We start from the raw sequence: 144,179 nt of genomic DNA on the forward strand, positions 1-144,179 counted from the left end.
TCCTAATGACGATGGAACACTCGAATTGCGTCCCGATTCAATACATCGTCCTCCAGCCAACTTGTCTCCATGGGTCTATTGCTGCCTCGGGCAACTTATGGTCGTTCTCCTGTGAGTCTAGATTTTCGAATAGGACTTAGAACTGATACTTAATTGTAACGTTCAGGGCTTCCTATTGACGATGGAACACTCAAATTGCGTCCCGATTCAATACATCATCCTCCGGCCGACTTGTCTCCACGGGTCTATTGCTGCCTCGGGCACCTTATGGTCATTCTCCTGTGAACCTAGATTATCGAATCGGACGCAACACTGACAGTTTATTGTAACGTTCAGGGCCTCCTAATGACCATGGAACACTCAAATTGAGTCCCGATTCAATACATCGTCCACCAGCCAACTTGTCTCCATAGGTCTAGTGCTGCCTCGGGCACCTTATGGTCGTTCTGCTGTGGGTCTAGATTATCGAATCGGACGCAAAACTGATACTTAAATGTAACGTTCAGGGCCTCCTAATGACGATGGAACACTCGAATTGCGTCCCGATTCAATACATCGTCCTCCAGCCAACTTGTCTCCATGGGTCTATTGCTGCCTCGGGCAACTTATGGTCGTTCTCCTGTGAGTCTAGATTTTCGAATAGGACTTAGAACTGATACTTAATTGTAACGTTCAGGGCTTCCTATTGACGATGGAACACTCAAATTGCGTCCCGATTCAATACATCGTCCTCCGGCCGACTTGTCTCCACGGGTCTATTGCTGCCTCGGGCACCTTATGGTCATTCTCCTGTGAAACTAGATTATCGAATCGGACGCAACACTGACAGTTTATTGTAACGTTCAGGGCCTCCTAATGACCATGGAACACTCAAATTGAGTCCCGATTCAATACATCGTCCACCAGCCAACTTGTCTCCATGGGTCTAGTGCTGCCTCGGGCACCTTATGGTCGTTCTGCTGTGGGTCTAGATTATCGAATCGGACGCAAAACTGATACTTAAATGTAACGTTCAGGGCCTCCTAATGACGATGGAACACTCAAATTGCGTCCCGATTCAATACATCGTTCTCCAGCCATCTTGTCTCCATGGGTCTATTGCTGCCTCGGGCATCTTATGGTCGTCCTCCTGTGAGTCTAGATTTTCGAATCGGACGCGAAACTGATATATTGTAACGTTCAGGGCGTCCTAATGGCGATGGAACACTCAAACTGCGTCCCGATTCAATACGTCGTCTCCAGCTGACTTGTGTCCATGGGTACATTGCTGCCTCGGGCACCTTATGGTCGTTTTCCTGTGAGTCTAGATTATCGAATCGGACGCAAAACTGATAGTTAATTGTGACGTTCAGGGCCTCCTAATGATAAGGAACACTCAAATTGAGTCCCGATTCAATACATCGTCCTTCAGCCGACTTGTCTCCATGGGTGTATTGCTGCCTCGGGCACCTTATGGTCGTTCTCTTGCGAGTCTAGATTATCGAATCGGACGCAAAACTGATAGTTAATTGTAACGTTCAGGGCCTCTTAATGACGATGGAACACTCAAATTGCGTCCCTATTCAACCCATCGTTCTCTAGCCGACTTGTCTCCAAGGGCCAATTGCTGCCTCGGGCACCTTATGGACGTTCTCCTGTGAGTCTAGATTATCGAATCGGACGCAAAACTAATAGCTAATTGCAACGTTCAGGGCCTCCTAATGACTATATAACACTCAAATTGCGTCCCGATTCAATACATCGTCCTCCAGCCGACTTGTCTCCATGATTCTATTGCTGCCTCGGGCACCTTATGGTCGTACTCCTGTGAGTCTAGATTGTCGAATGGGACGCAAAACTGATAGTTAATTGTAAAGTTCAGGGCCTCCTAATGACGATGGAACACTCAAATTGCGTCCCGATTCAATACATCGTCCTCCAGCCGACTTGTCTCCATGAGTTTATTGCTGCCCCGGGCGAATCATGGTCGTTCTCCTGTGAGTCAAGATTATCGAATGGGACGCAAAACTGATAGTTAATTGTAACTTTCAGGGCCTCCTAATGACGATGGAACACTCAAATTGCGTCCAGATTCAATACATCGTTCTCTAGCCGACTTGTCTCCATGGGTCTATTGCTGCCTCGGGCACCTTATGGTCGTTCTCCTGTGAGTCTAGATTATCGAATCGGACGCAAAACTGATAGTTAATTGTAACGTTCCGGGCCTCCTAATGACGATGGAACACTCAAATTGCGTCCCGATTCAATACATCGTCCTCCAGCCGACTTGTGTCCATGGGTCTATTGCTGCCTCGGGCACCTTATGGTCGTTCTCCTGTGAGTCTAGATTTTCGAATCGGACGCAACACTGATACTTAATTGTAACGTTCAGGACCTCGTAATGACGATGGAACACTCAAATTGCGTCCCGATTCAATACATCGTCCTCCAGCCGACTTGTCTCCATGGGTCTATTGCTGCCTCGGGCACCTTATGGTCGTTCTCCTGTGGACCTAGATTTTCGAATCGGACGCAAAACTGATAGTTAATTGTAACGTTCAGGGCCTCCTAATGACCATGGAACACTCAAATTGAGTCCCGATTCAATACATCGTCCTCCAGCCAACTTGTCTCCATAGGTCTATTGCTTCCTCGGGCACCTTATGGTCGTCCTCCTTTGAGTCAAGATTATCGAATCGGACGCAAAACTGATAGTTAATTGTAACGTTCATGGCCTCCTAATGACGATATAACACTCAAATTGCGTCCCGATTGAATACATCGTCCTCCAGCCGACTTGTCTCCATGGGTCTACTGCTGCCTCGGGCACCTTATGGTCGTTCTCCTGTGAGTCTAGTTTATCGAATCGGACGCAAAGCTGATAGTTAATTGTAACGTTCAGTGCCTCCTAATGACGATGGAACATTCAAATTGCGTCCCGATTTAATACGTCGTTCTCTAGCCGACTTGTCTCCATGGGTCTATTGCTGTCTCGGGCACCTTATGGTCGTTCTCCTGTGAGTCTAGATTATCGAATCGGACGCAAAAACTGATAGTTAATTGTAACGTTCAGGGCCTCCTAATGACGATGGAACACTCAAATTACGTCCCGATTCAATACATCGTCCTCCAGCCGACTTGTCTCCATGGGTCTATTGCTGCCTCAGGCACCTTATGGTCGTTCTCTTGTGAGTCTAGATTATCGTATCGGACGCAAAACTGATAGTTAATTGTAACGTTCAGGGCCTCTTTATGACGATGGAACACTCAAATTGCGTCCCTATTCAATACATCTTTCTCTAGCCGACTTGTCTCCAAGGGTCAATTGCTGCCTCGGGCACCTTATGGTCGTTCTCCTGTGAGTCTAGATTATCGAATCGGACGCAAAACTAATAGTTAATTGTAACGTCCAGGGCCTCCTAATGACGATATAACACTCAAATTGCGTCCCAATTCAATACATCGTCCTTCAGCCGACTTGTCTCCATGGGTCTATTGCTGCCTCGGGCACCTTATGGTCGTTCTCCTGTGACTCTAGATTATCCAATGGGACGAAAAACTGATAGTCAATTGTAACGCTCAGGGCCTCCTAATGACGATGGAACACTCAAATTGCGTCCTGATTCAATACATCGTTCTCCAGCCGAGTTGTCTCCATGGGTCTATTGCTGAATTGGGCCCCATATGGTCGTTCTCCTGTGAGTCTAGTTTATCGAATTGGACGCAAAACTGATAGTTAATTGTAACGTGCAGGGCCTCCTAATGACGATGGAACACTCAAATTGCGTCCCGATTCAATACGTCGTCCTCCAGCCGACTTGTCTCCATGGGCCTATTGCTGCTTCGGGAACCTTATGGTCGATTTCCTGTGACTCTAGACTATCGAATCGGACGCAACACTGATAGTGAATTCTAACGCTCAGGGCCTCCTAATGACGATGGAACGCTCAAATGGCGTCCCGATTCAATACATCGTCCTCAAGCCGACTTGACTCCATGGGTCATTTGCTGCCTCGGGCACCTTATTGTCGTTCTCCTGTGAGTCTAGATTATAGAATCGGACGCAAAGGTGATTGTTAATTGTAACCTTCAGGTCCGCCTAATGACGATGGAAAACTCAAATTGCGTCCCGATTCAAACATCGTCCTCCAGCCGACTTGTCTCCATGGGTCTATTGCTGCCTCGGGCACCTAATGGTCGTTCTCCTGTGAGTCTAGATTTTCGAATCGGACGCAAAACTGATACTTAATTGTAACGTTCATTGCCTTCTAATGACGATGGAACACTCAAATTGCGTCCCGATTCAATACATTTTCCTCCAGCCGACTTGTCTCCATGGGTCTATTGCTGCCTCGGGCGCCTTATCGTCGTTCTCCTGTGAGTCAAGATTATCGATTTGGACGCAAAACTGATAGTTAATTGTAACGTTCAGGGCCTCCTAATGACGATGTAACACTCAAATTGCGTCCCAATTCAATACATCGTCCTCCAGCCGACTTGTCTCCATGGGTCTATTGCTGAATCGGGCACCTTATGGTCGTTCTCCTGTGAGTCTACATTATCGAATGGGACGCAAAACTGATAATTAATTGTAACGTTCAGGGGCTCCTTATGACGATGGAACACTCAAATTGCGTCCCGATTCAATACATCGTCCTCCAGCCGACTTGTCTGCATGGGTCTACTGCTGCCTCGGGCACCTTATGGTCGTTCTCCTGTGAGTCTAGTTTATCGAATCGGACGCAAAGCTGATAGTTAATTGTAACGTTGAGGTCCTCCTAATGACGATGGAACACTCAAATTGCGTCCCGATTTAATACATCGTTCTCTAGCCGACTTGTCTCTATGGGTCTATTGCTGCCTCGGGCACCTTATGGTCGTTCTCCTATGTGACTAGATTATCGAATCGGACGCAAAACTAATAGTTAATTGTAATGTTCAGGGCCTCCTAATGACGATATAACACTCAAATTGCGTCCCGATTCAATACATCGTCCTTCAGCCGACTTGTCTCCATGGGTCTATTGCTGCCTCGGGCACCTTATGGTCGTTCTCCTGTGACTCTAGATTATCGAATGGGACGAAAAATTGATAGTTAATTGTAGCGCTCAGGGCCTCCTAATGACGATGGAACACTCGAATTGCGTCCCGATTCAATACATCGTCCTCCAGCCGACATGTCTCCATGGGTCTATTGCTGCCTCGGGCACCTTATGGTCGTTCACCTGTGAGTATAGATTTTCGAATCGGACGCAAAACTAATAGTTAATTGTAACGTTCAGGGCCTCCTAATGACGATGGAACACTCAAATTGCGTCCTGATTGAAAACATCGTTCTCCAGCCGAGTTGTCTCCATGGGTCTATTACTGAATGGGGCACCATATGGTCGTTCTCCTGTGAGTCTAGATTATCGAATGGGACGCAAAGCTGATAGTTAATTGTAATGTTCAGGGCCTCCTAATGACGATGGAACACTCAAATTGCGTCCCGATTCAATACATCGTCCTCCAGCCGACTTGTCTCCATGGGTCTATTGCTGCCTCGGGCACCTTATGGTCTTTCTCCTGTGAGTCAAGATTATCGAATGGGACGCATTACTGATAGTTAATTGTAACGCTCAGGGCCGCCTAATGGCCATGGAACACTCAAATTGCGTCCCGATTCAATACATCGTCCTCCGGCCGACTTGTCTCCATGGGTCTATTGCTGCCTCGGGTACATTATTGTCGTTCCCCTGTAACTCTAGATTATCGAATCGGACGCAAAACTGATAGTTAATTGTAACGTTCAGGGCCTCCTAATGACGATGGAACACTCAAATTGCGTCCCGATTCAGTACATTGTCCTCCAGCCGACTTGTCTCCATGGGTCTATTGCTGCCTCGGGCACCTTATGGTCGTTCTCCTGTGAGCCTAGTTTATCGAATCGGACGCAAAGCTGATAGTTAATTGTAACTTTCAGGGCCTCCTAATGACGATGGAACACTCAAATTGCGTCCCGATTCAATACATCGTTCTGTAGCCGAGTTGTCTCCATGGGTCTATTGCTGCCTCGGGCACCTTATGGTCGTTCTCCTGTGAGGCTAGATTATCGAATCGGACGCAAAACTGATAGTTAATTGTAACGTTGAGGTCCTCCTAATGACGATGGAACACTCAAATTGCGTCCCGATTCAATACATCGTCCACCAGCCGACTTGTCTCCACGGGTCTATTGCTGCCTCGGGCACCTTATGGTCGTTTTCCTGTGAGTCTAGATTATCGAATCGGACGCAAAACTGATAGTTAATTGTGACGTTCAGGGCCTCCTAATGACGATGGAACACTCAAATTGAGTCCCTATTCAATACATCGTTCTGTAGCCGACTTGTCTCCAAGGGTTTTTTGCTGCCTCGGGCAACTTATGGTCGTTCTCCTGTGGGTCTAGATTATCGAATCGGACGCAAAACTAATAGTTAATTGTATCGTTCAGGGCCTCCTAATGACGATATAACACTCAAATTGCGTCCCGATTCAATACATCGTCTTCCAGCCGACTTGTTATAAAGGCACATTTGCATGCCGAGCGTGAGTTTCCTCGGAAACGGGAAATATTAATTAAATAAATAATCAGTGACAAATAAATAAAGCCTATGGCACACAACTGCAGCGCTGTGTCGCTGATAAAAGAAATGCGCAATTACGTTACTCTTATGTTTGATTAAGAAAGGGAGAGCTCTGGTAGAAGTGGTGCGAGAAGCACGTATTTTATTCTATTGTCTGGCACACCGCCATATTTCATGTTATAGAAGATTACTGCGAGTTGCAACCAGACTAGGCACTCGATTCTGTAAAGAATTTATATTTATAAAAGTAAGTAGGATTATAAACTGTAGGCTTATTCATTGAATATAACTGATTTAACTACCTGTGTAACTTTTTTATGTTTAGTAGACAGTCACCTCTGTACGACGTATTGACATGGCTGGCAAATTATTCTAATATTGAGATTTAGATTTGAGTCCGCACCTACCGCAGCAGTCTTGGGAAACGATTTATTTACGAAGTCCGATTATTTCAGTTTTATTTCACGGTCAACTACGAGTAACATTGCCTTTATGAGAAAGCCATTGTCAAGCGTCTGATACCGAATAATTAAACGTCCACGTTCCAGATAAGCAAATATTTGTTACAATTACAATCACAATCACCATCATACGGATAGAATAATTGATATTTAAATAAATAATATTTTTATTTATGTTATTTATTTTATATTGGCGACTGCGTGTCGGACTTGTTATTTTGTCATTTGTTACATTGTTCTCTTTGTTTCATGTGAAAAATCAACTTTCTGGACCTGGACGTGAATGTATGAGAGATAACAAAAAATCTGAAGATATTTTCCAATTCTTAAATTTTGCGGGAAGACGCAATGAAACTTCCAGCAAAATAAGGTAAGACGCAGCATCTTTGCATTAGCAGGCTTGACCAGACGTATAATTCAGTATATTAGTTTTTCAGTAGATTCTGTAGTGTTTCTTTCGTGCATAACAGTTTTCAGTGATAAATATCATTCTCAGTACTTTTCCTTAAACAATAACGTATGCAACAATACCAATACACGAGAGTACAATATGGCCGACTTCTGTACGATACGTAGTAACATGGACAGTAGCCATTACCAATAATCTCAAATTCAGTTTATATTTTTAAATTAACAGACAGCCATTGTTGCTACGAGCGATTCATGCTCAACTGCATTTTATTTTAAAATCAGTGTCATATATTTTCTTGAAACATATATCACGTGTGGCATGGTAATAACTAGAAATCAATACGCAAAAATGGAACAGCAAAGACGTACTATTCAGACGCAATCCGACTCGGACGAGAGACAAATGTTAGAAAATGACTTTACGACAGCAACCGGTAGTGACGATTTATCAAACATTGACGCAAGTGTTGACGGAAATTTTGGCAATAGGCCGTCCACTACAAAAATTTCAAAGTCTCAGTCAGAGCCCATGTTGATGCATGACGTTACGTCTAATGACGCGACGGGGACACAGACCTTGCAAACAGTAAACATTGCCGACATGTTACAAATGCTAATGAAACAAAACGCAGAAAATATGGCATACATAAGGAAACAGAACGCCGAAAACATGGCAACCTTACAGACACCAAATGACGCAATTAAATCTGACCTCATAGCACTCAAGACAGGTAATGACACTTTATGTAAACGTGTGGAACTTATAGACGCCACACTGACCAAACAGATGACTGAACTCAGTACTAAATTTTCCCAGCTTAATACGAGACAAGAAAAGACTACAACTGACGTAGCACTTTTACAGACACAAGTAAAAAACCTTAATGTCACGTGTGAAGTTCTTACTGAACAAATTCAAACATATCCCTCAGTACATGACAACCTTGAAAAACGAATTACTGACGTACAGAATAAATTTGACAATGTTGAACAACACCTGACTGACATCTTACAATCTGATGCCACAGCTCATTTTCAAAATATTAATAAAGAATTTCATGATTGGGTAGTGAACAAAGACAAACATTTTGATAGATGCTTACGTGAAAATTTACCAACAATTGTGCACGACTCCGTAGCGCAATACATTACTAATAACAAACAGCTGATCAGTGACGCAGTACAATCCGTCACTGCACCCATGAGACAATTCACCGATCGACCACAGTCTGAATGTAACGAAAATATCAGTCAAAATGCACAGTTCAGGAACCAATATACATTCGAGTATGACACACACATACCGCACACGACAAACACACAAGACCAAAACACACCACGACTACAACACATACCACGATGTGCAAACACAAACACAAGCTATTATCATGGTAAACCACAGCAACATTATCGTAATTACTCGCCAGCTGAACATACCAGTAATTACTGTGGAATAAATCCATATCACAATGCGAAGGAAGAAGAAAGCTTAATGAAACACAGGCAATTTCAGATTTTTATCCCAGAAAAACGAACCATTCATCCGGTGATTTTTCTTAAATCTTTTAGTAACGCATTTCCACGCACTTGGAGTGACCGGAAAAGGATTTCATATATTGTCGGTTACATCCAAGGCGATGCAGCTGTCTGGGCATACAGTCAAGCTGACGTATGTACCACGTACAGTGAGTTTGAGCGTGCTTTTCTGAACAAATTCTGGTCGCAATCCGTCCAGGAGCGACTCAGAAGACAAATTTTAGAACCTGAAACTTTTAACAGTAAAAATGGCAACTTACGCAGATATTTTGAAAAATACTTGAACATGGGACACTTTTTAGACGAACCAGTCGCAACGCGTGATATACTCCGTGCGTTGAAGGCCAAATTGCCTTTCAACATTAAAGAAAAACTCCTACATATCCCGGATGACGATTCAGATTATTTTTTAACAGCCTTAGATTCGGTTGACATGTTACTTGAAGATCAGCGCTTCGCGCGGCAAAACAGCAGCCACAATGTTTACACTAGTGGTATGCAAAACATGCAGGCTTGCCAACTCAATTCTGGCGCGCCCACAGTTGGATACGCGGCACAGCAAAAACAGCAAACTCACATGCCGTCTCAATACGAAAATCAAAATCAACACGCGTATTCCAATACAAACAATAGTTACAACAGTAATAACACTTCATGCGGCAATCCATACAAAAGGCACCGCGGTAATAACTACAACGGATACAAAGGCAACAACAAAAACACAAACAGAAATAGAAATAATAATAACTACGAGCCAAGACAGCATCAAGGTTGGACTCGTAACGATCAGTACTTTCATTCAAACTCTGCTTTACCACAGCAGCCACCAGGACAAAATTGGAGCATACCTTACGACCGACGGGTAAGTTATAATGCGCAACAGCAACAACAACCGCAAAAGTTTGGAGATCATAATAGGCAATATCCGAATGTGAATATAATAGAAATGACACCTGATGCACAACCTCAATCTGTGTCAGTACCTAGTACAAATGCTAATCCAACAAACTAGAAACAGTCACTTCTATGCCCCAGGTCGTGGCTGAAGAATTCTTGGGGGGCGACTTCAATGTTAATCAGTTATTTGACACCACAATTGAACAACAAAATATTGATATGCCTAATAATACTAAACAAAAACTACCTGTTTTATTTATAAGATACAACTACAATAACAATATATCAGATGAACTTTTACAAGACAGTACACAATGTCGTTCAAACACAAATGAAATTGTTTTAGCATCTACTACTGGTGTATTAGGTGGGATTCCAACTACTATTATCCTAGATACAGGTGCAGCTTATAAAGGCACATTTGCATGCCGAGCGTGAGTTTCCTCGGAAACGCGAGATATTAATTAAATAAATAATCAGTGACAAATAAATAAAGCCTATGGCACACAACTGCAGCGCTGTGTCGCTGATAAAACAAAAGCACAATTACGTTACTCGTATGTTTGATTAAGAAAGGAGAGCTCTGGTTGAAGTGGGGCGAGAAGCACGTATTTTATTTTATTGTCTGGCACACCGCCATATTTCATGTTATAGAAAATTACTGCGAGTTGCAACCACACTAGGCACTCGATTCTGTAAAGAATTTATATTTATAAAAGTAAGTAGGATTATGAACTGTAGGCTTATTCATTGAATATATCTGATTTAACTAACAGTGTAACTATTTTATGTTTAGTAGACAATCACCTCTGTACGACGTTTTGGCATGGCTGGCAAATTATTGTAATATTGAGATTTAGATTATGAGTCCGCACCTACCGCAGCAGTCTTTGGAAACGATTTAACTACGAAGTCCGATTATTTCAATTTTATTTCACGGTCAACTACGAGTAACATTGCCTTTACGAAAAAGCCATTGTCAAGCGTCTGATACCGAATAATTATCCAGATAAGCAAATATCAATTACAATTACAATCACCATCATACAGAATAATTAACATTAAAATAATTAATATTTTATTTGATTTTATTTTATTTATTTTATATTGGCGACTGCGTGTCGGACTTGTTATTTTGTCATTTGTTACATTGTTCTCTTTGTTTCATGTAAAAAATCAACTTTCTGGACCTGGACGTCAATGTATGAGAGATAACAAAATTTGAAGACATTGCAATTCTGAAATTTTGCCGGAAGACGCAAAGAAGCTTCCAGCAAAATAAGGTAAGACGCAGCATCCTTGCATTGGCAGGCTTGACCAGACGTATAATTCAGTGTATTAGCTTTTCAGTAAATTCTGTAGTGTTTCTTTTCCGCATAACAGTTTCAGTGATAAATTTCATTCTCAGTACTTTTCCCTAAACAATAACGTATGCAACAATACCAATACACGAGTGTACAATATGGCCGACTTCTGTACGATACGTAGTAACATGGACAGCAGCCATTACCAATAATCTCAAATTCAGTTTATATTTTTAAATTAATAGACAGCCATTGTTGCTACGAGCGATTCATGCTCAACTGCATTTTATTTTAAAATCAGTGTCAAATATTTTCTTGAAACATATATCACGTGTGGCATGGTAATAACTAGAAAACAATACGCAAAAATGGAACAGCAAGGACGTACTATTCAGACGCAATCCGACTCGGACGTGAGACAAGTGTTAGAAAATGACTTTACGACAGCAACCGGTAGTGACGATTCATCAAACATTGACGCAAGTGTTGACGAAAATTTTGACAATAGGCCGTCCACCACAAAAATTTCAAAGTCTCAATCAGAGCCCATGTTAATGCATGACGTCACGTCTAATGACGCGGCGGGGGCAGAGACCTTGCAAACGGTAAACATTGCCGACATGTTACAAATGTTAATCAAACAGAACGCCGAAAACATGGCAACCCTAAAGACACAAAATGACGCAATTAAATCTGACCTCATAGCACTCAAGACAGGTAATGACACTTTATGTAAACGTGTGGAACTTATAGACGCAACACTGACCAAACAGATGACTGAACTCAGTACTAAATTTTCCCAGCTTAATACGAGACAAGAAAAGACTACAACTGACGTAGCACTTTTACAGACACAAATAAAAAACCTTAATGTCACGTGTGAAGTTCTTACTGAACAAATTCAAACATATCCTTCACTACATGACAACCTTGAAAAACGAATTACTGACGTACAGAATAAATTTGACAATGTTGAACAACACCTGACTGACATCTTACAATCTGATGCCACAGCTCATTTTGAAAATATTAATAAAGAATTTAATGATTGGGTAGTGAACAAAGACAAACATTTTGATACATGCTTACGTGAAAATTTACCAACAATTGTGCACGACTCCGTAGCGCAATACATTACTAATAACAAACAGCTGATCAGTGACGCAGTACAATCCGTCACTGCACCCATGGGACAATTCACCGATCGACCACAGTCTGAATGTAACGAAAATATCAGTCAAAATGTACAGTTCAGAAACCAATATACATTCGAGTATGATACACACATTCCGCACACGACAAATACACAAGAACAAAACGCACCACGACTACAACACATACCACGATGTGCAAATACAAACACAAGCTATTATCATGGTAAACCACAGCAACATTATCGTAATTACTCGCCAGCTGGACATAGCAGTAATTACAGTGGGACAAATCCATATCATAATGCAAAGGAAGACGAAAGCTTAATGAAACACAGGCAATTTCAGATTTTTATCCCAGAAAAACGAACCATTCATCCGGTGATTTTTCTTAAATCTTTTAGTAACGCATTTCCACGCACTTGGAGTGACCGGAAAAAGATTTCATATATTGTCGGTTACATCCAAGGCGAGGCAGCTGTCTGGGCATACAGTCAAGCTGACGTATGTACCACGTACAGTGAGTTTGAGCGTGCTTTTCTGAACAAATTCTGGTCGCAATCCGTCCAGGAGCGACTCAGAAGACAAATTTTAGAACCTGAAACTTTTAACAGTAAAAATGGCAACTTACGCAGATATTTTGAAAAATACTTGAACATGGGACACTTTTTAGACGAACCAGTCGCAACGCGTGATATACTCCGTGCGTTGAAGGCCAAATTGCCTTTCAACATTAAAGAAAAACTTCTACATATCCCGGATGACGATTCAGATTATTTTTTAACAGCTTTAGATTCGGTTGACATGTTACTTGAAGACCAGCGCTTCGCGCGGCAAAACAGCAGCCACAATGTTTACACTAGTGGTATGCAAAACATGCAGGCTTGCCAACACAATTCTGGCGCGCCCACAGTTGGATACGCGGTACAACAAAAACAGCAAACTCACATGCCGTCTCAGTACGGAAATCAAAATCAACACGCGTATTCCAATACAAACAATAGTTACAACAGTAATAACACTTCATGTGGCAATCCATACAAAAGGCACCGCGGTAATAACTACAACGGTAACAACGGATACAAAGGTAATAACAAAAACACAAACAGAAATAGAAATAATAATAACTACGAGCCAAGACAGCATCAAGGTTGGACTCGTAACGATCAGTACTTTCATTCAAACTCTGCTTTACCACAGCAGCCACCAGGACAAAATTGGAGCATACCTTACGACCGACAGGTAAGTTATAATGCGCAACAGCAACAACAACCGCAAAAGTTTGGAGATCATAATAGGCAATATCCGAATGTGAATATAATAGAAATGACACCTGATGCACAACCTCAATCTGTGTCAGTACCTAGTACAAATGCTAATCCAACAAACTAGAAACAGTCACTACTTTGCCCCAGGTCGTGGCTGAAGAATTCTTGGGGGGCGGCTTCAATGTTAATCAGTTATTTGACACCACACTTGAACAACAGAATAATGATATGCCGAGTAATTCTAAACAAAAACTACCTGTTTTATTTATAAGATACAACCACAATAACAATATATCAGATGAACTTTTACAAGACAGTACACAATGTCGTTTAAACACAAATGAAATTGTTTTAGCATCCACTACTGGTGTAGTAGGTGGGATTCCAACTACTATTGTCCTAGATACAGGTGCAGCTGTGAGCGTTTTATCTTTTAATTTTTATAAAAAGATGTGTGAATTGGAACCTGTGCCTGAGTTTCCTGCCCAAAACTGTAAAATAACTACTGCACTAGGTAATAAGTCATGTAGGGTTACGAAGCAAGTTTTTGTAAACGTTAAAATAGGTAATGGAACCGTACAATGGCCATTCCTGGTTGTACAAAACCTTGTGACTAATTGCATATTAGGAATAGATATTATGAGCGAGAAGGACTGCATTGTAGACTTCTCCAAAGGTAAATGTATTTTAAATGATAAAAGCAGGGTAATTATTATTGATTTGGACAGGAGAACTCTAAAGCATGACAAACACTGTACAGGGTACAAGGTTCAGTTAGTACTTGACAAAGACATTCAAGACATGCAAACACACTCATCTGACGCAGAGCTAATGGACTTGAAAACATTGCTTGATCATAAGATAAGTGAAGCTACAGCTCTCAGTGTACATGAACGTATAAAACTACAGGAAATGTTATCCAAATATTTACAAGTTTTTACCAAACGATTAGGTGTTATCAACACGTATGTGTACAAGATTGAAGTTAAGCCTCACAAGATCTTCTACCACAAGACATATAACGTACCGTTATCTCAACGACCTGCTGTGTGGCAAGAATTAAAACAAATGTTAGACTGGAAGGTCATTGAACCATCCACCTCACCTTACTGTAGTCCTCTACTTGTTGTCAAAAAATCAAATGGAAGCATTAGGTTAGTGTTAGACGCACGAGCTATTAATGAAATAATTTTACCGGTTCGCACAAAACCTGAAAATTTAGAAGAGCAATTGCAGAAATTTCTAGATGCAAGATATTTTTCCACAATAGATCTCGCTAATTCGTTTTGGCAGGTGGGTATCACTCCTGATTCTCGGAAATATACTGCATTTATGTTCGGGGGGCGAACCTATCAGTTTTGTGTTCTACCCTTCGGACTGAATGTCAGCTCTGGGGTATTCATTACAGCCCTGGATACCGTGCTAGGCGACGATTTAGTTGAGACAGTCACACACTATGTAGATGATATACTGATAGCTACACAATCCTGGAATGAACACGTTGACACACTTCAAAGAATTTTAGAAAAATTTGCACAAGCTGGAGTCACAGCCAACCTAAGAAAATCAAAATTTGGTTGCAGTGAGATAAAATATTTAGGACATATCATTAATTCACAGGGCATACGTCCTGATCCCAGTAAATTAGATGCTATCAGAAACTTTCCTAGCCCTCGAACTAAAAAGCAGTTAAAATCATTCCTTGGGCTATGTTCATTTTTCAGACGTTTTTTGCCACAACCACTTTTGAACAGTAAACATCTGCTAAATCTACTCAGAAAGAATCAAGTTTGGATCTGGTCGGAACAGTGCCAGAATGACTTTAATACAATTAAACATGCTTTAGTGAATGCTAACATATTGAGCCATCCAGATTTCAATTTAGATTTTTGTATGACTTGTGACGCTTCACGTACTGGCTTGGGCTGTTGCTTATTTCAAGTTGTAAAGAATAAAGAAAAGGAACAGATAAGAATTATTGGGTTTGCAAGTCGTACTTTAACTGAATGTGAGCGTACATACTCGACTACTGAGTTAGAAACACTTTCCATAGTATGGGCATTCAAGAAATTCAATTATTATTTATTTGGAAAACATACAGTGATTTACACCGATCACCAGGCCCTGACATTTTTGTTAACTTGTAAACTTGTACATCCTAGACTATCACGATGGGCAGTTACACTTCAGAACTACTCTTTTGAAATTAAGTACATAAGAGGTAAGGACAACACCATTGCGGACACTTTGTCTAGACTTCCACAAGGTATGAATGATACCAACAGTGACTTAGAAAATATAAATCACTACAGGATTCTCTTAATGCAAGACAAGCAGTATCACCAATATTATATTGATATGTGCAGAAACATGGCTGAATTACAAAAATCTGATCCTCACTGGTATAAGATAATAACATTACTGGTAGAAAAACAAAATCATCCTTCGACTAAGTATTACAAGTTACACAATGATGTGTTATTTTATCGACGACATCCAAATGCTACTAACTGGTGTGTATGCATTCCCGAAGAGTCTGAACGTAATTTAATTTGGCACACACACTTAGTTTGGGGTCATTATGGGACGAAAAAGCGTTTGGCAAAGCTCAGCACATACTGTTATTTTAGCAATATGAGAAGAAAAATTTACAGGGAACTGAAAACATGTGTCATATGTCAAAAATCAAAACCTCAGAATTTATCCACAAAAACAGATTTACATTCTATTTTACCCAGTAAACCCCTGGAAATTCTGTGTACTGACATCAGTGGACCGCATCCAGCAAGCTCTGGAGGCGTCAAATATATCTTAGCTTTTTACGATGTATTTTCTAAACATGTAAAACTTTATGCTTTAAAATCCGCCACTGCAAGTGCTATAATACGAAGATTCTCAAGTGATTACCTGACGCACGTGGGAAAACCTAAAGCAATTCTGTCAGATAATGCAGCATACTACTCTGGGTACAAATGGAGAAATTTCTTGAAGGACAATAACATTAAAAGTATATTTATTTCGAGGTTTAGTCCACAATGTAACGCGACTGAGAGACTTTTCCGAGAATTAAATCGATTCATGAGGACCTATATTTCATCAAAACATACTAATTGGGTGTCCTACCTAAGTCTTTTCGAAGACGTACACAATAACTTAAATATTTACGATACAAATTACACACCTAACGAGATCATGTTCAATTGCAAACAGAACGATCAGTGGATAGAACCATTACCTAAGTTGTCAGACAAGGAAATCACACCTGAACAGAAAATAAAAGAAGTATTGACTACATTGACACATCACGCACAAATACGAAACAAACATCACAGAAACATAATAAAAAGAAAACAAAAATTCGAGGTAGGAATGCTTGTACTACTTCGTACTCATCATAAATCTGTTGCACTCAAACGACGCAACGCTAAGTGGCGTCTGCTATATGAAGGACCTTATATAATTGTTAACATACCGCACCCTGGTGCGTATCTGTTACAACATCGTAGAACTAACAAAATTATTGGGCTATACGCACACCGAGATCTTAGAGCATTTCATGCTGAATAATGTCAAAGTCATACCCATCAAAACGTTGCTAAGCAACTCGTTACAACACAGATAATAAGTAGTATAGAAATTTTCATATCAGCGTTCCAGAGTCGCAGTTGAAGACAGAAGAACTTTTCTTTCAACGCCGCGGCTCCACCGAGAAGACTGAATATTAAAGTAAAATTTATGATTACGTAGCAGTGAATGATATATTAATTTTTCACGGAACATTTGTGACTGTAGGTACCACTGACTTGGTATGACACCTGACGAACTGACAGACGTCATCTGTGAAGCGATCTTTTATTTTGAGAAATAGATTAGACGCACATCTCTCAACACGAAAAGCATCTACCAGTAGTCAAGGCCACACAGACACTCTACACACACGCACAAAACGCGAGGAATCGAACATTTTCTCTCTCTTACTATTTTGAATATTTATTGAGTAGTGAAAACGCCTGGTCTTGCCTACTGATGTAATGAATGTTGTGTCTAACCTATCTTAATTTCAGGTGACATCACAAAACCGATAAAGAGGACGTAAATATCTGCAATTCATGTAATCAAATGTGACACAATGTAATAACCTATAGCGATGTAATGATGATGTAAACATGTTTATGTGCAACTGTATTATGTTTATACTAAGAAAATATGTGACGTGTGTATGTATAATTTTTTTTTTTTTAACTGATGTATCATGTAAAAATTTGAACAAAACGAGTGCCAAAAAGACATTGCATAGTGAACCTCTGTTCACGGACATTAACGAACATTACTAACTCTGCAACTACGCAGAAACCTATGTGAAGGAAACGGTTAATGCCATTCATTATGCATCGTACCTATGTAAACGCGATGAACGATTTCCTTGATTAATAACTACGAACATTTAGGTGAGCTATATTCAGCAAAAAACTGAAAATGTGAAGTGCATAATTCGTGCATCGTCTAGTGACATTACTACAGTACCTAACTTCAAGATGTTAACTGGATTAAATGGACACAAAGTGCCTGTCCAGAAAACAACACGACGGGTGGAAGAATTTTGGTTGGAACTTCAGGGAATGAAATGTTCTCGAAATGTGACGGACACTCTTACCTGGACTGTCCAAGGATCGACGCCAGCTATGTGCCGTCCGAGGTTCTGCAACCAAGCTTCCACGGAATGTAAAAAACGAACTGCACGTGGACCAATTACTCGACGGGTCACGTCTGATCTGTAATAAGCAATGCTTTTAGTCACAACGAACTGCATCACAACGACTATAATGGAGATGAGAAATGGACACGCTTATGTATTAATCACGTTGTTATACAACGATGTTACTGTGATCAAAAAACTTTACCACGACGATACTAACCTGTAAAAAATTATTGTGCAGCAGATGAATATGAACTGTAATAACGACACGATGTGTATAGGTCAACGCACCTGAAACATACGGACATTTTTCTTTGAAGTATTTCAAAACAATACTATGTAACTAAGAACATTCAACAATCTAAGTTGTATTGTGTTATAACGAATATTGTAAATTTAAAACGAAGTTACCTGTCATAGAATGTAGTCTTCATATGTAATCTTGGTTGAATATTTTCTTGGTGCAACGACTGAGAGACGCGCGCACACGAACAATATGAACTGCAATACTGTGCCGCGTGATCTAACTGTACGACATAACGGCAGTCACACAGACGCTTTTGCGCATGCGCGCACTCTATCTGCCAACATAAGAACTTTTACGGGGCACTCGCGTCATTCAAAGTTTGTATATAATGTGTATAATGTGTAGGTCATGTAAATAGTTGTAGATAACTTGGATTTTCTTGTGCCTTTAGGTGAATTGCTCGCCTGCAGGTGTGTCCTTTCGCCTCGCAATTCAGGGGGCAATATAAAGGCACATTTGCATGCCGAGCGTGAGTTTCCTCGGAAACGCGAGATATTAATTAAATAAATAATCAGTGACAAATAAATAAAGCCTATGGCACACAACTGCAGCGCTGTGTCGCTGATAAAACAAAAGCACAATTACGTTACTCGTATGTTTGATTAAGAAAGGAGAGCTCTGGTTGAAGTGGGGCGAGAAGCACGTATTTTATTTTATTGTCTGGCACACCGCCATATTTCATGTTATAGAAAATTACTGCGAGTTGCAACCACACTAGGCACTCGATTCTGTAAAGAATTTATATTTATAAAAGTAAGTAGGATTATGAACTGTAGGCTTATTCATTGAATATATCTGATTTAACTAACAGTGTAACTATTTTATGTTTAGTAGACAATCACCTCTGTACGACGTTTTGGCATGGCTGGCAAATTATTGTAATATTGAGATTTAGATTATGAGTCCGCACCTACCGCAGCAGTCTTTGGAAACGATTTAACTACGAAGTCCGATTATTTCAATTTTATTTCACGGTCAACTACGAGTAACATTGCCTTTACGAAAAAGCCATTGTCAAGCGTCTGATACCGAATAATTATCCAGATAAGCAAATATCAATTACAATTACAATCACCATCATACAGAATAATTAACATTAAAATAATTAATATTTGATTTGATTTTATTTTATTTATTTTATAAGCTGTGAGCGTTTTGTCTTTTAATTTCTATAAAAAGATGTGTGAATTGGAACCTGTGCCTGAGTTTCCTGTCCAAAACTGTAAAATTACTACTGCACTAGGTAATAAGTCATGTAGGGTTACGAAGCAAGTTTTTGTAAACATTAAAATAGGTAATGGAACCGTACAATGGCCATTCCTGGTTGTACAAAACCTTGTGACAAATTGCATATTAGGAATAGATATTATGAGCGAGAAGGACTCTATTATAGACTTCTCCAAAGGTAAATGTATTTTAAATGATAAAGGCAGTGTAATTATTATTGATTTGGATAGGAGAACTCTAAAGCATGACAAATACTGTACAGGATACAAGGTTCAGTTAGTACTTGACAATGACATTCAAGGTATGCAAACACACTCATCTGACACAGAGCTAATGGACTTGAAAACATTGCTTGATCATAAGATAAGTGAAGCTACAGCTCTCAGTGTACATGAACGTATAAAACTACAGGAGGTGTTATCCAAATATTTACAAGTTTTTACCAAACGATTAGGTGTTATCAACACGTATGTATACAAGATTGAAGTTAACCCTCACAAGATCTTCTACCAGAAGACATATAACGTACCGTTATCTCAACGACCTGCTGTGTGGCAAGAATTAAAACAAATGTTAGACTGGAAGGTCATTGAACCATCCACCTCACCTTATTGTAGTCCTCTACTCGTTGTCAAAAAAAAAATTAAATGGAAGCATTAGGTTAGTGTTAGACGCACGAGCAATTAATGAAATAATTTTACCGGTTCACACAAAACCCGAAAATTTAGAAGAGCAATTACAGAAATTTCTAGATGCAAAATATTTTTCCACAATAGATCTCGCTAATTCGTTTTGGCAGGTGGGTATCACTCCTGATTCACGGAAATATACTGCATTTATGTTCGGGGGGCGAACCTATCAGTTTTGTGTTCTACCTTTCGGACTGAATGTCAGCTCTGGGGTATTCATTACAGCCCTGGATACCGTGCTTGGCGATGATTTAGTTGAGACAGTCACACACTATGTAGATGATATACTGATAGCTACACAGTCTTGGAAGGAACACGTTGACACACTTCAAAGAATTTTAGAAAAATACGCACACCGAGATCTTAGAGCATTTCATGCTGAATAATGTCAAAGTCATACCCATCAAAATATTGCTAAGCAACTCGAAAAACTCTGTTGTTACAACACAGATAATAAGTGGTGTAGAAATTTTAATTTCAGCGGTTCCAGAGTCGCAGTTGAAGGCAGAAGAACTCTTCTTTCAGCGCGCGCCACCACCTGGAAGACGGAATATCAAAATAAAATTTATGATTACGTAGCAGTGAATGATATATTAATTTTTCACGGAACATTTGTTATTGTAGGTACCACTGACTTGGTATGACACCTGACGAACCGACAGACGTCATCTGTGAAGCGATCTTTTACTTTGAGAAATAGATTAGACGCACATCTCTCAACACGAAAAGCATCTATCAGTAGTCAAGGCCACACAGACACTCTACACACACGCACAAAACGCGAGGAATCGAACATTTTCTCTCTCTTACTATTTTGAATATTTATTGAGTAGTGAAAACGCCTGGTCTTGCCTACTGATGTAATGAATGTTGTGTCTAACCTATCTTAATTTCAGATGACATCACGTGACACAATGTAATAACCTATAGCTATGTAATGATGATGCAAACATGTTTATGTGCAACTGTATTATGTTTATGCTAAGAAAATATGTGACGTGTGTAGGTATAATTACTTATTTTTTTAACTGATGTATCATGTAACTGTTACTATGTAAAAATTTGAACAAAACGAGTGCCAAAAAGACATTGCATAGTGAACCTCTGTTCACGGACATTAACGAACATTACTAACTCTACAACTACGCAGAAACCTATGTGAAAGAAACGGTTAATGCCATTCATTATGCAGCGTATCTATGTAAACGCGATGAATGATTTCTTTGATTAATAACTACGAACATTTAGGTGAGCTATATTCAGCAAAAAACTGAAGATGTGAAGGGCATAATTCGTGCATCGTCTAGTGACATTACTACAGTACCTAACTTCAAGATGTTAACTGGATTAAATGGACACAAAGTGCCTGTCCAGAAAACAACACGACGGGTGGAAGAATTTTGGTTGGAACTTCAGGGAATGAAATGTTCTCGAAATGTGACGGACACTCTTACCTGGACTGTCCAAGGATCGACGCCAGCTATGTGCCGTCCGAGGTTCTGCAACCAAGCTTCCACGGAATGTAAAAAACGAACTGCACGTGGACCAATTACTCGACGGGTCACGTCTGATCTGTAATGAGCAATGCCTTTAGTCACAACGAACTGCATCACAACGACTATAATAGAAATAGGAAATGGACATGCTTATGTATCAATCACGTTGTTATACAGCGATGTTACTGTGATCAAAAAAACTTTACCACGACGACACTAACCTGTGAAAAATTATTGTGCAGCAGATGAATATGAACTGTAATAACGACACGATGTGTACAGGTCAACGCACCTGAAACATACGGACATTTTTCTTTGCAGTATTTCAAAACAATACCATGTAACTAAGAACATTCAACAATCTAAGTTGTATTGTGTTATAACAAATATTGTAAATTTAAAACTAAGTTACCTGTCATAGAATGTAGTCTTCATATGTAATCTTGGTTGAATATTTTCTTTGTGCAACGACTGAGGAACGCGCGCACACGAACAATATGAACTGCAATACTGTGCCGCGTGATCTAACTGTATGATATAACGGCAGTGCCGGAGTCACACAGACGCTTCTGCACATGCGCGCACTCTATCTGCCAACATAAGAACTTTTACGGCGCACCCGCGTCATTCAAATTTTGTATATAATGTGTATAATGTGTATAATGTAAGTCATGTAAATAGTTGTAGATAACTTAGATTTTCTTGTGCCTTTAGGTGAATTGCTCGCCTGCAGGTGTGTCCTTTCGCCTCGCAATTCAGGGGGCAATATAAAGGCACATTTGCATGCCGAGCGTGAGTTTCCTCGGAAACGCGAAATATTAATTAAATAAATAATCAGTGACAAATAAATAAAGCCTATGGCACACAACTGCAGCGCTGTGTCGCTGATAAAACAAAAGCACAATTACGTTACTCTTATGTTTGATTAAGAAAGGGAGAGCTCTGGTAGAAGTGGTGCGAGAAGCACGTATTTTATTCTATTGTCTGGCACACCGCCATATTTCATGTTATAGAAGATTACTGCGAGTTGCAACCAGACTAGGCACTCGATTCTGTAAAGAATTTATATTTATAAAAGTAAGTAGGATTATAAACTGTAGGCTTATTCATTGAATATAACTGATTTAACTACCTGTGTAACTTTTTTATGTTTAGTAGACAGTCACCTCTGTACGACGTATTGACATGGCTGGAAAATTATTCTAATATTGAGATTTAGATTTGAGTCCGCACCTACCGCAGCAGTCTTGGGAAACGATTTATTTACGAAGTCCGATTATTTCAGTTTTATTTCACGGTCAACTACGAGTAACATTGCCTTTATGAGAAAGCCATTGTCAAGCGTCTGATACCGAATAATTAAACGTCCACGTTCCAGATAAGCAAACATTTATTACAATTACAATCACAATCACCATCATACAGATAGAATAATTAATATTTAAATAATATTTTATTTATTTTATTTATTTTATATTGTCTCCATGGGTCTATTGCTGCCTCGGGCACCTAATGGTCGTTCTCCTGGGAGTCTAGATTATCAAATGGGACGAAAAACTGATAGTTAATAGTAACGCTCAGGGCCTCCTAATGACGATGGAACACTCAAATTGCGTCCCGATTCAATACATCGTCCTCCAGCCGACTTGTCTCCATGGGTCTATTGCTGCCTCGGGCACCTTATGGTCGTTCTCCTGTGAGTCTAGATTTTCGAATCGGACGCAAAACTGATAGTTAATTGTAACGCTCAGGGCCTCCTAATGACCATATAACACTCAAATTGCGTCCTGATTCAATACATCGTCCTTCAGCCGACTTGACTCCATGGGTCTATTGCTGCCTCGGGCACCTTATGGTCGTTCTCCTCTGAGTCTAGATTTTCGAATCAGACGCAAAACTGATAGTTAATTGTAACGTTCAGGGCCTCCTAATGACGATATAACACTCAAATTGCGTCCCAATTCAATACATCGTCCTCCAGCCGACTTGTCTCCATGGGTCTATTGCTGCCTCGGGCACCTTGTGGTCGTTCTCCTGTGAGTCAAGATTATCGAATCGGACGCAAAACTGATAGTTAATTGTAACGTTCAGGGCCTCCTATTGACGATGGAACACTCAAATTGCGTCCCGATTCAATACATCGTCCTCCAGCCGACTTGTCTCCATGGGTCTATTGCTGCCTCGGGCGGCTTATGGTCGTTCTCCTGTGAGCCAAGATTATCGAATGGGACGCAAAATTGATAGTTAATTGTAACGCTCAGGGCCTCCTAATGACGATGGAACACTCAAATTGCGTCCTGATTCAATACATCGTCCTCCGGCCGACTTGTCTCCATGGGTCTATTGCTGCCTCGGGTACATTATTGTCGTTCCCCTGTGACTCTAGATTATCGAATCGGACGCAAAACTGATAGTTAATTGTAACGTTCAGGGCCTACTAATGACGATGGAACACTCAAATTGCGTCCCGATTCAGTACATCGTCCTCCAGCCGACTTGTCTCCATGGGTCTATTGCTGCCGCGGGCACCTTATGGTCGTTCTCCTGTGAGTCTAGATTATCGAATCGGACGCAAAGCTGATAGTTAATTGTAACGTTCAGGGCCTCCTAATGACGATGGAACACTCAAACTGCGTCCCAATTCAATACATCGTTCTCTAGCCGAGTTGTCTCCATGGGTCTATTGCTGCCTCGGGCACCTTATGGTCGTTCTCCTGTGAGTCTAGATTATTGAATCGGACGCAAAAGTGATAGTTAATTGTAACGTTGAGGTCCTCCTAATGACGACGGAACACTCAAATTGCGTCCCGATTCAATACATCGTCCTCCAGCCGACTTGTCTCCATGGGTCTATTGCTGCCTCGGGCACCTTATGGTCGTCCTTCTGTGAGTCTAGTTTATCGAATCGGACGCAAAACTGATACTTAACTGTAACGTTCAGGGCCTCCTAATGACGATCGAACACTCAAATTGCGTCCCGATTCAATACATCGTCCACCAGCCGACTTGTCTCCATGGGTCTATTGCTGCCTCGGGCACCTTATGGTCGTTCTCCTGTGAGTCTAGATTATCGAATCGGACGCAAAGCTGATAGTTAATTGTAACGTTCAGGGCCTCCTAATGACGGTGGAATACTCAAATTGCGTCCCGATTCAATACATCGTTCTCTAGCCGACTTGTCTCCATGGGTCTATTGCTGCCTCGGGCACCTTATGGTCGTTATCCTGTGAGTCTAGTTTATCGAATCAGACGCAAAGCTGATAGTTAATTGTAACGTTCAGTGCCTCCTAATGACGATGGAACTCTCAAATTGCGTCCCGATTCAATACATCGTTCTCTAGCCGACTTGTCCCCATGGGTCTATTGCTGCCTCGGGCACCTTATGGTCGTTCTCCTGTGAGTCTACATTATCGAATCGGACGCAAAGCTGATAGTTAATTGTAACGTTGAGGTCCTCATAATGACGATGGAACACTCAAATTGCGTCCCGATTCAATACATCGTCATCCAGCCGACTTGTCTCCATGGGTCTATTGCTGCCTTGGGCACCTTATGGTCGTTCTTCTGTGAGTCTAGTTTATCGAATCGGACGCAAAACTGATACTTAATTGTAACGTTCAGGGCCTCCTAATGACGATCGAACACTCAAACTGCGTCCCGATTCAATACATCGTCCACCAGCCGACTAGTCTCCACGGGTCTATTGCTGCCTCGGGCACCTTATGGTCGTTTTCCTGTGAGTCTAGATTATCGAATCGGACGCAAAACTGATAGTTAATTGTGACATTCAGGGCCTCCTAATGACCATGGAACACTCAAATTGAGTCCCGATTCAATACATCATCCTCCAGCCGACTTGTCTCCATCGGTCTATTGCAGCCTCGGGCACCTTAAGGTCGTTCTCTTGTGAGTCTAGATTATCGAATCGGACGCAAAACTGATAGTTAATTGTAACGATCAGGGCCTCTTTATGACGATGGAACACTCAAATTGCGTCCCGATTCAATACATCGTTCTCTAGCCGACTTGTCTCCAACGGTCTATTGCTGCCTCGGGTACCTTATGGTCGTTCTCCTGTGAGTCTAGATTATCGAATCGGACGAAAACTAATAGTTAATTGTAACTTTCAGGGCCTCCTAATGACGATATAACACTCAAATTGAGTCCCGATTCAATACATCGTCCTTCAGCCGACTTGACTCCTTGGGTCTATTGCTGCCTCGGGCACCTTATGGTCGTTCTCCTGTGAGTCTAGATTATCGAATCGGACGCGAAACTAATAGTTAATTGTAACGTTCAGGGACTCCTAATGACCATATAACACTCAAATTGCGTCCTGATTCAATACATCGTCCTTCAGCCGACTTGACTCCATGGGTCTATTGCTGCCTCGGGCACCTTATGGTCGTTCTCCTCTGAGTCTAGATTTTCGAATCAGACGCAAAACTGATAGTTAATTGTAACGTTCAGGGCCTCCTAATGACGATATAACACTCAAATTGCGTCCCAATTCAATACATCGTCCTCCAGCCGACTTGTCTCCATGGGTCTATTGCTGCCTCGGGCACCTTATGGTCGTTCTCCTGTGACTCTAGATTATCGAATCGGACGCAAAACTGATAGTTAATTGTAACGTTCAGGGCCTCCTAATGACGATGGAACACTCAAATTGCGTCCCGAATCAATACATCGTCATCCAGCCGACTTCTCTCCATGGGTCTATTGCAGCCTCGGGCACCTTATGGTCGTTCTACTGTGAGTCTTGATTATCGAATCGGACGCAAAGCTGATAGTTAATTGTAACGTTCGGGGCCTCCTAATGACGATGGAACACTCAAATTGCGTCCCGATTCAATACATCGTTCTCTAGCTGTCTTGTCTCCATGGGTCTATTGCTGCCTCGGGCACTTTATGGTCGTACTCCTGTGAGTCTAGATTATCGAATGGGACGCAAAACTGATAGTTAATTGTAACGTTCAGGGCCTCCTAATGACGATGGAACACTCAAATTGCGTCCCGATTCAATACATCGTCCTCCAGCCGACATGTCTCCACGGGTCTATTGCTGCCTCGGGCACCTTATGGTCGTTTTCCTGTGAGTATAGATTATCGAATCGGACGCAAAACTGATAGTTAATTGTGACGTTCTGGGCCTCATAATGACCATGGAACACTCAAACTGATTCCCGATTCAGTACATCGTCCTCCAGCCGACTTGTCTCCATGGGCCTATTGCTGCCTCGGGCACCTTATGGTCGTTCTCCTGTGAGTCTAGTTTATCGAATCGGACGCAAAGCTGATAGTTAGTTGTAACGGTCGGGGCCTCCTAATGTCGATGGAACACTCAAATTGCGTCCCGATTCAATACATCGTGCTCCGGCCGACTTGTCTCCATGGGTCTATTGCTGCCTCGGGTTCATTATTGCTGTTCCCCTGTGACTCTAGATTATCGAATCGGACGCAAAACTGATAGTTAATTGTAACGTTCAGGGCCTCCTAATGACGATGGAACACTCAAATTGCGTCCCGATTCAGTACATCGTCCTCCAGCCGACATGTCTCCATGGGCCTATTGCTGCCTCGGGCACCTTATGGACGTTCTCCTGTGAGTCTAGTTTATCGAATCGGACGCAAAGCTGATAGTTAATTGTAACGGTCGGGGCCTCCTAATGTCGATGGAACACTCAAATTGCGTCCCGATTCAATACATCGTTCTCTAGCCGAGTTGTCTCCATGGGTCTATTGCTGCCTCGGGCACCTTTTGGTCGTTCTCCTGTGAGTCTAGATTATTGAATCGGACGCAAAAGTGATAGTTAATTGTAACGTTGAGGTCCTCCTAATGACGATGGAACACTCAAATTGCGTCCCGATTCAATACATCGTCATCCAGCCGACTTGTCTCCATGGGTCTATTGCTGCCTTGGGCACCTTATGGTCGTTCTTCTGTGAGTCTAGTTTATCGAATCGGACGCAAAACTGATACTTAATTGTAACGTTCAGGGCCTCCTAATGACGATCGAACACTCAAACTGCGTCCCGATTCAATACATCGTCCACCAGCCGACTAGTCTCCACGGGTCTATTGCTGCCTCGGGCACCTTATGGTCGTTTTCCTGTGAGTCTAGATTATCGAATCGGACGCAAAACTGATAGTTAATTGTGACGTTCAGGGCCTCCTAATGACCATGGAACACTCAAATTGAGTCCCGATTCAATACATCATCCTCCAGCCGACTTGTCTCCATCGGTCTATTGCAGCCTCGGGCACCTTGAGGTCGTTCTCTTGTGAGTCTAGATTATCGAATCGGACGCAAAACTGATAGTTAATTGTAACGATCAGGGCCTCTTTATGACGATTGAACACTCAAATTGCGTCCCGATTCAATACATCGTTCTCTAGCCGACTTGTCTCCAAGGGTCTATTGCTGCCTCGGGTACCTTATGGTCGTTCTCCTGTGAGTCTAGATTATCGAATCGGACGAAAACTAATAGTTAATTGTAACTTTCAGGGCCTCCTAATGACGATATAACACTCAAATTGCGTCCCGATTCAATACATCGTCCTTCAGCCGACTTGACTCCTTGGGTCTATTGCTGCCTCGGGCACCTTATGGTCGTTCTCCTGTGAGTCTAGATTATCGAATCGGACGCGAAACTAATAGTTAATTGTAACGTTCAGGGACTCCTAATGACCATATAACACTCAAATTGCGTCCTGATTCAATTCATCGTCCTTCAGCCGACTTGACTCCATGGGTCTATTGCTGCCTCGGGCACCTTATGGTCGTTTTGCTCTGAGTCTAGATTTTCGAATCAGACGCAAAACTGATAGTTAATTGTATCGTTCAGGGCCTCCTAATGACGATATAACACTCAAATTGCGTCCCGATTCAATACATCGTCCTCCAGCCGACTTGTCTCCACGGGTCTATTGCTGCCTCGGGCACCTTATGGTCGTTTTCCTGTGAGTATAGATTATCGAATCGGACGCAAAACTGATAGTTAATTGTGACGTTCTGGGCCTCATAATGACCATGGAACACTCAAACTGAGTCCTGATTCAGTACATCGTCCTCCAGCCGACTTGTCTCCATGGGCCTATTGCTGCCTCGGGCACCTTATGGTCGTTCTCCTGTGAGTCTAGTTTATCGAATCGGACGCAAAGCTGATAGTTAATTGTAACGTTCAGGGCCTCCTAATGACGATCGAACACTCAAACTTCGTCCCGATTCAATACATCGTCCACCAGCCGACTAGTCTCCACGGGTCTATTGCTGCCTCGGGCACCTTATGGTCGTTCTTCTGTGAGTCGAGTTTATCGAATCGGACGCAAAACTGATACTTAATTGTGACGTTCAGGGCCTCCTAATGACCATGGAACACTCAAATTGAGTCCCGATTCAATACATCGTCCTCCAGCCGACTTGTCTCCATCGGTCTATTGCAGCCTCGGGCACCTTAAGGTCGTTCTCTTGTGAGTCTAGATTATCGAATCGGACGAAAAACTGATAGTTAATTGTAACGATCAGGGCCTCTTAATGACGATGGAACACTCAAATTGCGTCCCGATTCAATACATCGTTCTCTAGCCGACTTGTCTCCAAGGGTCTATTGCTGCCTCGGGTACCTTATGGTCGTTCTCCTGTGAGTCTAGATTATCGAATCGGACGAAAACTAATAGTTAATTGTAACGTTCAGGGCCTTCTAAAGACGATATAACACTCAAATTGCGTCCCGATTCAATACATCGTCCTTCAGCCGACTTGACTCCATGGGTCTACTGCTGCCTCGGGCACCTTATTGTCGTTCTCCTGTGAGTCTAGATTATCGAATCGGACGCGAAACTAATAGTTAATTGTAACGTTCAGGGACTCCTAATGACCACATAACACTCAAATTGCGTCCTGATTCAATACATCGTCCTTCAGCCGACTTGACCCCATGGGTCTATTGCTGCCTCGGGCACCTTATGGTCGTTCTCCTCTGAGTCTAGATTTTCGAATCAGACGCAAAACTGATAGTTAATTGTAACGTTCAGGGCCTCCTAATGACGATGGAACACTCAAATTGCGTCCTGATTCAATATATCGTCCTCCAGCCGACTTGTCTCCATGGGTCTATTGCTGCCTCGGGCACCTTATGGTCGTTCTTCTGTGAGCCTAGTTTATGGAATCGGACGCAAAACTGATACTTAATTGTAACGTTCAGGGCCTCCTAATGACGATCGAACTCTCAAACTGCGTCCCGATTCAATACATCGTCCACCAGCCGACTTGTCTCCACGGGTCTATTGCTGCCTCGGGCACCTTATGGTCGTTTTCCTGTGAGTCTAGATTATCGAATCGGACGCAAAACTGATAGTTAATTGTGACGTTCAGGGCCTCCTAATGACCATGGAACACTCAAATTGAGTCCCGATTCAATGCATCGTCCTCCAGCCGACTTGTCTCCATCGGTCTATTGCAGCCTCGGGCACCTTAAGGTCGTTCTCTTGTGAGTCTAGATTATCGAATCGGACGCAAAACTGATAGTTAATTGTAACGATCAGGGCCTCTTTATGACGATGGAACACTCAAATTGCGTCCCGATTCAATACATCAATCTCTAGCCGACTTGTCTCCAAGGGTCTATTGCTGCCTCGGGTACCTTATGGTCGTTCTCCTGTGAGTCTAGATTATCGAATCGGACGAAAACTAATAGTTAATTGTAACGTTCAGGGCCTCCTAATGACGATATAACACTCAAATTGCGTCCCCATTCAATACATCGTCCTTCAGCCGACTTGACTCCTTGGGTCTATTGTTGCCTCGGGCACCTTATGGTCGTTCTCCTGTGAGTCTAGATTATCGAATCGGACGCGAAACTAATAGTTAATTGTAACGTTCAGGGACTCCTAATGACCATATAACACTCAAATTGCGTCCTGATTCAATACATCGTCCTTCAGCCGACTTGACTCCATGGGTCTATTGCTGCCTCGGGCACCTTATGGTCGTTCTCCTCTGAGTCTAGATTTTCGAATCAGACGCAAAACTGATAGTTAATTGTAACGTTCATGGCCTCCTAATGACGATATAACACTCAAATTGCGTCCCGATTCAATACATCGTCCTCCAGCCGACTTGTCTCCATGGGTCTATTGCTGCCTCGGGCACCTTATGGTCGTTCTCTTGTGACTCTAGATTATCGAATCGGACGCAAAACTGATAGTTAATTGTAACGTTCAGGGCCTCCTAATGACGATGGAACACTCAAATTGCGTCCCGATTCAATACATCGTCTTCGAGCCGACTTGTCTCCATGGGTCTATTGCTGCCTCGGGCACCTTATGGTCGTTCTGCTGTGAGTCTTGATTATCGAATCGGACGCAAAGCTGATAGTTAATTGTAACGTTCAGGGCCTCCTAATGACGATGGAACACTCAAATTGCGTCCCGATTCAATACCTCGTTCTCTAGCTGTCTTGTCTCCATGGGTCTATTGCTGCCTCGGGCACCTTATGGTCGTTTTCCTGTGAGTCTAGATTATCGAATCGGACGCAAAACTGATAGTTAATTGTGACGTTCAGGGCCTCCTAATGACCATGGAACGCTCAAATTGAGTCCCGATTCAATACATCGTCCTCCAGCCGACTTGTCTCCATCGGTCTATTGCAGCCTAGGGCACCTTAAGTTCGTTCTCTTGTGAGTCTAGATTATCGAATCGGACGCAAAACTGATAGTTAATTGTAACGATCAGGGCCTCTTTATGACGATGGAACACTCAAATTGCGTCCCGATTCATTACTTCGTTCTCTAGCCGACTTGTCTCCAAGGGTCTATTGCTGCCTCGGGTACCTTATGGTCGTTCTACTGTGAGTCTTGATTATCGAATCGGACGCAAAGCTGATAGTTAATTGTAACGTTCGGGGCCTCCTAATGACGATGGAACACTCAAATTGCGTCCCGATTCAATACATCGTTCTCTAGCTGTCTTGTCTCCATGGGTCTATTGCTGCCTCGGGCACTTTATGGTCGTACTCCTGTGAGTCTAGATTATCGAATGGGACGCAAAACTGATAGTTAATTGTAACGTTCAGGGCCTCCTAATGACGATGGAACACTCAAATTGCGTCCCGATTCAATACATCGTCCTCCAGCCGACATGTCTCCACGGGTCTATTGCTGCCTCGGGCACCTTATGGTCGTTTTCCTGTGAGTATAGATTATCGAATCGGACGCAAAACTGATAGTTAATTGTGACGTTCTGGGCCTCATAATGACCATGGAACACTCAAACTGATTCCCGATTCAGTACATCGTCCTCCAGCCGACTTGTCTCCATGGGCCTATTGCTGCCTCGGGCACCTTATGGTCGTTCTCCTGTGAGTCTAGTTTATCGAATCGGACGCAAAGCTGATAGTTAGTTGTAACGGTCGGGGCCTCCTAATGTCGATGGAACACTCAAATTGCGTCCCGATTCAATACATCGTGCTCCGGCCGACTTGTCTCCATGGGTCTATTGCTGCCTCGGGTTCATTATTGCTGTTCCCCTGTGACTCTAGATTATCGAATCGGACGCAAAACTGATAGTTAATTGTAACGTTCAGGGCCTCCTAATGACGATGGAACACTCAAATTGCGTCCCGATTCAGTACATCGTCCTCCAGCCGACATGTCTCCATGGGCCTATTGCTGCCTCGGGCACCTTATGGACGTTCTCCTGTGAGTCTAGTTTATCGAATCGGACGCAAAGCTGATAGTTAATTGTAACGGTCGGGGCCTCCTAATGTCGATGGAACACTCAAATTGCGTCCCGATTCAATACATCGTTCTCTAGCCGAGTTGTCTCCATGGGTCTATTGCTGCCTCGGGCACCTTTTGGTCGTTCTCCTGTGAGTCTAGATTATTGAATCGGACGCAAAAGTGATAGTTAATTGTAACGTTGAGGTCCTCCTAATGACGATGGAACACTCAAATTGCGTCCCGATTCAATACATCGTCATCCAGCCGACTTGTCTCCATGGGTCTATTGCTGCCTTGGGCACCTTATGGTCGTTCTTCTGTGAGTCTAGTTTATCGAATCGGACGCAAAACTGATACTTAATTGTAACGTTCAGGGCCTCCTAATGACGATCGAACACTCAAACTGCGTCCCGATTCAATACATCGTCCACCAGCCGACTAGTCTCCACGGGTCTATTGCTGCCTCGGGCACCTTATGGTCGTTTTCCTGTGAGTCTAGATTATCGAATCGGACGCAAAACTGATAGTTAATTGTGACGTTCAGGGCCTCCTAATGACCATGGAACACTCAAATTGAGTCCCGATTCAATACATCATCCTCCAGCCGACTTGTCTCCATCGGTCTATTGCAGCCTCGGGCACCTTGAGGTCGTTCTCTTGTGAGTCTAGATTATCGAATCGGACGCAAAACTGATAGTTAATTGTAACGATCAGGGCCTCTTTATGACGATTGAACACTCAAATTGCGTCCCGATTCAATACATCGTTCTCTAGCCGACTTGTCTCCAAGGGTCTATTGCTGCCTCGGGTACCTTATGGTCGTTCTCCTGTGAGTCTAGATTATCGAATCGGACGAAAACTAATAGTTAATTGTAACTTTCAGGGCCTCCTAATGACGATATAACACTCAAATTGCGTCCCGATTCAATACATCGTCCTTCAGCCGACTTGACTCCTTGGGTCTATTGCTGCCTCGGGCACCTTATGGTCGTTCTCCTGTGAGTCTAGATTATCGAATCGGACGCGAAACTAATAGTTAATTGTAACGTTCAGGGACTCCTAATGACCATATAACACTCAAATTGCGTCCTGATTCAATTCATCGTCCTTCAGCCGACTTGACTCCATGGGTCTATTGCTGCCTCGGGCACCTTATGGTCGTTTTGCTCTGAGTCTAGATTTTCGAATCAGACGCAAAACTGATAGTTAATTGTATCGTTCAGGGCCTCCTAATGACGATATAACACTCAAATTGCGTCCCGATTCAATACATCGTCCTCCAGCCGACTTGTCTCCATGGGTCTATTGCTGCCTCGGGCACCTTATGGTCGTTCTCCTGTGAGTCTAGATTATCGAATGGGACGCAAAACTGATAGTTAATTGTAACGTTCAGGGCCTCCTAATGACGATGGAACACTCAAATTGCGTCCCGATTCAATACATCGTCCTCCAGCCGACTTGTCTCCACGGGTCTATTGCTGCCTCGGGCACCTTATGGTCGTTTTCCTGTGAGTATAGATTATCGAATCGGACGCAAAACTGATAGTTAATTGTGACGTTCTGGGCCTCATAATGACCATGGAACACTCAAACTGAGTCCTGATTCAGTACATCGTCCTCCAGCCGACTTGTCTCCATGGGCCTATTGCTGCCTCGGGCACCTTATGGTCGTTCTCCTGTGAGTCTAGTTTATCGAATCGGACGCAAAGCTGATAGTTAATTGTAACGTTCAGGGCCTCCTAATGACGATCGAACACTCAAACTTCGTCCCGATTCAATACATCGTCCACCAGCCGACTAGTCTCCACGGGTCTATTGCTGCCTCGGGCACCTTATGGTCGTTCTTCTGTGAGTCGAGTTTATCGAATCGGACGCAAAACTGATACTTAATTGTGACGTTCAGGGCCTCCTAATGACCATGGAACACTCAAATTGAGTCCCGATTCAATACATCGTCCTCCAGCCGACTTGTCTCCATCGGTCTATTGCAGCCTCGGGCACCTTAAGGTCGTTCTCTTGTGAGTCTAGATTATCGAATCGGACGAAAAACTGATAGTTAATTGTAACGATCAGGGCCTCTTAATGACGATGGAACACTCAAATTGCGTCCCGATTCAATACATCGTTCTCTAGCCGACTTGTCTCCAAGGGTCTATTGCTGCCTCGGGTACCTTATGGTCGTTCTCCTGTGAGTCTAGATTATCGAATCGGACGAAAACTAATAGTTAATTGTAACGTTCAGGGCCTTCTAAAGACGATATAACACTCAAATTGCGTCCCGATTCAATACATCGTCCTTCAGCCGACTTGACTCCATGGGTCTACTGCTGCCTCGGGCACCTTATTGTCGTTCTCCTGTGAGTCTAGATTATCGAATCGGACGCGAAACTAATAGTTAATTGTAACGTTCAGGGACTCCTAATGACCACATAACACTCAAATTGCGTCCTGATTCAATACATCGTCCTTCAGCCGACTTGACCCCATGGGTCTATTGCTGCCTCGGGCACCTTATGGTCGTTCTCCTCTGAGTCTAGATTTTCGAATCAGACGCAAAACTGATAGTTAATTGTAACGTTCAGGGCCTCCTAATGACGATGGAACACTCAAATTGCGTCCTGATTCAATATATCGTCCTCCAGCCGACTTGTCTCCATGGGTCTATTGCTGCCTCGGGCACCTTATGGTCGTTCTTCTGTGAGCCTAGTTTATGGAATCGGACGCAAAACTGATACTTAATTGTAACGTTCAGGGCCTCCTAATGACGATCGAACTCTCAAACTGCGTCCCGATTCAATACATCGTCCACCAGCCGACTTGTCTCCACGGGTCTATTGCTGCCTCGGGCACCTTATGGTCGTTTTCCTGTGAGTCTAGATTATCGAATCGGACGCAAAACTGATAGTTAATTGTGACGTTCAGGGCCTCCTAATGACCATGGAACACTCAAATTGAGTCCCGATTCAATGCATCGTCCTCCAGCCGACTTGTCTCCATCGGTCTATTGCAGCCTCGGGCACCTTAAGGTCGTTCTCTTGTGAGTCTAGATTATCGAATCGGACGCAAAACTGATAGTTAATTGTAACGATCAGGGCCTCTTTATGACGATGGAACACTCAAATTGCGTCCCGATTCAATACATCAATCTCTAGCCGACTTGTCTCCAAGGGTCTATTGCTGCCTCGGGTACCTTATGGTCGTTCTCCTGTGAGTCTAGATTATCGAATCGGACGAAAACTAATAGTTAATTGTAACGTTCAGGGCCTCCTAATGACGATATAACACTCAAATTGCGTCCCCATTCAATACATCGTCCTTCAGCCGACTTGACTCCTTGGGTCTATTGTTGCCTCGGGCACCTTATGGTCGTTCTCCTGTGAGTCTAGATTATCGAATCGGACGCGAAACTAATAGTTAATTGTAACGTTCAGGGACTCCTAATGACCATATAACACTCAAATTGCGTCCTGATTCAATACATCGTCCTTCAGCCGACTTGACTCCATGGGTCTATTGCTGCCTCGGGCACCTTATGGTCGTTCTCCTCTGAGTCTAGATTTTCGAATCAGACGCAAAACTGATAGTTAATTGTAACGTTCATGGCCTCCTAATGACGATATAACACTCAAATTGCGTCCCGATTCAATACATCGTCCTCCAGCCGACTTGTCTCCATGGGTCTATTGCTGCCTCGGGCACCTTATGGTCGTTCTCTTGTGACTCTAGATTATCGAATCGGACGCAAAACTGATAGTTAATTGTAACGTTCAGGGCCTCCTAATGACGATGGAACACTCAAATTGCGTCCCGATTCAATACATCGTCTTCGAGCCGACTTGTCTCCATGGGTCTATTGCTGCCTCGGGCACCTTATGGTCGTTCTGCTGTGAGTCTTGATTATCGAATCGGACGCAAAGCTGATAGTTAATTGTAACGTTCAGGGCCTCCTAATGACGATGGAACACTCAAATTGCGTCCCGATTCAATACCTCGTTCTCTAGCTGTCTTGTCTCCATGGGTCTATTGCTGCCTCGGGCACCTTATGGTCGTTTTCCTGTGAGTCTAGATTATCGAATCGGACGCAAAACTGATAGTTAATTGTGACGTTCAGGGCCTCCTAATGACCATGGAACGCTCAAATTGAGTCCCGATTCAATACATCGTCCTCCAGCCGACTTGTCTCCATCGGTCTATTGCAGCCTAGGGCACCTTAAGTTCGTTCTCTTGTGAGTCTAGATTATCGAATCGGACGCAAAACTGATAGTTAATTGTAACGATCAGGGCCTCTTTATGACGATGGAACACTCAAATTGCGTCCCGATTCATTACTTCGTTCTCTAGCCGACTTGTCTCCAAGGGTCTATTGCTGCCTCGGGTACCTTATGGTCGTTCTCCTGTGAGTCTAGATTATCGAATCGGACGAAAACTAATAGTTAATTGCAACGTTCAGGGCCTCCTAATGACGATATAACACTCAAATTGCGTCCCGATTCAATACATCGTCCTTCAGCCGACTTGACTCCTTGGGTCTATTGCTGCCTCTGGCACCTTATGGTCGTTCTCCTGTGAGTCTAGATTATCGAATCGGACGCGAAACTAATAGTTAATTGTAACGTTCAGGGACTCCTAATGACCATATAACACTCAAATTGCGTCCTGATTCAATACATCGACCTTCAGCTGACTTGACTCCATGGGTCTATTGCTGCCTCGGGCACCTTATGGTCGTTCTCCTCTGAGTCTTGATTTTTGAATCAGACGCAAAACTGATAGTTAATTGTAACGTTCATGGCCTCCTAATGACGATATAACACTCAAATTGCGTCCCGATTCAATACATCGTCCTCCAGCCGACTTGTCTCCATGGGTCTATTGCTGCCTCGGGCACCTTATGGTCGTTCTCCTGTGACTCTAGATTATCGAATCGAACGCAAAACTGATAGTAAATTGCAACGTTCAGGGCCTCCTAATGACGATGGAACACTCAAATTGCGTCCCGATTCAATACATCGTCATCCAGCCGACTTGTCTCCATGGGTCTATTGCTGCCTCAGGCACCTTATGGTCGTTCTGCTGTGAGTCTTGATTATCGAATCGGACGCAAAGCTGATAGTTAATTGTAACGTTCAGGGCCTCCTAATGACGATGGAACACTCAAATTGCGTCCCGATTCAATACATCGTTCTCTAGCTGTCTTGTCTCCATGGGTCTATTGCTGCCTCGGGCACCTTATGGTCGTACTCCTGTGAGTCTAGATTATCGATTGGGACGCAAAACTGATAGTTAATTGTAACGTTCAGGGCCTCCTAATAACGATGGAACACTCAAATTGCGTCCCGATTCAATACATCGTCCTCCAGCCGACTTGTTTCCACGGGTCTATTGCTGCCTCGGGCACCTTATGGTCGTTTTCCTGTGAGTATAGATTATCGAATCGGACGCAAAACTGATAGTTAATTGTGACGTTCTGGGCCTCATAATGACCATGGAACACTCAAACTGAGTCCCGATTCAGTACATCGTCCTCCAGCCGACTTGTCTCCATGGGCCTATTGCTGCCTCGGGCACCTTATGGTCGTTCTCCTGTGAGTCTAGTTTATCGAATCGGACGCAAAGCTGATAGTTAATTGTAACGGTCGGGGCCTCCTAATGTCGATGGAACACTCAAATTGCGTCCCGATTCAATACATCGTTCTCTAGCCGAGTTGTCTCCATGGGTCTATTGCTGCCTCGGGCACCTTATGGTCGTTCTCCTGTGAGTCTAGATTATTGAATCGGACGCAAAAGTGATAGTTAATTGTAACGTTGAGGTCCTCCTAATGACGATGGAAAACTAAAATTGCGTCCCGATTCAATACATCGTCCTCCAGCCGACTTGTCTCCATGGTTCTATTGCTGCCTTGGGCACCTTATGGTCGTTCTTCTGTGAGTCTAGTTTATCGAATCGGACGCAAAACTGATAGTTAATTGTGACGTTCAGGGCCTCCTAAAGACCATGGAACACTCAAATTGAGTCCCGATTCAATACATCGTCCTCCAGCCGACTTGTCACCATGGGTCTATTGCAGCCTCGCGCACCTTATGGTCGTTCTCTTGTGAGTCTAGATTATCGAATCGGACGCAAAACTGAAAGTTAATTGTTACGTTCAGGACCTCTTAATGACGTTGGAACACTCAAATTGCGTCCCTATTCAATACATCGTTCTCTAGCCGACTTGTCTCCAAGGGTCTATTGCTGCCTCGGGCACCTTATGGTCGTTCTCCTGTGGGTTTAGATTATCGAATCGGACGCAAAACTAATAGTTAATTGTAACGTTCAGGGCCTCCTAATGACGATATAACACTCAAATTGCGTCCCGATTCAATACATCGTCCTCCAGCCGACTTGTCTCCATGGGTCTATTGTAGAGATGGGGGATCCGCTCTTGAACTAATTCATAGAGTTCAATCTTTCAAAGGAGTGAACAATCAGTGATTCAGAAAAAAAGAACGGTAGCTCCAAACGTTTCCCACGGCAGAGAGAGAGAGAGAGAGAGAGAGAGAGAGAGAGACGGAGCATATCAGCAGCGCCTCTGCTGGTCACAGCACAGTGCACGCCACACAACACAGCCAGCGCCGGCCTCTGCCCTGCTTCTACCTTGGCTGCCTGCATTGTGCAGTGCCCCATTGGATTTTGTGTTCCACATATGCCGTGGCGTCTCTGTGCGTCGTCTGCCGCGGCGTGTCTGGCGCAGCGTAACTTCGCATCGCACTCTGTCGGCGATCGTTTCAGTCGCACGTCCTGCCCTCTGGGCAGTTGATGCGAGCAACAGGACAGAGAGCCACCTAGCGGATAACATAGGAACTACTTGCAAAAACCCGCTCGCAAGGGAACGAACTATTTGTCTCGGAGCGGGTGAGTTCACCGCTACCCCCTCCCTCGGAACTTGCCCGCTCAACGCTCGCCCCACCGTCTCGACTCTAGCCAGAGCGTCGAGCAAAGCGACTCAGGTGTCACTGTGGTCTCTGCGGTCTCAGCTCACGCAGTAATACAGCTCGCGGCTCGACCTGCTCGACTCAGCGCCTCTGCATCAGAGTTCGTCCCCACTGGATATTGTTCTTCGTAGTAATGCCGCTATGTATATTACATTATTATGTTATGTATACATCAATTGTTTTTATTTTTTTTTTATTTGTTTAAACTGATTAGATTAGGTTCATGATAACTCCTCTTACTATAGGATTTTTATTATAGACACTCGAATTTACGCTTTAATTACGAGCGAACCGATAAACGTATCGCCAAATGTGATACACCAATATTTTCCTTGTTTTATTCTGCGTAAGGCTATATGCAGCACTTTCGTTTTACAGTCAAATTTATATTTTTTTTTTTCTTATTCTGGTACGGATTTCGCGATTTTAGGCGTCTTCGAAAGGAAACGTTCACTTTAAAAATATATGGCTTGCGATGTATTTGTATGAGGTTAATGAAATTTTAATACGTTATAGCCAAATATATTGTTAATGTAAATCTCAAGTTACAACATTTTCCGATCACCCAAAAAACCACGATAGTGCAAAATAAATCAATAATCAAAAACTTTGTCATATCGTGGAAATTTCAATAAACAATACAAAATTCTTACTCATTATCTGTGTTACTTCAAAATAGGATCAAATAAGATCAAAATACAGGTATAGTACTGGAATAAACCAAGTTTAAAGGGCAATGTGCCTTCCATTTATTTTATATTGTAAATGAGTGGTGAGTCATGAAAAAGAGCTAATTCATTTCAGGGAGTGAACAAATCTGATCCAATCTCTGAAAAGAACAGTTTTGCCCATCTCTAGTCTATTGCTGCCTCGGGCACCTTATGGTCGTTCTCCTGTGACTCTAGATTATCGAATCGGACGCAAAACTGATAGTTAATTGTAACGTTCAGGGCCTCCTAATGACGATGGAACACTCAAATTGCGTCCCGACTCAATACATCGACATCCAGCCGACTTGTCTCCATGGGTCTATTGCTGCCTCGGGCACCTTATGGTCGTTCTGCTGTGAGTCTTGATTATCGAATCGGACGCAAAGCTGATAGTTAATTGTAACGTTCAGGGCCTCCTAATGACGATGGAACACTCAAATTGCGTCCCGATTCAATACATCGTTCTCTAGCTGTCTTGTCTCCATGGGTCTATTGCTGCCTCGAGCACCTTATGGTCGTCTTCCTGTGAGTATAGATTATCGAATCGGACGCAAAACTGATAGTTAATTGTGACGTTCTGGGCCTCATAATGACCATGGAACACTCAAACTGAGTCCCGATTCAATACATCGTCCTCCAGCCGACTTGTCTCCATGGGTCTATTGCTGCCTCGGACACCTTATGGTCGTTCTCTTGTGAGTCTAGATTATCGAATCGGACGCAAAACTGATAGTTAATTGTAACGTTCAGGGCCTCCTAATGACGATGGAACACTCAAATTGCGTCCCGATTCAATACATCGTCCTCCAGCAGACTTGCCTCCATGGGTCTATTGCCGGCTCGGGCACCTTATGGTCGTTCTCCTGTGAGTCTAGATTTTCGAATCGGACGCAAAACTGATATTTAATTGAAACGTTCAGGGCCTCCTAATGGCGATGGAACACTCAAATTGCGTCCAGATTCAATACATCGTCCTCCAGCCGACATGTCTCCATGGGTCTATTGCTGCCTCGGGCACCTTATGGTCGTTCTCCTGTGAGTCTAGATTATCGAATCGGACGCAAAACTGATACTTAATTGTAACGTTAAGGGCCTCCTAATGACGATGGAACACTCAAATTGCGTTCCGATTCAATACATCGCCCTCCAGCCGACTTGTCTCCATGGGTCTATTCCTGCCTCGGGCACCTAATGGTCGTTCTAATGTGAGTCTAGATTTTCGAATCGGACGTGAACTGATACTTAATTGTAACGTTCAGGGCCTCCTAATGACGATGGAACACTCAAATTGCGTCCCGATTCAATACATCGTCCTCCAGCCGACTTGTCTCCATGGGTCTATTGCTGCCTCGGGCGCCTTTATGTTCGTTCTCCTGTGAGTCAAGACTAACGAATCGGACGCAAAACTGATAGTTAATTGTAACGTTAAGGGCCTCCTAATGACGATGAAACACTCAAATTGCGTCCCGATTAAATTCATCGCCCTCCAGCCGACTTATCTCCATGGGTCTATTGCTGCCTCGGGCACCTTTTGGTCGTTCTGCTGGGAGACTAGATTTTCGAATCGGACGTAAACTGATACTTAATTGTAACTTTTAGGGCTTCCTAATGGCGATGAAACACTCAAATTGCGTCCCGATTCAATACATCGTCCTCCAGCCGACTTGTCTCCATGGGTCAATTGCTGCCTCGGGCACCTTATGGTCGTTCTCCTGACAGTCTAGATTATCGAATCGGACGAAAACTGATAGTTAATTGTAACTTTCAGGGCCTCCTAATGACGATGGAACATTCAAATTGCGTCACTATTCCATACACCGTTCTCTAGCCGACTTGTCTCCAAGGGGTCTATTGCTGCCTCGGGCACCTTATGGTCGTTCTCCTGTGAGTCTAGATTATCGAATCGGACGCAAAACTAATAGTTAATTGTAACGTTCAGGGCCTCCTAATGACAATGGAACACTCAAATTGCGTCCCGATTCAATACATCGTTCTCTAGCTGTCTTGTCTCCATGGGTCTATTGCTGCCTCGGGCAACTTATGGTCGTTCTCCTGTGAGTCTAGATTATCGAATGGGACGCAAAACTGATAGTTAATTGTAACGTTCAGGGCCTCCTAATGACGATGGAACACTCAAATTGCGTCCCGATTCAATACATCGTCCTCCAGCCGACTTGTCTCCATGGGTCTATTGCTGCCTTGGGCACCTTATGGTCGTTCTTCTGTGAGTCTAGTTTATCGAATCGGACGCAAAACTGATACTTAATTGTAACGTTCAGGGCCTCCTAATGACGATCGAACACTCAAACTTCGTCCCGATTCAATACATCGTCCACCAGCCGACTAGTCTCCACGGGTCTATTGCTGCCTCGGGGACCTTATGGTCGTTCTTCTGTGAGTCTAGTTTATCGAATCGGACGCAAAACTGATACTTAATTGTGACGTTCAGGGCCTCCTACTAACCATGGAACACTCAAATTGAGTCCCGATTCAATACATCGTCCTCCAGCCGACTTGTCTCCATCGGTCTATTGCAGCCTCGGGCACCTTAAGGTCGTTCTCTTGTGAGTCTAGATTATCGAATCGGACGAAAAACTGATAGTTAATTGTAACGATAAGGGCCTCTTTATGACGATGGAACACTCAAATTGCGTCCCGATTCAATACATCGTTCTCTAGCCGACTTGTCTCCAAGGGTCTATTGCTGCCTCGGGTACCTTATGGTCGTTCTCCTGTGAGTCTAGATTATCGAATCGGACGAAAACTAATAGTTAATTGTAACGTTCAGGGCCTTCTAAAGACGATATAACACTCAAATTGCGTCCCGATTCAATACATCGTCCTTCAGCCGACTTGACTCCATGGGTCTATTGCTGCCTCGGGCACCTTATGGTCGTTCTGTGAGTCTAGATTATCGAATCGGACGCGAAACTAATAGTTAATTGTAACGTTCAGGGACTCCTAATGACCACATAACACTCAAATTGCGTCCTGATTCAATACATCGTCCTTCAGCCGACTTGAGTCCAAGGGGTCTATTGCTGCCTCGGGCACCTTATGGTCGTTCTCCTCTGAGTCTAGATTTTCGAATCAGACGCAAAACTGATAGTTAATTGTAACGTTCAGGGCCTCCTAATGACGATCGAACTCTCAAACTGCGTCCCGATTCAATACATCGTCCACCAGCCGACTTGTCTCCACGGGTCTATTGCTGCCTCGGGCACCTTATGGTCGTTTTCCTGTGAGTCTAGATTATCGAATCGGACGCAAAACTGATAGTTAATTGTGACGTTCAGGGCCTCCTAATGACCATGGAACACTCAAATTGAGTCCCGATTCAATACATCGTCCTCCAGCCGACTTGTCTCCATCGGTCTATTGCAGCCTCGGGCACCTTAAGGTCGTTCTCTTGTGAGTCTAGATTATCGAATCGGACGCAAAACTGATAGTTAACTGTAACGATCAGGGCCTCTTTATGACGATGGAGCACTCAAATTGCGTCCCGATTCAATACATCGTTCTCTAGCCGACTTGTCTCCAAGGGTCTATTGCTGCCTCGGGTACCTTATGGTCGTTCTCCTGTGAGTCTAGATTATCGAATCGGACGAAAACTAATAGTTAATTGTAACGTTCAGGGCCTCCTAATGACGATATAACACTCAAATTGCGTCCCGATTCAATACATCGTCCTTCAGCCGACTTGACTCCTTGGGTCTATTGTTGCCTCGGGCACCTTATGGTCGTTCTCCTGTGAGTCTAGATTATCGAATCGGACGCGAAACTAATAGTTAATTGTAACGTTCAGGGACTCCTAATGACCATATAACACTCAAATTGCGTCCTGATTCAATACATCGTCCTTCAGCCGACTTGACTCCATGGGTCTATTGCTGCCTCGGGCACCTTATGGTCGTTCTCCTCTGAGTCTAGATTTTAGAATCAGACGCAAAACTGATAGTTAATTGTAACGTTCATGGCCTCCTAATGACGATATAACACTCAAATTGCGTCCCGATTCAATACATCGTTCTCTAGCCGACTTGTCTCCAAGGGTCTATTGCTGCCTCGGGTACCTTATGGTCGTTCTCCTGTGAGTCTAGATTATCGAATCGGACGAAAACTAATAGTTAATTGTAACGTTCAGGGCCTCCTAATGACGATATAACACTCAAATTGCGTCCCGATTCAATACATCGTCCTTCAGCCGACTTGACTCCTTGGGTCTATTGCTGCCTCGGGCACCTTATGGTCGTTCTCCTGTGAGTCTAGATTATCGAATCGGACGCGAAAGTAATAGTTAATTGTAACGTTCAGCGACTCCTAATGACCATATAACACTCAAATTGCGTCCTGATTCAATACATCGTCCTTCAGCCGACTTGACTCCACGGGTCTATTGCTGCCTCGGGCACCTTATGGTCGTTCTCCTCTGAGTCTTGATTTTTGAATCAGAAGCAAAACTGATAGTTAATTGTAACGTTCAGGGCCTCCTAATGACGATGGAACACTCAAATTGCGTCCCGTTTCAATACATCGTTCTCTAGCTGTCTTGTCTCCATGGGTCTATTGCTGCCTCGGGCACCTTATGGTCGTACTCCTGTGAGTCTAGATTATCGAATGGGACGCAAAACTGATAGTTAATTGTAACGTTCAGGGCCTCCTAATAACGATGGAACACTCAAATTGCGTCCCGATTCAATACATCGTCCTCCAGCCGACTTGTTTCCACGGGTCTATTGCTGCCTCGGGCACCTTATGGTCGTTTTCCTGTGAGTATAGATTATCGAATCGGACGCAAAACTGATAGTTAATTGTGACGTTCTGGGCCTCATAATGACCATGGAACACTCAAACTGAGTCCCGATTCAGTACATCGTCCTCCAGCCGACTTGTCTCCATGGGCCTATTGCTGCCTCGGGCACCTTATGGTCGTTCTCCTGTGAGTCTAGTTTATCGAATCGGACGCAAAGCTGATAGTTAATTGTAACGGTCGGGGCCTCCTAATGTCGATGGAACACTCAAATTGCGTCCTGATTCAATACATCGTTCTCTAGCCGAGTTGTCTCCATGGGTCTATTGCTGCCTCGGGCACCTTATGGTCGTTCTCCTGTGAGTCTAGATTATAGAATCGGACGCAAAAGTGATAGTTAATTGTAACGTTGAGGTCCTGCTAATGACGATGGAAAACTCAAATTGCGTCCCGATTCAATACATCATCCTCCAGCCGACTTCTCTCCATGGTTCTACTGCTGCCTTGGGCACCTTATGGTCGTTCTTCTGTGAGTCTAGTTTATCGAATCGGACGCAAAACTGATACTTAATTGTAACGTTCAGGGACTCCTAATTACGATGGAACACTCAAATTGCGTCCTGATTCAATACATCGTCCTCCAGCCGACTTGTCTCCATGGGTCTATTGCTGCCTCGGGCACCTTATGATCGTTCTTCTGTGAGCCTAGTTCATGGAATCGGACGCAAAACTGATACTTAATTGTAACGTTCAGGGCCTCCTAATGACGATCGAACTCTCAAACTGCGTCCCGATTCAATACATCGTCCACCAGCCGACTTGTCTCCACGGGTCTATTGCTGCCTCGGGCACCTTATGGTCGTTTTCCTGTGAGTCTAGATAATGGAATCGGACGCAAAACTGATAGTTAATTGTGACGTTCAGGGCCTCCTAATGACCATGGAACACTCAAATTGAGTCCCGATTCAATACATCGTCCTCCAGCCGACTTGTCTCCATGGGTCTATTGCAGCCTCGCGCACCTTATGGTCGTTCTCTTGTGAGTCTAGATTATCGAATCGGACGCAAAACTGAAAGTTAATTGTTACGTTCAGGGCCTCTTAATGACGTTGGAACACTCAAATTGCGTCCCTATTCAATACATCGTTCTCTAGCCGACTTGTCTCCAAGGGTCTATTGCTGCCTCGGGCACCTTATGGTCGTTCTCCTGTGGGTTTAGATTATCGAATCGGACGCAAAACTAATAGTTAATTGTAACGTTCAGGGCCTCCTAATGACGATATAACACTCATATTGGGTCCCGATTCAATACATCGTCCTCCAGCCGACTTGTCTCCATGGGTCTATTGCTGCCTCGGGCACCTTATGGTCGTTCTCCTGTGACTCTAGATTATCGAATCGGACGCAAAGCTGATAGTTAATTGTAACGTTCAGGGCCTCCTAATGACGATGGAACACTCAAATTGCGTCCCGACTCAATACATCGTCATCCAGCCGACTTGTCTCCATGGGTCTATTGCTGCCTCGGGCACCTTATGGTCGTTCTGCTGTGAGTCTTGATTATCGAATCGGACGCAAAGCTGATAGTTAATTGTAACGTTCAGGGCCTCCTAATGACGATGGAACACTCAAATTGCGTCCCGATTCAATACATCGTTCTCTAGCTGTCTTGTCTCCATGGGTCTATTGCTGCCTCGAGCACCTTATGGTCGTTTTCCTGTGAGTATAGATTATCGAATCGGACGCAAAACTGATAGTTAATTGTGACGTTCTGGGCCTCATAATGACCATGGAACACTCAAACTGAGTCCCGATTCAATACATCGTCCTCCAGCCGACTTGTCTCCATGGGTCTATTGCTGCCTCGGACACCTTATGGTCGTTCTCTTGTGAGTCTAGATTATCGAATCGGACGCAAAACTGATAGTTAATTATAACGTTCAGGGCCTCCTAATGACGATGGAACACTCAAATTGCGTCCCGATTCAATACATCGTCCTCCAGCAGACTTGCCTCCATGGGTCTATTGCCGGCTCGGGCACCTTATGGTCGTTCTCCTGTGAGTCTAGATTTTCGAATCGGACGCAAAACTGATACTTAATTGTAACGTTCAGGGCCTCCTAATGACGATGGAACACTCAAATTGCGTCCAGATTCAATACATCGTCCTCCAGCCGACATGTCTCCATGGGTCTATTGCTGCCTCGGGCACCTTATGGTCGTCCTCCTGACAGTCTAGATTATCGAATCGGACGAAAACTGATAGTTAATTGTAACTTTCAGGGCCTCCTAATGACGATGGAACATTCAAATTGCGTCACTATTCAATACACCGTTCTCTAGCCGACTTGTCTCCAAGGGTCTATTGCTGCCTCGGGCACCTTATGGTCGTTCTCCTGTGAGTCTAGATTATCGAATCGGACGCAAAACTAATAGTTAATTCTAACGTTCAGGGCCTCCTAATGACAATGGAACACTCAAATTGCGTCCCGATTCAATACATCGTTCTCCAGCCGACTTGTCTCCATGGGTCTATTGCTGCTACGGGCACCTTATGGTCGTACTCCTGTGAGTCTAGAATATCGAATCGGACGCCAAACTGATAGTTAATTGTAACGTTCAGGGCCTCCTAATGACGATAGAACACTCAAATAGCGTCCCGATTCAATGCATCGTCTTCCAGCCGACTTGTCTCTACGGGTCTATTGCTGCCTCGGGCACCTCATGGTCGTTATCCTGTGAGTCTAGATTATGCAATCAGACGCAAAAGTAATCGTTAATTGTAACGTCAAGGGCCTCCTAATGACGAAGGAACACTCGAATTGCGTCCCGATTCAATACATCGTCCTCCAGCCGACTTGTCTCCATGGGTCTATTGCTGCCTCGGACCCCTTATGGTCGCTCTCCTGTGAGTCTAGATTTTCGAATCGGACGCAAAACTGATTTCTAATTGTAACGTTCAGGGCCTCCTAATGACGATGGAACACCCAAATTACGTCCCGATTCAATACATCGTCCTCCAGCCGACTTGTCTCCATGGGTCTATTGCTGCCTCGGGCACCTTATGGTCGTTCTCCTGTGAGTCTAGATTATCGAATGGGGCGCAAAACTGATTGTTAACTATAACGTATAGTGCCTCCTAATGACGACGGAACTCTCAAATTGCGCCCCGATTCAATGCATCGTCCTCCAGCCGACTTGTCTCTACGGGTCTATTGCTGCCTCGGGCACCTTATGGTCGTTATCCTGTGAGTCTATATTATGCAATCGGACGCAAAACTAATAGTTAATTGTAACGTCAAGGGCCTCCTAATGACGATGGAACACTCGAATTCCGTCCCGATTCAATACATCGTCCTCCAGCCGACTTGTCTCCATGGGTCAATTGCTGCCTCGGACCCCTTATGGTCGTTCTCCTGTGAGTCTAGATTTTCGAATCGGACGCAAAACTGATTTCTAATTGTAACGTTCAGGGCCTCCTAATGATGATGGAACACCCAAATTACGTCCCGATTCAATACATCGTCCTCCAGCCGACTTGTCTCCAAGGGTCTATTGCTGCCTCGGGCACCTTATGGTCGTTCTCCTGTAAGTCTAGATTATCGAATGGGACGCAAAACTAATAGTTAATTATAACGTTCAGGGCCTCCTAATGACAATGGAACACTCAAATTGCGTCCCGTTGCAATACATCGTCCTCCAGCCGATTTGTCTCCATGGGTCTATTGCTGCCTCGGGCATCTTATGGTCGTTCTAGTGTGAGTCTAGATTTTCGAATCGGACGCAAAACTGATAGTTAATTGCAACGTTCAGGGCCTCCTAATGAGGATGGAACACTCAAATTGCTTCCCGATTCGATACATCGTCCTCCAGCCGACTTGTCTCCTTGGGTCTATTGCTGCCTCGGGCAACTTATGGTCGTTCTCCTGTGAGTCTAGATTATCGAATCGGACGCAAAACTAATAGTTAATTGTAACGTTCAGGGCCTCCTAATGACGATGGAACACTCAAATTGCGTCCCGATTCAATACATCGTCCTCCAGCCAACTTGTCTCCATGGGTCTATTGCTGCCTCGGGCACCTTATTGTCGTTCTCCTGTGAGTCTAGATTATCGAATCGGACGCAAAACTGATACTTAATTGTAACGTTCAGGGCCTCCTAATGACGATGGAACACTCAAATTGCGTCCCGATTCAATAGATCGTCCTCCAGCCGACTTGTCTCCATGGGTCTATTGCTGCCTCGGGCACCTTATGGTCGTTATCCTGTGAGTCTAGATTTTCGAATCGGACGCAAAACTGATACTTAATTGTAACGTTCAGGGCCTTCCAATGACGATGGAACACTCAAATTGCGTCTCGATTCAAAATGTCGTTCTCGAGCCGACCCTTCTCCATGGGTCTATTGCTGCCTCAGGCACCTTATAGTCGTTCTCCTGTGAGTCGAGATTTTCAAATCGGAGGCAAACCTGATACATACTTGTAACGTTCAGGGCCTCCTAATGACTATGGAACACTCAAATTGCGTCCCGATTCAATACATCGTCCTCCAGCCGACTTGTCTCCATGGGTCTATTGCTGCCTCGGGCGCCTTTACTGTCGTTCTCCTGTGAGTCAAGACTATCGAATCGGACGCAAAACTGATAGTTAATTGTAACGTTAAGGGCCTCCTAATGACGATGGAACACTCAAATTGCGTCCCGATTCAATACATCGCCCTCCATCCGACTTGTCTCCATGGGTCTATTGCTGCCTCGGGCACCATATGGTCTTTCTCCTGTGAGTCTAGATTTTCGAATCGGACGTAATCTGATACTTAATTGTAACTTTCAGGGCTTCCTAATGGCGATGAAACACTCAAATTGCGTCCCGATTCAATACATCGTCCTCCAGCCGACTTGTCTCCACGGGTCTATTGCTGCCTCGGGCACCTTATGGTCGTTCTCCTGTGAACCTAGATTATCGAATCGGACGCAAACTGATACTTAATTGTAACGTTCAGGGCCTGCTAATGACCATGGAACACTCAAATTGAGTCCCGATTCATTACATTCTCCTCCAGCCAACTTGTCCCCATGGGTCTATTGCTGCTTCGGGCACCTTATGGTCGTTCTCCTGAGAGTCTAGATTATCGAATCGGACGAAAACTGATAGTTAATTGTAACTTTCAGGGCCTCCTAATGACGATGGAACATTCAAATTGCGTCCCTATTCAATACACCATTCTCTAGCCGACTTGTCTCCAAGGGTCTATTGCTGCATCGGGCACTTTATGGTCGTTCTCCTGTGAGTCTAGAATATCGAATCGGACGCAAAACTGATACTTAATTGTAACGTTCAGGGCCTCCTAATGACGATGGAACACTCAAATTGCGTCCCGATTTAATATATCGTCCTCCAGACGACTTGTCTCTACGGGTCTATTGCAGCCTCGGGCACCTTATGGTCGTTATCCTGTGAGTCTAGATTATGCAATCGGACGCAAAACTAATAGTTAATTGTAACGTCAAGGGCCTCCTAATGACGATGGAACACTCGAATTGCGTCCCGATTCAATACATCGTCCTCCAGCCGACTTGTCTCCATGGGTCTATTGCTGCCTCGGACGCCTTATGGTCGTTCTCCTGTGAGTCTAGATTTTCGATTCGGACGCAAAACTGATTTCTAATTGTAACGTTCAGGGCCTCCTAATGACGATGGAACACCCAAATTACGTCCCGATTTAATACATCGTCCTCCAGCCGACTTGTCTCCATGGGTCTATTGCTGCCTCGGGCACCTTATGGTCGTTCTCCTGTGAGTCTAGATTATCGAATGGGATGCAAAACTGATTGTTAATTATAACGTTCAGTGCCTCCTAATGACGATGGAACACTAAATTGCGTCCCGATGCAATACATCGTCCTCCAGCCGATTTGTCTCCATGGGTCTATTGCTGCCTCGGGCACCTTATGGTCGTTCACCTGTGAGTCTAGATTTTCGAATCGGACGCAAAACTGATAGTTAATTGCAAGGTTCAGGGCCTCCTAATGACCATGGAACACTCAAATTGGGTCCCGATTCAATACATCGTCCTCCAGCCGACTTGTCTCCATGGGTCTATTGCTGCCTCGTGCAACTTATGGTCGTTCTCCTGTGAGTCTAGATTATCGAATCGGACGCAAAACTAATAGTTAACTGTAACTTTCAGGGCCTCCTAAGCACGATGGAACATTCAAATTGCGTCCCTATTTAATACATCGTTCTCTAGCCGACTTGTCTCCAAGGGTCTATTGCTGCCTCGGGCACCTTATGGTCGTTCTCCTGTGAGTCTAGATTTTTGAATCGGACACAAAACTGATATTTAATTGTAACGTTCAGGGCCTCCTAATGACAATGGAACACTCAAATAGCGTCCCGATTCAATACATCGTCCTCCAGCCGACTTGTCTCTACGGGTCTATTGCTGTCTCGGGCACTTTATGGTCGTTCTCCTGTGAGTCTAGATTATCGTATCGGACGCAAAACTGATAGTTAATTGTAACGTTCAGGGCCTCATAATGACCATGGAACACTCAAATTGCGTCCCTGTTCAATACATCGTTCTCTAGCCGACTTGTCTCCAATGGTCTATTGCTGCCTCGGGCCCCTTATGGTCGTTCTCCTGTAAGTCTAGATTATCGTATCGGACGCAAAACTGATAGTTAATTGTAACGTTCAGTGCCTCCTAATGACGATGGAACACTCAAATTGCGTCCCGATGCAATACATTGTTCTTCAGACGATTTGTCTCCATGGGTCTATTGCTGCCCCTGGGCACCTTATGGTCGTTCTCCTGTGAGTCTTGATTTCCGAATCGGGCGCAAAACTCATAGTTAATTGCAACGTTCAGGGCCTCCTAATGACGATGGAACACTCAAATTGCGTCACGATTCAATACATCGTTCTCTAGCCGACTTGTCTCAATGGGTCTATTGCTGCCTCGGGCACCTTATGGTCGTTCTCCTGTGAGTCTAGATAATCGAATCGGACACAAAACTGATAGTTAACTGTAACGTTCAGGGCCTCCTAATGACGATGGAACACACAAATTGCGTCCCGATTCAATACATCATCCTCCAGCCGACTTGTCTCCATGGGTCAATTGCTGCCTCGGGCGCCTTATGGTCGATCTCCTGTGAGTCAAGAATATCGAATCGGACGCAAAACTGATAGTTAATTGTAACGTTCAGGGCCTCCTAATTTCGATGGAACCCTCAAATTGCGTACCGATTCAATACATCACCCTCCAGCCGACTTGTCTCCATGGGTCTTTTGCTGCCTCGGGCACCTTACGGTCGTTCTCCTGTGAACCTAGATTATCGAATCGGACGCAAAACTGGTAGATAATTGTAACGTTCAGGGCCTCCTAATGACCATGGAACACTCAAATTGAGTCCCGATTCAATACATCGTCCTTCAGCCGCCTTGTCTCCATGGGTCTATTGCTGCCTCGGGCATCTTATGGTCGTTTTCCTGTGAGTCTAGATTATCGCATCGGACGCAAAATTAATTCTTTATTGTAACTTTGAGGGCCTCCCAATGAAGATGGAACACTCAAATTGCGTCTCTATTCAATACATCGTTCTTTAGCCGACTTGCTCCAAGTGTCTATTGCTGCCTCGGGCACCTTATGGTCGTTCTCCTGTGAGTCTTGATTTCCGAATCGGGCGCAAAACTCATAGTTAATTGCAACGTTCAGGGCCTCCTAATGACGATGGAACACTCAAATTGCGTCACGATTCAATACATCGTTCTCTAGCCGACTTGTCTCAATGGGTCTATTGCTGCCTCGGGCACCTTATGGTCGTTCTCCTGTGAGTCTAGATTATCGAATCGGACACAAAACTGATAGTTAATTGTAACGTTCAGGGCCTCCTAATGACGATGGAACACACAAATTGCGTCCCGATTCAATACATCATCCTCCAGCCGACTTGTCTCCTTGGGTCTATTGCTGCCTCGGGCGCCTTATGGTCGATCTCCTGTGAGTCAAAAATATCGAATCGGACGCAAAACTGATAGTTAATTGTAACGTTCAGGGCCTCCTAATTTCGATGGAACCCTCAAATTGCGTACCGATTCAATACATCACCCTCCAGCCGACTTGTCTCCATGGGTCTATTGCTGCCTCGGGCACCTTACGGTCGTTCTCCTGTGAACCTAGATTATCGAATCGGACTCAAAACTGGTAGTTAATTGTAACGTTCAGGGCCTCCTAATGACCATGGGACACTCAAATTGAGTCCCGATTCAATACATCGTCCTTCAGCCGCCTTGTCTCCATGGGTCTATTGCTGCCTCGGGCATCTTATGGTCGTTCTCCTGTGAGTCTAGATTATCGCATCGGACGCAAAATTGATTCTTAATTGTAACTTTGAGGGCCTCCTAATGACGATGGAACACTCAAATTGCGTCTCTATTCAATACATCGTTCTTTAGCCGACTTGCTCCAAGTGTTTATTGCTGCCTCGGGCACCTTATGGTCGTACTCCTGTGAGTCTACATTATCGAATCGGACGCAAAACTAATAGTTAATTGTAGCGTTCAAGGTCTCGTAATGACGATGGAACACTCAAATTGCGTCCCGATTCAATACATCGTTCTCCAGCCGACTTGTCTCCATGGGTCTATTGCTGTCTCGGGCACCTTCTGGTCGTGCTATTGTGAGTCTAGATTTTCGAATCGGACGCAAAACTGTTAATTAATTGTAACGTTCGGGGCCTCCTAATGACGATGGAACACTGAAATTGCGTCCCAATTCAATACATCGTCCGCCAGGAGACTAGTCTCCATTTGTCTATAGCTGCCTTGGGCACCTTATGGTCGTTCTCCTGTGAGTCTAGATTTTCGAATCGGACGCAAAACTGATGGTTAATTGTAACGTTCAGGGCCTCCTAATGACGATGGAACATTCAAATTGCGTCCCGATTCAGTACATCGTCCTCCAGCTGACTTGTCTCCACGGGTCTATTGCTGCTTCGGGCACCTTATGGTCGTTTTTCCTGTGAGTCTAGATTATCGCATCGGACGCAAAACTGATAGTTAATTGTAACGTTCAGGGCCTCCAAATGACGATGGAACACTCAAATTGCGTCGCGATTCAATACATCGTCCTCCAGCCGACTTGTCTCGATGGGTTTATTGCTGCCACGGGCACCTTAAGGTCCTTCTCGTGTGAGGCTAGATTATCGAATCGGACGCAAAACTGATAGTTAATTGCAACGTTCAGGGCCTCCTAATGACGATGGAACCCTCAAAATGCGTCCCTATTGAATACATCGTTCTCTAGCCGACTTGTCTCCATGGGTCCATTGCTGCCTCGGGCACGTTATGATCGTTCTCCAGTGAGTCTAGATCTTCGAATCGGACGCCAAACTGATACTTAATTGTAACGTTCAGGGCCTTCTAATGACGATGGAACACTCAAATAGCGTCCCAATTCAATACATCGTCCTCCAACCAACTTGTATCCATGGGTCTATTGCTGCTTCGGGCACCTTATGGTTGTTCTCCTGTGAGTCTAGATTATCGAATCAGACGCAAAACTGATAGTTAATTGCAACGTTCAGGGTCTCCTAATGACGATGGGACACTCAAATTGCGTCCGGATTGAATACAACTTCCTCCAGCAGGCTTGTCTCCATGGGTCTATTGCTGCCTTGGGCACCTTATGGTCGTTCTCCTGTGAGTCTAGATTGTCGAATCTGACGCAAAACTGATAGTTAATTGTAACGTTCAGGGCCTCCTAATGACGTTGGAACACTCAAATTGCGTCCTGATTCAATACATCGTCCTCCAGGCGACTTGTCTCCATGGGTCTATTGCTGCCTCGGGCACCTTATGGTCGATCTCCTGTGAGTCTAGATTATCAAATCTGACGCAAAACTGATAGTTAATTGTAACGTTCATGGCCTCCTAATGACGATGGAACACTCAAATTGCGTCCCAATTCAATACATCGTCCTCCAGCCGACTTTTCTCCATGGGTCTATTACTGCCTCGGGCACCTTATGGTCGTTCTCCTGTGAGTCTAGATTATCGAATCGGACGCAAAACTGATACTTAATTGTAACGTTCAGGGCCTCCTATTGACGATGGAAAACTCAAATTGCGTCCCGATTCAATACATCGTCCTCCAGGAGACTTGTCTCCATGGGTCTATTGCTGCCTCGGGCACCTTATGGTCGTTCTCCTGTGAGCCTAGATTTTCGAATCGGACGCAAAACTAATTGTTAAATGTAACGTTCAGGGCCTCCTAATGACGATGGAACACTCAAATTGCGTCCCGATTCAATACATAGTCCTCCAGCCGACTTGTCTCTATGGGTCTATTGCTGCCTCGGGCACCTTATGGTCGTTCTCCTGTGAGTCTAGATTTTCGAATCGGACGCATAACTGATACTTAATTGTAAAGTTCAGGGCCTCCTAATGACGATGGAACACTCAAAATGCGTCCCGATTCAATACATCGTCCTCCAGCCGACTTGTCTCCACGGGTCTATTACTGCTTCGGGCACCTAATGGTCGTTCTCCTGTGAGTCTAGATTATCGCATCGGACGCAAAACTGATAGTTAATTGTAACGTTCAGGGCCTCCTAATGACGATGGAACACTCAAATTGCGTCCCGATTCAATAAATCGTCCTCCAGCCGACGTCTACATGGGTCTATTGCTGCCTCGGGCACCTTATGGTCGTTCTCCTGTGAGTCTATATTATCGAATCGGACGCAAAACTGATAGTTAATTGTAACGTTCAGGGCCTCCTAATGACGATGGAACACTCAAATTGCGTCGCTATTCAATACATCGTTCTCTAGCCGACTTCTCTCCATGGGTCGATTGCTGCCTCGGGCTCCTTATAGTCGATCTCCTGTGAACCTAGATTATCGAACCGGACGCAAAACTAATAGTTAGTTGTAACGTTCAGGGCCTCCTAATGACGATGGAACACTCAAATCGCGTCCCTATTCAATACATCTTTCTCTCTCCGACTTGTCTCCATGGGTCTATTGCGGTATCGGGCACCTTATGATCGTTCTCCTGTGAGTCTAGATTATCGAATGGGACGCAAAACTGATTGTTAATTGTAACGTTCAGGGCCTCCTTATGACGATGGATCACCCAAATTGCGTCCCGATTCAATACATCGTCCTCCAACCGTCTTGTCTCAATGTGTCTATTGCTGGCACGGGAACCTTATGGTCGTTCTCCTGTGACTCTATATTATCGAATCGGACGCAAAACTGATATGTAATTGTAACGATCAGGGCCTCCTAATGACGATGGAACACTCAAATTGCGTCCCGATTCAAATCATCATCCTCCAGCCGACTTGTTTCCATGGGTCTATTGCTGCCTCGGGCACCTTATGGTCGTTCTCCTGTGAGTCTAGATTATCGAATCGGACGCAAAACTGATAGTTAATTGTAACGTTCAGGGCCTCCTAATGACGATGGAACACTCAAATTGCGTCCCGATTCAATACATCATCCTCCATCCGACTTGTCTCCATGGGACTATTGCTAACTCGGGCACCTTATGGTCGTTCTCCTGAGAACCTAGATTATCGAATCGGACGCAAAACTGATAGTTAATTGTAACGTTCAGGGCCTCCTAATGACCATTGAACACTCAAATTGAGTCCCGATTCATTACATCGTCCTCCAGCCAACTTGTCTCCATGGGTCTATTGCTGCCTCGGGCACCTTATGGTCGTTCTCCTGTGAGTCTAGATTATCGAATCGGACGCGAAACAGATAGTTAATTGTAACTTTCAGGGCCTCCTAATGACGATGCAACACTCGAATTGCGTCCCGATTCAAAACATCGTCCTCCAGCCGACTTGTCTCCAAGGGTCTACTGCTGCTTTGGACACCTTATGGTCGTTCTCCTGTGAGTCTAGATTATCGCATCGGACGCAAAACTGATAGTTAATTGTAACGTTCAGGGCCTCCTAATGACGATGGAACACTCAAATTGCGTTCTGATACAATACATCGTCCTGCAGCCGACTTGTCTCCATGGGTCTATTGCTGCCTCGGGCACCTATTGGTCGTACTCCTGTGAGTCAAGATTATCGAATCGGACGCAAAACTGATATTTAATTGTAACGTTCAGGGACTCCTAATGACGATGGAACACTTAAATTGCGTCCCTATTCAATACATCGTTCTCTCGCCGACTTGTCTCCAATGGTCTATTGCTGCCTCGGGCACCTTATGTTCGTTCTCCTGTGAGTCTAGATTATCGAATGGGACGCAAAACTGATAGTTAATTGTAACGTTCAGGTCCTCCTAATGACGATGGAACACTCAATTTGCGTCCCGATTCAATACATCGTCCTCCAGCCGACTTGCCTCCATGGGGCTAATGCTGCCTCGAGCACCTTTTGGTCGTTCTCCTGTGGTTCTAGATTATGGAATCGGACGCAAAACTGATAGTTAATTGTAACGTTCAGGGCATCCTAATGACCATGGAACACACAAATTGAGTCCCGATTCTGTACATCGTTCTCCAGCCGACTTGTCTCCATTGGTCTATTGCTGCCTCGGGCACCTAATGGTCGTTCTCCTGTGAGTCTAGATTATCGAATCGGACGCAAAACTGATAGTTAATTGTAACGTTCAGGGCCTCCTAATGACGATGGAACACTCAAATTGCGTCCCGCTTCAATACATCGTCCTCCAGCCGCCTTGTCTCCATGGGTCTATTGCTGATTCGGGCACCTTATGGTCGTTCTCCTGTGAGTCTAGATTATCGAATCGGACGCAAAACTGATAGTTAATTGTAACGTTCAGGGCCCCCTAATGACCATGGAACACTCAAATTGCGTCCCTATTCAATACATCGTTCTCTAGCCGACATGTCTCCATGGGTCTATTGCTGCCTCGGGCACCTTATGGTCGTATTCCTGTGAGTCTAGATTATCGAATCGGACGTAAAACTGATATTAATTGTAACGGTCAGTGCCTCCTAATGACGATGGAACACTCAAATTGCGTCCCGATTCAATACATCGTCCTGCAGCCGACATGTCTACTTTAGTCTATTGCTGCCTCGGGCCCCTTACGGTCGTTCTCCTGTGAGTCTAGATTTACGAATCGGACGCAAAACTGATAGTTAATTGTAACGTTCAGTGCCTCCTAATGACGATGGAACACTCAAATTGCGTCCCGATTGAATACATCGTTCTCCGTCCGACTTGTCTCCATGGCTCTATTGCAGCCTCGGGCACCTTATCCTCGTTCTCCTGTGAGTTTAGATCTTCGAATCGGACGCCAAACTGATAGTTAGTTGTAACGTTCAGGGCCTCCTATTGACGTTGGAACACTCAAATTGCGTCCCAATTCAATACATCGTCCTCCAGCCGACTTGTCTCCATGGGTCTATTGCTGCCTCGGGCACCTTATGTTCGTTCTCCTGTGAGTCTAGATTATCGAATCGGACGCAAAACTGATAGTTAATTGTAACGTTCAGGGCCTCCTAATGACGATGGAACACTCAAATTGCGTCCCGATTCAATACATCGTACTCCAACCAACTTGTCTCCATGGGTCTATTGCTGCTTCGGGCACCTTATGGTCGTTCTCCTCTGAGTCTAGATTATCGAATCAGACGCAAAACTGATAGTTAATTGTAACGTTCAGGGTTTCCTAATGACGATGGGACACTCAAATTGCGTCCCGATTGAATACAACGTCCTCCAGGAGACTTGTCTCCATGGGTCTATTGCTGCCTCGGGTACCTTATGGTCGTTCTCCTGTGAGTCTAGATTATCGAATCTGACGCAAAGCTGATAGTTAATTGTAACGTTCAGGGCCTCCTATTGACGTTGGAACACTCAAATTGCGACCCGATTCAATACATCGTCCTCTAGCCGACTTGTCTCCATGGGTCTATTGCTGCCTCGGGCACCTTATGGTCGTTCTTTTGTGATTCTAGATTATCGAATCGGACGCAAAACTGATAGTTAATTGTAACGTTCAGGGCCTCCTAATGACTATGGAACACTCAAATTGCGTCCCGATTCAATACATCGTCCTCCAGCCGACTTGCCTCCATGGGTCTATTACTGCCTCAGCACCTTATGGTCGTTCTCCTGTGAGTCTAGATTATCGAATCGGACGCAAAACTGATAGTTAATTGTAACGTTCAGGGCCTCCTAATGACGATGGAACACTCAAATTGCGTCCCGATTCAATACATCGTCCTCCAGCCGACTTGCCTCCATGGGTCTATTGCTGCCTCGGGCACCTTATCCTCGTTCTCCTGCGAGTCTAGATTATCGAATCGGACGGAAAAATGATAGTTAATTGTAACGTTCAGGGCCTCCTAATGACGATTGAACACTCAAATTGCGTCCCGAATTAATACATCGTCCTGCAGCCGACTTGTCTCGATGGGTCTATTGCTGCCTCGGTAACCTTATGGTCGTTCTCCTGTGAGTCTAGATTATCGAATCGTACGGAAAACTGATAGTTAATTGTAACGTTCAGGGCCTCCTAATGACGACGGAACACTCAAATTGCGTCCCGATTCAATACATCGTCATCCAGCCAACTTGTCTCCATGGGTCTATTGCTGCTTCGGGCACCTTATGGTCGTTCTCCTGTGAGTCTAGATCTTCGAATTGGACGCAAAACTGATACCTAATTGTAACGTTCAGGGTCTCCTAATGACGATGGAACACTCAAATTGCGTACCGATTCAATACATCGTCCTCCAGCCGACTTGTCTCCATGGGTCTATTGCTGCCTCGGGCACCTTATGGTCGTTCTCCTGTGAGACTAGATTATCGAATCGGACGCAAAACTGATAGTTAATTGTAACGCTCAGGGCCTCCTAATGGCGATGGAACACTCAAATTGCGTCCCGATTCAATACATCGTCATCCAGCCGACTTGTCTCCATGTGTCTATTGCTACCTTGGGCACCTTATGGTCGTCCTCCTGTGAGTCTAGATTTTCGAATTGGACGCAAAACTGATACTTAATCGTAACGTTCAGGGCCTCCAAATGACGATGGAACACTCAAATTGCGTCCCGGTTTAATACATCGTCCTTCAGCCGAATTTTCTCCATGGCTCTCTTGCTGCCTCGGGCACCTTATTGTCGTTCTCCTGTGACTCTACATTATGGAATGGGACGCAAATCTGATAGTTAATTGTAACGTTCAGAGCCTCCTAATGACGATGGAACTCTCAAATTGCGTCCCGATTCAATTCATCGTCCTCCAGCCGACTTGTCTCCATGGGTCTATTGCTGCCTGGGGCACCTTCTGGTCGTTCTCCGGTGAGTCTAGATTATCGAATCGGACGCAAAACTGATAGTTAATTGTAACGTTCAGGGCCTCCTAATGACGATGGAACACTCAAATTGCGTCCCGATTCAATACATCGTCTTTCAACCGACTTGTCTCCATGGGTCTATTGCTGCCACGGGCACCATATGGTCGTTCTCCTGTGAGACTAGATTTACGAATTGGACGCTCAACTGATACTTAATTGTAACGTTCAGGGCCTCCTAGTGAGGATGGAACACTCAAATTGCGTCCCGATTCAATACATCGTCCTGCAGCCGACATGTCTACTTTAGTCTATTGCTGCTTCGGGCCCCTTACGGTCGTTCTCCTGTGAGTCTAGATTATCGAATCGGACGCAAAACTGATAGTTATTTGTAACGTTAAGGGCCTCCTAATGACGATGGAACACTCAAATTGCGTCCCGGTTTAATACATCGTCCTTCAGCCGAATTTTCTCCATGGCTCTCTTGCTGCCTCGGGCACCTTATTGTCGTTCTCCTGTGACTCTACATTATGGAATGGGACGCAAATCTGATAGTTAATTGTAACGTTCAGAGCCTCCTAATGACGATGGAACTCTCAAATTGCGTCCCGATTCAATTCATCGTCCTCCAGCCGACTTGTCTCCATGGGTCTATTGCTGCCTGGGGCACCTTCTGGTCGTTCTCCGGTGAGTCTAGATTATCGAATCGGACGCAAAACTGATAGTTAATTGTAACGTTCAGGGCCTCCTAATGACGATGGAACACTCAAATTGCGTCCCGATTCAATACATCGTCTTTCAACCGACTTGTCTCCATGGGTCTATTGCTGCCACGGGCACCATATGGTCGTTCTCCTGTGAGACTAGATTTTCGAATTGGACGCTCAACTGATACTTAATTGTAACGTTCAGGGCCTCCTAGTGAGGATGGAACACTCAAATTGCGTCCCGATTCAATACATCGTCCTGCAGCCGACATGTCTACTTTAGTCTATTGCTGCTTCGGGCCCCTTACGGTCGTTCTCCTGTGAGTCTAGATTATCGAATCGGACGCAAAACTGATAGTTATTTGTAACGTTAAGGGCCTCCTAATGACGATGGAACACTCAAATTGCGTCCCGATTCAATTCATAGTCCTCCAGCTGACTTGTCTCCATGGGTCAATTGCTGCCTCGGGCGCCTTATGGGGTCACCTTATGGTCGTTCTCCTGTGAGTCTAGATTTTCGAATTGGACGCAAAACTGATACCTAGTTGTAACGTTCAGGGTCTCCTAATGACAATGGAACACTCAAATTGCGTACCGATTCAATACATCGCCCTCCAGCCGACTTGTCTCCATGGGTCTATTGCTGCCTCGGGCACCTTATGGTCGTTCTCCTGTGAGTCTAGATTATCGAATCGGACGCAAAACTGATAGTTAATTGTAACGCTCAGGGCCTCCTAATGGCGATGGAACACTCAAATTGCGTCCCGATTCAATACATCGTCATCCAGCCGACTTGTCTCCATGTGTCTATTGCTACCTCGGGCACCTTATGGTCGTTCTCCTGTGAGTCTACATTTTCGAATTGGACGCAAAACTGATACTTAATCGTAACGTTCAGGGCCTCCAAATGACGATGGAACACTCAAATTGCGTCCCGATCCAATACATCGTCCTCCAGCCGACAAGACTCCACCGGTCTATTGCTGCCTCGGGCATCTTATGGTCGTTCTATTGTGAGTCTAGATTATCGAATCGGACGATAAACTGATGGTTAACTGTAAAGTTCAGGGCCTCCTAATGACGATGGAAGACTCAAATTGCGTCCCGGTTTAATACATCGTCCTTCAGCCGACTTTTCTCCATGGCTCTATTGCTGCCTCGGGCACCTTATTGTCGTTCTCCTGTGACTCTACATTATGGAATGGGATGCAAATCTGATAGTTAATTGTAACGTTCAGAGCCTCCTAATGACGATGGAACTCTCAAATTGCGTCCCGATTCAATTCATCGTCCTCCAGCCGACTTGACTCCATGGGTCTATTGCTGCCTCGGGCACCTTCTGGTCGTTCTCCGGTGAGTCTAGATTATCGAATCGGACGCAAAACTGATAGTTAATTGTAACGTTCAGGGCCTCCTAATGACGATGGAACACTCAAATTGCGTCCCGATTCAATACATCGTCTTTCAACCGACTTGTCTCCATGGGTCTATTGCTGCCACGGGCACCATATGGTCGTTCTCCTGTGAGTCTAGATTATCGAATCGGACGCAAAACTGATAGTTAATTGTAACGTTAAGGGCCTCCTAATGACGATGGAACACTCAAATTGCGTCTCGATTCAATTCATAGTCCTCCAGCTGACTTGTCTCCATGGGTCAATTGCTGCCTCATGCGCCTTATGGTGGCACCTTATGGTCGTTCTCCTGTGAGTCTAGATTTTCGCATCGAACGCAAAACTGATAGTTAATTGTAACGTTCAGTGCCTCCTAATGACGATGGAACACTCAAATTGCGTCCCGATTGAATACATCGTTCTCCGGCCGACTTGTCTCCATGGCTCTATTGCAGCCTCGGGCACCTTATCCTCGTTCTCCTGTGAGTTTAGATCTTCGAATCGGACGCCAAACTGATAGTTAATTGTAACGTTCAGGGCCTTCAATTGACGTTGGAACACTCAACTTGCGTCCCGATTCAATACATCGTCCTCCAGCCGACTTGTCTCCATGGGTCTATTGCTGCCTTGGGCACCTTATGGTCGTTCTCCTGTGAGTCTAGATTATCGAATCGGACGCAAAACTGATAGTTAATTGTAACGTTCAGGGCCTCCTAATGACGATGGAACACTCAAAATGCGTCCCGATTCAATACATCGTACTCCAACCAACTTGTCTCCATGGGTCTATTGCTGCTTCGGGCACTTTATGGTCGTTCTCCTGTGAGTCTAGATTATCGAATCAGACGCAAAACTGATAGTTAATTGTAACGTTCAGGGTTTCCTAATGACGATGGGACACTCAAATTGCGTCCCGATTGAATACAACGTCCTCCAGGAGACTTGTCTCCATGGGTCTATTGCTTCCTCGGGCACCTTATGGTCGTTCTCCTGTGAGTCTAGATTATCGAATCTGACGCAAAACTGATAGTTAATTTTAACGTTCAGGGCCTCCTATTGACGTAGGAACACTCAAATTGCGTCCCGATTCAATACATCGTCCTCCAGCCGACTTGTCTCCATGGGTCTATTGCTGCCTCGGGCACCTTATGGTCGTTCTCCTGTGAGTCTAGATTAACGAATCGGACGCAAAACTGATAGTTAATTGTAACGTTCAGGGCCTCCTAATGACGATGGGACACTCAAATTGCGTCCCGATTCAATACATCGTCCTCCAGCCGACTTGCCTCCATGGGTCTATTACTGCCTCAGCACCTTATGGTCGTTCTCCTGTGAGTCTAGATTATCGAATCGGACGCAAAACTGATAGTTAATTGTAACGTTCAGGGCCTCCTAATGACGATGGAACACTCAAATTGCGTCCCGATTCAATACCTCGTCCTCCAGCCGACTTGCCTCCATGGGTCTATTGCTGCCTCGGGCACCTTATCCTCGTTCTCCTGCGAGTATAGATTATCGAATCGGACGGAAAACTGATAGTTAATTGTAACGTTCAGGGCCTCCTAATGACGATTGAACACTCAAATTGCGTCCCGATTTAATACATCGTCCTCCAGCCGACTTGTCTCCATGGGTCTATTGCTGCCTCGGGAACCTTATGGTCGTTCTCCTGTGAGTCTAGATTATCGAATCGGACGCAAAACTGACAGTTAATTGTAACGTTCAGGGCCTCCTAATGACGATGGAACACTCAAATTGCGTCCCGATTCAATACATCGTCATCCAGCCAACTTGCCTCCATGTGTCTATTGCTGCCTCGGGCACCTTATGGTCGTTCTCCTGTGAGTCTAGATTTTCGAATTGGACGCAAAACTGATACCTAATTGTAACGTTCAGGGTCTCCTAATGACGATGGAACACTCAAATTGAGTACCGATTCAATACATCGTCCTCCAGCCGACTTGTCTCCATGGGTCTATTGCTGCCTCGGGCACCTTCTGGTCGTTCTCCGGTGAGTCTAGATTATCGAATCGGACGCAAAACTGATAGTTAATTGTAACGTTCAGGGCCTCCTAATGACGATGGAACACTCAAATTGCGTCCCGATTCAATACATCGTCTTTCAACCGACTTGTCTCCATGGGTCTATTGCTGCCACAGGCACCATATGGTCGTTCTCCTGTGAGACTAGATTTTCGAATTGGACGCAAAACTGATACTTAATTGTAACGTTCAGCGCCTCCTAATGACGATGGAACACTCAAATTGCGTCCCGATCCAATACATCGCCCTCCAGCCGACAAGTGTCCACCGGTCTATTGCTGCCTCGGGCATCTTATGGTCGTTCTATTGTGAGTCTAGATTATCGAATCGGACGATAAACTGATGGTTAACTGTAAAGTTCAGGGGCTCCTAATGACGATGGAACACTCAAATTGCGACCCGGTTTAATACATCGTCCTTCAGCCGACTTTTCTCCATGGCTCTATTGCTGCCTCGGGCACCTTATTGTCGTTCTCCTGTGACTCTACATTATGGAATGGGACGCAAATCTGATAGTTAATTGTAACGTTCAGAGCCTCCTAATGACGATGGAACTCTCAAATTGCGTCCCGATTCAATTCATCGTCTTCCAGCCGACTTGTCTGCATGGGTCTATTGCTGCCTCGGGCACCTTCTGGTCGTTCTCCGGTGAGTCTAGATTATCGAATCGGACGCAAAACTGATAGTTAATTGTAATTTTCAGGGCCTCCTAATGACGATGGAACACTCAAATTGCGTCCCGATTCAATACATCGTCTTTCAACCGACTTGTCTCCATGGGTCTATTGCTGCCACGGGCACCATATGGTCGTTCTCCTGTGAGACTAGATTTTCGAATTGGACGCAAAACTGATACTTAATTGTAACGTTCAGGGCCTCCTAATGACGATGGAACACTCAAATTGCGTCCCGATTCAATACATCGTCCTCCAGCCGACTTGACTCCACGGGTCTATTGCGGCCTCGGGCACATTGTGGTCGTTCTCCTGTGAGTCTAGATTATCGAATCGGACGCAAAACTGTTAGTTAATTGTAACTTTCTGGGCTTCCTAATGACCATGGGGCACTCAAATTGAGTCCCGATTCAATACATCGTCCTCCAGCCGACTTGTCTCCATGGGTCTATTGCTGCATCCGGCAAATAGTAACCGTTCACCTGTGAGTCTACATTATCGAATGGGACGCAAAACTGATAGTTAATTGTAACGTTCAGGGCCTCCCAATGACGATGGAATACTCAAATTGCGTCCCGATTCAATACATCGTCCTCCAGCCGACTGGTCTCCATGGGTCTATTGCTGCCTCGGGCGCCTTATGGTCGTTCTCCTGTGAGTCAAGATTATTAAATCGGACGCAAAAGTAATAGTTAATTGTAACGTTCAGGGCCTCCTAATGACGATGGAACACTCAAATTGCGTACCGGTTCAATACATCGTCCTCCAGCCGACTTGTGTCCATGGGTCTATTGCTGCCTCGGGCACCTTATGGTCGTTCTCTTGTGAGTCTACATTATAGAATGGGACGCAAAACTGATAGTTAATTGTAACGGTCAGGGCCTCCTAATGGCGATGGAACACTCAAATTGCGTTCCGGTTCAATACATCGTCCTCCAGTCGACTTGTGTCCATGGGTCTATTGCTGCCTCGGGCACCTTATGGTCGTTCTCCTGTGAGTCTACATTATAGAATGGGACGCAAGACTGATAGTTAATTGAAACGGTCAGGGCCTCCTAATGGCTATGGAACACACAAATTGCGTCTTGATTCATTACATCGTCCTCCAGCCGACTTGTCTCCATGGGTCTACTGCTGCCTCGGGCACCTTATGGTCGTTCTCCTGTGAGTCTACATTATCGAATGGGACGCAAATCTGATAGATAATTGTAACGTTCAGAGCCTCGTAATGACGATGGAACTCTCAAATTTCGTCCCGATTCAATACATCGGCCTCCAGCCGACTTGTTTCCATGGGTCTATTGCTGCCTCGGGCACCTTATGGTCGTTCTCCTGTGAGTCTAGATTATCGAATCGGACGCAAAACTGATAGTTAATTGTAACGTTCAGGGCCTCCTAATGACGATGGAACACTCAAATTGCGTCCCGATTCAATTCATCGTCCTCCAGCCGATTTGTCTCCACGCGTCTATTGCTGCCTCGGACACCTTGTGGTCGTTCTCCTGTGAGTCTAGTTTATCGAATCGGACGCAAAACTGTTAGTCAATTGTAACTTTCTTGGCTTCCTAATGACCATGGAGCAATCAAATTGCGTCCCGATTCAATACATCGTCCTCCAGCCGATTTGTCTCCATGGGTCTATTGCTGCATCCGGTACCTAATGGTCGTTTACCTGTGAGTCTAGATTATCGAATGGGACGCAAAAATGATAGTTAATTGTAACGTTCAGGACCTCGTAATGACGATGGAATACTCAAATTGCGTCCCAATTCAATACATCGTCCTTCAGCCGACTTGTCTCCGTAGGTCTGTTGCTGCCTCGGGCGCCTTATGGTCGTTCTCCTGTGAGTCAAGATTATTAAATCGGACGGAAAAGTGGTAGTTAATTGGATGTTCAGGGTCTCCTAATAACGATGGAACACTCAAATTGCGTCCCGGTTTAATACGTCGACCTCCAGCCGACTTGTGTCCATGGGTCTATTGCTGCCTCGGGCCCGTTATGGTCGTTCTCCTGTGACTCTACATTATAGAATGGGACGCAAAACTGATAGTTAATTGTAACGGTCAGGGCCTTCTAATGGCGATGGAACACTAAAATTGCGTCCCGATTCAATACATCGTCCTCCAGCCGACTTGTCTCCATGGGTCTATTGCTGATTCGGGCACCTTATGGTCGTTCTCCTGTGAGTTTAGATTTTTGAATCGGACGCAAAACTGATAGTTAATTGTAACGTTCAGGGCCTCCTAATGACGATGGAACACTCAAATTGCGTCCCGATTCAATACACCGTCCTCCAGCCGACTTGTCTCCATGGCTCTATTGCTGCCTCGGGCACCTTATTGTCGTTCTCCTGTGAGTCTAGATTATCGAATAGGACGCAAATCTGATAGTTAATTGTAACGTTCAGAGCTTCCTAATGACAATGGAACTCTCAAATTGCGTCCCGATTCAATACACCGTCCTCCAGCCGACTTGTTTCCATGGGTCTATTGCTGCCTCGGGTACCTTATGGTCGTTCACCTGTGAGTCTAGATTATCGAATCGGACGCAAAACTGATAGTTAATTGTAACGTTCAAGGCCTCCTAATGACGATGGAACACTCAAATTGCGTCCCGAATCAATACATCGTCATCCAGCCGACTTGTCTCCATGTGTCTATTGCTACCTCGGGCACCTTATGGTCGTTCTCCTGTGAGTCTAGATTTTCGAATTGGACGCAAAAGTAATACCTAATTGTAACGTTCAGGGCCTCCTAATGACGATGGAACGCTCAAATTGCGTCCCGATTCAATACATCGTCCTCCAGCCGACTTGACTCCACGGGTCTATTGCGGCCTCGGGCAACTTGTGGTCGTTCTCCTGTGAGTCTAGATTATCGAATCGGACGCAAAACCGTTAGTTAATTGTAACTTTCTGGGCTTCCTAATGACCATGGAGCACTCAAATTGCGTCCCGATTCAATACATCGTCCTCCAGCCGACTTGTCTCCATGGGTCTATTGCTGCATCCGGCAAATAGTGGTCGTTCACCTGTGAGTCTACATTATCGAATGGGACGCAAAACTGATAGTTAATTGTAACGTTCAGGGCCCCCAATGACGATGGAATACTCAAATTGCGTCCTGATTCAATACATCGTCCTCCAGCCGACTGGTCTCCATGGGTCTATTGCTGCCTCGGGCGCCTTATGGTCGTTCTCCTGTGAGTCAAGATTATTAAATCGGACGCAAAAGTGATAGTTAATTGTAACGTTCAGGGCCTCCTAATGACGATGGAACACTCAAATTGCGTTCCAGTTCAATACATCGTCCTCCAGCCGACTTGTGTCCATGGGTCTATTGCTGCCTCGGGCACCTTATGGTCGTTCTCTTGTGAGTCTACATTATAGAATGGGACGCAAAACTGATAGTTAATTGTAACGGTCAGGGCCTCCTAATGGCGATGGAACACTCAAATTGCGTTCCGGTTCAATACATCGTCCTCCAGCCGACTTGTGCCCATGGGTCTGTTGCTGCCTCGGGCACCTTATGGTCGTTCTCCTGTGAGTCTACATTATAGAATGGGACGCAAAACTGATAGTTAATTGTAACGGTCAGGGCCTCCTAATGGCGATGGAACACTCAAATTGCATCCCGATTCATTACATCGTCCTCCAGCCGACTTGTCTCCATGGGTCTACTGCTGCCTCGGGCACCTTATGGTCGTTCTCCTGTGAGTCTACATTATCGAATGGGACGCAAATCTGATAGATAATTGTAACGTTCAGAGCCTCCTAATGACGATGGAACTCTCAAATTGCGTCCCGATTCAATACATCGTCCTCCAGCCGACTTGTTTCCATGGGTCTATTGCTGCCTCGGGCACTTTATGGTCGTTCTCCTGTGAGTCTAGATTATCGAATCGGACGCAAAACTGATAGTTAATTGTAACGGTCAGGGCCTCCTAATGGCGATGGAACACTCAAATTGCGTCCCGATTCATTACATCGTCCTCCAGCCGACTTGTCTCCATGGGTCTATTGCTGCATCCGGCACCTAATGGTCGTTTACCTGTGAGTCTAGATTATCGAATGGGACGCAAAAATGATAGTTAATTGTAACGTTCAGGACCTCGTAATGACGATGGAATACTCAAATTGCGTCCCAATTCAATACATCGTCCTTCAGCCGACTTGTCTCCGTAGGTCTGTTGCTGCCTCGGGCGCCTTATTGTCGTTCTCCTGTGAGTCAAGATTATTAAATCGGACGGAAAAGTTGTAGTTAATTGGACGTTCAGGGTCTCCTAATGACGATGGAACACTCAAATTGCGTCCCGGTTCAATACATCGTCCTCCAGCCGACTTGTGTCCATGGGTCTATTGCTGCCTCGGGCACGTTATGGTCGTTCTCCTGTGAGTCTACATTATAGAATGGGACGCAAAACTGATAGTTAATTGTAACGGTCAGGGCCTCCTAATGGCGATGGAACACTCAAATTGCGTCCCGATTCAATACATCGTCCTCCAGCCGACTTGTCTCCATGGATCTATTGCTGCCTCGGACACCTTACGGTCGTTCTCCTGTGAGTCTTGATTATCGAATCGGACGCAAAACTGATAGTTAATTGTAACGTTCAGGGCCTCCTAATGACGATGGAACACTCAAATGGTGTCCCGATTAAATACATCGTCCTCCAGCCGACTATTCTCCATGGGTCTATTGCTGCCTCGGGCACCTTATTGGTCGTTCTCCTAAGGGTCTAGATTATTGAATCAGACGCAAAACTTATAGTTAATTGTAACGTTCAGGGCCTCGTAATGACGATGTAACACTCAAATTGCGTCCCGATTCAATACCGCGTCCTCTAGCCGACTTGTCTCCAAGGGTCTATTGCTGTCTCGGGCACCTTACGGTCGTTTTCCTGTGAGTTTAGATTATCGAATCGGACGCTAAACTAATAGTTAATTGTAACGTTCAGGGTCTCCTAATGACGATGGAACACTCAAATTGCGTCTAGATTCAATACTTCGTCCTCCAGCCGACTTGACTCCATGGGTCTATTGCTGCCTCGGGCAACTTATGGTCGTTCGCCTGTGAGTCTAGATTATCGAATCGGACACAAAACTGATTGTTAATTGTAACGTTCAGGGCCTCCTAATGACGATGGATCACTCAAATTGCGTCCCGATTCAATACATCGTCCTCCAGCCGACTAGTCTCCATGGGTCTCAGGCTGCCTCGGGCACCTTATGGTCGTTCTCCTGTGAGTGTAGATTTTCAAATCGAAAGCAAAACTGATAGTTAATTGTAACGTTCAGTGTCTCCTAATGACGATGGAACACTCAAATTGCGTCTAGATTCAATACATCGTCCTCCAGCCGACTTGCCTCCATGGGTCTATTGCTTCCTCGGGCACCTTACTGTCGTTCTCCTGTGTGTCTAGATTATCGAATCGGACGCAAAAATGATAGTTAATTGTAACGTTCAGGGCCTCCTAATGACGATGGAACACTCAAATTGCGTCCCGATTCAATACATCGTTATTCAGCCGACTTGTCTCCATGGGTGTATTGCTGCCTCGGGCACCTTATAGTCGTTCCCGTGTGAGTCTAGATTATAGAATGGGACGCAAAACTGCTAGTTCATTGTAACTTTCAGGGCCTCCTAATGACGATGGAACATTCAAATTGCGTCCCGATTCAATACGTCGTCTCCAGCTGACTTGTGTCCATGGGTCCATTGCTGCCTCGAGCACCGTATGGGCGTTCTCCTGGGGGTCTAGATAATCGATTCGGACGCAAAACTGATAGTTAGTTGTAACGTTCAGGGCCTCCTAATTACGATGGAACACTCAAATTGCGTCCCGATTCAATACATCGTCCTCCAGACGACATGTCTCCATGGGTTTATTGCTGCCCCCGGTGCCTTATGGTCGTCCTCCTGTAGGTCTAGATTATCGAATCGGACGCAAAACTGATAGTTAATTGTAACGTTCAGGGCCTCCTAATGACGATGGAACACTCAAATTGCGTCCCGATTCAATACATCGTCCTCAAGCCGACTTGTCTCCATGGGTCTATTGCTGCCTCGGGCACCTTATGGTCGTTCTCCTGTGAGTCTAGATTATCGAATCGGACGGAAAGCTGATAGTAAATTGTAACGTTCAGGGCCTCGTAATGACGATGGCAGACTAAAATTGCGTCCCGATTCAATACGTCGTCTCCAGCTGACTTGTGTCCATGGGTCCATTGCTGCCTCGGGCACCTTATGGTCGTTCTCCTGGGGGTCTAGATTATCGAATCGGACGCAAAACTGATAGTTAATTGTAACGTTCAGGGCCTCCTAATGACGATGGAACACTCAAATTGCGTCCCGATTCAATACGTCGTCTCCAGCTGACTTGTTTCCATGGGTCCATTGCTGCCTCGGGCACCTTATGGTCGTTCTCCTGGGGGTCTAGAGTATCGAATCGGACGCAAAACTGATAGTTAATTGTAACGTTCCGGGCCTCGTAATGACGATGGAAACTCAAATTGCATCCCGATTCAATACATCGTACTCCAGCCGACTTGTCTCCATGGGTCTATCGCTGATTCGGGCACCTTATGGTCGTTTCCTGTGAGTCTAGATTATCAAATCGGACGCAAAACTGATAGTTAATTGTAACGTTCAGGGCCTCCTAATGACGATGGAACACTCAAATTGCGTCCCGATTCAATACGTCGTCTCCAGCTGACTTGTGTCCATGGGTCCGTTGCTGCCTCGGGCACCTTATGGTCGTTCTCCTGGGGGTCTAGATTATCGAATCGGACGCAAAACTGATAGTTAATTGTAACGTTCATGGCCTCGTAATGACGATGGAAACTCAAATTGCATCCCGATTCAATACATCGTCCTCCAGCCGACTTGTCTCCATGGGTCTATCGCTGATTCGGGCACTTTATGGTCGTTCTCCTGGGGGTCTAGCTTATCAAATCGGACGCAAAACTGATAGTTAATTGTAACGTTCAGGGCCTCCTAATGACGAGGGAACACTCAAATTGCGTCCCGATTCAATACGTCGTCTCCAACTGACTTGTGTCCATGGGTTCATTGCTGCCTCGGGCACCTTATGGTCGTTCTCCTGGGGGTCTAGATTATCGAATCGGAAGCAAAACTGATAGTTAATTGTAACGTTCAGGGCCTCCTAATGACGATGGAACACTCAAATTGCGTCCCGATTCAATACGTCGTTTCCAGCTGACTTGTGTCCATGGGTCCATTGCTGCCTCGGGCACCTTATGGTCGTTCTCCTGGGGGTCTAGATTATCGAATCGGACGCAAAACCGATAGTTAAATGTAACGTTCAGGGCCTCCTAATGACGATGGAACACTCAAATTGCGTTCGATTCAATACATCGTCCTCCAGCCGAATTGTCTCCATGGGTCTATTGCTACTTCGGGCACCTTATGGTCGTTCTCCTCTGAGTCTAGATTATCGAATCGGACGCAAAACTGCTAGTTCATTGTAACGTTCAGGGCCTCCTAATGACGATGGAACACTCAAATTACGTCCCGATTCAATACGTCGTCTCCAGCTGACTTGTGTCCATGGGTCCATTGCTTCCTCGGTCACCTTATGGTCGTTCTCCTGGGGGTCTAGATTACCGAATATGACGCAAAACTGATAGTTAATTGTAACGTTCAGTGCCTCGTAATGACGATGGAAACTCAAATTGCATCCCGATTCAATACATCGTATCCAGCTGACTTGTCTCCATGGGTCTATTGCTACTTCGGGCGCCTTATGGTCGTTCTCCTGTGAGTCTAGATTATCGAACCGGACGCAAAACTGCTAGTTCATTGTAACGTTCAGGGCCTCCTAATGACGATGGAACACTCAAATTACGTCCCGATTCAATACGTCGTCTCCAGCTGACTTGTGTCCATGGGTCCATTGCTGCCTCGGGCACCATATGGTCGTTCTCCTGGGGGTCTAGATTATCGAATCGGACGCAAAACTGATAATTAATTGTAACGTTCAGGGCCTCCTAATAACGATGGAACACTCAAATTGCGTCCCGATTCAATACGTCGTCTCCAGCTGACTTGTGTCCATGGGTCCATTGCTGCCTCGGGCACCTTATGGTCAATCTCCTGGGGGTCTAGATTATCGAATCGGACGCAAAACTGATAGTTAATTGTAACGTTCTGGGCCTCCTAATGACGATGGAACACTCAAATTGCGTCCCGATTCAATAGGTCGTCTCCAGCTGACTTGTGTCCATGGGTCCATTGCTGCCTCGGGCACCTTATGGTCGTTCTCCTGGGGGTCTAGTTTATCGAATCGGACGCAAAACTGATAGTTAATTGTAACGTTCAGGGCCTCCTAATGACGATGGAACACTCAAATTGCGTCCCGATTCTATACGTCGTCCTCCAGCCGAATTGTCTCCATGGGTCTATTGCTACTTCGGGCACCTTATGGTCGTTCTCCTGTGAGTCTAGATTATCGAATCGGACGCAAAACTGCTAGTTCATTGTAACGTTCAGGGCCTCTTATGACGATGGAACACTCAAATTGCGTCCCGATTCAATACGTCGTCTCCAGCTGACTTGTGTCCATGGGTCCATTGCTGCCTCGGGCACCTAATGGTCGTTCTCCTGGGGGTCTAGATTATCGAATCGGGCGCAAAACTGATAGTTAATTGTAACGTTCAGGGCCTCCTAATGACGATGGAACACTCAAATTGCGTCCCGATTCAATACATCGTTATTCAGCCGAATTGTCTCCTTGGGTGTATTGCTGCCTCGGGCACCTTATGGTCGTTCTCCTGGGGGTCTAGATTATCGAATCGGACGCAAAACTGATGGTTAATTGTAACTTTCAGGGCCTCCTAATGACGATGGAACACTCAAATTGCGTCCCGATTCAATACATCGTTATTCGGCCGACTTGTCTCCATGGGTGTATTGCTGCCTCGGGCACCTTATGGTCGTTAGCGTGTGAGTCTAGATTATAGAATGGGACGCAAAACTGCTAGTTCATTGTAACGTTCAGGGCCTCCTAATGACGATGGAACACTCAAATTGCGTCCCGATTCAATACGTCGTCTCGAGCTGACTTGTGTCCATGGGTCCATTGCTGCCTCGGGCACCTTATGGTCGTTCTCCTGGGGGTCTAGATTATCGAATCGGACGCAAAAGTGATAGTTAATTGTAACGTTCAGGGCCTCGTAATGACGATGGAAACTCAAATTGCATCCCGATTCAATACATCGTCCTCCAACCGACTTGTCTCCATGGGTCTATCGCTGATTCGGTCACCTTATGGTCGTTCTCCTGGGGGTCTAGATTATCAAATCGGACGCAAAACTGATAGTTAATTGTAACGTTCAGGGCCTCCTAATGACGATGGAACACTCAAATTACGTCCCGATTCAATACAACGTCCTCCGGCCGAATTGTCTCCATGGGTCTATTGCTACTTCGGGCACCTTATGGTCGTTCTCCTGTGAGTCTACATTATCGAATCGGACGCAAAACTGCTAGTTCATTGTAACGTTCAGGGCCTCCTAATGACGATGGAACACTGAAATTGCGTCCCGATTCAATACGTCGTCTCCAGCTGACTTGTGTCCATGGGTCCATTGCTGTCTCGGGCACCTTATGGTCGTTCTCCTGGGGGTCTAGATTATCGAATCGGACGCAAAACTGATAGTTAATTGAAACGTTCAGGGCCTCCTAATGACGATGGAACACTCAAATTGCGTCCCGATTAATACATCGTTATTCAGCCGACTTGTCTCCATGGGTGTATTGCTGCCTCGGGCACCTTATGATCGTTCTCCTGGGGGTCTAGATTATCGAGTCGGACACAAAACTGATAGTTAATTGTAACGTTCAGGGCCTCTTAATAACGATGGAACACTCAAATTGCGTCCCGATTCAATACACCGTTATTCAGCCGACTTGACTCCATGGGTGTATTGCTGCCTCGGGCACCTTATGGTCGTTCTCCTGGGGGTCTAGATTATCGAATCGGATGCAAAACTGATAGTTAATTGTAACGTTCAGGGCCTCCTAATGACGATGGAACCCTCAAATTGCGTCCCGATTCAATACATCGTTATTCAGCCGACTTGTCTCCATGGGTGTATTGCTGCCGCGGGCACCTTATGGTCGTTCCCGTGTGAATCTAGATTATCGAATCGGACGCAAAACTGCTAGTTCATTGTAACGTTCAGGGCCTCCTAATGACGATGGAACACTCAAATTGCGTCCCGATTCAATACGTCGTCTCGAGCTGACTTGTGTCCATGGGTCCATTGCTGCCTCGGGCACCTTATGGTCGTTCTCCTGGGGGTCTAGATTATCGAATCGGACGCAAAACTGATAGTTAATTGTAACGTTCAGGGCCTCCTAATGACGATGGAACACTCAAATTGCGTCCCGATTCAATACATCGTTATTCAGCCGACTTGTCTCCATGGGTGTATTGCTGCCTCGGGCACCTTATGGTCGTTCCCGTGTGAGTCTAGATTATAGAATGGGACGCAAAACTGCTAGTTCATTGTAACGTTCAGGGCCTCCTAATGACGATGGAACACTCAAATTGCGTCCCGATTCAATACGTCGTCTCCAGCTGACTTGTGTCCATGGGACCATTGCTGCCTCGGGCACCTTATGGTCGTTCTCCTGGGGGTCTAGATTATCGAATCGGACGCAAAAGTGATAGTTAATTGTAACGTTCAGGGCCTCCTAATTACCATGGAACACACAAATTGCGTCTCGATTCAATACATCGTCCTCCAGACGACTTGTCTCCATGGGTGTATTGCTGCGCCCGTCGCCTTATGGTCGTTCTCCTGTAGGTCTAGATTATCGAATCGGACGCAAAACTGATAGTTAATTGTAACGTTCAGGGCCTCCTAATGACGATGGAACACTCAAATTGCGTCCCGATTCAATACGTCGTCTCCAGCTGACTTGTGTCCATGGGTCCATTCCTGCCTCGGGCATCTTACGGTCGTTCTCCTGGGGGTCTATATTATCGAATCGGACGCAAAACTGATAGTTAATTGTAACGTTCAGGGCCTCCTAATGACGATGGAACACTCAAATTGCGTCCCGATTCAATACATCGTTATTCAGCCGACTTGTCTCCATGGGTGTATTGCTGCCTCGGGCACCTTATGATCGTTCCCGTGTGAGTCTAGATTATAGAATGGGACGCAAAACTGCTAGTTCATTGTAACGTTCAGGGCCTCCTAATGACGATGGAACACTCAAATTGCGTCCCGATTCAATACGTCGTCTCCAGCTGACTTGTGTCCATGGGTCCATTGCTGCCTCGGGCACCTTATGGTCGTTCTCCTCGGGGTCTAGATTATCGAATCGGACGCAAAACTGATAGTTAATTGTAACGTTCAGGGCCTCGTAATGACGATGGAAACTCAAATTGCATCCCGATTCAATACATCGTCCTCCAGCCGACTTGTCTCCATGGGTCTATCGCTGATTCTGGCACCTTATGGTCGTTCTCCTGGGGGTCTAGATTATCAAATCGGACGCAAAACTGATAGTTAATTGTTACGTTCAGGGCATCCTAATGATGATGGAACACTCAAATTGCGTCCCGATTCAATACATCGTCCTCCAGCCGAATTGTCTCCATGGGTCCATTGCTGCCTCGGGCACCTTATGGTCGTTCTCCTGGGGGTCTAGATTATCGAATCGGACGCAAAACTGATAGTTAATTGTAACGTTCAGGGCCCCCTAATGACGATGGAACACTCAAATTGCGTCCCGACACAATACATCGTTATTCAGCCGAATTGTCTCCATGGGTGTATTGCTGCCTCGGGCACCTTATGGTCGTTCTCCTGGGAGTCTAGATTATCGAATCGGACGCAAAACTGATAGTTAATTGTAACGTTCAGGGCCTCGTAATGACGATGGAAACTCAAATTGCATCCCGATTCAATACATCGTCCTCCAGCCGACTTGTCTCCATGGGTCTATCGCTGATTCGGGCACCTTATGGTCGTTCTCCTGGGGGTCTAGATTATCAAATCGGACGCAAAACTGATAGTTAATTGTAACGTTCAGGGCCTCCTAATGACGATGGAACACTCAAATTACGTCCCGATTCAATACAACGTCCTCCGGCCGAATTGTCTCCATGGGTCTATTGCTACTTCGGGCACCTTATGGTCGTTCTCCTGTGAGTCTACATTAGCGAATCGGACGCAAAACTGCTAGTTCATTGGAACATTCAGGGCCTCCTAATGACGATGGAACACTCAAATTGCGTCCCGATTCAATACATCGTTATTCAGCCGACTTGTGTCCATGGGTCCATTGCTGTCTCGGGCACCTTATGGTCGTTCTCCTGGGGGTCTAGATTATCGAATCGGACGCAAAACTCATAGTTAATTGAAACGTTCAGGGCCTCCCAATGACGATGGAACACTCAAATTGCGTCCCGATTAATACATTGTTATTCAGCCGACTTGTCTCCATGGGTGTAATGCTGCCTCGGGCACCTTATGATCGTTCTCCTGGGGGTCTAGATTATCGAATCGGACGCAAAACTGATACTTAATTGTAACGTTCAGGGCCTCCTAATGACGATGGAACCCTCAAATTGCGTCCCGATTCAATACATCGTTATTCAGCCGACTTGTCTCCATGGGTGTATTGCTGCCTCGGGAACCTTATGGTCGTTCCCGTGTGAGTCTAGATTATCGAATCGGACGCAAAACTGCTAGTTCATTGTAACGTTCAGGGCCTCCTGATGACGATGGAACACTCAAATTGCGTCCCGATTCAATACGTCGTCTCCAGCTGACTTGTGTCTATGGGTCCATTGCTGCCTCGGGCACCTTATGGTCGTTCTCCTGGGGGTCTAGATTATCGAACCGGACGCAAAACTGATAGTTAATTGTAACGTTCAGGGCCTCCTAATGACGATGGAACACTCAAATTGCGTCCCGATTCAATACATCGTAATTCAGCCGACTTGTCTCCATGGGTGTATTGCTGCCTCGGGCACCTTATGGTCGTTGACGTGTGAGTCTAGATTATAGAATGGGACGCAAAACTGCTAGTTCCTTGTAACGTTCAGGGCCTCCTAATGACGATGGAACACTCTAATTGCGTCCCGATTCAATACGTCGTTTCCAGCTGACTTGTGTCCATGGGTCCATTGCTGCCTCGGGCACCATATGGTCGTTCTCCTGGGGGTCTAGATTATCGAATCGGACGCAAAACTGATAGTTAATTGTAACGTTCAGGGCCTCCTAATGACGATGGAACACTCAAATTGCGTCCCGATTCAATACATCGTAATTCAGCCGACTTGTCTCCATGGGTGTATTGCTGCCCCCGTCGCCTTATGTTCGTTCTCCTGTAGGTCTAGATTATCGAATCGGACGCAAAACTGATAGTTAATTGTAACGTTCAGGGCCTCCTAATGACGATGGAACACTCAAATTTCGTCCCGATTCAATACATCGTTATTCAGCCGACTTGCCTCCATGGGTGTATTGCTGCCCCCGTCGCCTTATGTTCGTTCTCCTGTAGGTCTAGATTATAGAATGGGACGCAAAACTGCTAGTTCATTGTAACGTTCAGGGCCTCCTAATGACGATGTAACACTCAAATTGCGTCCCGATTCAATACGTCGTCTCCAGCTGACTTGTGTCCATGGGTCCATTGCTGCCACGGGCACCTTATGGTCGTTCTCCTGGGGGTCTAGATTATCGAATCGGACGCAAAACTGATAGTTAATTGTAACGTTCAGGGCCTCGTAATGACGATGGAAACTCAAATTGCATCCCGATTCAATACATCGTCCTCCAGCCGACTTGTCTCCATGGGTCTATCGCTGATTCGGGCACCTTATGGTCGTTCTCCTGGGGGTCTAGATTATCAAATCGGACGCAAAACTGATAGTTAATTGTAACGTTCGGGGCCTCCTAATGACGATGGAACACTCAAATAACGTCCCGATTCAATACAACGTCCTCCGGCCGAATTGTCTCCATGGGTCTATTGCTACTTCGGGCACCTTATGGTCGTTCTCCTGTGAGTCTACATTATCGAATCGGACGCAAAACTGCTAGTTCATTGTAACGTTCAGGGCCTCCTAATGACGAAGGAACACTCAAATTGCGTCCCGATTCAATACGTCGTCTCCAGCTGACTTGTGTCCATGGGCCCATTGCTGTCTCGGGCACCTTATGGTCTCTTGGGGGTCTAGATTATCGAATCGGACGCAAAACTGATAGTTAATTGAAACGTTCAGGGCCTCCTAATGACGATGGAACACTCAAATTGCGTCCCGATTAATACATCGTTATTCAGCCGACTTGTCTCCATGGGTGTATTGCTGCCTAGGGCACCTTATGATCGTTCTCCTGGGGGTCTAGATTATCGAGTCGGACGCAAAACTGATAGTTAATTGTAACGTTCAGGGCCTCCTAATAACGATGGAACACTCAAATTGCGTCCCGATTCAATACACCGTTATTCAGCCGACTTGACTCCATGGGTGTATTGCTGCCTCGGGCACCTTATGGTCGTTCTCCTGGGGGTCTAGATTATCGAATCGGATGCAAAACTGATAGTTAATTGTAACGTTCAGGGCCTCCTAATGACGATGGAACCCTCAAATTGCGTCCCGATTCAGTACATCGTTATTCAGCCGACTTGTCTCCTTGGGTGTATTGCTGCCGCGGGCACCTTATGGTCGTTCCCGTGTGAGTCTAGATTATCGAATCGGACGCAAAACTGCTAGTTCATTGTAACGTTCAGGGCCTCGTAATGACGATGGAACACTCAAATTGCGTCCCGATTCAATACGTCGTCTCCAGCTGACTTGTGTCCATGGGTCCATTGCTGCCTCGGGCACCTTATGGTCGTTCTCCTGGGGGTCTAGATTATCGAATCGGACGCAAAACTGATAGTTAATTGTAACGTTCAGGGCCTCCTATTGACGATGGAACACTCAAATTGCGTCCCGATTCAATACATCGTTATTCAGCCGACTTGTCTCCATGGGTGTATTGCTGCCTCGGGCACCTTATGGCCGTTCCCGTGTGAGTCTAGATTATAGAATGGGACGTAAAACTGCTAGTTCATTGTAATGTTCAGGGCCTCCTAATGACGATGGAACACTCAAATTGCGTCCCGATTCAATACGTCGTCTCCAGCTGACTTGTGTCCATGGGACCATTGCTGCCTCGGGCACCTTACGGTCGTTCTCCTGGGGGTCTAGATTATCGAATCGGACGCAAAAGTGATAGTTAATTGTAACGTTCAGGGCCTCCTAAATACCATGGAACACACAAATTGCGTCTCGATTCAATACATCGTCCTCCAGACGACTTGTCTCCATGGGTGTATTGCTGCCCCCGTCGCCTTATGGTCGTTCTCCTGTAGGTCTAGATTATCTCATCGGACGCAAAACTGATAGTTAATTGTAACGTTCAGGGCCTCCTAATGACGATGGAACACTCAAATTGCGTCCCGATTCAATACGTCGTCTCCAGCTGACTTGTGTCCATGGGTCCATTGCTGCCACGGGCACCTTATGGTCGTTCTCCTGGGGGTCTAGATTATCGAATCGGACGCAAAACTGATAGTTAATTGTAACGTTCAGGGCCTCGTAATGACGATGGAAACTCAAATTGCATCCCGATTCAATACATCGTCCTCCAGCCGACTTGTCTCCATGGGTCTATCGCTGATTCGGGCACCTTATGGTCGTTCTCCTGGGGGTCTAGATTATCAAATCGGACGCAAAACTGATAGTTAATTGTAACGTTCGGGGCCTCCTAATGACGATGGAACACTCAAATAACGTCCCGATTCAATACAACGTCCTCCGGCCGAATTGTCTCCATGGGTCTATTGCTACTTCGGGCACCTTATGGTCGTTCTCCTGTGAGTCTACATTATCGAATCGGACGCAAAACTGCTAGTTCATTGTAACGTTCAGGGCCTCCTAATGACGAAGGAACACTCAAATTGCGTCCCGATTCAATACGTCGTCTCCAGCTGACTTGTGTCCATGGGCCCATTGCTGTCTCGGGCACCTTATGGTCTCTTGGGGGTCTAGATTATCGAATCGGACGCAAAACTGATAGTTAATTGAAACGTTCAGGGCCTCCTAATGACGATGGAACACTCAAATTGCGTCCCGATTAATACATCGTTATTCAGCCGACTTGTCTCCATGGGTGTATTGCTGCCTAGGGCACCTTATGATCGTTCTCCTGGGGGTCTAGATTATCGAGTCGGACGCAAAACTGATAGTTAATTGTAACGTTCAGGGCCTCCTAATAACGATGGAACACTCAAATTGCGTCCCGATTCAATACACCGTTATTCAGCCGACTTGACTCCATGGGTGTATTGCTGCCTCGGGCACCTTATGGTCGTTCTCCTGGGGGTCTAGATTATCGAATCGGATGCAAAACTGATAGTTAATTGTAACGTTCAGGGCCTCCTAATGACGATGGAACCCTCAAATTGCGTCCCGATTCAGTACATCGTTATTCAGCCGACTTGTCTCCTTGGGTGTATTGCTGCCGCGGGCACCTTATGGTCGTTCCCGTGTGAGTCTAGATTATCGAATCGGACGCAAAACTGCTAGTTCATTGTAACGTTCAGGGCCTCGTAATGACGATGGAACACTCAAATTGCGTCCCGATTCAATACGTCGTCTCCAGCTGACTTGTGTCCATGGGTCCATTGCTGCCTCGGGCACCTTATGGTCGTTCTCCTGGGGGTCTAGATTATCGAATCGGACGCAAAACTGATAGTTAATTGTAACGTTCAGGGCCTCCTATTGACGATGGAACACTCAAATTGCGTCCCGATTCAATACATCGTTATTCAGCCGACTTGTCTCCATGGGTGTATTGCTGCCTCGGGCACCTTATGGCCGTTCCCGTGTGAGTCTAGATTATAGAATGGGACGTAAAACTGCTAGTTCATTGTAATGTTCAGGGCCTCCTAATGACGATGGAACACTCAAATTGCGTCCCGATTCAATACGTCGTCTCCAGCTGACTTGTGTCCATGGGACCATTGCTGCCTCGGGCACCTTACGGTCGTTCTCCTGGGGGTCTAGATTATCGAATCGGACGCAAAAGTGATAGTTAATTGTAACGTTCAGGGCCTCCTAAATACCATGGAACACACAAATTGCGTCTCGATTCAATACATCGTCCTCCAGACGACTTGTCTCCATGGGTGTATTGCTGCCCCCGTCGCCTTATGGTCGTTCTCCTGTAGGTCTAGATTATCTCATCGGACGCAAAACTGATAGTTAATTGTAACGTTCAGGGCCTCCTAATGACGATGGAACACTCAAATTGCGTCCCGATTCAATACGTCGTCTCCAGCTGACTTGTGTCCATGGGTCCATTGCTGCCTCGGGCACCTTATGGTCGTTCTCCTGGGGGTCTACATTATCGAATCGGACGCAAAACTGATAGTTAATTGTAACGTTCAGGGCCTCCTAATTACGATGGAACACACAAATTGCGTCTCGATTCAATACATCGTCCTCCAGACGACTTGTCTCCATTCGTGTATTGCTGCCCCCGTCGCCTTATGGTCGTTCTCCTGTAGGTCTAGATTATCGAATCGGACGCAAAACTGATAGTTAATTGTAACGTTCAGGCCCTCCTAATGACGATGGAACACTCAAATTGCGTCCCGATTCAATACATCGTCCTCCAGCCGACATGTCTCCATGGGTCTATTGCTGCCTCGGGCATCTTACGGTCGTTCTCCTGGGGGTCTAGATTATCGAATCGGACGCAAAACTGATAGTTAATTGTAACGTTCAGGGCCTCCTAATGACGATGGAACACTCAAATTGCGTCCCGATTCAATACATCGTTATTCAGCCGACTTGTCTCCATGGGTGTATTGCTGCCTCGAGCACCTTATGGTCGTACCCGTGTGAGTCTAGATTATAGAATGGGACGCAAAACTGCTAGTTCATTGTAACGTTCAGGGCCTCCTAATGACGATGGAACACTCAAATTGCGTCCCGATTCAATACGTCGTCTCCAGCTGACTTGTGTCCATTGGTCCATTGCTGCCTCGGGCACCTTATGGTCGTTCTCCTCGGGGTCTAGATTATCGAATCGGACGCAAAACTGATAGTTAATTGTAACGTTCAGGGCCTCGTAATGACGATGGAAACTCAAATTGCATCCCGATTCAATACATCGTCCTCCAGCCGACTTGTCTCCATGGGTCTATCGCTGATTCGGGCACCTTATGGTCGTTCTCCTGGAGGTCTAGATTATCAAATCGGACGCAAAACTGATAGTTAATTGTTACGTTCAGGGCATCCTAATGATGATGGAACACTCAAATTGCATCCCGATTCAATACATCGTCCTCCAGCCGACTTGTCTCCATGGGTCTATCGCTGATTCGGGCACCTTATGGTCGTTCTCCTGGGGGTCTAGATTATCAAATCGGACGCAAAACTGATAGTTAATTGTAACGTTCAGGGCCTCCTAATGACGATGGAACACTCAAATTACGTCCCGATTCAATACAACGTCCTCCGGCCGAATTGTCTCCATTGGTCTATTGCTACTTCGGGCACCTTATGGTCGTTCTCCTGTGAGTGTACATTATCGAATCGGGCGCAAAACTGCTAGTTCATTGTAACGTTCAGGGCCTCCTAATGACGATGGAACACTCAAATTGCGTCCCGATTCAATACGTCGTCTCCAGCTGACTTGTGTCCATGGGTCCATTGCTGCCTCGGGCAGCTTATGGTCGTTCTCCTGGGGGACTAGATTATCGAATCGGACGCAAAACTGATAGTTAATTGTAACGTTCAGGGCCTCCTAATTACGATGGAACCCACCAATTGCGTCTCGATTCAATACATCGTCCTCCAGACGACTTGTCTCCATGGGTGTATTGCTGCCCCCGTCGCCTTATGGTCGTTCTCCTGTAGGTCTAGATTATCGAATCGGACGCAAAACTGATAGTTAATTGTAACGTTCAAGGCCTCCTAATGACGATGGAACACTCAGATTGCGTCCCGATTCAATACATCGTCCTCCAGCCGACTTGTCTCCATGGGTCTATTGCTGCCTCGGGCACCTTATGGTCGTTCTCCTGTGAGTCTAGATTATCGAATCGAATGGAAAACTGATAGTTAATTGTAACGTTCAGGGCCTCGTAATGACGATGGCACACTAAAATTGCGTCCCGATTCTATACATCATCCTCTAGCCGATCTGTCTCCAAGAGTCTATTGCTGCCTCGGGCACCATATGGTCGTTCTCCTGTGAGTCTAGATTATCGAATCGGACGCAAAACTAATAGTTAATTGTAAAGTTCAGGGCCTCCTAATGACGATGGAACACTCAAATTGCGTCCCGATTCAATACATCGTCCTCCAGCCGAATTGTCTCCATGGGTCTATTGCTACTTCGGGCACCTTATGGTCGTTCTCCTGTGAGTCTAGATTATCGAATCGGACGCAAAACTGATAGTTAATTGTAACGTTCAGGGCCTCCTAATGACGATGGAACACTCAAATTGCGTCCCGATTCAATACATCGTCCTCCAGCCGACTTGCCTCCATGGGTCTATTGCTGCCTCGGGCACCTAATGGTCGTTCTCCTGTGAGTCTAGATTATCGAATCGGACGCAAAACTGATAGTTATTTGTAACGTTCAGGGCCTCCTAATGACGATGGCAGACTAAAATTGCGTCCCGATTCAATACATCATCCACTAGCCGACCTGTCTCCAAGGGTCTATTGCTGCCTCGGGCACCGTATGGTCGTTCTCCTGTGAGTCTAGATTATCAAATCGGACCCAAAAATAATAGTTAATTATAACGGTCAGGGTCTCCTAATGACGAATGAACACTCAAATTGCGTCCCGATTCAATACATCATCCTCCAGCCGACTTGTCTCCATGGGTCTATTGCTACCTCGGGCACCTTATGGTCGTTCTCCTGGGGGTCTAGATTATCAAATCGGACGCAAAACTGATAGTTAATTGTAACGTTAAGGGCCTCCTAATGACGATGGAACACTCAAATTACGTCCCGATTCAATACAACGTCCTCCGGCCGAATTGTCTCCATGGGTCTATTGCTACTTCGGGCACCTTATGGTCGTTCTCCTGTGAATGTACATTATCGAATCGGACGCAAAACTGCTAGTTCATTGTAAAGTTCAGGGCCTCCTAATGGCGATGGAACACTCAAATTGCGTCCCGATTCAATACGTCGTTTCCAGCTGACTTGTGTCCATGGGTCTATTGCTGCCTCGGGCAGCTTATGGTCGTCCTCCTGGGGGTCTAGATTATCGAATCGGACGCAAAACTGATAGTTAATTGTAACCTTCAGGCCTCCTAATTACGATGGAACCCACCAATTGCGTCTCGATTCAAGACATCGTCCTCCAGACGACTTGTCTCCATGGGTGTATTGCTGCCTCGAGCACCTTATGGTCGTTCTCCTGTGAGTCTAGATTATCGAATCGGACGCAAAACTGATAGTTAATTGTAACGTTCAGGGCCTCCTAATGACGATGGAACACTCAAATTGCGTCCCGATTCAATACATCGTCTTCCAGCAGAATTGTCTCCATGGGTCTATTGCTACTTCGGGCACCTTATGGTCGTTCTCCTGTGAGTCTAGATTATCGAATCGGACGCAAAACTGATAGTTAATTGTAACGTTCAGGGCCTCCTAATGACGATGGAACACTCAAATTGCGTCCCGATTCAATACATCGCCCGCCAGCCGACTTGCCTCCATGGGTCTATTGCTGCCTCGGGCACTAAATGGTCGTTCTCCTGTGAGTCTAGATTATCGAATCGGACGCAAAACTGATAGTTATTTGTAACGTTCAGGGCCTCCTAATGACGATGGCAGACTAAAATTGCGTCCCGATTCAATACATCATCCACTAGCCGACCTGTCTCCAAGGGTCTATTGCTGCCTCGGGCACCGTATGGTCGTTCTCCTGTGAGTCTAGATTATCGAATCGGACCCAATACTAATAGTTAATTATAACGGTCAGGGTCTCCTAATGACGATGGAACACTCAAATTGCGTTTCGATTCAATACATCATCCTCCGGCCGACTTGTCTCCATGGGTCTATTGCTACCTCGGGCACCTTATGGTCGTTCTCCTGTGAGTCTAGATGATCGAATCGGACGCAAAACTGATAGTTAATTGTAACGTTCAGGGCCTCCTAATGACGATGGAACACTCAAATTGCGTCCCGATTCAATACATCATCCTCCGGCCGACTTGTCTCCATGGGTCTATTGCTACCTCGGGCACCTTATGGTCGTTCTCCTGGGGGTCTAGATTATCGAATCGGACGCAAAAGTGATAGTTAATTGTAACGTTCAGGGCCTCCTAATTACGATGGAACACACAAATTGCGTCTCGATTCAATACATCGTCCTCCAGACGACTTGTCTCCATGGGTGTATTGCTGCCCCCGTCGCCTTATGGTCGTTCTCCTGTAGGTCTAGATTATCGAATCGGACGCAAAACTGATTGTTAATTGTAACGTTCAGGGCCTCCTAATGACGATGGAACACTCAAATTGCGTCCCGATTCAATACATCGTCCTCCAGCCGACTTGTCTCCATGGGTCTATTGCTGCATCGGGCACCTTATGGTCGTTCTCCTGTGAGTCTAGATTATCGAATCGGACGGAAAACTGATAGTTAATTGTAACGTTCAGGGCCTCGTAATGACGATGGCAGACTAAAATTGCGTCCCGTTTCTATACATCATCCTCTAGCCGATCTGTCTCCAAGGGTCTATTGCTGCCTCGGGCACTTTATGGTCGTTCTCCTGTGAGTCTAGATTATCGAATCGGACGCAAAACTAATAGTTAATTATAACGTTCAGGGTCTCCTAATGACGATGGAACACTCAAATTGCGTCCCGATTCAATACATCATCCTCCGGCCGACGTGTCTCCATGGGACTATTGCTACCTCGGGCACCTTATGGTCGTTCTCCTTTGAGTCTAGATTATCAAATCGGACGCAAAACTGATAGTTAATTGTAACGTTCAGAGCCTCGTAATGACCATGGACTCACAAATTGCATCCCGACTCAATACATCGTCCTCCAGCCGACTTGTCTCTAATGGGTCTATCGCTGATTCGGGCACCTTATGGTCGTTCTCCTGTGAGTCTAGATTATCGAATCGGACGCAGAACTGCTAGTTCATTGTAACGTTCAGGGCCTCCTAATGACGATGGAACACTCAAATTGCGTCCCGATTCAATACGTCGTCTCCAGCTGACTTGTGTCCATGGGTCCATTGCTGCCTCGGGCACCTTATGGTCGTTCTCCTGGGGGTCTAGATTATCGAATCGGACGCAAAACTGATAGTTAATTGTAACGTTCAGGGCCTCGTAATGACGATGGAAACTCAAAATGCATCCCGATTCAATACATCGTCCTCCAGCCGACTTGTCTCCATGGGTCTATCGCTGATTCGGGCAGTTTATTGTCGTTCTCCTGTGAGTCCAGATTATCGAATCGGACGCAAAACTGCTAGTTCATTGTAACGTTCAGGGCCTCCTAATGACGATGGAACACTCAAATTGCGTCCCGATTCAATACGTCGTCTCCAGCTGACTTGTGTCCATGGGTCCATTGCTGCCTCGGGCACCTTATGGTCGTTCTCCTGGGGGTCTAGATTATCAAATCGGACGCAAAACTGATAGTTAATTGTAACCTTCAGGGCCTCCTAATGACGATGGAACACTCAAATTGCGTCCCGATTCAATACATCGTCCTCCAGCCGAATTGTGTCCATGGGTCTATTGCTACTTCGGGCACCTTATTGTCGTTCTCCTGTGAGTCTAGATTATCGAATCGGACGCAAAACTGCTAGTTCATTGTAACGTTCAGGGCCTCCTAATGACGATAGAACACTCAAATTGCGTCCCGATTCAATTCGTCGTCTCCAGCTGACTTTTGTCCATGGGTCCATTGCTGCCTCGGGCACCTTATGGTCGTTCTCCTGGGGGTCTAGATTATCGAATCGGACGCAAAACTGATAGTTAATTATAACGTTCAGGGCCTCCTAATGACGATGGAACACTCAAATTGCGTCCCGATTCAATACATCGTTATTCAGCCGACTTGTCTCCATGGGTGTATTGCTGCCTCGGGCACCTTATGGTCGTTCCCGTGTGAGTCTAGATTATAGAATGGGACGCAAAACTGCTGGTTCTTTGTAACGTTCAGGGCCTCCTAATGACGATGGAACACTCAAATTGCGTCCCGAATCAATACGTCGTCTCCTGCTGACTAGTGTCCATAGGTCCATTGCTGCCTCGGGCACCTTATGGTCGTTCTCCTGGGGATCTAGATTATCGAATCGGACGCAAAACTGATAGTTAATTGTAACGTTCAGGGCCTCGTAATGACGATGGCAGACTAAAATTGCGTCCCGATTCTATACATCATCCTCTAGGCGATCTGTCTCCAAGGGTCTATTGCTGATTCGGGCACTTTATGGTCGTTTTCCTGGGGGTCTAGTTTATCGAATCGGACGCAAAACTGATAGTAAATTGTAACGTTCAGGGCCTCCTAATTACGATGGGACACACAAATTGCGTCTCGATTCAATACATCGTCCTCCAGACGACTTATCTCCATGGGTGTATTGCTGCCCCCGTCGCCTTATGGTCGTTCTCCTGTAGGTCTACATTATCGAATCGGACGCAAAACTGATAGTTAATTGTAACGTTCAGGGCCTCCTAATGACGATGGAACACTCAAATTGCGTCCCGATTCAATACATCGTCCTCCTGCCGACTTGTCTCCATGGGTCTATTGCTGCCTCGGGCACCTTATGGTCGTTCTCCTGTGAGTCTAGATTATCGAATCGAACGGAAAACTGATAGTTAATTGTAACGTTCAGGGCCTCGTAATGACGATGGCAGACTGAAATTGCGTCCCGATTCTATACATCATCCTCTAGCCGATCTGTCTCCAAGGGTCTATTGCTGCCTCGGGCACCTTATGGTCGTTCTCCTGTGAGTCTAGATTATCGAATCGGACGCAAAACTAATAGTTAATTATAACGTTCTGGGTCTCCTTATGACGATGGAACACCCAAATTGCGTCCCGATTCAATACACATCCTCCGGCCGACTTATCTCCATGGGACTATTGCTACCTCGGGCACCTTATGGTCGTTCTCCTGTGAGTCTAGATTATCGAATGTGACGCAAAACTGATAATTAATTGTAACGTTCAGGGCCTCCTAATGACGATGGAACACTCAAATTGCGTCCCGATTCAATACATCGTCCTCCAGCCGAATTGTCTTCATGGGTTATTGCTACTTCGGGCACCTTATGGTCGTTCTCCTGTGAGTCTAGATTATCGAATCGGACGCAAAACTGATAGTTAATTGTAACGTTCAGGGCCTCCTAATGACGATGGAACACCCAAATTGCGTCCCGATTCAATACATCGTCCTCCAGACGACTTACCTCCATGGGTCTATAGCTGCCTCGGGCACCTTATGGTCGTTCTCCTGGGGGTCTAGATTATCGAATCGGACGCAAAACTGATAGTTAATTGTAACGTTCAGGGCCTCGTAATGACGATGGCAGACTAAAATTGCGTCCCGATTCTATACATCATCTTCTAGCCGATCTGCCTCCAAGGGTCTATTGCTGATTCGGGCACTTTATGGTCGTTCTCCTGGGGGTCTAGATTATCGAATCGGACGCAAAACTGATAGTAAATTGTAACGTTCAGGGCCTCCTAATTACGATGGGACACACAAATAGCGTCTCGATTCAATACATCGTTCTCCAGACGACTTATCTCCATGGGTGTATTGCTGCCCCCGTCGCCTTATGGTCGTTCTCCTGTGAGTCTAAATTATCGAATCAGACGCAAAACTGATAGTTAATTGTAACGCTCAGGGCCTCCTAATGACGATGGAACACTCAAATTGCGTCAAGATTCAATACATCGTCCTCCAGCCGACTTGCCTCCATGGGTCTATTGCTGCCTCGGGCACCTTATTGACGTTCTCCTGTGAGTCACCATTATCGAATCGGACGCAAAACTGATAGTTAATTGTAACGTTCAGGGCCTCCTAATGACGATGGAACACACAAATTGCGTCTCGATTCAATACATCGTCCTCCAGACGACTTGTCTCCATGGGTCTATTGCTGCCTCGGGAACCGTATGTTCGTTCTCCTGTGAGTCTAGATTATCGAATCGGACGCAAAACTAATAGTTAATTATAACGTTCAGGGTCTCCTAATGACGATGGAACACTCAAATTGCGTCCCGATTCAATACATCATCCTCCGGCCGACTTGTCTCCATGGGTCTATTGCTACCTCGGGCACCTTATGGTCGTTCTCCTGTGAGTCTAGATGATCGAATCGGACGCAAAACTGATAGTTAATTGTAGCGTTGAGGGCCTCCTAATGACGATGGAACACTCTAATTGCGTCCCGATTCAATACATCGTCCTCCAGCCGACTTGTCTTCATGGGTCTATTGCTGCCTCGGGCACCTTATGGTCGTTTCCTGTGAGTCTAGATTATCGAATCGGACGCAAAACGGATAATTATTTGTAACGTTCAGGGCCTCATAATGACGATGGATTACTCAAATTGCGTCCCGATTCAATGCATCGACCTCCAGCCGACTTGTCTCCATGGGTCTATTGCTGCCTCGGGCACCTTATGGTCGTTCTCCTGTGAGTCTAGATTATCGAATGGGACGCAAAACTGATAGTTAATTGTAACGTTCAGGGCTTCCTAAAGACAATGGAACACTCAAATTGCGTCCCGATTCAATACATGGTCCTCCAGCCGACTTGCCTCCATGGGTCTATTGCTGCCTCGGGCACCTTATTGACGTTCTCCTGTGAGTCACCATTATCGAATCGGACTCAAAACTGATAGTTAATTGTAACGTTCAGGGCCTCCTAATGACGATGGAACACTCAAATTGCGTCCCGATTCAATACATCGTCCTCCAGACGACTTGTCTCCATGGGTCTATTGCTGCCTCGGGCACCTTATGGTCGTTCTCCTGTGAGTCTAGATTATCGAATCGGACGCAAAACTGCTAGTTCATTGTAACGTTCAGGGCCTCCTAATGACGATAGAACACTCAAATTGCGTCCCGATTCAATACGTCGTCTCCAGCTGACTTTTGTCCATGCGTCCATTGCTGCCTCGGGCACCTTATGGTCGTTCTCCTGGGGGTCTAGATTATCGAATCGGACGCAAAACTGATAGTTAATTGTAACGTTCAGGGCTTCCTAAAGACGATGGAACACTCAAATTGCGTCCCGATTCAATACATGGTCCTCCAGCCGACTTGCCTCCATGGGTCTATTGCTACTTCGGGCACCTTATTGTCGTTCTCCTGTGAGTCTAGATTATCGAATCGGACGCAAAACTGCTAGTTCATTGTAACGTTCAGGGCCTCCTAATGACGATAGAACACTCAAATTGCGTCCCGATTCAATACGTCGTCTCCAGCTGACTTTTGTCCATGGGTCCATTGCTGCCTCGGGCACCTTATGGTCGTTCTCCTGGGGGTCTAGATTATCGAATCGGACGCAAAACTGATAGTTAATTATAACGTTCAGGGCCTCCTAATGACGATGGAACACTCAAATTGCGTCCCGATTCAATACATCGTTATTCAGCCGACTTGTCTCCATGGGTGTATTGCTGCCTCGGGCACCTTATGGTCGTTCCCGTGTGAGTCTAGATTATAGAATGGGACGCAAAACTGCTGGTTCATTGTAACGTTCAGGGCCTCCTAATGACGATGGAACACTCAAATTGCGTCCCGAATCAATACGTCGTCTCCTGCTGACTTGTGTCCATAGGTCCATTGCTGCCTCGGGCATCTTATGGTCGTTCTCCTGGGGACCTAGATTATCGAATCGGACGCAAAACTGATAGTTAATTGTAACGTTCAGGGCCTCGTAATGACGATGGCAGACTGAAATTGCGTCCCGATTCTATACATCATCCTCTAGCCGATCTGTCTCCAAGGGTCTATTGCTGCCTCGGGCACCTTATGGTCGTTCTCCTGTGAGTCTAGATTATCGAATCGGACGCAAAACTAATAGTTAATTATAACGTTCTGGGTCTCCTTATGACGATGGAACACCCAAATTGCGTCCCGATTCAATACACATCCTCCGGCCGACTTATCTCCATGGGACTATTGCTACCTCGGGCACCTTATGGTCGTTCTCCTGTGAGTCTAGATTATCAAATCGGACGCAAAACTGATAATTAATTGTAACGTTCAGGGCCTCCTAATGACGATGGAACACTCAAATTGCGTCCCGATTCAATACATCGTCCTCCAGCCGAATTGTCTTCATGGGTTATTGCTACTTCGGGCACCTTATGGTCGTTCTCCTGTGAGTCTAGATTATCGAATCGGACGCAAAACTGATAGTTAATTGTAACGTTCAGGGCCTCCTAATGACGATGGAACACCCAAATTGCGTCCCGATTCAATACATCGTCCTCCAGACGACTTGCCTCCATGGGTCTATAGCTGCCTCGGGCACCTTATGGTTGTTCTCCTGGGGGTCTAGATTATCGAATCGGACGCAAAACTGATAGTTAATTGTAACGTTCAGGGCCTCGTAATGACGATGGCAGACTAAAATTGTGTCCCGATTCTATACATCATCTTCTGGCCGATCTGCCTCCAAGGGTCTATTGGTGATTCGGGCACTTTATGGTCGTTCTCCTGGGGGTCTAGATTATCGAATCGGACGCAAAACTGATAGTAAATTGTAACGTTCAGGGCCTCCTAATTACGATGGGACACACAAATAGCGTCTCGATTCAATACATCGTTCTCCAGACGACTTATCTCCATGGGTGTATTGCTGCCCCCGTCGCCTTATGGTCGTTCTCCTGTAGGTCTAGATTATCGAATCGGACGCAAAACTGATAGTTAATTGTAACGTTCAGGGCCTCCTAATGACGATGGAACACTCAAATTGCGTCCCGATTCAATACATCGTCCTCCAGCCGACTTGTCTCCATGGGTCTATTGCTGCCTCGGGCACCTTATGGTCGTTCTCCTGTGAGTCTAGATTATCGAATCGAACGGAAAACTGATAGTTAATTGTAACGTTCAGGGCCTCGTAATGACGATGGCAGACTGAAATTGCGTCCCGATTCTATACATCATCCTCTAGCCGATCTGTCTCCAAGGGTCTATTGCTGCCTCGGGCACCTTATGGTCGTTCTCCTGTGAGTCTAGATTATCGAATCGGACGCAAAACTAATAGTTAATTATAACGTTCTGGGTCTCCTTATGACGATGGAACACCCAAATTGCGTCCCGATTCAATACACATCCTCCGGCCGACTTATCTCCATGGGACTATTGCTACCTCGGGCACCTTATGGTCGTTCTCCTGTGAGTCTAGATTATCAAATCGTACGCAAAACTGATAATTAATTGTAACGTTCAGGGCCTCCTAATGACGATGGAACACTCAAATTGCGTCCCGATTCAATACATCGTCCTCCAGCCGAATTGTCTTCATGGCTTATTGCTACTTCGGGCACCTTATGGTCGTTCTCCTGTGAGTCTAGATTATCGAATCGGACGCAAAACTGATAGTTAATTGTAACGTTCAGGGCCTCCTAATGACGATGGAACACTCAAATTGCGTCCCGATTCAATACATCGTCCTCCAGAGGACTTGCCTCCATGGGTCTATAGCTGCCTCGGGCACCTTATGGTCGTTCTCCTGGGGGTCTAGATTATCGAATCGGACGCAAAACTGATAGTAAATTGTAACGTTCAGGGCCTCCTAATTACGATGGGACACACAAATTGCGTCTCGATTCAATACATCGTCCTCCAGACGACTTATCTCCATGGGTGTATTGCTGCCCCCGTCGCCTTATGGTCGTTCTCCTGTAGGTCTAGATTATCGAATCGGACGCAAAACTGATGGTTAATTGTAACGTTCAGGGCCTCCTAATGACGATGGAACACTCAAATTGCGTCCCGATTCAATACATCGTCCTCCAGCCGACTTGTCTCCATGGGTCTATTGCTGCCTCGGGCACCTTATGGTCGTTCTCCTGTGAGTCTAGATTATCGAATCGAACGGAAAACTGATAGTTAATTGTAACGTTCAGGGCCTCGTAATGACGATGGCAGACTGAAATTGCGTCCCGATTCTATACATCATCCTCTAGCCGATCTGTCTCCAAGGGTCTATTGCTGCCTCGGGCACCTTATGGTCGTTCTCCTGTGAGTCTAGATTATCGAATCGGACGCAAAACTAATAGTTAATTATAACGTTTAGTGTCTCCTTATGACGATGGAACACTCAAATTGCGTCCCGATTCAATACATCATCCTCCGGCCGACTTGTCTCCATGGGACTATTGCTACATCGGGCACCTTATGGTCGTTCTCCTGTGAGTCTAGATTATCAAATCGGACGCAAAACTTATAGTTAATTGTAACGTTCAGGGCCTCCTAATGACGATGGAACACTCAACTTGCGTCCCGATTCAATACATCGTCCTCCAGCCGAATTGTCTCCATGGGTTATTGCTACATCGGGCACCTTATGGTCGTTCTCCTGTGAGTCTAAATTATCGAATCAGACGCAAAACTGATAGTTAATTGTAACGCTCAGGGCCTCCTAATGACGATGGAACACTCAAATTGCGTCAAGATTCAATACATCGTCCTCCAGCCGACTTGCCTCCATGGGTCTATTGCTGCCTCGGGCACCTTATTGACGTTCTCCTGTGAGTCACCATTATCGAATCGGACGCAAAACTGATAGTTAATTGTAACGTTCAGGGCCTCCTAATGACGATGGAACACACAAATTGCGTCTCGATTCAATACATCGTCCTCCAGACGACTTGTCTCCATGGGTCTATTGCTGCCTCGGGAACCGTATGTTCGTTCTCCTGTGAGTCTAGATTATCGAATCGGACGCAAAACTAATAGTTAATTATAACGTTCAGGGTCTCCTAATGACGATGGAACACTCAAATTGCGTCCCGATTCAATACATCATCCTCCGGCCGACTTGTCTCCATGGGTCTATTGCTACCTCGGGCACCTTATGGTCGTTCTCCTGTGAGTCTAGATGATCGAATCGGACGCAAAACTGATAGTTAATTGTAGCGTTGAGGGCCTGCTAATGACGATGGAACACTCTAATTGCGTCCCGATTCAATACATCGTCCTCCAGCCGACTTGTCTTCATGGGTCTATTGCTGCCTCGGGCACCTTATGGTCGTTTCCTGTGAGTCTAGATTATCGAATCGGACGCAAAACGGATAATTATTTGTAACGTTCAGGGCCTCATAATGACGATGGATTACTCAAATTGCGTCCCGATTCAATGCATCGACCTCCAGCCGACTTGTCTCCATGGGTCTATTGCTGCCTCGGGCACCTTATGGTCGTTCTCCTGTGAGTCTAGATTATCGAATGGGACGCAAAACTGATAGTTAATTGTAACGTTCAGGGCTTCCTAAAGACAATGGAACACTCAAATTGCGTCCCGATTCAATACATGGTCCTCCAGCCGACTTGCCTCCATGGGTCTATTGCTGCCTCGGGCACCTTATTGACGTTCTCCTGTGAGTCACCATTATCGAATCGGACTCAAAACTGATAGTTAATTGTAACGTTCAGGGCCTCCTAATGACGATGGAACACTCAAATTGCGTCCCGATTCAATACATCGTTATTCAGCCGACTTGTCTCCATGGGTGTATTGCTGCCTCGGGCACCTTATGGTCGTTCTCCTGTGAGTCTAGATTATCGAATCGGACGCAAAACTGATAGTTAATTGTAACGTTCAGGGCCTCCGAATGACGATGGAACACTCAAATGGCGTCCCGATTCAGTACATCGTCCTCCAGCCGACTTGTCTCCATGGGTCTATTGCTACCTCGGGCACCTTATGGTCGTTCTCCTTTGAGTCTAGATTATCGAATCAGACGCAAAACTGATAGTTAATTGTAACGTTTAGGGCCTACTAATGACGATGGAACACTCAAATTGCGTCCCGATTCAATACATCGTCATCCTGCCGAATTGTCTCCATGGGTCTATTGCTACCTCGGGCACCTTATGGTCGTCCTCCTGTGAGTCTAGATTATCGAATCGGACACAAAACTGATAGTTAATTGTAACGTTCAGGGCCTCCTAATGACGATGGAACACTCAAATTGCGTCCCGATTCAATACATCGTCCTCCAGCCGACTTGTCTCCATGGGTCTATTGCTGCCTCGGGCACCTTATGGTCGTTTTCTGTGAGTCTAGATTATCGAATCGGACGCAAAACTGATAGTTAATTGTAACGTTCAGGGCCTCCTAATTACGATGGTAACACAAATTGTGCCTCGATTCAATACATCGTCCTCCAGCCGACTTGCCTCCATGGGTCTATTGCTGCCTCGGGCACCTTATGGTCGTTCTCCTGTGAGTCTAGATTATAGAATGGGACGCAAAATTGCTAGTTCATTGTAAAGTTCAGGGCCTCCTAATGACGATGGAACACTCAAATTGCGTCCCGATTCAATACGTCGTCTCCAGCTGACTTGTGTCCATGGGTCCATTGCTGCCTCGGGCACCTTATGGTCGTTCTCCTGGGGGTCTAGATTATCGAATCGGACGCAAAACTGATAGTTAATTGTAACGTTCAGGGCCTCCTAATGACGATGGAACACTCAAATTGCGTCCCGATTCAATACATCGTTATTCAGCCGACTTGTCTCCATGGGTGTATTGCTGCCTCGGGCACCTTATGGTCGTTCCCGTGTGAGTCTAGATTATAGAATGGGACGCAAAACTGCTAGTTCATTGTAAAGTTCAGGGCCTCCTAATGACGATGGAACACTCAAATTGCGTCCCGATTCAATACGTCGTCTCCAGCTGACTTGTGTCCATGGGTCCATTGCTGCCTCGGGCACCTTATGGTCGTTCTCCTGGGAGTCTAGATTATCGAATCGGACGCAAAACTGATAGTTAATTGTAACGTTCAGGGCCTCCTAATTACGATGGAACACACAAATTGCGTCTCGATTCAATACATCGTCCTCCAGACGACTTGTCTCCATGGGTGTATTGCTGCCCCCGTCGCCTTATGGTCGTTCTCCTGTACGTCTAGATTATCGAATCGGACGCAAAACTGATAGTTAATTGTAACGTTCAGGGCCTCCTAATGACGATGGAACACTCAAATTGCGTCCCGATTCAATACATCATCATCTAGCTGATCTGTCTCCAAGGGTCTATTGCTGCTTCGTGCACCTTATGGTCGTTCTCCTGTGAGTCTAGATAATCAAATCGGACGCAAAACTGATAGTTAATTGTAACGTTCAGGGCCTCCTAATGACGATGGAACACTCAAATTGCGTCCCGATTCAATACATCGTCCTCCAGCCGAATTATCTCCATGGGTCTATTGCTACTTCGGGCACCTTATGGTCGTTCTCCTGTGAGTCTAGATTATCGAATCGGACGCAAAACTGACAGTTAATTGTAACGTTCAGGGCCTCCTAATGACGATGGAACACTCAAATTGCGTGCCGATTCAATACATCGTCCTCCAGCCGACTTGCCTCCATGGGTCTATTGCTGCCGCGGGCATCTTATGGTCGTTCTCCTGTGAGTCTAGATTATCGTATCGGACGCAAAACTGATAGTTATTTGTAACGTTCAGGGCCTCCTAATGACGATGGGACACTCAAATTGCGTCCCGATTCAATGCATCGACCTCCAGCCGACTTGTCTCCATGGGTCTATTGCTGCCTCGGGCACCTTATGGTCGTTCTCCTGTGAGTCTAGATTATCGAATGTGACGCAAAACTGATAGTTAATTGTAACGTTCAGGGCTTCCTAATGACAATGGAACACTCAAATTGCGTCCCGATTCAATACATCGTCCTCCAGCCGACTTGTCTCCATGGGTCTATTGCTGCCTCGGGCACCTTATTGGTCGGTCTCCTGGGGGTCTAGATAATTGAATCGGACGCAAAACTGATAGTTAATTGTAACGTTCAGGGCCTCCTAATGACGATGGAACACTCAAATTGCGTCCCGATTCAATACATCGTCCTCCAGCCGAATTGTCTCCATGGGTCTATTGCTACTTCGGGCACCTTATGGTCGTTCTCCTGTGAGTCTAGATTATCGAATCGGACGCAAAACTGATAGTTAATTGTAACGTTCAGGGCCTCCTAATGACGATGGAACACTCAAATTGCGTCCCGATTCAATACATCGTCCTCCAGCCGACTTGCCTCCATGGGTCTATTGCTGCCTCGGGCATCTTATGGTCGTTCTCCTGTGAGTCTAGATTATCGAATCGGACGCTAAACTGATAGTTATTTGTAACGTTCAGGGCCTCCTAATGACGATGGCAGACTAAAATTGCGTCCCGATTCAATACATCATCCTCTAGCCGACCTATCTCCAAGGGTCTATTGCTGCCTCGGGCACCGTATGGTCGTTCTCCTGTGAGTCTAGATTATCGAATCGGACGCAAAACTAATAGTTAATTATAACGTTCAGGGTCTCCTAATGACGAAGGAACACTCAAATTGCGTCCTGATTCAATACATCATCCTCCGGCCGACTTGTCTCCATGGGCCTATTGCTACCTCGGGCACCTTATGGTCGTTCTCTTGTGAGTCTAGATGATCGAATCGGACGCAAAACTGATAGTTAATTGTAACGTTCAGGGCCTCCTAGTGACGATGGAACACTCAAATTGCGTTCCGATTCAATACATCATCCTCAGGCCGACTTGTCTCCATGGGTCTATTGCTACCTCGGGCACCTTATGGTCGTTCTCCTGGGGGTCTAGATTATCGAATCGGACGCAAAAGTGATAGTTAATTGTAACGTTCAGGGCCTCGTAATGACGATGGACTCTCAAATTGCATCCCGACTCAATACATCGTCCTCCAGCCGACTTGTCTCTAATGGGTCTATCGCTGATTCGGGCACATTATGGTCGTTCTCCTGTGAGTCTAGATTATCGAATCGGACGCAAAACTGCTAGTTCATTGTAACGTTCAGGGCCTCCTAATGACGATGGAATACTCAAATTGCGTCCCGATTCAATACGTCGTCTCCAGCTGACTTGTGTCCATGGGTCCATTGCTGCCTCGGGCACCTTATGGTCGTTCTCCTGGGGGTCTAGATTATCGAATCGGACGCCAAACTGATAGTTAATTGTAACGTTCAGGGCCTCCTAATGACGATGGAACACTCAAATTGCGTCCCGATTCAATACGTCGTCTCCAGCTGACTTGTGTCCATGGGTCCATTGCTGCCTCGGGCACTTTATGATCATTCTCCTGGGGGTCTAGATTATCGAATCGGACGCAAAACTGATAGTTAATTGTAACGTTCAGGGCCTCCTAATTATGATGGAACACACAAATTGCGTCTCGATTCAATACATCGTCCTCCAGACGACTTGTCTCCATGGGTGTATTGCTGCCCCCGTCGCCTCATGGTCGTTCTCCTGTAGGTCTAGATTATCGAATCGGACGCAAAACTGATAGTTAATTGTAACGTTCAGGGCCTCCTAATGACGATGGAACACTCAAATTGCGTCCCGATTCAATACATCGTCCTCCAGCCGACTTGTCTCCATGGGTCTATTGCTGCCTCGGGCACCTTATGTTTGTTCTCCTGTGAGTCTTGCTATCGAATCGAACGGAAAACTGATAGTTAATTGTAACGTTCAGGGCCTCGTAATGACGATGGCAGACTAAAATTGCGTCCCGATTCTATACATCATCCTCTAGCCGATCTGTCTCCAAGGGTCTATTGCTGCCTTGGGCACCTTATGGTCGTTCTCCTATGAGTCTAAATTATCGAATCGGACGCAAACCTAAAAGTTAATTATAATGTTCAGGGTCTCCTAATGACGATGGAACACTCAAATTGCGTCCCGATTCAATACATCATCCTCCGGCCGACTTGTCTCCATGGGACTATTGCTACCTTGGGCACCTTATGGTCGTTCTCCTGTGAGTCTAGATTATCAAATCGGACGCAAAACTGATAGTTAATTGTAACGTTCAGGGCCTCCTAATGACGATGGAACACTCAAATTGCGTCCCGATTCAATACATCGTCCTCCAGCCGAATTGTTTCCATGGGTCTATTGCTACTTCGGGCACCTTATGGTCGTTCTCCTGTGAGACTAGATTATTGAATCGGACGCAAAACTGATAGTTAATTGTAACGTTCAGGGCCTACTACTGACGATGGAACACTCAAATTGCGTCCCGATTCAATACATCGTCCTCCAGCCGACTTGCCTCCATGGGTCTTTTGCTGCCTCGGGCACCTTATGGACGTTCTCCTGTGAGTCTAGATTATCGAATCGGACGCAAAACTGATAGTTAATTGTAACGTTCAGGGCCTCGTAATGACGATGGCAGACTAAAATTGCGTCCCGATTCAATACATCATCCTCTAACCGACCTGTCTCCAAGGGTCTATTGCTGCCTCGGGCACCGTATGGTCGTTCTCCTGTGAGTCTAGATTATCGAATCGGACGCAAAACTAATAGTTAATTATAACGTTCAGGGTCTCCTAATGACGATGGAACACTCAAATTGCGTCCCGATTCAATACATCGTCCTCCAGCCGAATTGTTTCCATGGGGCTATTGCTACTTCGGGCACCTTATGGTCGTTCTCCTGTGAGTCTAGATTATTGAATCGGACGCAAAACTGATAGTTAATTGTAACGTTCAGGGCCTACTAATGACGATGGAACACTCAAATTGCGTCCCGATTCAATACATCGTCCTCAAGCCGACTTGCCTCCATGGGTCTTTTGCTGCCTCGGGCACCTTACGGACGTTCTCCTGTGAGTCTAGATTAACGAATCGGACGCAAAACTAATAGTTAATTATAACGTTCAGGGCCTCCGAATGACGATGGAACACTCAAATGGCGTCCCGATTCAATACATCGTCCTCCAGCCGACTTGTCTCCATGGGTCTATTGCTGCCTCGGGCACCTTATTGGTCGGTCTCCTGTGGGTCTAGATTATTGAATCGGACGCAAAACTGATAGTTATTTGTAACGTTTAGGGCCTCCTAATGACGATGTAACACTCAAATTGCGTCCCGATTCAATACATCGTCCTCCAGCCGACTTGTCTCCATGGGTCTATTGGTGCCTCGGGCACCTTATGGTCGTTTCCTGTGAGTCTAGATTATCGAATGGGACGCAAAACTGATAGTTAATTGTAACGTTCAGGGCCTCCTAATGACGATGGAACACTCAAATGGCGTCCCGATTCAATACATCGTCCTCCAGCCGACTTGTCTCCATGGGTCCATTGCTGCCTCGGGCACCTTATTGGTCGTTCTCCTGTGGGTCTGGATTATTGAATCGGACGCAAAACTGATAGTTAATTGTAACGTTCAGGGTCTCCTAATGACGATGGAACACTCAAATTGCGTCCCGATCCAATACATCGTCCTGCAGCGGACATGTTTCCATGGGTCTATTGCTGCCTCGGGCACCTTATGGTCGTTCTCCTGTGAGTCTTCATTAACGAATGGGACGGAAAACTGATAGTTAATTATAACGTTCAGGGCATCCTGATGACGATGGAACACTCAAATTGCGTCCCCATTCAATACATCGTCCTCCAGCCGATTTGACTCCATGGTTCTATTGCTGCCTCGGGCACATTATGGTCGTTCTCCTGGGGGTCTAGATTATCGAATCGGACGCAAAACTGATAGTTAATTGTAACGTTCAGGGCCTCCTAATGACGATGGAACACTCAAATGGCGTCCCGATTCAATACATCGTCCTCCAGCCGACTTGTCTCCATGGGTCAATTGCTGCTTCGGGCACCTTGTGGTCGTTCTCCACTGAGTCTAGAGTTTCGAATCGAACGCAAAAGTGATAGTTAATTGTAACATTCAGGGCCTCCAAATGACGATGGATCACTCAAATTGCGTCTAGATTCAATACTTCGTCCTCCAGCCGACTTGACTCCATGGGTGTATTGCTGCCCCGTCGCCTTATGGTCGTTCTACTGTAGGTCTAGATTACCGAATCGGACGCAAAACTGATAGTTCATTGTAATGTTCAGGGTCTCCTAATGACGATGGAACACTCAAATTGCGTCCCGATTCAATACATCATCCTCCGGCCGACTTGTCTCCATGGGTCTATCGCTACCTCGGGCACCTTATGGTCGTTCTCCTGTGAGTCTAGATTATCGAATCGGACGCAAAACTGATAGTTAATCGTAACGTTCAGGGCCTCATAATGTCGATGGAACACTCAAATTGCGTTCCGATTCAATACATCGTCCTCCAGCCAACATGTCTTCATGGGTCTATTTCTACCTCGGGCACCTTATGGTCGTTCTCCTGTGAGTCTAGATTATCGAATCGGACGCAAAACTGATAGTTAATTGTAACGTTCAGGGCCATCTATTGACGATGGAACACTCAAATTGCGTCCCGATTCAATACATCGTCCTCCAGTAGACTTGTCTCCATGGGTCTATTGCTGCCTCGGGCACCTTATGGTCGTTTCCTGTGAGTCTAGATTATCGAATCGGACCCAAAACTGATAGTTAATTGTAACGTTCAGGGCCTCCAAATTATGATGGAACACACAAATTGCATCTCGATTCAATACATCATCCTCCAGCCGACTTGTCTCCATGGGTGTATTGCTGCCCCCGTCGCCTTATGGTCGTTCTACTGTAGGTCTAGATTATTGAATCGGACGCAAAACTGATAGTTAATTGTAACGTTCAGGGCAGCCTAATGACAATGGAACACTCAAATTGAGTCCCGATTCAATACATCGTCCTCCAGCCGACTTGTCTCCATAGGTTTATTGCTGCCTCGGGCACCTTATGGTCGTTCTCCTGTGAGTCTAGATTATCGAATCGGACGGAAAACTGATAGTTAATTGTAACGTTCAGGGCCTCGTAATGACGATGGCAGACTAAAATTGCGTCCCGATTCAATACATCATCCTCTAGCCGACCTCTCTCCAAGGGTCTATTGCTGCCTCGGGCACCTTATGGTCGTTCTCCTGTGAGTCTAGATTATCGAATCGGACGCAAAACTAATAGTTAATTATAACGTTCTGGGTCTCCTAATGACGATGGAGCACTCAAATTGCGTCCCGATTCAATACATCGTCCTCCAGCCGACTTGTCTCCATGGGTCTATTGCTGCCTCGGGCACCTTATGGTCGTTTCCTGTGAGTCTAGATTATCGAATCGGACGCAAAACTGATAGTTATTTGTAACGTTCAGGGCCTCCTAATGACGATGGAACACTCAAATTGCGTCTAGATTCAATACATCGTCCTCCAGATGACTTGTCTCCATGGGTCTATTGCTGACTCGGGCACCTTATGGTCGTTCTCCTGTAAGCCTAGATTATCGAATGGGACGCGAAACTGATAGTTAATTGTAACGTTCAGGGCTTCTTAATGACAATGGAACACTCAAAATGCTTCCCGATTCAATACATGGTCCTCCAGGCGACTTGTCTCCATGGGTCTATTGCTGCCTCGGGCACCTTAATGTCGTTCTCCTGTGAGTCTAGATTATCGAATCGGACGCAAAACTGATAGTTAATTGTATCGTCCAGGGCCTCCTAATGACGATGTGACACTCAAATTGCCTCCCGATTCAATACATCGTCCTACAGTCGACTTGTCTCCATGGGTATATAGCTGCCTCGGGCACCTTATGGGCGTTCTCCTGTGAGTCTAGATTATCGAATCGGACGCAAAACTGATAGTTAATTGAAACGTCCAGGTCCTCATAATGACGATGGAACACTCAAATTGCGTTCCGATTCAATATATCGTCATCCAGCCGACTTGTCTCCAAGGGTCTATTGCTGCCTCGGGCACCTTATTGTCGTTCTCTTGTGAGTCTAGATTATAGAATGGGACGCAAAATTGATACATAATTGTAACGTTCAGGGCCTCCTAATGACGATGGAACACTCAAATTGCGTCCCGATTCAATACATCGTCCTCTAGCCGACTTGTCTCCATGGGTCTATTGCTGCCTCGGGCACCTTATGGTCGTTCTCCTGTGAGTCTAAATTATCGAATCAGACGCAAAACTGATAGTTAATTGTAACGTTCAGGGCCTCCTAATGACGGTGGAACACTCAAATTGCGTCCCGATTCAATACATCGTCCTCCAGACGACTTGCCTCCATGGGTCTATAGCTGCCTCGGGCACCTTATGGTCGTTCTCCTGGGGGTCTAGATTATCGAATCGGACGCAAAACTGATAGTAAATTGTAACGTTCAGGGCCTCCTAATTACGATGGGACACACAAATTGCGTCTCGATTCAATACATCGTCCTCCAGACGACTTATCTCCATGGGTGTATTGCTGCTCCCGTCGCCTTATGGTCGTTCTCCTGTAGGTCTAGATTATCGAATCGGTCGCAAAACTGATAGTTAATTGTAACGTTCAGGGCCTCCTAATGACGATGGAACACTCAAATTGCGTCCCGATTCAATACATCGTCCTCCAGCCGACTTGTCTCCATGGGTCTATTGCTGCCTCGGGCACCTTATGGTCGTTCTCCTGTGAGTCTAGATTATCGAATCGAACGGAAAACTGATAGTTAATTGTAACGTTCAGGGCCTCGTAATGACGATGGCAGACTGAAATTGCGTCCCGATTCTATACATCATCCTCTAGCCGATCTGTCTCCAAGGGTCTATTGCTGCCTCGGGCACCTTATGGTCGTTCTCCTGTGAGTCTAGATTATCGAATCGGACGCAAAACTAATAGTTAATTATAACGTTTAGTGTCTCCTTATGACGATGGAACACTCAAATTGCGTCCCGATTCAATACATCATCCTCCGGTCGACTTGTCTCCATGGGACTATTGCTACCTCGGGCACCTTATGGTCGTTCTCCTGTGAGTCTAGATTATCAAATCGGACGCAAAACTGATAGTTAATTGTAACGTTCAGGGCCTCCTAATGACGATGGAACACTCAAATTGCGTCCCGATTCAATACATCGTCCTCCAGCCGAATTGTCTCCATGGGTTATTGCTACTTCGGGCACCTTATGGTCGTTCTCCTGTGAGTCTAAATTATCGAATCAGACGCAAAACTGATAGTTAATTGTAACGCTCAGGGCCTCCTAATGACGATGGAACACTCAAATTGCGTCAAGATTCAATACATCGTCCTCCAGCCGACTTGCCTCCATGGGTCTATTGCTGCCTCGGGCACCTTATTGACGTTCTCCTGTGAGTCACCATTATCGAATCGGACGCAAAACTGATAGTTAATTGTAACGTTCAGGGCCTCCTAATGACGATGGCGGAGTAAATTGGGTCCCGATTCAATACATCATCCTCTAGCCGACCTGTCTCCAAGGGTCTATTGCTGCCTCGGGCACCGTATGTTCGTTCTCCTGTGAGTCTAGATTATCGAATCGGACGCAAAACTAATAGTTAATTATAACGTTCAGGGTCTCCTAATGACGATGGAACACTCAAATTGCGTCCCGATTCAATACATCATCCTCCGGCCGACATGTCTCCATGGGTCTATTGCTACCTCGGGCACCTTATGGTCGTTCTCCTGTGAGTCTAGATGATCGAATCGGACGCAAAACTGATAGTTAATTGTAGCGTTCAGGGCCTCCTAATGACGATGGAACACTCTAATTGCGTCCCGATTCAATACATCGTCATCCAGCCGACTTGTCTCCATGGGTCTATTGCTGCCTCGGGCACCTTATGGTCGTTTCCTGTGAGTCTAGATTATCGAATCGGACGCAAAACGGATAATTATTTGTAACGTTCAGGGCCTCATAATGACGAGGGATTACTCAAATTGCGTCCCGATTCAATGCATCGACCTCCAGCCGACTTGTCTCCATTTGTCTATTGCTGCCTCGGGGACCTTATGGTCGTTCTCCTGTGAGTCTAGATTATCGAATGGGACGCAAAACTGATAGTTAATTGTAACGTTCAGGGCTTCCTAATGACAATGGAACACTCAAATTGCGTCCCGATTCAATTCATGGTCCTCCAGCCGACTTGTCTCCATGGATCTATTGCTGCCTCGGGCACCTTAATGTCGTTCTCCTGTGAGTCTAGATTATCGAATCGGACGCAAAACTGATAGTTAATTGTAACGTTCAGGGCCTCCGAATGACGATGGAACACTCAAATGGCGTCCCGATTCAGTACATCGTCCTCCAGCGGACTTGTCTCCATGGGTCTATTGCTGCCTCGGGCACCTTATTCGTCGGTCTCCTGGGGGTCTAGATTATTGAATCGGACGCAAAACTGATAGTTAATTGTAACGTTCAGGGCCTTGTAATGACGATGTAACACTCAAATTGCGTCCCGATTCAATACAAAGTCCTCCAGCCGAATTGTGTCCATGGGTCTATTGCTACCTCGGGCACCTTATGGTCGTTCTCCTGTGAGTCTAAATTATCAAATCAGACGCAAAACTGATAGTTAATTGTAACGTTCAGGTCCTCCTAATGACGATGGAACACTCAAATTGCGTCCCGATTCAATACATCGTCCTCCAGCCGAATTGTCTCCATGGGTCTATTGCTACCTCGGGCACCTTATGGTCGTCCTCCTGTGAGTCTAGATTATCGAATCGGACACAAAACTGATAGTTAATTGTAACGTTCAGGGCCTCCTAATGACGATGGAACACTCAAATTGCGTCCCGATTCAATACATCGTCCTCCAGCCGACTTGTCTCCATGGGTCTATTGCTGCCTCGGGCACCTTATGGTCATTTTCTGTGAGTCTAGATTATCGAATCGGACGCAAAACTGATAGTTAATTGTAACGTTCAGGGCCTCCTAATTACGATGGTAACACAAATTGTGCCTCGATTCAATACATCGTCCTCCAGCCGACTTGCCTCCATGGGTCTATTGCTGCCTCGGGCACCTTATGATCGTTCTCCTGTGAGTCTAGATTATAGAATGGGACGCAAAACTGCTAGTTCATTGTAAAGTTCAGGGCCTCCTAATGACGATGGAACACTCAAATTGCGTCCCGATTCAATACGTCGTCTCCAGCTGACTTGTGTCCATGGGTCCATTGCTGCCTCGGGCACCTTATGGTCGTTCTCCTGGGGGTCTAGATTATCGAATCGAACGCAAAACTGATAGTTAATTGTAACGTTCAGGGCCTCCTAATGACGATGGAACACTCAAATTGCGTCCCGATTCAATACATCGTTATTCAGCCGACTTGTCTCCATGGGTGTATTGCTGCCTCGGGCACCTTATGGTCGTTCCCGTGTGAGTCTAGATTATAGAATGGGACGCAAAACTGCTAGTTCATTGTAAAGTTCAGGGCCTCCTAATGACGATGGAACACTCAAATTGCGTCCCGATTCAATACGTCGTCTCCAGCTGACTTGTGTCCATGGGTCCATTGCTGCCTCGGGCACCTTATGGTCGTTCTCCTGTAGGTCTAGATTATCGAATCGGTCGCAAAACTGATAGTTAATTGTAACGTTCAGGGCCTCCTAATGACGATGGAACACTCAAATTGCGTCCCGATTCAATACATCGTCCTCCAGCCGACTTGTCTCCATGGGTCTATTGCTGCCTCGGGCACCTTATGGTCGTTCTCCTGTGAGTCTAGATTATCGAATCGAACGGAAAACTGATAGTTAATTGTAACGTTCAGGGCCTCGTAATGACGATGGCAGACTGAAATTGCGTCCCGATTCTATACATCATCCTCTAGCCGATCTGTCTCCAAGGGTCTATTGCTGCCTCGGGCACCTTATGGTCGTTCTCCTGTGAGTCTAGATTATCGAATCGGACGCAAAACTAATAGTTAATTATAACGTTTAGTGTCTCCTTATGACGATGGAACACTCAAATTGCGTCCCGATTCAATACATCATCCTCCGGTCGACTTGTCTCCATGGGACTATTGCTACCTCGGGCACCTTATGGTCGTTCTCCTGTGAGTCTAGATTATCAAATCGGACGCAAAACTGATAGTTAATTGTAACGTTCAGGGCCTCCTAATGACGATGGAACACTCAAATTGCGTCCCGATTCAATACATCGTCCTCCAGCCGAATTGTCTCCATGGGTTATTGCTACTTCGGGCACCTTATGGTCGTTCTCCTGTGAGTCTAAATTATCGAATCAGACGCAAAACTGATAGTTAATTGTAACGCTCAGGGCCTCCTAATGACGATGGAACACTCAAATTGCGTCAAGATTCAATACATCGTCCTCCAGCCGACTTGCCTCCATGGGTCTATTGCTGCCTCGGGCACCTTATTGACGTTCTCCTGTGAGTCACCATTATCGAATCGGACGCAAAACTGATAGTTAATTGTAACGTTCAGGGCCTCCTAATGACGATGGCGGAGTAAATTGGGTCCCGATTCAATACATCATCCTCTAGCCGACCTGTCTCCAAGGGTCTATTGCTGCCTCGGGCACCGTATGTTCGTTCTCCTGTGAGTCTAGATTATCGAATCGGACGCAAAACTAATAGTTAATTATAACGTTCAGGGTCTCCTAATGACGATGGAACACTCAAATTGCGTCCCGATTCAATACATCATCCTCCGGCCGACATGTCTCCATGGGTCTATTGCTACCTCGGGCACCTTATGGTCGTTCTCCTGTGAGTCTAGATGATCGAATCGGACGCAAAACTGATAGTTAATTGTAGCGTTCAGGGCCTCCTAATGACGATGGAACACTCTAATTGCGTCCCGATTCAATACATCGTCATCCAGCCGACTTGTCTCCATGGGTCTATTGCTGCCTCGGGCACCTTATGGTCGTTTCCTGTGAGTCTAGATTATCGAATCGGACGCAAAACGGATAATTATTTGTAACGTTCAGGGCCTCATAATGACGAGGGATTACTCAAATTGCGTCCCGATTCAATGCATCGACCTCCAGCCGACTTGTCTCCATTTGTCTATTGCTGCCTCGGGGACCTTATGGTCGTTCTCCTGTGAGTCTAGATTATCGAATGGGACGCAAAACTGATAGTTAATTGTAACGTTCAGGGCTTCCTAATGACAATGGAACACTCAAATTGCGTCCCGATTCAATTCATGGTCCTCCAGCCGACTTGTCTCCATGGATCTATTGCTGCCTCGGGCACCTTAATGTCGTTCTCCTGTGAGTCTAGATTATCGAATCGGACGCAAAACTGATAGTTAATTGTAACGTTCAGGGCCTCCGAATGACGATGGAACACTCAAATGGCGTCCCGATTCAGTACATCGTCCTCCAGCGGACTTGTCTCCATGGGTCTATTGTTGCCTCGGGCACCTTATTCGTCGGTCTCCTGGGGGTCTAGATTATTGAATCGGACGCAAAACTGATAGTTAATTGTAACGTTCAGGGCCTTGTAATGACGATGTAACACTCAAATTGCGTCCCGATTCAATACAAAGTCCTCCAGCCGAATTGTGTCCATGGGTCTATTGCTACCTCGGGCACCTTATGGTCGTTCTCCTGTGAGTCTAAATTATCAAATCAGACGCAAAACTGATAGTTAATTGTAACGTTCAGGTCCTCCTAATGACGATGGAACACTCAAATTGCGTCCCGATTCAATACATCGTCCTCCAGCCGAATTGTCTCCATGGGTCTATTGCTACCTCGGGCACCTTATGGTCGTCCTCCTGTGAGTCTAGATTATCGAATCGGACACAAAACTGATAGTTAATTGTAACGTTCAGGGCCTCCTAATGACGATGGAACACTCAAATTGCGTCCCGATTCAATACATCGTCCTCCAGCCGACTTGTCTCCATGGGTCTATTGCTGCCTCGGGCACCTTATGGTCATTTTCTGTGAGTCTAGATTATCGAATCGGTCGCAAAACTGATAGTTAATTGTAACGTTCAGGGCCTCCTAATTACGATGGTAACACAAATTGTGCCTCGATTCAATACATCGTCCTCCAGCCGACTTGCCTCCATGGGTCTATTGCTGCCTCGGGCACCTTATGGTCGTTCTCCTGGGGGTCTAGATTATCGAATCGAACGCAAAACTGATAGTTAATTGTAACGTTCAGGGCCTCCTAATGACGATGGAACACTCAAATTGCGTCCCGATTCAATACATCGTTATTCAGCCGACTTGTCTCCATGGGTGTATTGCTGCCTCGGGCACCTTATGGTCGTTCCCGTGTGAGTCTAGATTATAGAATGGGACGCAAAACTGCTAGTTCATTGTAAAGTTCAGGGCCTCCTAATGACGATGGAACACTCAAATTGCGTCCCGATTCAATACGTCGTCTCCAGCTGACTTGTGTCCATGGGTCCATTGCTGCCTCGGGCACCTTATGGTCGTTCTCCTGGGAGTCTAGATTATCGAATCGGACGCAAAACTGATAGTTAATTGTAACGTTCAGGGCCTCCTAATTACGATGGAACACACATATTGCGTCTCGATTCAATACATCGTCCTCCAGACGACTTGTCTCCATGGGTGTATTGCTGCCCCCGTCGCCTTATGGTCGTTCTCCTGTACGTCTAGATTATCGAATCGGACGCAAAACTGATAGTGAATTGTAACGTTCAGGGCCTCCTAATGACGATGGAACACTCAAATTGCGTCCCGATTCAATACATCATCATCTAGCCGATCTGTCTCCAAGGGTCTATTGCTGCTTCGGGCACCTTATGGTCGTTCTCCTGTGAGTCTAGATTATCAAATCGGACGCAAAACTGATAGTTAATTGTAACGTTCAGGGCCTCCTAATGACGATGGAACACTCAAATTGCGACCCGATTCAATACATCGTCCTCCAGCCGAATTATCTCCATGGCTCTATTGCTACTTCGGGCACCTTATGGTCGTTCTCCTGTGAGTCTAGATTATCGAATCGGACGCAAAACTGACAGTTAATTGTAACGTTCAGGGCCTCCTAATGACGATGGAACACTCAAATTGCGTCCCGATTCAATACATCGTCCTCCAGCCGACTTGCCTCCATGGGTCTATTGCTGCCGCGGGCATCTTATGGTCGTTCTCCTGTGAGTCTAGATTATCGAATCGGACGCAAAACTGATAGTTATTTGTAACGTTCAGGGCCTCCTAATGACGATGGGACACTCAAATTGCGTCCCGATTCAATGCATCGACCTCCAGCCGACTTGTCTCCATGGGTCTATTGCTGCCTCGGGCACCTTATGGTCGTTCTCCTGTGAGTCTAGATTATCGAATGGGACGCAAAACTGATAGTTAATTGGAACGTTCAGGGCTTCCTAATGACAATGGAACACTCAAATTGCGTCCCGATTCAATACATCGTCCTCCAGCCGACTTGTCTCCATGGGTCTGTTGCTGCCTCGGGCACCTTATTGGTCGGTCTCCTGGGGGTCTAGATAATTGAATCGGACGCAAAACTGATAGTTAATTGTAACGTTAAGGGCCTCCTAATGACGATGGCAGACTAAAATTGCGTCCCGATTCAATACATCATCCTCTAGCCGACCTATCTCCAAGGGTCTATTGCTGCCTCGGGCACCGTATGGTCGTTCTCCTGTGAGTCTGGATTATCGAATCGGACGCAAAACTAATAGTTAATTATAACGTTCAGGGTCTCCTAATGACGAAGGAACACTCAAATTGCGTCCCGATTCAATACATCATCCTCCGGCCGACTTGTCTCCATGGGCCTATTGCTACCTCGGGCACCTTATGGTCGTTCTCCTGTGAGTCTAGATGATCGAATCGGACGCAAAACTGATAGTTATTTGTAACGTTCAGGGCCTCCTAGTGACGATGGAACACTCAAATTGCGTTCCGATTCAATACATCATCCTCAGGCCGACTTGTCTCCATGGGTCTATTGCTACCTCGGGCACCTTATGGTCGTTCTCCTGGGGGTCTAGATTATCGAATCGGACGCAAAAGTGATAGTTAATTGTAACGTTCAGGGCCTCGTAATGACGATGGACTCTCAAATTGCATTCCGACTCAATACATCGTCCTCCAGCCGACTTGTCTCTAATGGGTCTATCGCTGATTCGGGCACATTATGGTCGTTCTCCTGTGAGTCTAGATTATCGAATCGGACGCAAAACTGCTAGTTCATTGTAACGTTCAGGGCCTCCTAATGACGATGGAACACTCAAATTGCGTCCCGATTCAATACGTCGTCTCCAGCTGACTTGTGTCCATGGGTCCATTGCTGCCTCGGGCACCTTATGGTCGTTCTCCTGGGGGTCTAGATTATCAAATCGGACGCAAAACTGATAGTTAATTGTAACGTTCACGGCCTACTAATGACGATTGAACACTCAAATTGCGTCCCGATTCAATACATCGTCCTAAAGCCGAATTGTCTCCATGGGTCTATTGCTACTTCGGGCACCTTATGGTCGATCTCCTGTAAGTCTAGATTATCGAATCGGACGCAAAACTGCTAGTTCATTGTAACGTTCAGGGCCTCCTAATGACGATGGAACACTCAAATTGCGTCCCGATTCAATACATCGTCCTCCAGCCGAATTGTCTCCATGGGTCTATTGCTACCTCGGGCACCTTATGGTCGTCCTCCTGTGAGTCTAGATTATCGAATCGGACACAAAACTGATAGTTAATTGTAACGTTCAGGGCCTCCTAATGACGATGGAACACTCAAATTGCGTCCCGATTCAATACATCGTCCTCCAGCCGACTTGTCTCCATGGGTCTATTGCTGCCTCGGGCACCTTATGGTCGTTTTCTGTGAGTCTAGATTATCGAATCGGACGCAAAACTGATAGTTAATTGTAACGTTCAGGGCCTCCTAATTACGATGGTAACACAAATTGTGCCTCGATTCAATACATCGTCCTCCAGCCGACTTGCCTCCATGGGTCTATTGCTGCCTCGGGCACCTTATGATCGTTCTCCTGTGAGTCTAGATTATAGAATGGGACGCAAAACTGCTAGTTCATTGTAAAGTTCAGGGCCTCCTAATGACGATGGAACACTCAAATTGCGTCCCGATTCAATACGTCGTCTCCAGCTGACTTGTGTCCATGGGTCCATTGCTGCCTCGGGCACCTTATGGTCGTTCTCCTGGAGGTCTAGATTATCGAATCGAACGCAAAACTGATAGTTAATTGTAACGTTCAGGGCCTCCTAATGACGATGGAACACTCAAATTGCGTCCCGATTCAATACATCGTTATTCAGCCGACTTGTCTCCATGGGTGTATTGCTGCCTCGGGCACCTTATGGTCGTTCCCGTGTGAGTCTAGATTATAGAATGGGACGCAAAACTGCTAGTTCATTGTAAAGTTCAGGGCCTCCTAATGACGATGGAACACTCAAATTGCGTCCCGATTCAATACGTCGTCTCCAGCTGACTTGTGTCCATGGGTCCATTGCTGCCTCGGGCACCTTATGGTCGTTCTCCTGGGAGTCTAGATTATCGAATCGGACGCAAAACTGATAGTTAATTGTAACGTTCAGGGCCTCCTAATTACGATGGAACACACAAATTGCGTCTCGATTCTATACATCGTCCTCCAGACGACTTGTCTCCATGGGTGTATTGCTGCCCCCGTCGCCTTATGGTCGTTCTCCTGTACGTCTAGATTATCGAATCGGACGCAAAACTGATAGTGAATTGTAACGTTCAGGGCCTCCTAATGACGATGGAACACTCAAATTGCGTCCCGATTCAATACATCATCATCTAGCCGATCTGTCTCCAAGGGTCTATTGCTGCTTCGGGCACCTTATGGTCGTTCTCCTGTGAGTCTAGATTATCAAATCGGACGCAAAACTGATAGTTAATTGTAACGTTCAGGGCCTCCTAATGACGATGGAACACTCAAATTGCGTCCCGATTCAATACATCGTCCTCCAGCCGAATTATCTCCATGGCTCTATTGCTACTTCGGGCACCTTATGGTCGTTCTCCTGTGAGTCTAGATTATCGAATCGGACGCAAAACTGACAGTTAATTGTAACGTTCAGGGCCTCCTAATGACGATGGAACACTCAAATTGCGTCCCGATTCAATACATCGTCCTCCAGCCGACTTGCCTCCATGGGTCAATTGCTGCCGCGGGCATCTTATGGTCGTTCTCCTGTGAGTCTAGATTATCGAATCGGACGCAAAACTGATAGTTATTTGTAACGTTCAGGGCCTCCTAATGACGATGGGACACTCAAATTGCGTCCCGATTCAATGCATCGACCTCCAGCCGACTTGTCTCCATGGGTCTATTGCTGCCTCGGGCACCTTATGGTCGTTCTCCTGTGAGTCTAGATTATCGAATGGGACGCAAAACTGATAGTTAATTGGAACGTTCAGGGCTTCCTAATGACAATGGAACACTCAAATTGCGTCCCGATTCAATACATCGTCCTCCAGCCGACTTGTCTCCATGGGTCTATTGCTGCCTCGGGCACCTTATTGGTCGGTCTCCTGGGGGTCTAGATAATTGAATCGGACGCAAAACTGATAGTTAATTGTAACGTTAAGGGCCTCCTAATGACGATGGCAGACTAAAATTGCGTCCCGATTCAATACATCATCCTCTAGCCGACCTATCTCCAAGGGTCTATTGCTGCCTCGGGCACCGTATGGTCGTTCTCCTGTGAGTCTGGATTATCGAATCGGACGCAAAACTAATAGTTAATTATAACGTTCAGGGTCTCCTAATGACGAAGGAACACTCAAATTGCGTCCCGATTCAATACATCATCCTCCGGCCGACTTGTCTCCATGGGCCTATTGCTACCTCGGGCACCTTATGGTCGTTCTCCTGTGAGTCTAGATGATCGAATCGGACGCAAAACTGATAGTTATTTGTAACGTTCAGGGCCTCCTAGTGACGATGGAACACTCAAATTGCGTTCCGATTCAATACATCATCCTCAGGCCGACTTGTCTCCATGGGTCTATTGCTACCTCGGGCACCTTATGGTCGTTCTCCTGGGGGTCTAGATTATCGAATCGGACGCAAAAGTGATAGTTAATTGTAACGTTCAGGGCCTCGTAATGACGATGGACTCTCAAATTGCATTCCGACTCAATACATCGTCCTCCAGCCGACTTGTCTCTAATGGGTCTATCGCTGATTCGGGCACATTATGGTCGTTCTCCTGTGAGTCTAGATTATCGAATCGGACGCAAAACTGCTAGTTCATTGTAACGTTCAGGGCCTCCTAATGACGATGGAACACTCAAATTGCGTCCCGATTCAATACGTCGTCTCCAGCTGACTTGTGTCCATGGGTCCATTGCTGCCTCGGGCACCTTATGGTCGTTCTCCTGGGGGTCTAGATTATCAAATCGGACGCAAAACTGATAGTTAATTGTAACGTTCACGGCCTACTAATGACGATTGAACACTCAAATTGCGTCCCGATTCAATACATCGTCCTAAACCCGAATTGTCTCCATGGGTCTATTGCTACTTCGGGCACCTTATGGTCGATCTCCTGTAAGTCTAGATTATCGAATCGGACGCAAAACTGCTAGTTCATTGTAACGTTCAGGGCCTCCTAATGACGATGGAATACTCAAATTGCGTCCCGATTCAATACGTCGTCTCCAGCTGACTTGTGTCCATGGGTCCATTGCTGCCTCGGGCACCTTATGGTCGTTCTCCTGGGGGTCTAGATTATCGAATCGGACGCAAAACTGATAGTTAATTGTAACGTTCAGGGCCTCCTAATGACGATGGAATACTCTAATTGCGTCCCGATTCAATACGTCGTCTCCAGCTGACTTGTGTCCTTGGGTCCATTGCTGCCTCGGGCACTTTATGGTCATTCTCCTGGGGTTCTAGATTATCGAATCGGACGCAAAACTGATAGTTAATTGTAACGTTCAGGGCCTCCTAATTACGATGGAACACACAAATTGCGTCTCGATTCAATACATCGTCCTCCAGACGACTTGTCTCCATGGGTGTCTTGCTGCCCCCGTCGTCTTATGGTCGTTCTCCTGTAGGTCTAGATTATCGAATCGGACGCAAAACTGATAGTTAATTGTAACGTTCAGGGCCTCCTAATGACGATGGAACACTCAAATTGCGTCCCGATTCAATACATCGTCCTCCAGCCGACTTGTCTCCATGGGTCTATTGCTGCCTCGGGCACCTTATGTTTGTTCTCCTGTGAGTCTTGCTATCGAATCGAACTGAAAACTGATAGTTAATTGTAACGTTCAGGGCCTCGTAATGACGATGGCAGACTAAAATTGCGTCCCGATTCTATACATCATCCTCTAGCCGATCTGTCTCCAAGGGTCTATTGCTGCCTCGGGCACCTTATGGTCGTTCTCCTATGAGTCTAGATTATCGAATCGGACGCAAAACTAATAGTCAATTATAATGTTCAGGGTCTCCTAATGACGATGGAACACTCAAATTGCGTCCCGATTCAATACATCATCCTCCGGCCGACTTGTCTCCATGGGACTATTGCTACCTTGGGCACCTTATGGTCGTTCTCCTGTGAGTCTAGATTATCAAATCGGACGCAAAACTGATAGTTAATTGTAACGTTCAGGGCCTCCTAATGACGATGGAACTCTCAAATTGCGTCCCGATTCAATACATCGTCCTCAAGCCGACTTGTCTCCATGGGTCTTTTGCTGCCTCGGGCACCTTATGGACGTTCTCCTGTGAGTCTAGATTATCGAATCGGACGCAAAACTGATAGTTAATTGTAACGTTCAGGGCCTCGTAATGACGATGGCAGACTAAAATTGCGTCCCGATTCAATACATCATCCTCTAACCGACCTGTCTCCAAGGGTCTATTGCTGCCTCGGGCACCGTATGGTCGTTCTCCTGTGAGTCTAGATTAACGAATCGGACGCAAAACTAATAGTTAATTATAACGTTCAGGGTCTCCTAATTACGATGGAACACTCAAATTGCGTCCCGATTCAATACATCGTCCTAAAGCCGAATTGTTTCCATGGGTCTATTGCTACTTCGGGCACTTTATGGTCGTTTTCCTGTGAGTCTAGATTATTGAATCGGACGCAAAACTGATAGTTAATTGTAACGTTCATGGCCTACTAATGACGATGGAACACTCAAATTGCGTCCCGATTCAATACATCGTCCTCAAGCCGACTTGCCTCCATGGGTCTTTTGCTGCCTCGGGCACCTTATGGACGTTCTCCTGTGAGTCTAGATTAACGAATCGGACGCAAAACTAATAGTTAATTATAACGTTTAGGGCCTCCGAATGACGATGGAACACTCAAATGGCGTCCCGATTCAATACATCGTCCTCCAGCCGACTTGTCTCCACGGGTCCATTGCTGCCTCGGGCACCTTATTGGTCGTTCTCCTGTGGGTCTAGATTATTGAATCGGACGCAAAACTGATAGTTAATTGTAACGTTCAGGGTCTCCTAATGACGAAGGAACACTCAAATTGCGTCCCGATCCAATACATCGTCCTCCAGCGGACATGTTTCCATGGGTCTATTGCTGCCTCGGGCTCCTTATGGTCGTTCTCTTGTGAGTCTTCATTAACGAATGGGATGGAAAACTGATAGTTAATTATAACGTTCAGGGCATCCTGATGACGATGGAACACTCAAATTGCGTCCCCATTCAATACATCGTCCTCCAGCCGATTTGCCTCCATGGTTCTATTGCTGCCTCGGGCACATTATGGTCGCTCTCCTGGGGGTCTAGATTATCGAATCGGACGCAAAACTGATAGTTAATTGTAACGTTCAGGGCCTCGTAATGACGATGGAACACTCAAATTGCATCCCGATTAAGTACATCGTCCTCCAGCCGACTTGTCTCCATGGGTCAATTGCTGCCTCGGGCACCTTGTGGTCGTTCTCCACTGAGTCTAGAGTTTCGAATCGAACGCAAAAGTGATAGTTAATTGTAACATTCAGGGCCTCCAAATGACAATGGATCACTCAAATTGCGTCTAGATTCAATACTTCGTCCTCCAGCCGACTTGACTCCATGGGTGTATTGCTGCCCCGTCGCCTTATGGTCGTTCTACTGTAGGTCTAGATTATCAAATCGGACGCAAAACTGATAGTTAATTGTAATGTTCAGGGTCTCCTAATGACGATGGAACACTCAAATTGCGTCCCGATTCAATACATCATCCTCCGGCCGACTTGTCTCCATGGGTCTATTGCTACCTCGGGCACCTTATGGTCGTTCTCCTGTGAGTCTAGATTATCGAATCGGACGCAAAACTGATAGTTAATCGTAACGTTCAGGGCCTCCTAATGTCGATGGAACACTCAAATTGCGTTCCGATTCAATACATCGTCCTCCAGCCGACATGTCTTCATGGGTCTATTTCTACCTCGGGCACCTTATGGTCGTTCTCCTGTGAGTCTAGATTATCGAATCGGACGCAAAACTGATAGTTAATTGTAACGTTCAGGGCCATCTATTGACGATGGAACACTCAAATTGCGTCCCGATTCAATACATCGTCCTCCAGCCGACTTGTCTCCATGGGTCTATTGCTGCCTCGGGCACCTTATGGTCGTTTCCTGTGAGTCTAGATTATCGAATCGGACGCAAAACTGATAGTTAATTGTAACGTTCAGGGCCTCCAAATTATGATGGAACACACAAATTGCATCTCGATTCATCATCCTCCATGGGTGTATTGCTGCCCCCGTCGCCTTATGGTCGTTCTACTGTAGGTCTAGATTATTGAATCGGACGCAATACTGATAGTTAATTGTAACGTTCAGGGCACCCTAATGACAATGGAACACTCAAATTGAGTCCCGATTCAATACATCGTCCTCCAGCCGACTTGTCTCCATAGGTTTATTGCTGCCTCGAGCACCTTATGGTCGTTCTCCTGTGAGTCTAGATTATCGAATCGGACGGAAAACTGATAGTTAATTGTAACGTTCAGGGCCTCGTAATGACGATGGCAGACTAAAATTGCGTCCCGATTCAATACATCATCCTCTAGCCGACCTCTCTCCAAGGGTCTATTGCTGCCTCGGGCACCTTATGGTCGTTCTCCTGTGAGTCTAGATTATCGAATCGGACGCAAAACTAATAGTTAATTATAACGTTCTGGGTCTCCTAATGACGATGGAACACTCAAATTGCGTCCCGATTCAATACATCGTCCTCCAGCCGACTTGTCTCCATGGGTCTATTGCTGCCTCGGGCACCTTATGGTCGTTTCCTGTGAGTCTAGATTATCGAATCGGACGCAAAACTGATAGTTAATTGTAACGTTCACGGCCTACTAATGACGATTGAACACTCAAATTGCGTCCCGATTCAATACATCGTCCTAAAGCCGAATTGTCTCCATGGGTCTATTGCTACTTCGGGCACCTTATGGTCGATCTCCTGTGAGTCTAGATTATCGAATCGGACGCAAAACTGCTAGTTATTTGTAACGTTCAGGGCCTCCTAATGACGATGGAACACTCAAATTGCGTCCCGATTCAATACGTCGTCTCCAGCTGACTTGTGTCCATGGGTCCATTGCTGCCTCGGGCACCTTATGGTCGTTCTCCTGGGGGTCTAGATTATCAAATCGGACGCAAAACTGATAGTTAATTGTAACGTTCACGGCCTACTAATGACGATTGAACACTCAAATTGCGTCCCGATTCAATACATCGTCCTAAAGCCGAATTGTCTCCATGGGTCTATTGGTACTTCGGGCACCTTATGGTCGATCTCCTGTGAGTCTAGATTATCGAATCGGACAAAAAACTGCTAATTCATTGTAACGTTCAGGGCCTCCTAATGACGATGGAATACTCAAATTGCGTCCCGATTCAATACGTCGTCTCCAGCTGACTTGTGTCCATGCGTCCATTGCTGCCTCGGGCACCTTATGGTCGTCCTCCTGGGGGTCTAGATTATCGAATCGGACGCAAAACTGATAGTTAATTGTAACGTTCAGGGCCTCCTAATGACGATGGAACACTCTAATTGCGTCCCGATTCAATACGTCGTCTCCAGCTGACTTGTGTCCATGGGTCCATTGCTGCCTCGGGCACTTTATGGTCATTCTCCTGGGGGTCTAGATTATCGAATCGGACGCAAAACTGATAGTTAATTGTAACGTTCAGGGCCTCCTAATGACGATGGAACACTCAATTTGCGTCCCGATTCAATACATCATCCTCCGGCCGACTTGTCTCCATGGGACTATTGCTACCTTGGGCACCTTATGGTCGTTCTCCTGTGAGTCTAGATTATTGAATCGGACGCAAAACTGATAGTTAATTGTAACGTTCAGGGCCTACTAATGACGATGGAACACTCAAATTGCGTCCCGATTCAATACATCGTCCTCAAGCCGACTTGCCTCCATGGGTCTTTTGCTGCCTCGGGCACCTTATGGACTTTCTCCTGTGAGTCTAGATTAACGAATCGGACGCAAAACTAATAGTTAATTATAACGTTTAGGGCCTCCGAAAGACGATGGAACACTCAAATGGCGTCCCGATTCAATACATCGTCCTCCAGCCGACTTGTCTCCATGGGTCCATTGCTGCCTCGGGCGCCTTATTGGTCGTTCTCCTGTGGGTCTAGATTATTGAATCGGACGCAAAACTGATAGTTAATTGTAACGTTCAGGGTCTCCTAATGACGATGGAACACTCAAATTGCGTCCCGATTCAATACATCGTCCTCCAGCCGACTTGTCTCCATGGGTCTATTGCTGCCTCGGGCACCTTATGTTTGTTCTCCTGTGAGTCTTGCTATCGAATCGAACTGAAAACTGATAGTTAATTGTAACGTTCAGGGCCTCGTAATGACGATGGCAGACTAAAATTGCGTCCCGATTCTATACATCATCCTCTAGCCGATCTGTCTCCAAGGGTCTATTGCTGCCTCGGGCACCTTATGGTCGTTCTCCTATGAGTCTAGATTATCGAATCGGACGCAAAACTAATAGTCAATTATAATGTTCAGGGTCTCCTAATGACGATGGAACACTCAAATTGCGTCCCGATTCAATACATCATCCTCCGGCCGACTTGTCTCCATGGGACTATTGCTACCTTGGGCACCTTATGGTCGTTCTCCTGTGAGTCTAGATTATCAAATCGGACGCAAAACTGATAGTTAATTGTAACGTTCAGGGCCTCCTAATGACGATGGAACTCTCAAATTGCGTCCCGATTCAATACATCGTCCTCAAGCCGACTTGTCTCCATGGGTCTTTTGCTGCCTCGGGCACCTTATGGACGTTCTCCTGTGAGTCTAGATTATCGAATCGGACGCAAAACTGATAGTTAATTGTAACGTTCAGGGTCTCCTAATGACGAAGGAACACTCAAATTGCGTCCCGATCCAATACATCGTCCTCCAGCGGACATGTTTCCATGGGTCTATTGCTGCCTCGGGCTCCTTATGGTCGTTCTCTTGTGAGTCTTCATTAACGAATGGGATGGAAAACTGATAGTTAATTATAACGTTCAGGGCATCCTGATGACGATGGAACACTCAAATTGCGTCCCCATTCAATACATCGTCCTCCAGCCGATTTGCCTCCATGGTTCTATTGCTGCCTCGGGCACATTATGGTCGCTCTCCTGGGGGTCTAGATTATCGAATCGGACGCAAAACTGATAGTTAATTGTAACGTTCAGGGCCTCGTAATGACGATGGAACACTCAAATTGCATCCCGATTAAGTACATCGTCCTCCAGCCGACTTGTCTCCATGGGTCAATTGCTGCCTCGGGCACCTTGTGGTCGTTCTCCACTGAGTCTAGAGTTTCGAATCGAACGCAAAAGTGATAGTTAATTGTAACATTCAGGGCCTCCAAATGACAATGGATCACTCAAATTGCGTCTAGATTCAATACTTCGTCCTCCAGCCGACTTGACTCCATGGGTGTATTGCTGCCCCGTCGCCTTATGGTCGTTCTACTGTAGGTCTAGATTATCAAATCGGACGCAAAACTGATAGTTAATTGTAATGTTCAGGGTCTCCTAATGACGATGGAACACTCAATTTGCGTCCCGATTCAATACATCATCCTCCGGCCGACTTGTCTCCATGGGACTATTGCTACCTTGGGCACCTTATGGTCGTTCTCCTGTGAGACTAGGTTATCAAATCGGACGCAAAACTGATAGTTAATTGTAACGTTCAGGGCCTCCTAATGACGATGGAACACTCAAATTGCGTCCCGATTCAATACATCGTCCTCCAGCCGAATTGTTTCCATGGGTCTATTGCTACTTCGGGCACCTTATGGTCGTTCTCCTGTGAGTCTAGATTATTGAATCGGACGCAAAACTGATAGTTAATTGTAACGTTCAGGGCCTACTAATGACGATGGAACACTCAAATTGCATCCCGATTCAATACATCGTCCTCAAGCCGACTTGCCTCCATGGGTCTTTTGCTGCCTCGAGCACCTTATGGACGTTCTCCTGTGAGTCTAGATTATCGAATCGGACGCAAAACTGATAGTTAATTGTAACGTCCAGGGCCTCGTAATGACGATGGCAGACTAAAATTGCGTCCCGATTCAATACATCATCCTCTAACCGACCTGTCTCCAAGGGTCTATTGCTGCCTCGGGCACCGTATGGTCGTTCTCCAGTGAGTCTAGATTATCGAATCGGACGCAAAACTAATAGTTAATTATAACGTTCAGGGTCTCCTAATGACGATGGAACACTCAAATTGCGTCCCGATTCAATACATCGTCCTCCAGCCGAATTGTTTCCATGGGTCTATTGCTACTTCGGGCGCTTTATGGTCGTTCTCCTGTGAGTCTAGATTATTGAATCGGACGCAAAACTGATAGTTAATTGTAACGTTCAGGGCCTACTAATGACGATGGAACACTCAAATTGCGTCCCGATTCAATACATCGTCCTCAAGCCGACTTGCCTCCATGGGTCTTTTGCTGCCTCGGGCACCTTATGGACTTTCTCCTGTGAGTCTAGATTAACGAATCGGACGCAAAACTAATAGTTAATTATAACGTTTAGGGCCTCCGAAAGACGATGGAACACTCAAATGGCGTCCCGATTCAATACATCGTCCTCCAGCCGACTTGTCTCCATGGGTCCATTGCTGCCTCGGGCGCCTTATTGGTCGTTCTCCTGTGGGTCTAGATTATTGAATCGGACGCAAAACTGATAGTTAATTGTAACGTTCAGGGTCTCCTAATGACGATGGAACACTCAAATTGCGTCCCGATCCAATACATCGTCCTCCAGCGGACATGTTTCCATGGGTCTATTGCTGCCTCGGGCACCTTATGGTCGTTCTCTTGTGAGTCTTCATTAACGAATGGGACGGAAAACTGATAGTTAATTATAACGTTCAGGGCATCCTGATGACGATGGAACACTCAAATTGCGTCTCCATTCAATACATCGTCCTCCAGCCGATTTGCCTCCATGGTTCTATTGCTGCCTCGGGCACATTATGGTCGTTCTCCTGGGGGTCTAGATTATCGAATCGGACGCAAAACTGATAGTTAATTGTAACGTTCAGGGCCTCGTAATGACGATGGAACACTCAAATTGCATCCCGATTAAGTACATCGTCCTCCAGCCGACTTGTCTCCATGGGTCAATTGCTGCCTCGGGCACCTTGTGGTCGTTCTCCACTGAGTCTAGAGTTTCGAATCGAACGCAAAAGTGATAGTTAATTGTAACATTCAGGGCCTCCAAATGACGATGGATCACTCAAATTGCGTCTAGATTCAATACTTCGTCCTCCAGCCGACTTGACTCCATGGGTGTATTGCTGCCCCGTCGCCTTATGGTCGTTCTACTGTAGTTCTAGACTATCGAATCGGACGCAAAACTGATAGTTAATTGTAATGTTCAGGGTCTCCTAATGACGATGGAACACTCAAATTGCGTCCCGATTCAATACATCATCCTCCGGCCGACTTGTCTCCATGGGTCTATTGCTACCTCGGGCACCTTATGGTCGTTCACCTGTGAGTCTAGATTATCGAATCGGACGCAAAACTGATAGTTAATTGTAACGTTCAGGGCCATCTATTGACGATGGAACACTCAAATTGCGTCCCGATTCAATACATCGTCCTCCAGCCGACTTGTCTCCATGGGTCTATTGCTGCCTCGGGCACCTTATGGTCGTTTCCTGTGAGTCTAGATTATCGAATCGGACGCAAAACTGATAGTTAATTGTAACGTTCAGGGCCTCCTAATTACGATGGAACACACAAATTGCGTCTCGATTCAATACATCGTCCTCCAGACGACTTGTCTCCATGGGTGTCTTGCTGCCCCCGTCGTCTTATGGTCGTTCTCCTGTAGGTCTAGATTATCGAATCGGACGCAAAACTGATAGTTAATTGTAACGTTCAGGGCCTCCTAATGACGATGGAACACTCAAATTGCGTCCCGATTCAATACATCGTCCTCCAGCCGACTTGTCTCCATGGGTCTATTGCTGCCTCGGGCACCTTATGTTTGTTCTCCTGTGAGTCTTGCTATCGAATCGAACTGAAAACTGATAGTTAATTGTAACGTTCAGGGCCTCGTAATGACGATGGCAGACTAAAATTGCGTCCCGATTCTATACATCATCCTCTAGCCGATCTGTCTCCAAGGGTCTATTGCTGCCTCGGGCACCTTATGGTCGTTCTCCTATGAGTCTAGATTATCGAATCGGACGCAAAACTAATAGTCAATTATAATGTTCAGGGTCTCCTAATGACGATGGAACACTCAAATTGCGTCCCGATTCAATACATCATCCTCCGGCCGACTTGTCTCCATGGGACTATTGCTACCTTGGGCACCTTATGGTCGTTCTCCTGTGAGTCTAGATTATCAAATCGGACGCAAAACTGATAGTTAATTGTAACGTTCAGGGCCTCCTAATGACGATGGAACTCTCAAATTGCGTCCCGATTCAATACATCGTCCTCAAGCCGACTTGTCTCCATGGGTCTTTTGCTGCCTCGGGCACCTTATGGACGTTCTCCTGTGAGTCTAGATTATCGAATCGGACGCAAAACTGATAGTTAATTGTAACGTTCAGGGCCTCGTAATGACGATGGCAGACTAAAATTGCGTCCCGATTCAATACATCATCCTCTAACCGACCTGTCTCCAAGGGTCTATTGCTGCCTCGGGCACCGTATGGTCGTTCTCCTGTGAGTCTAGATTAACGAATCGGACGCAAAACTAATAGTTAATTATAACGTTCAGGGTCTCCTAATTACGATGGAACACTCAAATTGCGTCCCGATTCAATACATCGTCCTAAAGCCGAATTGTTTCCATGGGTCTATTGCTACTTCGGGCACTTTATGGTCGTTTTCCTGTGAGTCTAGATTATTGAATCGGACGCAAAACTGATAGTTAATTGTAACGTTCATGGCCTACTAATGACGATGGAACACTCAAATTGCGTCCCGATTCAATACATCGTCCTCAAGCCGACTTGCCTCCATGGGTCTTTTGCTGCCTCGGGCACCTTATGGACGTTCTCCTGTGAGTCTAGATTAACGAATCGGACGCAAAACTAATAGTTAATTATAACGTTTAGGGCCTCCGAATGACGATGGAACACTCAAATGGCGTCCCGATTCAATACATCGTCCTCCAGCCGACTTGTCTCCACGGGTCCATTGCTGCCTCGGGCACCTTATTGGTCGTTCTCCTGTGGGTCTAGATTATTGAATCGGACGCAAAACTGATAGTTAATTGTAACGTTCAGGGTCTCCTAATGACGAAGGAACACTCAAATTGCGTCCCGATCCAATACATCGTCCTCCAGCGGACATGTTTCCATGGGTCTATTGCTGCCTCGGGCTCCTTATGGTCGTTCTCTTGTGAGTCTTCATTAACGAATGGGATGGAAAACTGATAGTTAATTATAACGTTCAGGGCATCCTGATGACGATGGAACACTCAAATTGCGTCCCCATTCAATACATCGTCCTCCAGCCGATTTGCCTCCATGGTTCTATTGCTGCCTCGGGCACATTATGGTCGCTCTCCTGGGGGTCTAGATTATCGAATCGGACGCAAAACTGATAGTTAATTGTAACGTTCAGGGCCTCGTAATGACGATGGAACACTCAAATTGCATCCCGATTAAGTACATCGTCCTCCAGCCGACTTGTCTCCATGGGTCAATTGCTGCCTCGGGCACCTTGTGGTCGTTCTCCACTGAGTCTAGAGTTTCGAATCGAACGCAAAAGTGATAGTTAATTGTAACATTCAGGGCCTCCAAATGACAATGGATCACTCAAATTGCGTCTAGATTCAATACTTCGTCCTCCAGCCGACTTGACTCCATGGGTGTATTGCTGCCCCGTCGCCTTATGGTCGTTCTACTGTAGGTCTAGATTATCAAATCGGACGCAAAACTGATAGTTAATTGTAATGTTCAGGGTCTCCTAATGACGATGGAACACTCAATTTGCGTCCCGATTCAATACATCGTCCTCCAGCCGACTTGTCTCCATGGGTCTATTGCTGCCTCGGGCACCTTATGGTCGTTTCCTGTGAGTCTAGATTATCGAATCGGACGCAAAACTGATAGTTAATTGTAACGTTCAGGGCCTCCAAATTATGATGGAACACACAAATTGCATCTCGATTCAATACATCATCCTCCAGCCGACTTGTCTCCATGGGTGTATTGCTGCCCCCGTCGCCTTATGGTCGTTCTACTGTAGGTCTAGATTATTGAATCGGACGCAATACTGATAGTTAATTGTAACGTTCAGGGCAGCCTAATGACAATGGAACACTCAAATTGAGTCCCGATTCAATACATCGTCCTCCAGGCGACTTGTCTCCATAGGTTTATTGCTGCCTCGGGCACCTTATGGTCGTTCTCCTGTGAGTCTAGATTATCGAATCGGTCGGAAAACTGATAGTTAATTGTAACGTTCAGGGCCTCGTAATGACGATGGCAGACTAAAATTGCGTCCCGATTCAATACATCGTCCTCCAGCCGACTTGTCTCCATGGGTCTATTGCTGCCTCGGGCACCTTATGGTCGTTTCCTGTGAGTCTAGATTATCGAATTGGACGCAAAACTGATAGTTATTTGTAACGTTCAGGGCCTCCTAATGACGATGGAACACTCAAATTGCGTCTAGATTCAATACATCGTCCTCCAGACGACTTGTCTCCATGGGTCTATTGCTGACTCGGGCACCTTATGGTCGTTCTCCTGTAAGCCTAGATTATCGAATGGGACGCGAAACTGATAGTTAATTGTAACGTTCAGGGCCTCTTAATGACAATGGAACACTCAAAATGCTTCCCGATTCAATACATGGTCCTCCAGGCGACTTGTCTCCATGGGTCTATTGCTGCCTCGGGCACTTTAATGTCGTTCTGCTGTGAGTCTAGATTATCGAATCGGACGCAAAACTGATAGTTAATTGTAACGTCCAGGGCCTCCTAATGACGATGTGACACTCAAATTGCGTCCCGAGTCAATACATCGTCCTACAGTCGACTTGTCTCCTTGGGTATATAGCTGCCTCGGGCACCTTATGGGCGTTCTCCTGTGAGTCTAGATTATCGAATCGGACGCAAAACTGATAGTTAATTGAAACGTTCAGGTCCTCATAATTACGATGGAACACTCAAATTGCGTTCCGATTCAATATATCGTCATCCAGCCGACTTGTCTCCAAGGGTCTATTGCTGCCTCGGGCACCTTATTGTCGTTCTCTTGTGAGTCTAGATTATAGAATGGGACGCAAAATTGATACATAATTGTAACGTTCAGGGCCTCCTAATGACGATGGAACACTCAAATTGCGTCCCGATTCAATACATCGTCCTCTAGCCGTCTTGTCTCCATGGGTCTATTGCTGCCTCGGGCACCTTATGGTCGTTCTCCTGTGAGTCTAGATTATCGAATCGGACGCAAAACTGATAGTTAATTGTAACGTTCAGGGCCTCCTAATGACGATGGAACACTCAAATTGCGTCCCGATTCAATACGTCGTCTCCAGCTGACTTGTGTCCGTGGGTCCATTGCTGCCTCGGGCACTTTATGGTCATTCTCCTGTGGTCTAGATTATCGAATCGGACGCAAAACTGATAGTTAATTGTAACGTTCAGGGCCTCCTAATTACGATGGAACACACAAATTGCGTCTCGATTCAATACATCGACCTCCAGACGACTTGTCTCCATGGGTTTATTGCTGCCCCCCTCGCCTTATGGTCGTTCTCCTGTAGGTCTAGATTATCGAATCGGACGCAAAACTGATAGTTAATTGTAACGTTCAGGGCCTCCTAATGACGATGGAACACTCAAATTGCGTCCCGATTCAATACATCGTCCTCCAGCCGACTTGTCTCCATGGGTCTATTGCTGCCTCGGGCACCTTATGTTTGTTCTCCTGTGAGTCTTGCTATCGAATCGAACGGAAAACTGATAGTTAATTGTAACGTTCAGGGCCTCGTAATGACGATGGCAGACTAAAATTGCGTCCCGATTCTATACATCATCCTCTAGCCGATCTGTCTCCAAGGGTCTATTGCTGCCTCGGGCACCTTATGGTCGTTCTCCAATGAGTCTAGATTATCGAATCGGACGCAAAACTAATAGTTAATTATAATGTTCAGGGTCTCCTAATGACGATGGAACACTCAAATTGCGTCCCGATTCAATACATCATCCTCCGGCCGACTTGTCTCCATGGGACTATTGCTACCTTGGGCACGTTATGGTCGTTCTCCTGTGAGTCTAGATTATCAAATCGGACGCAAAACTGATAGTTAATTGTAACGTTCAGGGCCTACTAATGACGATGGAACACTCAAATTGCGTCCCGATTCAATACATCGTCCTCAAGCCGACTTGCCTCCATGGGTCTTTTGCTGCCTCGGGCACCTTATGGACGTTCTCCTGTGAGTCTAGATTAACGAATCGGACGCAAAACTAATAGTTAATTATAACGTTTAGGGCCTCCGAATGACGATGGAACACTCAAATGGCGTCCCGATTCAATACATCGTCCTCCAGCCGACTTGTCTCCATGGGTCCATTGCTGCCTCGGGCACCTTATTGGTCGTTCTCCTGTGGGTCTAGATTATTGAATCGGACGCAAAACTGATAGTTAATTGCAACGTTCAGGGTCTCCTAATGACGAAGGAACACTCAAATTGCGTCCCGATCCAATACATCGTCCTCCAGCGGACATGTTTCCATGGGTCTATTGCTGCCTCGGGCACCTTATGGTCGTTCTCTTGTGAGTCTTCATTAACGAATGGGACGGAAAACTGATAGTTAATTATAACGTTCAGGGCATCCTGGTGACGATGGAACACTCAAATTGCGTCCCCATTCAATACATCGTCCTCCAGCCGATTTGCCTCCATGGTTCTATTGCTGCCTCGGGCACATTATGGTCGTTCTCCTGGGGGTCTAGATTATCGAATCGGACGCAAAACTGATAGTTAATTGTAACGTTCAGGGCCTCGTAATGACGATGGAACACTCAAATTGCATCCCGATTAAGTACATCGTCCTCCAGCCGACTTGTCTCCATGGGTCAATTGCTGCCTCGGGCACCTTGTGGTCGTTTTCCACTGAGTCTAGAGTTTCGAATCGAACGCAAAAGTGATAGTTAATTGTAACATTCAGGGCCTCCAAATGACGATGGATCACTCAAATTGCGTCTAGATTCAATACTTCGTCCTCCAGCCGACTTGACTCCATGGGTGTATTGCTGCCCCGTCGCCTTATGGTCGTTCTACTGTAGGTCTAGATTATCAAATCGGACGCAAAACTGATAGTTAATTGTAATGTTTAGGGTCTCCTAATGACGATGGAACACTCAAATTGCGTCCCGAATCAATACATCATCCTCCGGCCGACTTGTCTCCATGGGTCTATTGCTACCTCGGGCACCTTATGGTCGTTCTCCTGTGAGTCTAGATTATCGAATCGGACGCAAAACTGATAGTTAATCGTAACGTTCAGGGCCTCCTAATGTCGATGGAACACTCAAATTGCGTTCCGACTCAATACATCGTCCTCCAGCCGACATGTCTTCATGGGTCTATTTCTACCTCGGGCACCTTATGGTCATTCTCCTGTGAGTCTAGATTATCGAATCGGACGCAAAACTGATAGTTAATTGTAACGTTCAGGGCCATCTATTGACGATGGAACACTCAAATTGCGTCCCGATTCAATACATCGTCCTCCAGCCGACTTGTCTCCATGGGTCTATTGCTGCCTCGGGCACCTTATGGTCGTTTCCTGTGAGTCTAGATTATCGAATCGGACGCAAAACTGATAGTTAATTGTAACGTTCAGGGCCTCCAAATTATGATGGAACACACAAATTGCATCTCGATTCAATACATCATCCTCCAGCCGACTTGTCTCCATGGGTGTATTGCTGCCCCCGTCGCCTTATGGTCGTTCTACTGTAGGTCTAGATTATTGAATCGGACGCAATACTGATAGTTAATTGTAACGTTCAGGGCAGCCTAATGACAATGGAACACTCAAATTGAGTCCCGATTCAATACATCGTCCTCCAGCCGACTTGTCTCCATAGGTTTATTGCTGCCTCGAGCACCTTATGGTCGTTCTCCTGTGAGTCTAGATTATCGAATCGGACGGAAAACTGATAGTTAATTGCAACGTTCAGGGCCTCGTAATGACGATGGCAGACTAAAATTGCGTCCCGATTCAATACATCATCCTCTAGCCGACCTCTCTCCAAGGGTCTATTGCTGCCTCGGGCACCTTATGGTCGTTCTCCTGTGAGTCTAGATTATCGAATCGGACGCAAAACTGCTAGTTATTTGTAACGTTCAGGGCCTCCTAATGTCGATGGAACACTCAAATTGCGTTCCGATTCAATACATCGTCCTCCAGCCGACATGTCTTCATGGGTCTATTTCTACCTCGGGCACCTTATGGTCGTTCTCCTGTGAGTCTAGATTATCGAATCGGACGCAAAACTGATAGTTAATTGTAACGTTCAGGGCCACCTATTGACGATGGAACACTCAAATTGCGTCCCGATTCAATACATCGTCCTAAAGCCGAATTGTCTCCATGGGTCTATTGCTACTTCGGGCACCTTATGGTCGATCTCCTGTGAGTCTAGATTATCGAATCGGACGCAAAACTGCTAGTTATTTGTAACGTTCAGGGCCTCCTAATGACGATGGAACACTCAAATTGCGTCCCGATTCAATACGTCGTCTCCAGCTGACTTGTGTCCATGGGTCCATTGCTGCCTCGGGCACCTTATGGTCGTTCTCCTGGGGGTCTAGATTATCAAATCGGACGCAAAACTGATAGTTAATTGTAACGTTCACGGCCTACTAATGACGATTGAACACTCAAATTGCGTCCCGATTCAATACATCGTCCTAAAGCCGAATTGTCTCCATGGGTTTATTGGTACTTCGGGCACCTTATGGTCGATCTCCTGTGAGTCTAGATTATCGAATCGGACAAAAAACTGCTAATTCATTGTAACGTTCAGGGCCTCCTAATGACGATGGAATACTCAAATTGCGTCCCGATTCAATACGTCGTCTCCAGCTGACTTGTGTCCATGGGTCCATTGCTGCCTCGGGCACCTTATGGTCGTCCTCCTGGGGGTCTAGATTATCGAATCGGACGCAAAACTGATAGTTAATTGTAACGTTCAGGGCCTCCTAATGACGATGGAACACTCTAATTGCGTCCCGATTCAATACGTCGTCTCCAGCTGACTTGTGTCCATGTGTCCATTGCTGCCTCGGGCACTTTATGGTCATTCTCCTGGGGGTCTAGATTATCGAATCGGACGCAAAACTGATAGTTAATTGTAACGTTCAGGGCCTCCTAATGACGATGGAACACTCAATTTGCGTCCCGATTCAATACATCATCCTCCGGCCGACTTGTCTCCATGGGACTATTGCTACCTTGGGCACCTTATGGTCGTTCTCCTGTGAGTCTAGGTTATCAAATCGGACGCAAAACTGATAGTTAATTGTAACGTTCAGGGCCTCCTAATGACGATGGAACACTCAAATTGCGTCCCGATTCAATACATCGTCCTCCAGCCGAATTGTTTCCATGGGTCTATTGCTACTTCGGGCACCTTATGGTCGTTCTCCTGTGAGTCTAGATTATTGAATCGGACGCAAAACTGATAGTTAATTGTAACGTTCAGGGCCTACTAATGACGATGGAACACTCAAATTGCATCCCGATTCAATACATCGTCCTCAAGCCGACTTGCCTCCATGGGTCTTTTGCTGCCTCGAGCACCTTATGGACGTTCTCCTGTGAGTCTAGATTATCGAATCGGACGCAAAACTGATAGTTAATTGTAACGTTCAGGGCCTCGTAATGACGATGGCAGACTAAAATTGCGTCCCGATTCAATACATCATCCTCTAACCGACCTGTCTCGAAGGGTCTATTGCTGCCTCGGGCACCGTATGGTCGTTCTCCTGTGAGTCTAGATTATCGAATCGGACGCAAAACTAATAGTTAATTATAACGTTCAGGGTCTCCTAATGACGATGGAACACTCAAATTGCGTCCCGATTCAATACATCGTCCTCCAGCCGAATTGTTTCCATGGGTCTATTGCTACTTCGGGCGCTTTATGGTCGTTCTCCTGTGAGTCTAGATTATTGAATCGGACGCAAAACTGATAGTTAATTGTAACGTTCAGGGCCTCCTAATGACGATGGAACACTCAAATTGCGTCCCGATTCAATACATCGTCCTCAAGCCGACTTGCCTCCATGGGTCTTTTGCTGCCTCGGGCACCTTATGGACGTTCTCCTGTGAGTCTAGATTAACGAATCGGACGCAAAACTAATAGTTAATTATAACGTTTAGGGCCTCCGAAAGACGATGGAACACTCAAATGGCGTCCCGATTCAATACATCGTCCTCCAGCCGACTTGTCTCCATGGGTCCATTGCTGCCTCGGGCGCCTTATTGGTCGTTCTCCTGTGGGTCTAGATTATTGAATCGGACGCAAAACTGATAGTTAATTGTAACGTTCAGGGTCTCCTAATGACGATGGAACACTCAAATTGCGTCCCGATCCAATACATCGTCCTCCAGCGGACATGTTTCCATGGGTCTATTGCAGCCTCGGGCACCTTATGGTCGTTCTCTTGTGAGTCTTCATTAACGAATGGGACGGAAAACTGATAGTTAATTATAACGTTCAGGGCATCCTGATGACGATGGAACACTCAAATTGCGTCCCCATTCAATACATCGTCCTCCAGCCGATTTGCCTCCATGGTTCTATTGCTGCCTCGGGCACATTATGGTCGTTCTCCTGGGGGTCTAGATTATCGAATCGGACGCCAAACTGATAGTTAATTGTAACGTTCAGGGCCTCGTAATGACGATGGAACACTCAAATTGCATCCCGATTAAGTACATCGTCCTCCAGCCGACTTGTCTCCATGGGTCAATTGCTGCCTCGGGCACCTTGTGGTCGTTCTCCACTGAGTCTAGAGTTTCGAATCGAACGCAAAAGTGATAGTTAATTGTAACATTCAGGGCCTCCAAATGACGATGGATCACTCAAATTGCGTCTAGATTCAATACTTCGTCCTCCAGCCGACTTGACTCCATGGGTGTATTGCTGCCCCGTCGCCTTATGGTCGTTCTACTGTAGTTCTAGATTATCGAATCGGACGCAAAACTGATAGTTAATTGTAATGTTCAGGGTCTCCTAATGACGATGGAACACTCAAATTGCGTAGCGATTCAATACATCATCCTCCGGCCGACTTGTCTCCATGGGTCTATTGCTACCTCGGGCACCTTATGGTCGTTCACCTGTGAGTCTAGATTATCGAATCGGACGCAAAACTGATAGTTAATCGTAACGTTCCGGGCCTCCTAATGTCGAAGGAACACTCAAATTGCGTTCCGATTCAATACATTGTCCTCCTGCCGACATGTCTTCATGGGTCTATTTCTACCTCGGGCACCTTATGGTCGTTCTCCTGTGAGTCTAGATTATCGAATCGGACGCAAAACTGATAGTTAATTGTAACGTTCAGGGCCATCTATTGACGATGGAACACTCAAATTGCGTCCCGATTCAATACATCGTCCTCCAGCCGACTTGTCTCCATGGGTCTATTGCTGCCTCGGGCACCTTATGGTCGTTTCCTGTGAGTCTAGATTATCGAATCGGACGCAAAACTGATAGTTAATTGTATCGTTCAGGGCCTCCAAATTATGATGGAACACACAAATTGCATCTCGATTCAATACATCATCCTCCAGCCGACTTGTCTCCATGGGTGTATTGCTGCCCCCGTCGCCTTATGGTCGTTCTACTGTAGGTCTAGATTATTGAATCGGACGCAATACTGATAGTTAATTGTAACGTTCAGGGCAGCCTAATGACAATGGAACACTCAAATTGAGTCCCGATTCAATACATCGTTCTCCAGCCGACTTGTCTCCATAGGTTTATTGCTGCCTCGGGCACCTTATGGTCGTTCTCCTGTGAGTCTAGATTATCGAATCGGTCGGAAAACTGATAGTTAATTGTAACGTTCAGGGCCTCGTAATGACGATGGCAGACTAAAATTGCGTCCCGATTCAATACATCATCCTCTAGCCGACCTCTCTCCAAGGGTCTATTGCTGCCTCGGGCACCTTATGGTCGTTCTCCTGTGAGTCTAGATTATCGAATCGGACGCAAAACTAATAGTTAATTATAACGTTCTGGGTCTCCTAATGACGATGGAACACTCAAATTGCGTCCCGATTCAATACATCGTCCTCCAGCCGACTTGTCTCCATGGGTCTATTGCTGCCTCGGGCACCTTATGGTCGTTTCCGGTGAGTCTAGATTATCGAATTGGACGCAAAACTGATAGTTAATTGTAACGTCCAGGGCCTCCTAATGACGATGTGACACTCAAATTGCGTCCCGAGTCAATACATCGTCCTACAGTCGACTTGTCTCCATGGGTATATAGCTGCCTCGGGCACCTTATGGGCGTTCTCCTGTGAGTCTAGATTATCGAATCGGACGCAAAACTGATAGTTAATTGAAACGTTCAGGTCCTCATAATGACGATGGAACACTCAAATTGCGTTCCGATTCAATATATCGTCATCCAGCCGACTTGTCTCCAAGGGTCTATTGCTGCCTCGGGCACCTTATTGTCGTTCTCTTGTGAGTCTAGATTATAGAATGGGACGCAAAATTGATACATAATTGTAACGTTCAGGGCCTCCTAATGACGATGGAACACTCAAATTGCGTCCCGATTCAATACATCGTCCTCTAGCCGTCTTGTCTCCATGGGTCTATTGCTGCCTCGGGCACCTTATGGTCGTTCTCCTGTGAGTCTTGATTATCGAATCGGACGCAAAACTGATAGTTAATTGTAACGTTCAGGGCCTCCTAATGACGATGGAACACTCAAATTGCGTCCCGATTCAATACGTCGTCTCCAGCTGACTTGTGTCCGTGGGTCCATTGCTGCCTCGGGCACTTTATGGTCATTCTCCTGGGGGTCTAGATTATCGAATCGGACGCAAAACTGATAGTTAATTGTAACGTTCAGGGCCTCCTAATTACGATGGAACACACAAATTGCGTCTCGATTCAATACATCGACCTCCAGACGACTTGTCTCCATGGGTGTATTGCTGCCCCCGTCGCCTTATGGTCGTTCTCCTGTGGGTCTAGATTATCGAATCGGACGCAAAACTGATAGTTAATTGTAACGTTCAGGGCCTCCTAATGACGATGGAACACTCAAATTGCGTCCCGATTCAATACATCGTCCTCCAGCCGACTTGTCTCCATGGGTCTATTGCTGCCTCGGGCACCTTATGTTTGTTCTCCTGTGAGTCTTGCTATCGAGTCGAACGGAAAACTGATAGTTAATTGTAACGTTCAGGGCCTCGTAATGACGATGGCAGACTAAAATTGCGTCCCGATTCTATACATCATCCTCTAGCCGATCTGTCTCCAAGGGTCTATTGCTGCCTCGGGCACCTTATGGTCGTTCTCCAATGAGTCTAGATTATAGAATCGGACGCAAAACTAATAGTTAATTATAATGTTCAGGGTCTCCTAATGACGATGGAACACTCAAATTGCGTCCCGATTCAATACATCATCCTCCGGCCGACTTGTCTCCATGGGACTATTGCTACCTTGGGCACCTTATGGTCGTTCTCCTGTGAGTCTAGATTATCAAATCGGACGCAAAACTGATAGTTAATTGTAACGTTCAGGGCCTCCTAATGACGATGGAACACTCAAATTGCGTCCCGATTCAATACATCGTCCTCCAGCCGAATTGTTTCCATGGGTCTATTGCTACTTCGGGCACCTTATGGTCGTTCTCCTGTGAGTCTAGATTATTGAATCGGACGCAAAACTGATAGTTAATTGTAACGTTCAGGGCCTACTAATGACGATGGAACACTCAAATTGCGTCCCGATTCAATACATCGTCCTCAAGCCGACTTGCCTCCATGGGTCTTTTGCTGCCTCGGGCACCTTATGGACGTTCTCCTGTGAGTCTAGATTATCGAATCGGACGCAAAACTGATAGTTAATTGTAACGTTCAGGGCCTCGTAATGACGATGGCAGACTAAAATTTCGTCCCGATTCAATACATCATTCTCTAACCGACCTGTCTCCAAGGGGCTATTGCTGCCTCGGGCACCGTATGGTCGTTCTCCTGTGAGTCTAGATTATCGAATCGGACGCAAAACTAATAGTTAATTATAACGTTCAGGGTCTCCTAATGACGATGGAACACTCAAATTGCGTCCCGATTCAATACATCATCCTCCGGCCGACTTGTCTCCTTGGGTCTATTGCTACCTCGGGCACCTTATGGTCGTTCTCCTGTGAGTCTAGATAATCGAATCGGACGCAAAACTGATAGTTAATTGTAACATTCTGGGCCTCCTAATGACGATGGAACACTCAAATTGCGTCCCGATTCAATACATCGTCCTCCAGCCGACTTGCCTCCATGGGTCTATTGCTGCCTCGGGCACCTTATGGACGTTCTCCTGTGAGTCTAGATTATCGAATGGGACGCAAAACTGATAGTTAATTGTAACGTTCTGGACTTCCTAATGACAATGGAACACTCAAATTGCGTCCCGATTCAATACATGGTCCTCCAGCCGACTTGTCTCCATGGATCTATTGCTGCCTCGGGCACCTTAATGTCGTTCTCCTGTGAGTCTAGATTATCGAATCGGACGCAAAACTGATAGTTAATTGTAACGTTCAGGGCCTCCGAATGACGATGGAACACTCAAATGGCGTCCCGATTCAATACATCGTCCTCCAGCCGACTTGTCTCCATGGGTCTATTGCTGCCTCGGGCACCTTATTGGTCGGTCTCCTGTGGGTCTAGATTATTGAATCGGACGCAAAACTGATAGTTATTTGTAACGTTTAGGGCCTCCTAATGACGATGTAACACTCAAATTGCGTCCCGATTCAATACATCGTCCTCCAGCCGACTTGTCTCCATGGGTCTATTGGTGCCTCGGGCACCTTACGGTCGTTTCCTGTGAGTCTAGATTATCGAATGGGACGCAAAACTGATAGTTAATTGTAACGTTCAGGGCCTCCTAATTACGATGGAACACTCAAATGGCGTCCCGATTCAATACATCGTCCTCCAGCCGACTTGTCTCCATGGGTCCATTGCTGCCTCGGGCACCTTATTGGTCGTTCTCCTGTGGGTCTAGATTATTGAATCGGACGCAAAACTGATAGTTAATTGTAACGTTCAGGGTCTCCTAATGACGATGGAACACCCAAATTGCGTCCCGATTCAATACATCGTCCTCCAGCCGACTTGTCTCCATGGGTCTATTGGTGCCTCGGGCACCTTACGGTCGTTTCCTGTGAGTCTAGATTATCGAATGGGACGCAAAACTGATAGTTAATTGTAACGTTCAGGGCCTCCTAATTACGATGGAACACTCAAATGGCGTCCCGATTCAATACATCGTCCTCCAGCCGACTTGTCTCCATGGGTCTATTGCTGCCTCGGGCACCTTATGGTCGTTCTCCTGTGAGTCTTCATTAACGAATGGGACGGAAAACTGATAGTCAATTATAACGTTCAGGGCATCCTGATGACGATGGAACACTCAAATTGCGTCCCCATTCAATACATCGTCCTCCAGCCGATTTGCCTCCATGGTTCTATTGCTGCCTCGGGCACATTATGGTCGTTCCCCTGGGGGTCTAGATTATCGAATCGGACGCAAAACTGATAGTTAATTGTAACGTTCAGGGCCTCGTAATGACGATGGAACACTCAAATTGCATCCCGATTAAGTACATCGTCCTCCAGCCGACTTGTCTCCATGGGTCAATTGCTGCCTCGGGCATCTTGTGGTCGTTCTCCACTGAGTCTAGAGTTTCGAATCGAACGCAAAAGTGATAGTTAATTGTAACATTCAGGGCCTCCAAATGATGATGGATCACTCAAATTGCGTCTAGATTCAATACTTCGTCCTCCAGCCGACTTGACTCCATGGGTGTATTGCTGCCCCGTCGCCTTATGGTCGTTCTACTGTAGGTCTAGATTATCGAATCGGACGCAAAACTGATAGTTAATTGTAATTTTCAGGGTCTCCTAATGACGATGGAACACTCAAATTGCGTCCCGATTCAATACATCATCCTCCGGCCGACTTGTCTCCATGGGTCTATTGCTACCTCGGGCACCTTATGGTCGTTCTCCTGTGAGTCTAGATTATCGAATCGGACGCAAAACTGATAGTTAATCGTAACGTTCAGGGCCTCCTAATGTCGATGGAACACTCAAATTGCGTTCCGATTCAATACATCGTCCTCCAGCCGACATGTCTTCATGGGTCTATTTCTACCTCGGGCACCTTATGGTCGTTCTCCTGTGAGTCTAGATTATCGAATCGGACGCAAAACTGATAGTTAATTGTAACGTTCAGGGCCATCTATTGACGATGGAACACTCAAATTGCGTCCCGATTCAATACATCGTCCTCCAGCCGACTTGTCTCCATGGGTCTATTGCTGCCTCGGGCACCTTATGGTCGTTTCCTGTGAGTCTAGATTATCGAATCGGACGCAAAACTGATAGTTAATTGTAACGTTCAGGGCCTCCAAATTACGATGGAACACACAAATTGCATCTCGATTCAATACATCATCCTCCAGCCGACTTGTCTCCATGGGTGTATTGCTGCCCCCGTCGCCTTATGGTCGTTCTACTGTAGGTCTAGATTATTGAATCGGACACAAAACTGATAGTTAATTGTAACGTTCAGGGCAGCCTAATGACAATGGAACACTCAAATTGAGTCCCGATTCAATACATCGTCCTCCAGCCGACTTGTCTCCATAGGTTTATTGCTGCCTCGGGCACCTTATGTTCGTTCTCCTGTGACTCTAGATTATCGAATCGGACGGAAAACTGATAGTTAATTGTAACGTTCAGGGCCTCGTAATGACGATGGCAGACTAAAATTGCGTCCCGATTCAATACATCATCCTCTAGCCGACCTCTCTCCGAGGGTCTATTGCTGCCTCGGGCACCTTATGGTCGTTCTCCTGTGAGTCTAGATTATCGAATCGGACGCAAAACTAATAGTTAATTATAACGTTCTGGGTCTCCTAATGACGATGGAACACTCAAATTGCGTCCCGATTCAATACATCGTCCTCCAGCCGACTTGTCTCCATGGGTCTATTGCTGCCTCGGGCACCTTATGGTCGTTTCCTGTGAGTCTTGATTATCGAATCGGACGCAAAACTGATAGTTATTTGTAACTTTCAGGGCCTCCTAATGACGATGGAACACTCAAATTCCGTCTAGATTCAATACATCGTCCTCCAGACGACTTGTCTCCATGGGTCTATTGCTGACTCGGGCACCTTATGGTCGTTCTCCTGTAAGCCTAGATTATCGAATGGGACGCGAAACTGATAGTTAATTGTAACGTTCAGGGCTTCTTAATGACAATGGAACACTCAAAATGCTTCCCGATTCAATACATGGTCCTCCAGGCGACTTGTCTCCATGGGTCTATTGCTGCCTCGGGCACCTTAATGTCGTTCTCCTGTGAGTCTAGATTATCGAATCGGACGCAAAACTGATAGTTAATTGTAACGTCCAGGGCCTCCTAATGACGATGTGACACTCAAATTGCGTCCCGATTCAATACATCGTCCTACAGTCGACTTGTCTCCATGGGTATATAGCTGCCTCAGGCACCTTATGGGCGTTCTCCTGTGAGTCTAGATTATCGAATCGGACGCAAAACTGATAGTTAATTGAAACGTTCAGGTCCTCATAATGACGATGGAACACTCAAATTGCGTTCCGATTCAATATATCGTCATCCAGCCGACTTGTCGCCAAGGGTCTATTGCTGCCTCGGGCACCTTATTGTCGTTCTCTTGTGAGTCTAGATTATAGAATGGGACGCAAAATTGATACATAATTGTAACGTTCAGGGCCTCCTAATGACGATGGAACACTCAAATTGCGTCCCGATTCAATACATCGTCCTCTAGCCGACTTGTCTAAATGGGTCTATTGCTGCCTCGGGCACCTTATGGTCGTTCTCCTGTGAGTCTAGATTATCGAATCGGACGCAAAACTGATAGTTAATTGTAACGTTCAGGGCCTCCTAATGACGATGGGACACTCAAATTGCGTCCCGATTCAATACATCGTCCTCCGGCCGACTTGTCTCCATAGTTCTATTGCTGCCTCGGGCTCCTTATGGTCGTTCTCCTGTGAGTCGAGATTATCGAATGGGACGCAAAACTGATAGTTAATTGTAACGTTCAGGGCCTCCTAATGACGTTGGAACACTCAAATTGCGTCCCGATTCAATACATCGTCCTCCAGCTGAATTGTCTCCATGGGTCTATTGCTGCCTCAGGCACCTTACTGTCGTACTGCTGTGAGTCTAGATTATCGAATCGGACGCAACACTGATAGTCAATTGTAACGTTCAGGGCCTCCTAATGACGATGGAGCACTCAAATTGCGTCCCGATTCAATACGTCGTCCTCCAGCCGACTTGTCTCCATCGGTCCACTGCTGCCTCGGGCACCTTATGGACGTTCTCCTGTGAGTTTAGATTATCGAATCGGACGCAAAACTGATAGTTAATTGTAAAGTTCCGTGCCTAATATTGACGAAGGAACACTCAAATTGCGTCTCGATTCAATACATTGTCCTCCAGCCGACTTGTCTCCATGGGTCCTTTGCTGCCTCGGGCACCTTATGGTCGTTCTCCTGTTAGTCTAGATAATCGAATCGGACGCAAAACTGATAGTTAATTGTAACGTTCAGGGCCTCCTAATGACGATGGAACAATCAAGTTGCGTCACGATTCAATACATGGTCCTCCAGCCGACTTGTCTCCATGGGTCCATTGCTGCCACGGGCACCTTATGGTCGTTCTCCTGTTAGTCTAGATTATCGAATCGGACGCAAAACTGATAGTTAATTGTAGCGTTCAGGGCCTCCTAATGACGATGGGACACTCAAATTGCGTCCCGATTCAATACATCGTCCTCCGGCCGACTTGTCTCCATAGGTCTATTGCTGCCTCGGGCTCCTTATGGTCGTTCTCTTGTGAGTCTAGATTATCAAATGGGACGCAAAACTGATAGTTAATAGTAACGTTCAGGGCCTCCTAATGACGATGGAACACTCAAGTTGCGTCACGATTCAAAACATCGTCCTCCAGCCGACTTGTCTCCATGGGTCCATTGCTGCCACGGGCACCTTATGGTCGTTCACCTGTTAGTCTAGATTATCGAATCGGTCGCAAACCTGATAGTTAATTGTATCGTTCAGGGCCTCCTAATGACGATGGGACACTCAAATTGCGTCCCGATTCAATACATCGTCCTCCGGCCGACTTGTCTCCATAGGTCTATTGCTGCCTCGGGCTCCTTATGGTCGTTCTCCTGTGAGTCTAGATTATCGAATGGGACGCAAAACTGATAGTTAATTGTAACGTTCAGGGCCTTCTAATAACGATGGAACACTCAAATTGCGTCCCGATTCAATACGTCGTCCTCCAGCCGACTTGTCTCCATGGGTATACTGCTGCCTCGGGCACCTTATGGTCGTTCTCCTGTGAGTTTAGATTATCGAATCGGACGCAAAACTGATAGTTAAGTGTAAAGTTCAGTGCCTAATATTGACGAAGGAACACTCAAATTGCGTCTCGATTCAATACATCGTCCCCCAGCCGACTTGTCTCCATGGGTCCTTTGCTGCCTCGGGCACCTTATGGTCGTTCTCCTGTTAGCCTAGATTATCGAATCGGACGCAAAACTGATAGTTAATTGTAACGTTCAGGGCCTCCTAATGACGATGGAACACTCAAGTTGCGTCACGATTCAATACATCGTCCTCCAGCCGACTTGTCTCCATGGGTCCATTGCAGCCACGGGCAGCTTATGGTCGTTCTCCTGTTAGTCTAGATTATCGAATCGGACGCAAAACTGATAGTTAATTGTAGCGTTCAGGGCCTCCTAATGACGATGGGACACTCAAATTGCGTCCCGATTCAATACATCGTCCTCCGGCTTACTTCTCTCCATAGGTCTATTGCTGCCTCGGGCTCCTTATGGTCGTTCTCTTGTGAGTCTAGATTATCAAATGGGACGCAAAACTGATATTTAATAGTAACGTTCAGGGCCTCCTAATGACGATGGAACACTCAAGTTGCGTCACGATTCAATACATCGTCCTCCAGACGACGTGTCTCCATGGGTCCATTGCTGCCACGGGCACCTTATGGTCGTTCTCCTTTTAGTCTAGATTATCGAATCGGACGCAAAACTGATAGTTAATTGTAACGTTCAGGGCCTCCTAATGACGATGGGACACACAAATTGCGTCCCGATTCAATACATCGTCCTCCGGCCGACTTGTCTCCATAGGTCTATTGCTGCCTCAGGCTCCTTATGGTCGTTCTCCTGTGAGTCTAGATTATCGAATGGGACGCAAACCTGATAGTTAGTTGTAACGTTCAGGGCTCTCTAATAACGATGGAACACTCAAATTGCGTCCCGATACAATACGTCGTCCTCCAGCCGACTTGTCTCCATGGGTCCACTGCTGCCTCGGGCACTGTATGGTCGTTCTCCTGTGAGTTTAGATTATCGAATCGGACGCAAAACTGATAGTTAATTGTAAAGTTCAGTGCCTAATATTGACGAAGGAACACTCAAATTGCGTCTCGATTCAATACATCGTCCTCCAGCCGACTTGTCTCCATGGGTCCATTGCTGCCTCGGGCACCATATGGTCGTTCTCCTGTTAGTGTAGATTATCGAATCGGACGCAAAACTGATAATTAATTGTAACGTTCAGCGCCTCCTAATGACGATGGGACACTCAAATTGCGTCCCGCTTCAATACATCGTCCTCCAGCCGACTTGCCTCCATAGGTCTACTGCTGCCTCGGGCTCCTTATGGTCGTTCTCCTGTGTGTCTAGATTATCGAATGGGACGCAAAACTGATAGTTAATTGTAACGTTCAGGGCCTCCTAATAACGATGGAACACTCACATTGCGTCCCGGTTCAATACATCGTCCTCCAGCCGACTAGTCTCCATGGGTCTATTGCTGCCTCGGGCACCTTATGGTCGTTCTCCTGTGAGTCTAGATTATCGAATCGGACGCAAAACTGATAGTTAATTGCAACGTTCACGGCCTCCTAATGACGATGGAACACCCAAATTGCGTCCCGATTCAATACACTCTAGCCGACTTGTCACCATGCGTCTATTGCTGCCTCGGGCATCTTATGGTCGTTCTCC

The sequence above is a fragment of the Schistocerca cancellata genome, chromosome 2 (genome assembly GCF_023864275.1).
Source record: "Schistocerca cancellata isolate TAMUIC-IGC-003103 chromosome 2, iqSchCanc2.1, whole genome shotgun sequence".
Lineage (NCBI taxonomy): Eukaryota > Metazoa > Arthropoda > Insecta > Orthoptera > Acrididae > Schistocerca > Schistocerca cancellata.